The sequence below is a fragment of the Equus caballus genome, chromosome 12 (assembly GCF_041296265.1).
Source record: "Equus caballus isolate H_3958 breed thoroughbred chromosome 12, TB-T2T, whole genome shotgun sequence".
In the NCBI taxonomy this organism is placed as follows: domain Eukaryota; kingdom Metazoa; phylum Chordata; class Mammalia; order Perissodactyla; family Equidae; genus Equus; species Equus caballus.
Genome location: NC_091695.1, coordinates 45201811 through 45340761, shown reverse-complemented (window position 1 = coordinate 45340761; position 138951 = coordinate 45201811). Strand labels below are relative to the sequence as shown.

Below are 138951 nucleotides of genomic sequence, written 5' to 3'. Positions count from 1 at the left end.
GGAGACCTCAGGGATCCCCAAACCAGCTGCCATCTCCCCCAGCTTTTGTGAGGGAAGGATGAGGCCTCAGGGGAGCTGCCCAAGCTCCCAAGGAGAGACACGGAGCTGGGAGGGAACCAGGTATCATTGGTCAACCAACACTCACCCCTGTGCAACAACCTTGAGAACAAAAAAGGCCCCAAGATGGAGCAGGAAGGAGGGCTGGGGGCGGCACCGACGCATGGACCGCCCCACCCTCGGGGAGCTCACGCTGCATCGACCCAAGGTCACCTCCTAGACCAGGGCACGTGGCTGCCTAGACATGCTCCCACGGTCCCCCCGAGAGCCACCCATCAGTGCCCAGTGCTCCTGTGGAGGCCGGTGCTCCCTACCCCCTGGGGGGCTGGGATTTAGAGAGGGGGGGCACTGGGGTCTCAGGCCTGTCCAGGAGGGACCCCAGCCCCGTAGAGAGGGCAGACAGGAGGGGTGCTGTGTTTCCAAGGTGGAGAACCCGCAGTGTGGGGGAGGGGTCTGCAGGAAGGGAGCCGGGGAACCTTGCACCGACTCCAGTTCTGACAGCCGTTCTGGGAGTCAGGAAGTCAAGCACTGGCACTTGGGTCCGTGAAGGTCCCGCTCAGCGTTCAAAGCTTCAGGGGCAGCACGTGCAGAAGGCCCCACCTAGAGGCAGGCACGCGCCTTGAGCCCAGCCAGCTCCCCAGCACGGCCGACACCTGGGGGGACGGCGCTGCTGCCCTGGGCTCCCAGAGGGGCCTCCTCCCGGACTTGCCATCCGGGCTCAGACACCCACAGGCAAGTCTGCCAACCACTCTGTGCCTCGGTTTCCTCCTCTGTGAGAGGAGGATTGAAATCCTGTCTACACCCCGATCTCTCGAAGCAGCTTCATGGCGATGACAGATGCAAAGTACGGTGAGGTAGGCCTGGCACGCGGCCCACGCACCTGCGTCCAGTGCCCACGCTCTAGTGGCTGTGGGACGTCTCCTATTGGACTCCGGGCAGCGGTGCCGAGACGCCAAGATATCCCAGTCCGGGGAACCTCTCCGAGCCACCAGTCGGCTGGGGACAGTGCTGGAGGCCTTGTCCAGTTCATGCTGTGGGCCCGGCTGGCCTGGACAACCTCTGCCTCCACAGCTTGCACGTCTGGGGCCTCAGACAAGGCCTGACCCAGACACGCGGCCACCCCTAGGGGAAGGGGCGTCTGGGTGGGAGAGGCAGGGGGATGGCCTCCTGGGCCTCCATTTGAGACCAGTGTGGGCTGAGCTGACAGTGAGGACGAGAACGTACAGGGACGGGGACCCCAAGCTGGACAGAAGGCTGGGGAAGGCCATCCATTCAGACTCACGTGGACGGAAGGAGGGCCGGCTCTTTTCAAATTCAGATGGAAAGCTCCTGCAGGCAGGAACGTCCTAGTTTACCATGACCCCCGCTCCCCTCAAGCAGCCTTGGAGCGCCGAGCCCGGGGTGCGGGGGTAGGCGGCAGGCACAGCGACAAGGTCCTCGCCACCCCCAAGCTTGAAAGCCGTGCTCCCAGAACGAACACTGCAAGCCGCGTGGATGGGTCGGACGGTGCCTCTCTCGTGGACTCCTTGGGAGCCCTCTCCAAAGTCGGGAGCCCACAGGGAAGGAAACTGAGGCTCAGGCTCAGGGAGGTCACGTCCCCTGTCAAGGTCACACAGCCAGGAAACGGCCGAGCCAGAACCAGAACCCAAGATTCTCGCTGCAGGGCCCCATGTCTTCCCCCCAGCCTCATCCCTGCTCAGACGTCAAGGTCCCCTCGCTCAGGAAGCCCCCGTTGCCGCCCAGCGTGGCCCTCAGACCAGGAGGCGAGTTCCTGGATGAAGGGCAAGTCTTGTCACCTTGCATTAAGACTTTCGTGGGCCTCAGGGACATTGGCTTTCAAGGGGTCCTCCTCCCACAAAATAATAATAATTTCTATTTATAACTGCATTGGAATGAGAACGAACTAATGTTATATATTCTGTTAATTTCCTAGAGCTGCCGTAATGAATTCCCACAGACCGGAAACTCATTCTTTCCCGATTCTGGAGGCCCAAAGTCTGAACTCAATGTGTCACAGGGCCCGCAGGCTCTGGGGGAGGGTCCTTCCTGCCTCTCCCAGCTTCTGGGGCTCCAGGCGTCCCTGGCTTGTGGTCGTATCCCTCCAGCCTCTGCCTCTGGGGTCCTACGGCCTTCTGAGCAGGACACCATCACTGGGTGAGGGCCCACCCCACCCCAGCATAACCTCATCTTGACTAATTACCCCTGCGAAAGACCCTGTTCCCAAATAAAGTCACATTCGGAGGTTGCAGGTGGGCATGAATTTTGCAAGAATTTTCGTGGGCCCAGCCCCCCAAAAGAGGTCACCCTCCTCTCTGCTCACCCCCAAGCCCCTGGCACAGTCACCCTGCGCACAGTAGGTCCCAGGAAAGCCCTCCACACGGCCGCCTGGTCTCAGCAGCTGGTGAGGGTCGGGCCCAGCCCCGGGCCCTCTGTCCCCGCTGGTTCGGGGCGTCTCCCTTCTCCCAGGCGCTGGACGGCCTTTGCTGTGATCAGCTCCGTCCCTGGGGCGCCTTCCCACTGGCTGCCCTGTGCAAACAGCCTTGCTCGGGCTGCCACCCGCCCGGCTCCAGGCTCCTGATATGAATGCGGAGGTTAAATTCCCTTGACACCACTTTAATTTTTCAAATAGCAATCCAGTTACCAAGCGCGTTGGCACCTGGGCCCCGTTCCACCACCACTTGGCAGGACCTGCAAGAGCTGCTGGCAGTGATGGATTCGAGGCCCCTTGGCACACCCCGCCCCCCCCGGCCCGCCCGCCCCAATCCGCCCGGCCACCCGCGCCAGCCCGGTGACCGCACACGGCCAGCCCCCGGCAGCTGCGAGGCCTGAGTGCCAAGACGCAGAGCTGGCTGCCCTCGGCGTCGGGACCCGGCTGGGCAGACTTCCTGGCCCGTCCTTCGGGAGGCCATGGGCAGGGTCTCTCCTCCGACGGGGGCTGGGCTGTGGGATGTGGTTTTCCACCCCGCCGGGTCTCCCCTTCCCTCAGCCTCATGGCCAGGACCAAATCCCTTAGAAAATGAAAAGTCAGAAGTAATGCAGACGCTCTCAGAGCTGGAAGGAATTTAGCCATCAGAAGCTCCCACCTGCTCATGGCACCGTTGGGGAAACTGAGGCGAGAACCAGGAGGCTGCAGAGCCAGGACTGGAACTGGGATCTGGGCTCTCGAGGGAGATATGCACTCAGTGGGTCTCAGGAGGGTGGGGAGCCAGCCAGGCTGGGGTCAGATCCCACCTCTGCCACCAGCTAACTCTGCAACTCCGGGCATCTCTGCGCCTCGGTCTTCCCAACCCCAGGATGAGCTCAGGCACCACCTGTTCCCGGACACCGTCAGGACGACAGGAGTGGATCTGTGCACAGGGAGGAGCCAACCTGGTGACTGGCAGGGTCACCCCGTGTGGGATACAGAACCCAGGATTGCAGGGGCCTCTGGGGAAGGTCAGCCAGACCCGGCGGCAGGGAGAAAGAAAAGGCAGTGCCGGGCATCTCTGCCTGAGGAGACCGGCGCCTGCATTGTTCACACCCCAAGCCACTATTAAATGCCATCTGTATGCGAGCCACTGTCTTGGTGCCCCCCAGTTGTCGGCTTCTAGGCATTGGTGCCAGGACAAGATGGAAAGAGTAGAGCTTGGGGGGACTCAGAGCCCTCTGGACAGACCCAGAGAGGGGACGAGAGCACTTCAAGGACCCAGGACCCCCCGGGCATGTGCCCTTCTCAACACACTACAGTGGGTCCATCCGTCTCCCAAGAAGACCACTGTGTCCCCCACCTGCCTCCCCTGAAGCCTGGAGACCCCATCTCATCACCCGGCGAGCCAGAGGCCACCCAGGCCCCAGGGGAGGGGACCTGGACACAGACGCTGCCTAGACCAGCGCCGCGCGGTACCACAGACCCTGGCCACGTGTGGCCGTTGGCCACTTGGCATGTGGCTGGTGAGACCGACGAAAGGCATGTTTAAAACTTATTTCACTTTGATTAATTTAAATTTAAAAACCGAAGCCATGTGAAGTGGGTTTCCGTGAAAGCACGTTTATTGCTCCGGCAGGACCTGAATGTTTAGCATCTTGAACAGAGATGTGCTGTCAGCGTAAAAATAACACAGCGGGTTTTGGAGAATTAGGTACGTACGAAAGAATGTGACATATCTTGTTAATAATTTTGATATTGATTATAGGCTGAAATAATATTTGGGATAGATTGGGTTACATGAAATGTTATTAAAATGCCTCTTACCTGTTTCTCTTTCCTTTTTGAATGTGGCTACTAAAAATTTTTAAACCGCCCATGGGTTCGTAGTACATTTCTCTTGGGTGGGGCTGGTCCAGAGGAAAGGAGCCTCAGGCAGCCAGGGAGGAGGCACACACCACCCTGCAGGGCACAGCACTGTCCTTCCAGCCTTTGCTGGTCATTCCTCTTGAGGATATGTATGAAGGTAATAATATAAAACAATAGCAGAGTCTCACCCAGCACCAGGCTCTGTGCCAAGTGCTGGCTGGCTCTCCTGAACGCCCCCAGCCCCAAACAAGATAGGTCCCTTTGCTCCCCTCTCAGGGCCCAGAGAGATTAATTAACTTGCCCTGGGTCACACAGCAAGCAGTCGGGACTGCTCTTCAACAGCCTCTGTGTCAGGAGAAGGCAGGGAGGCTGACAGGAGCCACTCAGCTGCCCTCTGCCCTGGATTTTCCAGCCACTGTCTGTGCTTTTCTCAGTTCCCAAAAACAGCAGCAAATCCCAGCCCAGGAGAGTCTCTGGGGGCCACTCTCTACCGAGCAAGGGAGCAAAGGAGCAGGACAAGGGGGCCCCTGGTGTCCTTTGAGATGGGACAAAGCAAAGGGGAAAGAGGGCGACAGGTAAGCTGACGGGTAGGAAGGGGAAGGGGCCGGCAGTGGGCTGCAGAGGGAGCCAGGGGCTTGCTCCCTGAGCAGGGAAGACATGGAGACAGCAGGAGGGCGCCCCCCACCCCGCCACCCCATCCTCCCTCACTCTGCAAAGGATTCTCTTGCACCCTGGGTGCACCGACCTCTGCGCTCCCATGGGGGTGTGGCTCCCCAGCCCCGACCCCACAGAGCTGGCGTCCAGCAGAGGGGACAGGGGCTCACGACCTCATGTTTCAGGTGGAATGCCCGCAGAGTCTGGGATCATGAAGGCCAAGGCTCAAATCCCCCCTGAGGCCTGACCTTGACCTTGGGCCACAGTGGGATGCAGAAGGTCGGCATGGGGAGCGACCTCGAAGACGGCAGGGAACTCCGGGGTGGTGGGGTCGGGGGGTTCCCATGGGAGGCTCGAAGGCCTGCTCTGCTCTCCACCCCCGACAAATTCAACCAGAGCATCCTTCCTCTGCCCGTCGAGACCCCCATTGTCGGCAGGCGGGGCTCTGCAGCCACCATGTCTGTAAACCACTGGCAACTCTCACAGGGAGGTGACTGATGTGCCCCAGGCCGCTGAGCCAGCAGGAGCAGATGGGGGACGGGATCCAGGTGCTCTGGCTCCTCTGCTCCGCCCCACATGGGTCTGGATAAGATAGAAGGAGAACTTCCACAAGACGCCCAGAGACACGCCCAGCAGCGTTGCTGAGGTCACAGCCACAGGATCGTGCCATCGCCGCACCGAGAGGCACCAGGAGAGCGACGGATGCTTCTCGGGGGACCCAAATGCCTCCTGCCCGGAGCACAGGGCACCGCCCTGTTGTCCGCCACCGTGGAGAGCCTGGTGCAGGGCGAGGGTGCGGGAATGCCTGCAGGACGCATAGCAGAGCGGTGAGTCAGCTCAAGCAGCAAGGAGGCGGGCTCAGCGGAGCTGGAGGGTGGGGTGCGGGCGTGAGGTCAAACCCTCCATGCAGAACGGGGCAAAGAGCCGCCTGGAACCGGCCCTGGGGCGTCATCGTTGTCGACCCAGTCAGATACGGTCTGAGCAGGGCACGGAGGGGGATGCGCACATGCCAGGAGGGAAGACACTCGCCCAAGGTCACTCGGGGACTCTGGGAGCGAGTCTGGGCTCCCTGCACAGTGCTCTCTGTCTCTGCTGCCAAGCAGCACTGGGGCACGGCCATCCTTGTGTGTAAACTGAACTTTGCACATTAAACAGCATTTTAACGGCCCGGGAGGGCTGGCTGCTCAGAGCCGGTGCCGTACCACGGGGCAATGCACGCCAGACGTGGGGGCAGATAAACCTGGTTCAACATCTGGCTCCACCTCCAACCGGCCGTGTGACCTGGGGCAGCCACTCATGTGTCTGAGCCTCAGTTTCCCCATTTGGAAAAAGGGACAAGAATTCCTACGTCCCGAGCACGTGTTTGGATCAAATGAGGTCAAGATAAAAGCACCCACTGTGCGCCAGGCAACCAGCAGGGGCTTTGTACAACTTCTCTGATTTCAGATCCCCCTTATGGGTGTGGAAATGGCACTCGGAGAGACCAGCTTGCCTGGGGCCACGCCCTGAGGAAGGGACACAGCCGGGCCTGCAGGCTGAGCCGGGCAGGCTCACAGACCCCTGCCAGCCCCTCGGGCCAGCGGGACTCGGAGACTAACTGCAGGAAGGGGCGGGTCTCGTCCCGCATCCTGGGGTCCTCGGAGTCAGGGAAGAGCAGCTGAACCCGGGACCCGCCTCCCAGATGGGATGCAGGAGCCGAGGATTCCAGAGTTAGAAAGACAGGGGTTCGAATCCCAGCGGCGGCCTCACTGGGCGGGTCCCTTCACCTCTCCAGGCCTCAGTTTCCCCATCAGTAAAGTGGGGGATGGTGTCCACGTCACAGGGATGTGGGGGGCTTCAGAGAGCTGATACTCACCTGGCACATTCGAGACACACGAGAGTAAGCGCTGTTATAATTATGGCGACAATAGGTGTGACACACACCAGTGGTTGTGGTTATAGGACTTTCCTCTGTGAGCAACACACACACACACCTTCCCGCATGCACGCCATGAGCAGACTGACACCCGTGCATGCACATGCACAACAAACCTGTACAAACCCGCATGGGAGCATGCATGTGCGTACACATGAACACGCCTGCACACGTGTGCACCACACCGCCTGTAATACACTCACGTGCACACACCCACACCTGGACACACACACCTGGGCGCCTTTGGGGTGATTCGGGAGTCGCACTTTGCACGTGTGTCACGGTGGGACCACCTGGGGGCCCTGGAGGAGCGGGCCGAGGCATTCGGGGAGACAGGCGAGCCCAAGATGCCAAAATCCACACAAGGCCAGGTGTCTGAACGCAGCTCAAGGACAGCCAAGGACTGCCTCTCCTGCCCCGGCCTGCCAGTGAGAGGATCAGCCCCACAGAGGGGAATTGGGGACGGGAAGAACCGCCACCCACCCCTGAGCAGCAGGAATGGCTGTCCTGGAATGAATGGGCCATGTCCAGGCCCCACCGTGTTGGAGATCCCTTTGCCCAGCAGGGCCCTAGAAGGGCCCCAGGATCATTCATTCCTCCATTTGCTCCCTAAACTCACCTCTAGTCTGCCTGGTGAACTCCTACTTACTCCTCAAAGCCTCAAAGCCGCCTCCTCCTAGGAGCCTGCCCTGATCTCCTGCCTCCACCTTAAGCCCAGGCAGAATCAGGGGCTGCATCCTCTGGTGTCCTGGGCACTTTGCACTTGACCCTGAGGTCTCCTGCCACTTGGAATCATCCGAGGAATGCTCCAGCTGCCCTCTGACCCTGCCAGCCATCCTCACCACCCCCTCGGGGGTCTCTGGGAATTCTATTGAGCCGCATGGATGCGGGTTCACCTGCTCCCAGCTACCCCACAGCTCCTGCCTCAGCCATGCCTCTCTGGCCACCTGGACAAGGGACAAGGGCAGGAACAGACACAGCCAGAGCCAGAAGCCAGGGCCACGGAGAGAAGCTGTGGGGGACAGGGGCTGGGAAAGACCAGGGTACTCGCACACCTCCCAACATATATATATACAGATGCTGGCTCATTTCTCCTATTATTACTAAAGGAACAGGAGCACACACATCGGTGGCCACCTGCGCCCTGGGAGCCCCAGTCACTGGGGCCCCGACGCCAGCCAGCAGGCCTGGAGTGGAGCCCAGGGAGCACCCTGTGGGATGTCAGGGACGGAACTCCATTCCTGAAGCTTCCGGCTGCTCCCCTAGAACATGGAGGGAGTCACAGCTATGCGGCCACTGGAGACGACCCGGCTTCCCCCACCACCGAGTGCCTGTCCCGGCTAAATGGTGGGAGTTATGAAAAGACGTCTGGGTTGCCATCTCCCGAATGTGATGACGCTCTTGCCTTCCCTCCGCGTGCCACCTTCCCCCGCCCCCTCGGCCGGAAATGGCAGGTGTGCGGGCGCTGAGGTCGGGCCTAAAGAGTCAGGAGACGAAGTCGCCCCTCGGCTGCACCAGCCTGCCCGAGAGGAGTGGCTGTCACATGGCCGAGGTGCCAAGCTGTGAGACGCCACCCCGGCCCCTGGCACCGCTGCCCTCTGCAAACGCCCGGCCTGAGTCGGTGCCAGCAGCTTTCGGGGCCGTCATGTGCCTGGGCCGGTCAGGCCCCGGCCTCCTCTCCCCTTGGCACACCTCTGATTCGGAGGAATGTGTGTGTGCGTGTGCTTTCTCTCCCTTCAAGGGGAAAAAGCGCTCTCTCGGCAGAATTCTGCCCGGGACCCCGGCTGCCGGCAGCTGGATGGGATCCTGGGAGGGTGGGGCCTCCGCAGGGACCCCCACCCCTCCCCGTCTGCCCAGGGCGCCCCCTGAAACACGGGTGCCCTCGGAGGCGTCCCCTCACTGGGGAAGGATCGGGGCCGAGGAGACGGGGCGGGTGGGGGAGTCAGCCCCAGCCGGCTTCAGATCCCGCTTCTGGGACTTTAAATTCTGGGGGTCCACCGATGACCTTGGGCGCATTCCTCGCCCTCCCCAGCCTCAGGCTGCTCATCCTCAAAACGGGGTAAGGGCCCAGCGCTCTGCACAGGATTGCAAGAAACCACATTCTTTATCTCCTAAATGGGGACGCTCCTGAGTTTTCACTTTTTGGGGGGATGACTAATGATGACGCCGGGTGACAGGCGTCAGCTGGGACTTTGCGACCCGCTGGCATCCAATTACACAAGATAAGGTACATTGATACCATAACGCCCTTCGCTCCAATTCCAGGCACTCCTGTTTCCTCCGACTGAGGCCATGTGCCCCGCTGCCCCGAATTCCAGTCTGTCCACAACGGGCTGGTCACAGTGTCCTCCAGCGTCCCCTGGAGGGGAGCCCTCCAGCCAGGCCCCGCATGGGGCAAATGTCCGGTGAGGGAGGGACGCTGCGTCCCTTCACCGAGGAGCAATCCTGTCCCCAGGCCCTGGGGAGGGACGCCTGTGTGCTTCTGGCTTTTTGTCTCCTAACGCGACTTTGGTGCCGACGAAAGCAAACTGCGTTTGGAGGCCATCTTGGCCCCGTCGATTCTTGATGGAACCGTGTTTGCGGGAAGAGGAGCCTCTGGAATTCGGGCCTGGGGTTCCGAGGTCCTGGGCAGCCTGAGGCCCTGGAAGACCCCACTGCATCACCAAGGGCAGCTCCTGGGGAGCCCCCCCAAGAGCATGGAGGCAGCCCCCACATGAAAAGCGGGGACAGAGGCCCAGAAGGGCTGGCTTCTGGCCCCAAGTCACCCAGCAAGAGGGTGGCAGAGCCAAACGGGAACCTGGCCCTGTCTCCTTTGAGGGCTGAGGAGGAGCAAAAAAGATCTTCCCATAATGCCTCATCCTGGGTGCCAGGTTTGTCTTTTTATCCCCTTTCTGGGCCACCACCCGCCAGGGCCCTGGCCGCCATGTTCAAAACCCCTTCTTGGAGGACAGAGTAGGTGCGGGGCAGCCCAGCGGCTTGCTGGCTCCGCCAGAGGTGGTATTGCATCGTCTGTTTCCACAATGAAAAAGCCAGGCACAGAGAAGTTAGGTAACTTGCTCTAGGTCACACAGCTGATGGCACAGAAGTGGAAGGACACTGGGAGGCCCCATATGAGATCCACAGGAAGGGAATAAAGCACAGAAAGTGCAGGGCTGCGGGGCTGGGGCGGGGGCACCAGCGGAGCAGGCCTCCCCAAGAGGGAACAGCAGATGCACAGACACAGAAAAGGGACGGCGATGCTGGGCCCAGGGACGTCCTCGGAGCCACCCTGGGGATAGGCGTTGGGATTTTTCTGTTAGACATTTATCCTGAGGAGCCATGGAAAGTTCTAAGCCCAAGGTGAGGGCTGAGATCTGCCATTTGGAATTGTCCCCTGGAAGCTGCGGAGCCCCAGAAGGAGAGAAGACCGGGGAGGCGGGGCCAAGGCAGAGGGGCAGGCAGAGCAGGGGCTGCTTGGGGCGGGGGGGATACTTGTCTTAAGGAAGCGGGGTCAGCAGAACGAGCAGGGGGCGTCCAGGGAGCATGTTTCTTTAATGCTTTGCAAATGCCTTTGAATTCTGCAAGGAAAGGACGTTTCCGGAAGGTTGTTAGAAAATTCAATGAATGCAAAAAATGAGCATCTAGCGAGCTGCCCGACTCTGTTATTCAGGAAGCCTATTTGAGTGACTTTCAGCCGACCGAAAGCCACGCAGGAATCTTGTGGGGGGAGAACATCAGACACGCTGGTCCATGAGGAAGGCAGAGCAGCGACCCAGGCCGGGCCTGGGGGCCAAGCCACCGAGAAGAGGAAACCCAGCCCCGAGGTTGTCCAGGACACGATGAGCAGAAGTCAGCACGACAAGGATCAGCTCGTCTGCGGCTTCTCAGGGGTGGACGCCCACAGCCTGGGGAAGACAACGGGGGCGGAGGGTCCACGGGCAGCCGGAATGCCGAGAAGGCAGATGAAGCATTTCTGCCAGCGCCCGAGGGGGCTGGGGGACCGCGGCTGAGCCCCTGGCATCGCGGGCATGTGCCCCGCCCGCAGCTGGAAGGCAGGCCCGCCCAGCCATGGCCCAACGGGTAGGCGGAATCAGCACGCGGACGGGCTCTCTGAGGCCAGAATTTGGAATGCCACACGTAGCAAACAGTTAATGATCAACTGGTCACCCCTTTCCAAAAGACCCAGAACTAATGGGGCCATAAAACGTGTAAAGTATCTGCCCCCGGTCAGACCAGACATGACAGCTAGGGAGCGGACACTTCTGGGGCTCCCTCTCCATCACCTCGTTCTAGAAGGCAGGCCCGTGGGGAGACATCCCTGCTGGAAAATTTTCCCTCCACGCGTCATAATCTGGAAAAGATTCCCACGCCTCCCGTCACTGGCCAGGCCCCTCGCTCCCCTTGTGGCCAGCATGGAGGGGATATGTATTCTTTCCCAAGTTGCAGATCTGGGGAGAAAGTCTGGAGTTTTTTAAACAGAGCATGTCTTTACCCCTTGAAGGAAGACGGAAGGAGCCAGAGCCTGGAGCACTGGGTCATCGTCCCCGCCGTCCAGCCTGACACCTGGGAACGCGCTTTCTGCCCGAGTTGCTGACTTGTGCCAATTTATATGCTAATTCCAGAAATGATTCTTCCCACATTAAATAAAAGCTGAGGAATGTTCCAAAGGTCTGAACAGATTGTACCATTAACAGACAGGGGAAGCTGAGCCGTGCTGCCCACAGGAGTCCCGGGCGTGTGAACCGGCCCCCGGCACACGCACACCCCCCATTACAGGCCCACGTGCTCCTTCAGCTGACTCGGCCAAACGAAACTGCTTCGGCATCTAAAGCCTCCGAGGGCCCATCTCGACCTTGAGGTCCCTTCCAGAGTCACCTTTTGGGAAAGTAAAGAGTGCCAAACAGAATTGGAGGGGTCCGTGGTGAGCCCATGCCCCCAAAGTGATCAACCGCCCCCAAGGACGTCAGTGTCATCGGGTCACTGCCCCGATCCGAGGCCTAGGCCCCTGGCCTCCTGGACAGCCTCCTCACACCCTCCTCCAACCCCCGACACACACACACACACACACACACACACACACACACACACTGAGTTTCTTTTCTCCCCAATTCACCAAGACCTTCCTGCCTCAGAGGCTTTGCACCTTCTGTTCCCCCTGCCAGGATCGCTCTTCTCCACTGTCTTGACCAGGTTACCCCAACTCCTCGCAGCTCAGAGAAGCCCCCCCGACCTCTACAGGAGGTGAGGCCCCGGTCACACACCCTGTAGGATGCTGCGTCTTCCTTCCTGGTGCTCCTCACAGCTCTCGTGGGATTATTACTTGTGTGATATTATTCTGCATCTGCAGCTATCATTCACTGGTGAGAGCAGGGACCAGGTTTACCCTGTATCCCCAGGGTCTAGAAGGATGCTTGACAGATGATGTAGAGAAAGAGAGGGAGGGAGGAAAAGAGGGAGGGATGGATGGATAGATGGAAGGATGGGTGGGTGGGTGAATAGGTGATGGAAGGAAGGAAGGAAGGATAGATGGATGGATAGATGGATGATTGGATGTTTGAATGGATGGATATTTGGGTGGATGGATGGATGATGGGTGGATGGATGCTGGGTGGATGACCAGATAGATGGAGAGGGAGAGGAAAGAAGGGAGTGAGAGAAGGGAGGATGGGAGTTTTGATGGATGGATGGATGGATGGATGGATGGATGGATGGATGATGGCTGGATGGATGATGGATGGATGGGTAGATGGATGGATGGATGGATGGATGGATGGATGGATGATGGATGGCAGGATGGGTAGATGGATGGTTGGATGGATGGATGATGGACGGATGATGGATGGAGGGATGGATGATGGCTGGATGGGTAGATGGATGGTTGGATGGATGGATGATGGATGGGTAGATGGATGGATGGATGGATGGATGATGGACGGATGGATGGATGATGGCTGGATGGATGGATGATGGACGGATGGATGGATGATGGCTGGATGGATGATGGCTGGATGGATGGGTGGATGGATGGATGATGGATGGAGGATGGATGATGGATGGATGGATGATGGCTGGATGGATGATGGCTGGATGGATGGATGGATGGATGGATGGATGGGTGATGGATGGATGGATGGGTGATGGATGGATGGATGATGACTGGATGGATGGGTAGATGGATGGATGGATGGATGGGTAGATGGCTGGATGGATGAATGATGGATGGATGGGTAGATGGATGGATGGATGGATGGATGATGGATGGATGGATGGGTGAATGATGGCTGGATGGGTAGATGGACGGATGGATGGATGATGGATAGAATGGATGGATGGTTGATGGATGGACGGATAGATGGAGAGGGAGAGGAAGGAAAGGAGTGAGAGAGGGGAGGAAGGGAGTTTTGATGGATAGATGGATGGATGGCTAACACTGGTCATCCCCCCAGAAGACAATTGTCTGGGTAGAATAATTTGCACATCCTGCCTGTCTCTTCCTAGAGCTCTGCAATGACCTCAGTCCAGGGGACCCCCAGTGGGCCACGTGTCCCACCCCTGGCCTTGGAGGCAGAGGCTACCCCAGGCCATCCCCTTGGCCTCACGTTTGCCATTGCTGGACATCGCTCGCATGGTTCCCTCCTGCCATGGCTTCACCTCCACGTCCCCCGTCCAAACCCCACCTCCAGCTCAAAGCCCTCTTGCCCAGGGACTCTAAGCCCTAAGAGTCAGGACTTTCCTCTCTGAGCCTCAGTTTCCTCATCTGTACACGGGCATGCCATGGGGAAGTGGTGAGGACTAAGTCTGATAATGGGTGTGGAATGCCTGGGACACAGGAAGCGCTCAACAAACAGTCAGCACGCACGCTAACGGATTGACTGATTTGAGACTCCGAAGGGAGTGACTGCTGTTCGGGGAGCCCAGGTCAGAGATTCCTGTAAACAGAGATGCTGTGGCCCCCGTCACCACATCTCGGCTCTGGGTTGGCACTGGCCTTATCCTGCCTCTAAGTGACCAAGAAAATGGCCACGCGCCCACTCACAGAGCTTTGGGTTAAAGAGTTCACGGAGCCTGATTAAAGGGGTTGCTCTGCGTCTCCCGGCAATTCCTGCAGACTCGGGAAACTTCTGGAGCCCGGGGTCAGGCACAGCTGCTGAAGATGCTCGCTTCCAGACTGTCCAGCTCACGGGCCACAGACGTCCCAGCCATCAGGGAAGCCTTAAAAACATGCATTGGCTCTCAGCCCTCCTCCACTCAAACCCCACCGGCCTTGCTCCTCCCATTTAAGCAGAAGGAATGTCCCTATGCTGGTCTCTGAAGCCCACAGGGCCCGGCCCATATCCCCTCCCTCCCCTGAGCACCTTGATCCCTGACGCGGCCTCCTGGGTGAGCCTGAACACACCGAACAAGCTCCCCTCAGGGCCTTTGCACATGCTGCGTGTTCTGTCCCCAGATGGCCACATGGCTCTCTCCCTCCCTCCTTCAGTCCTCTGCTGAAACGTCCCTTCATCAACGAGGCCTCCCCTGACCACTGAAAAGGGCAGCACCCCTGACCAGGCCTGAACTCCCACCGCGGCCCCTCCCACCATCTGCCACAGCAGACGCTCTCTCTGCTCCTCCCTGCCGCTCCCACTAAAACATCTGCACCGGCAGCTACTTCTGTCTGCCTTGTTTTCAGCGGTGTCCCCAGTCCCTGGCACCCAGTAGGCACTCAGTAAATGTAACTGAGTGACCGAATGAATGAATGAATGAATGAGGAGGCAGCTATTCATTCACTCATTCATTCAATAATTAACAATAAGAGTGATCAGTAAGTGACTACACACTGATCAGTAAATGCACGATGGCAGGTCGTTGGGGGGGGCTCCCCAAGAGACAGGAGGGCACACAGACGGGCATCAGGGAGCCCCTCTCTTGGGAAGTGGAGCTGAGCTGTGATCTGAAAGATGCAGACAGTGAGGAGGGCGGGTCAGGCAGAAAGAGTACGTGCAAGGGTCCTGGGGCCGCTGAAACAAATGGCCACAGCCTGGGTGGCTCGGAACAAGAGAAACTGATCTGCTCTGGTTCTGGAGGCCAGAAGCCCAAGATCAAGGCGTCGAGGGCCAGGATCCCTGCAAAGCCTCCAGGGGAGGGTCCCTCCTCACCTGGCGGCGGCTGCACCACTCCCGTCTCTGCCTCATCTTCACACGACCTGCTCCTCCTCATCTCCATGTCCTCTCCTCTTCTGTGTCTTGTAAGGACACCTGTCCCTGGATTTAGGGCCCACGCGGAGATTCCAAGAGGATCGCATCTTGCGATCCCTTGATTACATCTGCAAAGACCCTTTTCTCCAAATAAGGTCACAGTCACAGGTGCCAGGGGCCGGGACGTATCTTTTCGGGGCCAGAACGGACATCGCTCCTGGGTGAAGGCCCTGACGGGGAAGGTGGGCATGCCCGGGTGTGATCCTCCCACGACACTGAGCCGGGGGCTGCCGACCCAACTCGCAGACATGAGTTGAGGGGGACGAGGCCGAGTTGCCCAAAGCAGCATGCAGGCAGCTCCCGCCCTGCTCACGGCAGCATCCCCAGGCCGGCACAGTGCTTAGCAAACTCTGGTGCTCAGCAAACCCTGGCATCGTAAAGGCCTGGACAGCACGGCCCCTCCTCGGTGTTCCCAGCACAAACACTGTGCGTTGGGCCCCAGGGTACGCACCACAAGGGACCCAAGGACCCTCCTCAAGGGGTCTCTGGGTGTGGGAGCCGAGGGGTCCTCTCCCAGCAGTGTGGCTAGGGTTGCCACCTTCCTTCCAGGGTCTCAGCCTCCCCATCATGCGGGGTCTGGTGTGAAGGTCTTCAATTCCAAGGACATGAGGGACTTGCCGTCTGGAACATGCTCCCTTGACACCTCACCCATCTGACCATTGGCTCACCGAGCAGGCGGCACGTCCCTGGGCCTGCCCACCCCACCCTGGGCGTCAGCCCACCGTCGCCTCTCCATACCCCCAGCCCGGCCACACACACACATGCACACACACGCGCACACACGCACGCACGCACGCCAGGCCCCCTTCCTCTCCGCCTGGACACGCCCTTTGCCATCTCCCACCCAGAGGCTGCAGTCCCTGGAAGCCCCAACGCTACCATTTGCCGTCCCACCCACCTTACTGTGGCCGGGCCCCTACATAGCCAGACGCGGCCACTGTCCCCGCCCTGGCCACTCGGTGGGCGAGGGCTGGCCTGGGAGCTGCAGCCTCTGCGTGGCCCCGAGTGGGAAGACCGTGAGAGGGAGGCCCGGCCCCACTGGAGGCAGGAAGCTCGGTCGGGCTCAGAGACTCGTCCAGAGGCGCCTTCCCACGGAGGCCTCCCTGGGCGGCTGGGCCAGAGGCCCCGGGGGAACTGGACAGTTTGACTTTGCCTGGTGGATCTGGATGAACTGGAAATGTGAAAGTCCTCACGGGGCGTCCCGAGCCGGGCCACCTGGAAGGGCTTCAAAGAGCCGGGAGCAGAGCCTGGAGGCCGGTTCACACGGCCCCGGCCGAGCCCAGCACGGACACTCACGCCACCCGGCCCAGGCCCGGCCACGACCCCCTGTGCCCCGGGACCCTGCCGGCACAGCGGGCCTCTGGACACGGGCATCTCCTGCCGGCCACGCACAGCCTCTCGCTCCGTCAGATATGAATCAAACGCATCCAGATAATAATCAACGGAGGCGACTTGGCAGCGCGGGCCTGGCTGGCCTCCAGGCCCACCTCCAGCTACAGGAAAGACGAGGATGGCAAAAGTGATCCTTGGCAGAGGATGGTGCATTGTCCCACAGCTGTGGGAAAGTGCTCCGTGCGCAAACATTTCCTTAAACCGAGCTCACAAGGAAACGTCCGCGATGGCCTCGTGAAAGAGCGTCAGCGCGGCCGAACGGGACAAAAATAACTGTAGGCTCCGACCGCGTCCCGGACCCGGGGAGCCCAAGGGGTGGCCCGGCCGAGCACCGCTCTGCCAAGGCGGGTGGGGGGCAGCGGGAGTCTCTTCGCCACTTTCTCATCCCCTTGCACACATTTCCCAGTGGGCGGGGTGCAAGCCCGGGCCCTCCCACCCCAGTGCACGCAAAGCTCCACAGGACTCTGGCCTGGCAGAGATGGGGAGCAGGCTGCGGGCCGTGGGGGCCGCCGGGGCCACCACGCAGGAATGTCGGGGCCTGACTCACTTTCTGAACCTGCCATATGGCCCTCCGTCCTGGGACCCAGGCTGGGAGCCAAGCAGGAGCCCCGGGGCTGGGTCCCCAGCCCTCCAGGCCGCCGCGTAAAGCCATTTGTCAAAGGTATTTCCCTAAAGCTTCCCCACCAAAGGAGCTGCCTTTTGAGAAGCCGGCTTGGGCCCGAGCCAGGCGGAGACGTCTGGGGGCTCTTGGCAAAAGTGCCAGCCGTCCCCAGATCCGAAGTTCCTCTCTGGGTCGTCCCCACTTCTCTGTGCCAGGTGAGCGAGCTGCGGGGGCACCGGGGGCCACACGAGACGGGGGCCTGTCTCACCCAGCCTCTGGTCCATGAAAACCCCACGTCCCAAAAGACCCACGGGGGGGCCTCCCAACACAGCTCCCCCAGGACGCTGCTCTGTCTGTTCAGGGACCACCAGCTGCTTCACAGAGAGGCCAGAGCGCAGAGATGGAAAGCCAGAGGGACGGGCGGCCCCGCCAGCCAACACAGCATCAGCATCTAGAAGGAAGACGGCCACCTGGGGCAAGAGGGAGGCCTACAAAGCCGACACAAAGTTAATTCCCCCTCCACGGGACCCCATTTCTGGAACGAGGGGTCTGGGCGCACATAAAGGCATGCTCGTCATTGTGCGGCGCGGGCGCTGGCGGCCCCTGCTGTCACACGGCCCACGTCCGAATTCTTACTGCAGACGAATCTGCCAGGGACCCCGTGGTGTGGACACTGCACGGGCTAGTGTCCAGCGTCTGAGAGAAGGACTCTGGGATGTGGCTCGCGCCCGGAAGCCCTGCCTTCCCCACTCCCGATGTCCCCATGCTGCCACCCGTGACAGTTCCATGTCCAAAGGTGGCTGATAGCATAGCAGCGCCCCAGGTTCATCTCGTTGGCACTCGCCACTGGTGATGCCAAGGAAACCGGTGTTGGATCCAAAGTCTTGAGGCAGCAATAAGAGCTGCAAGACTCTCCTGGACCATCTGCAGGCAGCCGGGACCCAGCTCGCGAGGCTGACCTGTACGGAGAGCCCGCCCCGCATGGCCTGGCACCTGAGGGCCACACGCCATGTCTCACCCGTCCACACCGCAAGCCAGCCGGGCCGGGCCTGTTGCGATCCCGTTCTGCAGATGAGGCACCCGAGGGGCAAAGAGTTTGTGCGGCTGGCGGGCTCCAGGACCGGGCCCCTCGGCCATTTCCCAGGACGCTGCTCCTGGTCGCACGCTAACCGTCTCTTCCCCATCCCCTCCGGTCGCTTCAGAGAATCAGCCACGGACGCGGCGCAGCGGAGGGAAACACCCACTTTACAGACACACACACTGAGGCCTAAGTGGGTTCAATAACTAGCCTGAGGCCGAACAGCTACCTAACGGCAAGACCAGGATTGGAACCCAAATCAGATGCCCAAGGCCACCCCTGCGACCATCCTCTGATTCTGCGCCCCCTCCTCTCTGCATCCTTCCTCCTCCCAGGGTCTCGCATCCAGTAACTGCTGGGTTCAGGCCCTCACCGCGTAAAGCAAGGACAAGAGCCTCCCTCTTATGAATACTCTTCAGAGAGAAAATGCCTCTTCTGGGGTGAATCACGTCATCCCAAATTCATGTCCACCCAGAACCTCATGGTACCCTTATTTAGAAACAGGGTTTTTGCTGATGTATTTAAGACGAGGTCCCCCTGGGTTAGGGTGGCCCTCCATCCAATGACCAGCATCCTTCTGAGAAGAAGAGAGGACACACCCAGGCGAGGAGGCCGTGTGAGGACGAGGCGGAGGCTGGAGGGACGCGGCCACAAGCCCAGGAGCCCTGGACCATCCAGAAGCTGGAAGAGGCCCGAGGGGTCCCCTCTGGAGCCTCGGCAGGGGGCACGGCCCTGTGACACCTTGATCTCGGACCTCTGGCCTCCAGAACCGGGAGAGGTAACTTTCTGCTGTCTAAAGGCACCCAGTATGTGGGACTTTGTTTCGGCTGCCCCAGGAAGTTCGTCTGACGCCCCAGCACCCCGTGTTCCGGGGGGAGAGGCCGCGCCGGCCAGCTCCCACCCTGCCATGTGAACTTCCTGTTGCTGCCACACTATCAGTCAATTAGGGATGTGGATCAATTTTGTTCTGGAAAAAAAGAGAAAAGTAGGTGCCAGAACTCTCCACCAAGGAGCACAGGTCCCAGAGCCGTGGAGGATGGACGCTCAGGGACGCACCCCCTGCTCGCAGCCAGCCGAGCACAGCCCTCCTGCCGGCAGGGACCCTTCTGGACACCCTGCTGGATTCGCTGCACCGCCCCCACCGCCCCCTCTGCCCCCATCTCCCTCCACCTCGTGTCCAGCCTGGAGATCCCCCGCCTGGCCGCCGTCCACCGCGACAAGCCAGAGCAGGGCTCCGCGCGCAGGCCAAGTCACTGCCTTCCAGTTATGCAGCTCAACTATGCACCGGGGAAGGCCGGAGCGGCCGGGCCTGTGCCCCCGACACATTCTTTGCAGCTCAAAGAAATGCCAAAGGCATCGGATGGGAGCCAGATTGCTTCCTGGGGGCGGGAGGGGTGCTCTGCCGGCCGTGCAACCTTCTCACGCCCCAGAGAGCAGCACCGTCCACGGGGACCAGGAGAGCCGGCCTGCCTCCCGCCTGCGGCCAGCCCACCCCAGGCTCTGGACCCAGGACCAGCCCGTTGTCCTCAGGCCCATCCGCACACGCCATCTTCAGGCACGTCCAATGGTGACAATATTAATATCCACCTTGTCCAAAAGCACGGTCCCTTTTCTCCAGTAGAGTGGCCAACACTTTGGTTTCTGGAAGCAGCCAGCCAGGGTATGAAGGGGGGGTGGGGTGTCAATGTTTCCCCCGGGGGGAGGGGGGTGTTCCAGAATGTTCTGAGCCTCACTTCCCTCCTCTCTAAGAAGGAGTGAGAATGCATGAGCGTGCATGGGCACACTGACACGCAGAGAGCGCCCACGGCAGGCACCGGCAGCAGCCATGGGTCCCTCGGGGTCTCTGATGCCGGCCCACGCACAGAGGACGGTTTGACCCCAAGGACGTGGGGTTAGGCCCCTCCACGCCCCTCCTTGTTGACGTCCCCAGAGAGCAAACTGGTGAGCCAGGCTCTCGTCCGGCCTCAGAGAAGTTGGCCCTGGACAGAGAAGAGCAGGAACCTGTCCCTTGTTCCCTCACAGCCTGTCGTGCAAGCTAGGCCCACGGTACCATTGCACGCACCCCTCCAGGGGACAGGAACAAGTGTCGAGCCAGCCAGAGGACAGCAGGCCCCACGGGTCCCCTGGACCACCTGTGGCCTGGCACCTTCGGAGTCAGAATAGCTGGACTCACGTCCTGGACCCTGTCCCTCTGCCAACCAGGTGTGACAGAATTCGAGTCCCGGGCCTGGGTGACAACAAGCCTGTCCTCAAGAGGCTCAGCAGACCCCACAAGAGAGCGCAGGACACACAGCCCTGACGGATGGCTGGGACCCTTCCGCTCTGACCCCACCTGGGCCAGTCCCACAGTGGGGTCCCGGGAAGGAAAGGACAAGTGGGTCACAGAGGGAGAGTTTGCCCTCTTGCCTCCCCCTTGGCTGCTCAGAGGCGGCACAGGGAGGCCTTGGGGGCTGGGCACCCATTCTTTCATTCGTCTGCACATTTAGCCAACAGATACTTCAGAAGCACCCACTATGTGCAGGACTTTTCTGGCCACTGGGGACTCAGCAGGGAATAAAATAAAGTCCTTGCCCTCGTGGACTTTACATTCCAGTGAGGGAGACAACAAACAGACAGAAAAACCCTGAAACATATACCACCCCAGATGGTGAGAAACGCCAAGGAGAAAGTCCAGGCAGGCAGGGATGGGCAGGGCTGATGTAAGGTAAGGATGGGAGTGACGGCATGTGCAAAGGCCCTGGGGCACAGACTCAAGGTACCGTAGTGAGGATCACACTGCAGAGACCTGGGGTGGCCAGGGGGAGCCCACTTGAGATCCAGATTTCTGGGGAAATAAGGCCCCGTGAATCACATATCCACAGAAGTGTGGGGTCTTTTGGGCTATGACAGATCACCAGGAGGGACCCACGCTGCCCACCGCCAGCACCCAGATTCCCACTGTAGGCATCAGAGGCATCCCCCCAAGGGGACAGAAGTGCCTCCACCCAGGGAGAAGGACCTCGGAGCTGCATCCACAGCGGGTGGCAGGCGGGCCAGCACAGGGGCCACTCCAGACCCCCCCCCCCAGAGGCATCTGCCTGGCCAGAGAGGGCCCCCCACAGCCCTGCACTCCAGGCCACCCACAGCTAAGCACTGTTCCAGCCTCTCCCCGCTCCAGGTTCCCTCCAGGCAGGACACCGCCCGTGTCATCAGGCCCCAGCATCCCTTGCAGGTGACACAGGTGAGGAAGCACGAGCCCAGACAGCCCGGACAGCCAGTGGAGAGGTTCCAGAGCAGGCCCTGGGGCCAAGGAAGGCTGTCCGGAGGAGGAGACCCTCTGTAGAGAAGACAGGGAAGAAAGTTCCAGACCGGGCCTGCGGGTCCTGGGGCTGGGGTCGGGGAGGGAGGGAGGGTCCAGCCTGGGCATGCCAGGCACCTGCTGCTGGAGCTCTGCTGCCCTCCGCTGGCCGGCCCGGGGACTGCGGGCGTGCGGGCCACAGCCCGGCAGGTGCGTGCCTCCACCTGGCTCCACCTGGCCCTGCCTCTGGGCGCCCATCGGGCCCTCACCTGTATGCAAATCAGCTCTGGGGCCCCCTGCCCATTGCCAGCAGGGGCGGCATGAAGACAGTGCCCTTTCTGTCACCGAAGCTGGCTCCGTGGGCATCTGGAGGACGGAGAAGATGCCCGCTCCAGGCCCACAGGAAACCCTCCCCCAGCCGGGGCCAGCGCAGGATCAGAGCCCGCCCTCAGGTTCCGGGGCTGCACACAGGTGCAGCTCCCCTGGTGCATGCACACCTCCTCGAGGTGGCGGGGATGCTGCTCAGCACCAGCCTGGGGCCTCCCCCAACAGTACCCCCGCACCCCTGGAACGAGGAGAGTACTGGGGCCTCAGCACCTGCATGCAGACCCAGGGAGCGGGGTGCCCCGTGGGAAGGGAGGCCAGCCAGCCCTTTAGCACTGCCTATCGGCTGCCTAGGGAGGGGAGCAAGCCCCGGGGCTGTCACAGCATCACCTGGGGGCTGTCAGGAACGTCCAGTCCTCTCTCTGTACCTCGCCATCAGGAACAGGGTCCATCCAGACTCAGGGGACAGCAGCACCACCAGGGAATGCTGGGGGACTGCACCAGGTGCCGTGACTTGCCTCAACCCCCATGATGTAGCGACAACCCCCAAGGTCGCGTCCAGCCCATCGCACACGCTGGTTAACTAAGGCCGGAGGAGGGAAGGTGCTGATCACAGGGCATCCTGATTCCCGTGGGGCCTGTATGCTGGCCTTTAAGCCAGCAAGTCACCCATGCTCTGCTGTCGGTCAGTCCATGGGCCTCCTGTGAGGGCCCCCAGCCCCCCACAGCTTAGAGTGCCACATCAGGATGAATGGTGGCCCCATGGTGGCTGGAACGCCCCCCACCACACGGCCACATGCCTGCCTCGTGGACCCCATCTCTGGGCCGAGGGCAGGCTGTTAGGATTGTTGCCCAGGTGCCCCGGCCCCAGGAAAGGCCCCACAGCGCAGCCCTCTGCCCAGCGGCCTCCCCACCCGGGCTCGGCCTTCAAGGCCACCACTTGCAAATGAGCCCAAGAGAGACGCCCAGTCCTTGGGCTGCAGCCCTCAGAAGACCCCCCAACCCAGCCTGCTTGGGCCTAAGTGTGTTCCAGAAGTTGCTTTGGGTCGCCCCATTAAGAGACAGCAGGAAATAAAGCTTTTTCCCTTTAGCACTCATCCCCTCGGAGGGGCTGGGCTGCCCGGGGCTCAATCAGGCCTCATGGGGCCCAGCGAAAAGAAGCGATGCCGTTAAAGGACACAGCCTGTGCGGGGCTGCATGAGGGTCCCAGGGCTGCGGGGACAAAATGACACAAATGGATCCCCCGCCACCTCCAGCCAGGAGTCGGAAGTCAAGGTGTGGCAGGGCCGCGCTCCCTCCGGAGGCTCCAGGGGAGGGTCCCTCCTGCCCCATCCAGCTTCGGGGGCTCCAGGCATCCTGGGCATGTGGCCGCAGCCCTCCAGCCTCTGCTCCGTCTTCACGGGGCCCCTCCTCTGCGTGTCTCCGTGATCCCTCCTCTGCTTATAGGAACACCTGGCATTCTATTTAGGGCTCACCCTAAATCTAGGATGACGTCATCTCAAGATCCTTGACGTGATTCCATCTGCAGAGACCCACACGGCTCCCACTCACACGGACCACAGCTGAGGCCTTGGACCTGTTTTGGGGTCACCCTTGATCCCCATATGGTGGTGCAGGGGGAGGCAGCACCCCCATTCTCAGAGTGCCAGCCGCTCACCCCCAGCCCTGCGGATCAGAAACTCCGGGTTGGGGCCCAGCCACCTGCGTTCCCTCAGCCCTACAGGGGTTCTGAGGGACACCCAAGTTTGGGAACCACCGAAATGATAGCAGAAAATGCCCCTCCCACCCTCACAGACCCATACGGACTGGAAAGTCTTGCTTTGGGCCACACTGGGCCACATTTACTGGGATTTATTTCATTTTGGGGATTGAGAAGACCTTCCACACCCTTGGGCGCTCACAGGCTGCTTGTGACAAAGGAGGAGGGGTCGGTGGTGGAACAGACAGAAAAGGCAGTAAGAGCTGGGAAGCGGGAGGTCCATTCCCACGGGGCACCCAGGCGAGGCCTCCTGGCAGAGGGCGCAGGGCCAGCCCCCTGCAGCCGCAGCCGATGTCAGAACTCAGCGACCTGCGATCTTCTAACTCGGCGAAGATACGGAAGAATCCAGCCGTGACATCACTGGGATACCACCTCGCCCCGGGGCCTGTGACCTTGGGTGGGAAAGTCAAACCTCGTCGTCAGCATTTCCTTCTGTGAACGCAGACCACAGCCAGGCTGTGAGGGGGCGCTCCGGCCCGGCCCGAGCAGAAATCACAGGTCCCTTCCAGTATGTGGCCACCGTTGCCCACGTCCCCAAACGTGGTACCACAAGGGCCACGAATTTCAACCTTCTGTCCAACTCAGAACTTTCTGGTTTATTTTAAAGCAGCTTGCATCTACTTGGTCCACAATGAGGGCAGGGCGTGCGGGCAGGGTGGGCGTTCGGCCCCGCCCTGAACCATCTTCTCCTCCTCGGTGTAAGAGTTCAGGGAGGCATAGCTTAAACCATTGAAACGCTCAATTAAAGGGACCAGCCGACCTCGTTCCCGCCACCCGGAGGACAGCCTGGCGGGTTCGAGCATCCCCGGGTTTGCTCCCACGCCAACACACCGCAGTGGACTGCTACGATTGACGGTTCCACCCGAACCCAAGAGCTGTGACATCCCAAGGCTGGAGCCCTTTTGACATGAAAAGAATCGATGAAAGAGATGGAGGAAAACCAGCCCCCTTGCCCCCGCATGAGAGCAGAAAGCGCCTGGAGTGGGGAGAATACAGGATTCTGGCCACTGAGGTGCGGCTCCCTCACCTGCCCACACCGCGCCCTGTGCTGGGGCTCAGGGTCCCCCAGAGGGCTGTGTCCCACGACCGGGGACAGAGGACAAATACCACAGCAGCCCCAGCCTCCAGTCGACAGCACGGAGGCTCCCCGGGGCCCACGTGGGAGGACAAGGGGCCCCTGGGATGGAGCCACATGAAGACCCGTCCACAGGGACCCTGGGAGGACGAGGTCTCCAGCAGCCGGTGTCCTGTGCAGAGAGACCCAGCAGACGAGCACCCTGGAGTCAGCTCTACACAAAGGACCCCTTCAAGGTCCCCAGGTCAGGGGCCAGCTTCCTCCACCCCGGAAGCTGCATCCTTTCCCGGGAATTTCCCCTCCACTGGGCCCCGGCTGCAGGAAAGGAGAGCAAAGAGAAGGGAGAAGTCAGTGACCCGTCCCGAGTCCCCACTGTGGGACCGCCATCCCCAGCGGGCACCCGCCCTTTGCTGTGACCACCCACCCGCCCCCTCCCTCCCCTCCTTTGCGCCTCATCCCAAGATCCCGTGGGGTGGGGGAGGGGAGGGGCTGTGAGCCTCTGTCTGTCCATCACCTGGAGGAAGGTCCTTCGTTTTCTCTTCGCACGCGTCTGCCTCCTTCCCTCCCACGTGAGCCGCGGACACCGCGTGCCGACGTCCAGAACTGGCGAACGCAGCCGCTTCACTCTCATCTTCTTCCTCGGGGTCCCCGTGAGAGCTGGGGGGCCTGAAGGGACGCATGCCCCGGGCGGCCTCTGCACCAGGCCAGCTGCGTGTCACCGCTTCTTACTAAGAATCACTGGGGGCCGGACAGGCGGGCGCTCGGCCCCTCCAGCGCGGCTTGCCCATCCCTGCCCGGTGCCCCCCGCAGTGTGTGCGCAGGGGGGAGGCAGGGAGAGAGGGACCCTCCCCACCGCCTCCACCCCTCCCCCACGGCAGGCCTGCGTCCCGTCTGGGCCCCTCTGTAGCAGCAGCACCTCGGCAGCCCTTTCTCTCTGTGCCTCAGTTTCCCTGTCTGTGAAACAAGGGTGTTGGGCTTGACAGCCCCGAAGGCACCCCCAGACCTAAAATTCTACCATCTCTGGTGTTCCACTGCCCGGAGAGAGTTCTTGACCCAGAACCACCTTCTCGGGAGGTGCCGTGTCCCTCCCACCCCACGACCCCATCTGTGTCCAGGACTGGACCCCGTCTTTCTCCAAAGTGAGAAGGAGCTCATGAAGGCCCACAGGTGGGGCAGGTGAACCCTCCAGACGATGGGATCCCCAGGTGCCGAGGTGGGGCTCACGGGGCCTCTGAGGACGCTCCTGAGCACCTGGGTACAGGTGACCCACCAGGTAACCAAGTGCCCAGCACTGGGCGGGGGGCCTTGTGGGGAGGAGGGACCCCAACAGAAGGCCTCGCTCTGCCTGAGCACCACCAAGCTCAGGGTGATGGTGACAGGGAGCTCGCTGGGAGGTCACTGACAGCTGAAGACATGAGTGCAGAAAAGCCAGTGATCCACTAAGACCCACAGTCACTGTGGCTGAGCCAAGGGCAGGAAACCCAGAAGCCGGCACACAGGAAGTTCACAGCCACAGCCATGGGGACAGCACGCTGAGGGCTCCCACCCTCCATGACAGCCCTGGGCTCACACTCCCCACCTGTCAGCATGGACTCTTGAATTATCTTGTGCCTCAGTTTCCCCACCTGCAAGATGGGGGCGGTGACCCCACCTACAAGGAGCTCAGAGATTGAACCACGTGTCTGAAGCGTGAACGCCACACGAGGGTTGGTGCGTCTGCTCTCTCCGCGTCATTCTTCCAGCCGCCCCCCATCTCCTTTTCCAGACGAGGACCAGTGCTCAGGACGGCCAACTGCGCGTCACGGTCACCACGTCAGCAGGTGGGGCCAGACCCTGGCCAGGACTCCGGGTGCCCTGGGCTGCTATGGATCGTGGCTAAGACAGGAGACAGTCACTTGGAGGCCAGCCCGCCCCCGGAAGCATGCATCACCTTGTGCGTCGCCTCCCACCTTCTGCAGTGACATGCAGGGCCCACGGGGCTGCAATGACCCTCCATGTGCGGGGACACACTGTCCTGCAAGTTACATCTGACACAGCAGCATCCGCTCCACAAACACACGTCTCAGGCACGTGGAGCTGACGTTGTCACGCGGAGGTAAACAGAGAGAAGAGGCTGGGACAGGAGGAGGAGAAAACGCCGCTACCAGCTGTGTGGCCCTAAGCAAGTTATCCAACCTCTCTGTGCCTTGGTTTCCCCATCTGTCCGTGGTGCCACAGCTGGTGACTTCTGTCGGGTTAAACCAGCCGCTCGGAAAAGCCCCCAGAGAGCCAGCGCGGAAACAGCGGCTTTTCCTGTGACTAACGATCGCTGTTCCTGTCATTCTCCTGAGAGTCCCGTTAGGGTAAACAAAATACAGACAATTCAAGTGTTTACTGCTTCGCAGACTAGAGCTGCTCTCACAGCCTTTGCGCCTGGGGTCCCCACCATAGCCCTGAAATGCGCAGACGGTAAAACCGAGGCTGAGGAGGCTGCTGCGGGTCGCGGCTCACTTCTCGAGAGACACCTCCCAGCATGGAGCTGGGAGCTAGCGGACATGGGCAGCTCCCTCCGCCCAGGCAGAGCCCTGCCCCGCACATCTCCAGCAGGAAGCCCGCCTGGGCCTCCCAGGGCCTGGCGAGGGACGTGGCTCACCACCACTGCTGCCTCCTCTTGGCAGGAACCTTTTCCCTTTTCCCAGAGGCTGCCGGGAAGCTCAAGGGGGCCCGCAGCAGTAGTGGGTCCTGGGGCGTGCAGGCAGCCTCCCCTCCTCCTCCTGGCCCCGGGCTTTTCTGTTCTCACCCCGCTGCCAGTCCGTGCCTACGTATAGAGCGGATGCCAGCGTCCGATGTAAGACACCTGTTGCTCTTCCCCACCCTCAATGCATGAACAGCTACAGGTCCCCTCCCTGGCGGACAGTCACCGAGCGCCAGCCCCCCTGCAGGCCCCGGGGATGGGAGGGAACGGAACAGCCGGCTGCCGCGTCAGGGGAGCCAAGGAAAGCACAGGATCGCAGAGCTGGCGGAGGCGGCCGGACCGCCATGGAGGCCAGGACCCTATCTCTGTGCCCTTTGTGCCCAGGGGCCCTTGTTGGTGGCCCTGCCCACCCCACCCAAGACTGGTGAGGCCCTGGCCTTGCTCTTCTCCGGGCCCTCGGAGTCCAGCAGGGGTTCTCCATGTCCAGTTGTGCGGTTTGTGCACAGACCCCGAGCCAAGGCAACCAGGGCGGCGGGGAGGGCCAGGGGGCGGGACGTGCAGGAGGGAGGGCAACGTCCTGCCTGGACCCTGCTGGCCGAGGGGCACAGAGGGCAGCTGCATGGGGCTGAGAAGCCGGCACCAGTCCCTGATTCTTCTGCCCAGGGGGGACAGTTTGGGTAATTCTGACCGCCCGGAAAGGGGTCCTTCCTGGACCTGCCCCTCCCTGAGAGTGGCTTTTGTAAATTCACCGACAGCAGTATGGGTGCTCAGCACGGACTTGCTGAAAGAGACGAGGAGGGTGGGTGGCTCGCTGCCTGGCCAGCGTTCTCTGAGTGGGGTCTCTGCACCCTCGACAGCATCCCCTGGGGCCTTATTAGAGATGTGAACGCTCAGGCCCCGGACCCTCTGAACCGGAGCGCTGGGGCCGGCCCAGGGCTCTGCATTTGATAAGCGCCCACCAGGGATGCTGACGCCACTGAGAGCCACTGGCCCAGGGTGGGCGCCTACAGAATGGCCCCGTCTGCCCCACGCGGCTATGCGGCCTGAGCTGTGAGCAAACTGCAAAGGCCAGGGAGGTGGGACAGGCGGGTCTGGCTCACCTGGTGACAGGTGCCACGGGGCCCAGGCGAGGATTAGCCAACTGCTGGGGGACCCCGGGCAGCAGGCGGCCACTCATGCCCCACAGGTGCACCCCGATCGTGTTACCCAGAATAGCCTGACCCCCCACCGACGCGCTCCGAGGGCCGGGGTGGCCACAGGGGGCGGCCAGCATCTGCTGGCCACTTTGATGTGAGGAGTGTGCGGCTCCACACGCCCCCCCGTTAATGTTTAAGGGTGTGCCTGCCTGCCACGTTTATTTTTTTTTTTTTAACAAGGAATTGTTCTAACCTTTGAATGAGAACCACCAATTATCTCTGGGGCAGGAAACCAAACCCTGGCTGTTTTGGTGAAAGACAAGATTCCAGCCTGCTGTGCGGAGCGACGAGACCACATGAAAGGCCCAAAGCCACTTGCTGACACTCTGCTCCGAGGTGCCAGCGACAGAGGCGGCCGGGGCCCTAGACCCCGTCCAGCTGCCAGGGCCGGGGACAGCCGGGGGGAGGGAGCCGGGAGAGGACCTCGGTGGCAGGTGGCTCCCACAACGACACCAGGCCTGCAGGGTGGGCAGAGCCCCGGCCCCCGGGGGTGCAGGGAATGTCCTGGCCGCCCCAGCCCCTCGTCGCTGCCTCCTGCCACCGTCCAGCGTCCACCGCCCTCGTCCACAGGGCTGGCTCCGCTCCCCGGCTGGAAGCCAAGCCTCCAGCGGCCACTCTCCCCTCCCCGCTGCCCCGCCAGGTGCTCACCACCCCTGCGTCGTCCTGGCAGTCCAGCCAGTCTCTTCCATGGAAATCACCAGAATTCTGACCCCATCTTCCCCCGGCTGTGACTCCCATGTCACTGCTCCCCTTTGCAGCAACATTCCTTCGAGGCACTGTCCAGACTCACTGTCTTCAAGTTCTCTCTCGTGCGCTTCCTTTATTTTCATATTTGGCACGTACAGAAGAATACATGTACATTATAAAGTTCAATAACACAATGACCTTGAACCCCGCCCACAGAACTCGCATCAACCCCTGTTCCTTCCCATCCTGTCCCTTGCTCCCCAGGAGGTGACCATTCTGCTGGATTCCAGGCTCGCCACCCCCTTGTGTTTTATTTTTGAGTAATACCGTCGCCAATGTGTGCATGCCCATATGGTATACTGTTTTGAATTTTATAGAAATAATATTGTGCCTTATGGAGTCTTCTGGAACTTGCTATGTTCACTCAATACTGTGTTCCTAAGACTCCTTCATGTAGCTGTTTGTAGCTGGAGTCCATCCCTGTTCACTGCTGTATAATATTCCATCAAGTGAATAAACCTCAACATATGTGTGCCTTCTGTTGAGGACATTTGCATCCAGCTTTTTGCTGGGACTCATACTCTCTTTGGGACATTCTACCACCTAGCATACGTGGCCAGGGGTTTCTCTTGAGTGTGTACCTAGCGGAATGCAAGGTATGTCATATGCAACTACAATAAATAGTGCCAAGTTATTTTGCAAAGAGGTCATATCCTTTAAATTTCCTCCAAGAATATATAAAAGTCCCACTGTTCGAATGGCCGGCCTTCTTCAATTTCGAGAATCTAGCGACGCTGAAATGCATCACACCGCGGTCTTCCTGGCTGTGTCGCCAGCTCCTGGTGAGTCGGAACCCCTTTTCACACGACTACACGACTTGGGTGCTCACTTTTCCGGGAGAAGACAGTTCCAACCCGTTTTTCTATTAGTTTTTCTTTTTCTTGCTGATTTGTAGGAGCTGTTTGGGGTCAATATCTAAGTCCTTGATCCATTATATCTGTCCCAAATCTGTCCTCCCAGGTTGTGGCTTGCCTGTCGGCTTTACGACGTCTTTTAAAGACAGACGTTCTTAAGTGTGTCGAGTGTATTGGTATTCTCTCGTCTATGCTGTCTTCTAAGTGTCCTGAACTTTGCCCTCCACGCTTTAGCCTCGCGCAGCTGAGACATGGCAGGTGTGAGACGGGATCTGACATCCCCCCTCCTCCGCGTGGACCGGAACTCGGATGGCATTTCCCGGGTAACCCGTCCCTCCTACCGAGGCCCAGCTGTGCATCAAAGCCCCACAGGCAGGCGGCACCCTCTCTGGGCTCTCAGCCCCGCTGCTCCCTGCACCACTATCAGCCTCTCGGGGTCCCCTTTTCTTGCCAGTAAGTCAGGGACGCTGGTGGAACAAGGCCCTCGGGGTCCTCTGCCGTGTTCGATAGAAGTGACTTAGCTATTTCTGCGCACATGTCTCAGTCACATTTTTCAATTGGCTTGTCAAATTTTATAAGGGGAAACACAGCATTGTGTTTAGAATTATAACAAATGTTTGCACGAATTTGGGGAACACTGACATTTTTACAATATCAACTCTTCCTACCCATGAAGATAGCAAAACCCTGGTGGGCGGGATTCTGAGATGACCCCCAGTGACCCCCACTCTCTTCCCAGGGGATGTGGGTGGAACCAGTGACTGCGACTCAGAGAGCCATCCTGGGATTGGGGGATGATTTTATGGCACAGTTGACTTTAAGAAAGGGAGAGTGTCCTGGTGGGCCTGACCTAATCAGGGAACCTGTAAAAGGCCAGGGCTCTTGCTAAAGAAGACGTTCATGGGTGAGGGGTTCGGTTCGTGGCAGGTTCTCTGTCGCTGACTTTGAAGATGGGGGGCCGGGTGGCAAAGAACGCAGGCAGCCTCTGGTTCCTAAGAATAGCCCAGTCAGACAGTGAGGGAATGGGGACCTCATCCCGCAACCGCAAGGAACTGAACTCAGCCAAGGACGCAAACGAGCACAGACCTGGGCTCTTCCCCAGAGAAGCCAGAAGGAACACAGCCTGACCGACGGCTTGAGCAGAGGGCCTGCTATGTCGGGCCCGGACGTCTGACCCGCAGGGCTGTGAGCAAGCAAAGGGGGGAGTATCTTAGGCTATCTGATAACCTAACACTCAGCAAGAGAAAACCAGGGCTGCCTCTATCCAAGTTTACAATCACAGATTTTAGCGAAATTCCAGTTTTCTGTATATAGGCCTTGAATTATTATTATTTTGTGTGTGTGGTGAGGAAGATCAGCCCTGAGCTAACATCGGCTGCCAATCCTCCTCTTTTTGCTGAGGAAGACTGGCCCTGAGCTAACATCCGTGCCCATCTTCCTCTACCATATATGTGGGACGCCTACCACAGCATGGCTTGCCAAGCGGTGCCATGTCCACACCTGGGATCCGAACCGACGAACCCCGGGCCCCCTGACGTGGAACATGTGAACTTAACTGCCGCGCCACTGGGCCAGCCCCACCTTGAACATCTTTTGTTCAATTTATTTTTAAGGATCTTAAGGATGTTATTCTTACTTAAATCATATCACTTTTACAGTATCTTTTAAAATAAATATGACAGTTGTTAGTGTTTAGAAAAGCAACTGATTTCAGTGTATTAATGTCACAGTGAGCCATTTTGCTGGATTCTTACTATGCTTAATGATTTTGGCTTTTCTATATAGACAATCCTACTATGTGTGAATACAGAGTAGCATTTCTTCTAATGCTATTTATTTACTTATTTACTTAATTATTTGGTCTCAATGAGCTGGCCAAGTTCTCCGGTGGCACGTGGACTTGGCCGCTCCTAATCTGCAAAGGGCCCAGGTGGAAAGCGCCTTCCTGGAGGTGTGGTGGGAGGGCGTTCACGGAGCACCCAGGGGTGGGGAGGGCGTGTCTGGGGGAGGGGGGCAGGGCGGCGGGAGACCGACTGCTTACAGGGGAGCTCATCAAGTGAGTGCGCAGGCTAAGGAGAAGTGGGACTGCTCAGAGAACAGGAGAGAAAACCAGGACGCACCCCGTGGCCATGCATGGGGGTTGGGATGACACTGGAGGTGCTGGTGTCATCTCACAGGTGTCGACAGATTGGATGGATGGACGGACGGATGGATGGATGGACGGACAGACAGGCAGAGGCATATATTCCCTAGCTCTGTCCACCCCGAGAGCCCAGATGCAGCCACCCAGGAGCCGTGAGCACCCCTCACACTGCGTCTTGGTTCCCAGACCCCATCCTCCACCTAAGGGAACGGGGGTCCTTGGAGAAACGGCTCCTCCCGGGCCTGGGGCTGAGCCTGGAGCATCTTTTCACTCCAGAAAGCAAGGAAACACTCAAAGGGTGGCAGGGACGGAGCAAAGGGACACTGGATGAAGGGTCCCCACTGGCCACATGAGGACAACATGAGCATCAAACCAAATGCAGTGGCAGACCGGAACCCACCGCAGAAAGGACCCCAGGGCACAGAGACGGAAAAGGGGGGTGAGTAACTAAAGGAAGACCGATGAGGGACGGGATGGTCACGTGGTTTCAAAGCAGCTTCCCACTCAGTGACGACGACGGGGGAGTCACTGGGCGGCCCGGCGGCCACACCTCAACCAAGCGATGAGTGGACAAGGGCCACGGACGAGCTGAGGTGGCAGACGCCACCCACCAAGATGCGCCGCTGGGACATTCCTGCAAAAAACGTAGAACCCAAATCTCGCCATGAGGAAACCCCACATGAACCCAACCTGGGGGGCCAGCCTGGTGGCGCAGCAGTTAAGTTCACATGTTCCACTTCGGCGGCCTGGGGTTTGCTGGTTCGGATCCCGGGTGTGGACATGGCACTGCTTGGCAAGCCATGCTGTGGGAGGCATCCTACACATAAAGTAGAGGAAAATGGGCACGGATGTTAGCTCAGGGCCAGTCTTCCTCAGCAAAAAAAAAAGAGGAGGATTGGCAGTAGTTAACTCAGGGCTAATCTTCCTCAAAAAAAAAAGGAATGAAAAACCAACCTGGGAGCCACTCTACAGTCACTGGCTGACCTTCAAGTATCAAGGTCATAAAGTCAAGAAACTGTGCACCTGTCCGGGTAGACTGGACACGACCAGGGAGCCCCGCACGACGGGGACTGGAGATTCAAAACAGGGGCACCAGGTGAGCCGTGAAGGGGCGAGCGCCGGCCGGCAGGTGCCGGGCTCCCGGTGGCCTGGGCCTGTCGGAGGGGGTCCTTGCTTCCTGGAGACCCTCCCCAAAGCGTGAAGGGCGAAGGGGCTGAGAGCCACCACTGACTCTAGAGATTCAGGAAAAGTTATTTTTACTGTACTTGCAACTTTTCTCTAAGTCTGCAGCTCCTTCGTGGGGTTGTTATTATTATTAAACACGAGCAAACACAACCATGTGACGTCACCCCGCATCTGCTCCTCCCTGTCTCCCCAAACTCAGAAATGGCCACCTTTGTCCCCAGAGGGCTGGGGACCACGTGAGCCGCATGGAGGGAAGGCGCAGACCTGCAGGCCGCCCTGCCAGCAACGGCCCTTCCCGGTCACGGTGAGATGGGAGGACGGGCGCCAGGACCAGGGAGGGGCTCGCCCTGGCGGCCCCGGGCAGCGGTGGCCCCAAGCTGGGCAGGTAGGAGGTGCGACCCTCCCGTGTGGGGGCTGCAAGGGCAGCTGGGCAGGATATGGGCCTCCCAGGTAGGTGGGGGCTCTGGTGCCCGCCCACGTCCCCAGCTCGCCCACACGCCCGACCCCCCAGGGACTGGGACCCAAGGCCCTGCTTCTCTGCGGTGCATGCAGCCCCGAACCCAAGGGTCAGGCCAGGGGCACCCACACCTCCCTGCCCGACTCGTGGCCTGTCTGCTGCCCTGCCTGCTCCGACCACCGTCCCCACGTGGGCCTGTCCCCTCCACTGGGCCAGCCACCTCCACCCAGCTTCCTGCTGACAGCCAACCCGTGACCGGAGCCACTGCGGCCAGAGGCCACCACAGGAAGACCCCACAGGAGCGCCAGGGCTGGAGAGATGCGAGCACACTCCTTCCTCAAACGGACCCCGTCCCGTGCAGCCGGGGGGCCGCCAAGCCCCTAGGGCACCTGGAGCACCCAGCTGGGGGTGGGGGCTACCAGAGCACCGCAGACCACGAGCCCCATGCGGCGGCCCCTTAACCAGCACCTCTGAGCCCAACACACCCTCAGACTGAGCCCTGGTGAACAGGTGGACTAAGGCTCGGAGGGCAACACTGTCAGAAATGGATGGAGGGATGTGAGCTTCAGGGCCAGCGGGCGCCCCCCGAGCATTGGCAAGACTCCAGCTCTCGGTCAGAAGGCACCAACGCCACCAGCGCCAGCCTCAGTTGCTGTCCCCCAACCAGTGCCAACTCACTGGGCCCAGCACACATGGTCCAAGGTCATCTGCCAAGTGGCAGTGAAAATCAGAGGCAGCGTCTGTACACCAGCCACGAACCGGGAGATGGTCGAACTGCAGCACCAGGCTGGCCCAGCACCAGGGCGGGGCAGAGGACACCGACGTCCCACCTGGCGTGTGCCCACTGGAGCCAGGCTCACTCTGGGTGGACAAGGCCAGAGCCCAGAGAGGCTGGACTTGGGCCTCAGATCTGGAAGGCGACAGAGGACACAGAGCCCCGGGTGACCTGAGAAAGCAGGGAGCTGTCTCCGGGGTCACCACGTCCAGCTCGCATTACAAAGAGGCCATAGGAGCCCGACGCTGCCACGAGATGGCACCCAGACCCTGGGGGGTGGACAGAGGGCCGCGGGGAGGACCGCGAGGTGAGCTGGGCGCAGACTTCTGACCCGCGGCTCCGAGAGGTCGTCCCCACGAAGGCCAGCCCTCCAGAAAGGCCACCTGCAGAGGGGACGTTCCCAACTGCCCCCAGTAGCCCCCAACCGGAGGGATGGCAGGTGAACGCCCAAGTTTCAGATCGACCCCTGGATCCGAAACCACAGCGGGCACAGACACACAAGACATTGCCCGGGTTTACACAACCTCCACCACCGGGTCTTGGGGACATTTTAGAAGTCGCTTTTTTCAGTTAAATGTTCTCCTAACCCCGTTTCTAGACAGAGAAGATTGAGGAGATCGCCTTCTAGGGTGGAGTCAGCACCTGTGCCCTTATAACCCCTTCAGTGCCCACAGCAGACATTGCTAATCGATCCCAGCACTCTCTTCCACGAAGACTCCAATCCTCAACAGAGACTCCCAGGAGCTGTCACCTGTCACTCAAGCTGGCTCTTGAAACAAAAAAACCACTTGTCCAAGGTGGATCAAGTGGTGATGCAGCCTGCCACACACGGCTCACCTTCCCCGCCTCCCCACCCCAGCACCCTCCACCACACCCCCTGAGGACACACCAAGCAGGGCCACCACTGGCTTATGTATGCCCTTATGTAAATGAGAAAAAGATGCCCCTCACCTCGGGTACAGACAGCCCCAGGCCAAGACACTCCCTTACAGCCAGGTACCCTTGTGCACTGCACAACCTAAGCAACTTTACCTGGCAGCCCTGCTCCAGAGAAGCAGGACTGGCACTGTGTCAAAGTAAGGATGATGACCTCATTCTTTGCAAGACTATTGTTCAAAATTATTGGCATCCTGACCCATCAAGAAACACACTCGACCACATTCATACAACACATAAAATAATAAAACAGCCAAGATTCTCTTCAGGTAAAACCGCCAAGATCCCAAACTTCGTGCTCAGGAAAGCTGCCGGTCGGCCTGTGCAGGCCCCACGCGGGCCCCTGGTCCCTGAAGGCCGCCAGCAGCGAAGGCACCACAGAAATCGCAGGGCACGAGGGGACGCCGCTGCTTCTGGCTCTTCACGATGTCTTCAAGGTCCCCATGGAGTCACCCTCATCCCATGTTTCAAAAGTGAAAGTCCCAGAAAGCAGCTGACACAAGAAAGTGGCGAGGACGCCACCTGAGGCACCGGCAGCCCTTCTGAGACGCCGCGGAGAAGCTGGTGGCGGTTCCGCCCGCAGGGAACCGGACCTGTGTCCTGTCCCAGCCTCGGGGCGGACGGAGTGGCTCTGGCCCCGGGATTGCAGCCCGCCCCTTCCCACGACCCCCGGCGTCGGTCCTGAAGCCGCAGCCGGGAAGGGGCCCGGCGTCACCGGCGCAGCCGCAGGTGCGGGTGGTGGCTCAGCTCCGCCAGCAGCTCCTCCTCCGTCGGCTCCTCCAGGACGTCCCTGCAGAACCGGACGTTAGATGGACGGGGCTCCGGAGAGCGAGGCCTGGCGCGTCCAGGGGAGCGTGCACAGAGCTGACGGGAAGGGCTCGGGGCGCCAGATGCGCAGGACGCCCCAAACAGTCAGACACGCCCAGAGGTGAACATGGCCGGGCCTGGGGACACGGGGACTCAGATCCCCCTGCAGACGTCTACAGGGCGTATTTAAAAGCCCGAGAGGACATCCGCCACTCGTGCTGGCCGGTGGAGAGAGCGGCTGGAAGGAAGCTGGGCTGCCTTGAGACGACCATCACTGCTCTGAGCTACAGTCCCACGCAGAAGAGGGGGCGAGGGCTCCTCGGCCACCTGTCTGCACCCCCAGCTGTCACCTGGGGACTAAGGGTACTGAGGCTGTTCCCGGAGAGCAGAGGGCCTTGGCGGACCCCAGCTCCGGACTCGGCAGGAGGGAGGCAGGGGCACAAGTGTGTGGGGCGTGACACCATCACAGGCTGCCCGCCGGCCGCCTCCCTGCCTCTCCCTCCCTCCCTCCCCACCCCAGGGGCCGAGCAGAAGCCTCTCCCTGTCCACACACCTGAACAAGAGCTCCACAGTCATCTGATAGGGGGCCTCCAGGTCTCCGGCGAGGGACTGCAGGTGACTGCGGCGGTCCCACTTGTGGAGGAAGTTCTAGAAAGCAGGAGAGAATGGTGGCCGGTGGGTGTGGGCCTCGCATGAAACCAGCCTGTCCCCTCCCTGACCCCTCCAGTGTCGGCCTGGCGTCCACCGCAGGGAGCTGAGGGTCCTCCTGGATGCCGGGATCCAGGGCCCACGAGGGCCCCCAGCTCCTGCAGGAGCCACGTGCCTGTCGGCCCCTCTCCAGCCCCACCCAGGGGGTTGAGAACCCCCAGAGGGCAGGGTCAGGGCCACTCCAAGAGGCTCCCAGCAGCCAGGACAGGCAGCGCCGAGCCCCAAGGGACGGACAGAGTCTGTGCTCAAGGCTGCCTGAACCTGGCACAGCCCCTCTCACCCAGGTGCCAGGCGGGCCCTGCCTCGGCCTCACGCCCACCACCAAGTCACAAAGTCCCGCTGAGGGCACCCCGGCAGGGAGCTCCGGTACCTCCAGAATCAGGGCCAGAAACAGGTTGACCCAGATGACGGACGACACCAGCCACCACAGCACAAAATAGACCTTGGACCACCTGCAGGGAGGAGCAGGAGCCCGCCCAGCCCGCCGTGAGCAGAGCGCCACGCCCAGGTCCCGAGAACGACAACGTGCATGTGCACAGCCACCCTCCCCGAACCCCACCTGGCAGCTCCCTGCCGGGGTGACTCCCATTTCAGAGGCGACCAGATTGAGGCCTAGAAACGCTCAACGAGCTCCAAGGAGCACCCCCGGCCAGAGGCGGGGCTGGGGTCTGAACCCAGGACCATGGCTGGGCCGCGCTCAGCGCCCAGACTCCCGACCCCGGAGTGAGGGCCCCCCTGTAGTGGAAGTGCTCCCCTGACACGCCCCAGCAACCCCCAGGAGGGGCGGACCCAGGGTCATGGGCAGGGGCGCAGGACGTACGGCCTGCACGAGCCACAGTCGGCAGGGAACGGGCACCCGCAGGACGGGGTCACTCACGGGCCCGCGTAGCGCCGATAGGCGTCCAGGAACACCTGCCAGTTGTTCACCACCATCACGTCCCACAGAGTGATCAGGGCGGCCTGCGGGCGGCAGACCAGGGTCCAGGAGGGCGCCTCGGAGAGGCGGGGAGGGCGCGGGAGGCGGGGAGGGCCCAGGGAGCAGGCGCGGGACTCACGGCAAAGTCGTCGAAGTTGTTGGGCCAGTACTCCAGCTGCTCAAAGCTCCCGCAGGGCGCCGAGCCGTTGTCCAGGGCCAGGCTGCAGGGACGGAACAAGCCGGGTCAGGGGGCGCGGGACACGCACCAGGCCCAGCGCTGCCTCGGCCCTGCACAGCGCGGAAGCCATCTGGGCCCCGGAGAAATGGAGGGAAGGAAGGAAAGGCCCCGACCCCGAGGGTGCCGTGAAGGCATGGCGGACGCAGGAGCTGCACACACGCCAGAAACGCGCCTTCCTGGACGGCGGCCGGCGTGCAGGAGATCCCCCAGCCCCAGGGCCGCTGTCGCACACGCCCCTGCCAGCACACGGGGGCCTATCTCAGCGCAGGCTCTGGAGGGTGGGTGGGCAGGCAGGCGGGGGTGAAGGGAGAGCAGGGGGAGGAAGGCGGAGGAACCAGGGCCCCCCGGGGAGCTGCCCTGCACGGTGCCGGCACCCCAGAGGCCGCTCCCTCGGCACCTTCGGGCCCCATCTCACCTGCTGTTCCCAGGAGCCACGACGACGCCTCGGAACAGGCTGATGCCGACGATGGCAAAGACGTAGTACACCACCTGGGGCCGGGCCGGGCCTGGTCAGCACCTGCCGCACGCGCACGGGCCCCACAGAGCCGGGCGGAGCCCTGTGACTCCCAGCCCTGGCCGCCCCCAACCGTGGGCACCGCTGGCCTCCTGAGGACACTGGGGCTCTGCTCCCAGGGACCCCACCTCCTGGCAACCAACCTGCCCCAGAGGGAAGGAGGGAAGAGGTGCTGCCAGGGAGCCCCGAGGACAAACTGGGGCCCAGCGGGAAGGACCGAGGGCAGCCAAGGAAGCCGAGGCTGTCCACCCCTCCCCTAGGACAGGCAGGGCGGGAAGGGGCGGGAAGACAGGTGAGGCGGACCCTCCTCTGGGCTCCTCTGAGAACAGGCCAAGAGGACCACGGGGAGCTGGGCCCAGGGAACGGGCAGGCGGGAACCAGCCCTGCTCCTTCGGGAGAAGTCCCACATCCCGCCACACTCCCCTCGTCCGCCAGGAGGCGTGCAGGGAGCACCACCAGGTGGCCACCTGCCACTCAGACAAGGGGCTGCCAGGGGCCGCGACCTGTCCCTACCGGGCTGGGGGGGGAGGGGAGGGGAGGGGCGCACACCCCAGGCTGGTCCAGGCCCCTTCTGGGCCTCGGTTTCCCTCAGTGTGCAACAGGGGTCCCTGCGGGTGGCGCCCGAGGCAAGATTCTACTTCCAACCCCTGTGACAGGCCCGGGGCCACAGGCCTCCCCTCCGCCACGCTGCTCAAACTAAAGGACCAGGATATGCGGGCGGCACCGTGGAGACAGCAGCCCTTTCTGCTGCTCACTGTCCCTGTCACCTTCTCCCCTGTCCGCTGGGCCCCATGCCTGAAGCAGCACCAGGGCCCACCTGCTCAGGGGCCCCCGCCCGGGCTGGGCCACATGGCAGGCCCAACTACACCTCGACGGGAAGGGGGGGGCCGTCACAACCTGAGCTCCCCAAATCCTTCTGAGCAAGGAAGGGACCACAACCTGGGACCCCACAATCTGGGGGCCACGTGGGCTCTGGGGGTCCTGGTGCCTCTCCTTCTTTCTTTCATCAGTTTCTCAATGTAGCCCAGGACAGAAAACGTGAAGGATTCACAAGCGACCGAGAGGGGCATGGTCAGACCAGCTGAGACCCTGGACCTGGGAGGACAGGGCCCTCTCGCTTCTGGTCGGCCCTGTGCTTCCCGGCCTAGATGACCCGCTGCCACCCTCACAGGGACCCTCCTTCCTGCAGAGCAGCCAGCCCCACACCATCCGCAGCCTCCTGTGGAGCTCACCCACCCACCAGTCCGGCTGCCCTCGAGCACCTCCCCAACGGCCAGCGCGGCCAGCCCGACTCACCACCAGGATCCCGCCAAAGGCCCGCATGTTTTTGATCAGGTCCAGGATGGTACTGGCCACCACCGCCATCAGCTGAGGACAGAAAGAAAGCACTGAGGTGACCCTGCCCACCCCTGACCTGGACCTGGAAAGGCAGAAAGGGACTGGGGAACCACCAACCGTTACACCTGCACACACACCCACAGCCACCCACGCGCACCTACACACACCCACAGCTACCCGGGCACACCTGCACACACACCCACAGCCACCCACGCACACCCGCACTTGCAGACAGCCACCCACACGCGCCCACATGCCCCCACACAACCAGACACCTCCACCCACCCAGCCGTAGATGAGTCTTGGCTCCAAGCCCCTTTGGCAAAGCTCAGACCACACTGCCCGTCGACCCAAGGGTGGGCTAGCTCCCCTCTGGTCAGAAGGCTCCAAAGAAATACAGGCCTGGAGGTGGCCGGGGCAGCCCCTAGTGAGGGAGTCTGAGGAAGGGGGCTTCACAGACCCAGCCAGGAACTGACTCCAGGGCCACTCCCTACATACGCAGGCCTGAGCCCCCGAGAGGCTCCAACCAGCCCACCCACCCACCTGCCATCAGAAGAAGCCAGCAATGCTGGAGGCGGGCAAGCGGAACTGCTGGCTGTGTGTGCATACGATTATGTGCATATGTGTACATGCATGTGTGCACACACGCGTGCGTACACATCATATGCATATGTGTGTGTTGCATGCACATCATATGCATGTGTGTGCGTTTGTGTCACACTTGCGTGTGTGCATGTGCATTGTGCACGCATGGATGGTCGTGTGATTGTGCATGCCTGTACTGTATGTGCATATGTGGTTATGTGTATACATGTGTTGGAAGTGTACGTGTGTATGAGTATGTACGGGTGTGGTTTCATGTGTTGTGTAATTTCCTGTTATGATTACGTGGATATGTGATTGCATGTGCGACATACATACGTGTGATTGTGCGCATGTGTGTAGGTGCACGTGTAGGCATGTACAGTCACATGTGCGTGCGCGTGCCGTGCACAGAGGCCTCGGGGCAGCAGCCCCCTTGCACCCAGGACGCCTGAGCTATCTTCAGAAGGGAAATACTGCTGGGTGACAGGTGGCCCCAAGGGGACAGGTGCACGACTTGGTAGGAAGGACGGGCGTGCACAGGGAAGGACCTGGACACTCAGAAAGGGGTCTGACGTCCTTGGCTTTCTTTTCTCCTGAAAGTTCTGAGGAAAACAGACAGGAACAGCAAACTCGGCCTCCGTGCCTGAACACCCCGACCGCCTCACCTCCCCACTCCTCCAGGTCAGTGTGACTCTCCATGGAAACCGAGGCTGGCAGGTGGCACGAGCTACCTCACTGCTGCACTGGGGGTCCCGGCAGTGGGCACCCCGCCAGTCCCACCTTTGTCCCTCGTTACCAGTAGTCACTAGGAGCCCAAAGGCTCTTCAGAAACCTCAGGACCCCTGGGAACATGCTGGTCCAGGGCTCCAGCCCTGCCCCTCATAGAGGCCGGGGCCCCGAGGAGCACGAAGCCACCCCTGAGACCAGCCGAGGGGCCTCACGTCACCCCTCCCACACGGGCCCGCACTCTTCTCATCCATGCAGGCCAAGCTGCACAGCCCTCACGCTCCAAACCGCCCCCCAGCACCAGCCGGGGGCGCACCAGGAAGAGCCCAAAGTGGCCACAGGGACAGTCCCCAGTCTGGGTCCCACCCAGCCCAGGCTCACTCCCTCCCTCGAGCGACAGCATGAGCGGGATGACAGAGCGGGCAGGGGCCGGGTCGGTCGCCACGCACCTTCATGCTCGGGATGATGCGCAGGAATCGGAACACGATGAGCATGTTCACCAGCCGGGTCATGTCCCACAGCGACAGCAGGCCCAGCATCTCCGGCTTCCTGCAGACAGACACACGGGAGCCGGGTTGGGAGAAGGCCAGGACGAGAAGACAAGGAGACACGTGGTCCAGAGACGGAGAGGAAGAAAGAGACGCAGAGAGAGGAACTTGCCCCGCAGCCGACGCCAACCAGAAAAACTCTTGTCGTGGCAACAGGGTGGACCCTGAGCCGTCACGCGTGCCGCCCAGGACAGCGCCAGTCACAGCGACACCCTCCAGGGCATAGCCCACACAGCGGTGCAGGGCTCTCTGACCCCCCTGGATGCTGGCATGCCCCCAACAGAACTGGAGACCCCTGGACCCAGACCCCACTTCCTATCCTGCGACCCCATCCCTTGTCCCCAACCCCTGACCACGTGTCATATCTCTGACTCCTTCCTGTGACCCTGTCCCCTGACCTTGTCCCGACCCCCACTCCCTTAGTGTCCCTATGGCCTTACAGCGCTCTCATTTCTATTTAACTCTAAACCCCTTCTCACCCAGAAACATCACCGCCACAACTCAGACAGAAGCGTGACATGGGTTTTAGCGCACCTTAGAAACAAGCTGAGCCAGCCCCACAGCATCACTGCTCCTAGAGCGAAGCCCACACCAGGGCCCGGCCCCCCACCAAGGACTGCGTCAGCCCTGCCCGTCGTCCCTGATGTAATGCCTTCCAGGCCCGCTCCTGGGGAGCCGACTCTAACAGCAAGCATCTTTCGGCCCCAGCCCCACCTCAAGCAGTTCCAGGCCGCTCCGCTAAGATGAAAACAGCCCAGTAGAAGTACCGAGACCAGGGCTGCCGAGGCTGGCACCGCGCCTGCTGGGGCAGTGTGACCTGAAGGCTGCCAGACACCACACAGTGTGGCGCCCCGGGACCCCTGCCCGACGTCTGTCTCTCTGCTCAGCCAGAGGTGGCGGGGGGGGTGCTCCAACAGCAGTGAGAATTCAGCAGGCCCCGGCCCCTGTCACCCTACAGGATATAAACTGCCACCCAGAGGGGGAGGTGACAACCCAAGGTCATACGATGGCTCCAGCCAGAGGGCCCAGCCTGATTCCAGGGCTCACGGGGCACCCCAGCCCTGAGCAGGCGGCTCTGCTGCCAGCCCCCAGGACACCTGGAGCCCCGGGGCCCATCCTCGTGCTGGGGGCTGAGCCCGCTGCACTTAGGGGGCACCTGGCCAGCTTCCTGTCACAGCTCTGGGAATGCTCTCGTCCTGAAGGCAAGTGAGAACCATTAAGAAAGATGCCCAGAGCGACGAGAAGGGGTCTGCACCCACAGCCCTCAGCGGGGCAGGAGCCACCCAGCTCTGCTAACAAGTGGCCGTTCAGCCCGGGGCCAAGCGGCCTGGCGGGCGGGACCCTCCCCGGGCGCTGGCCGGGGCACTGGCTCCTGTGGCCTCCCCCGGTTGTCTGCAGTCACATACCAGCCCGGGTGTGGGAATCGGTACACAGCCAGAGTGGAGATCTCCAAAACCTTCAATTACAAAAGAGAAGAAGGCATCGCTACAGCAGCGCTAACCCGGGCGGCTGGTAAGCGAAACACAACGCTCACGCCTGACACGCTCTCCTCAAAAGGGGGCTTCGGGGAGAGGTCAGAGCTCAGTCCTCGTCCCCGTGGGTCGCTTCCAAATGTCAGGACTTTCTGCAGCTGAGAAAGACACTGGTCTCAGGAAGCGGGGGCCCGCATGAAGGGGCGACGGGAGCGGCCGGAGGAGTCCCGGGTGTGGGAGCAGCTACTTGGTCCAGGACGGACTCAGGGGCCCTCCTCGGGTGGTCTTCGCTCCCGTCCTGAGGGGCCCACGGCTCTAACCGGTCAAATGCGAACAAATATTACGCCAACCTCGCTGCTGTGACACACACACTGGGGTGACCCCTCATGCCCACAGGCTCTGGGGACAGATTTCCCCAGCCAAACCCAGGTGCCTGAGACCCCCACATCGAGGTCCCACTGTCCTTAGTGGGACTAGGTGAGTCGACGAGGGCTGCGGGCTCCTTCTGGGCCCCCAGTGGGGTCGGGAGAGGCAGCCTGTCCCCCACGACGCTCAGATGCAGAGGCCCAGCATGGAGCCCCTGCCAGCCGCCTGGCAAGCAGCTCGTTGAGCAAGGGAAGAGCAGCCCCTTTGTCACCAGAGGCGGGAGCCCAGATTCCCGTCACCTCAGGTCCTCGGGGGCAGCCTGAGATGGAACACAGCACAGAGCTGGATGCGGAGCACGCACCACCCGCCCGGAGAGGCCGGTACCCGAGCCCCCAACGTTACCAGCAGGACAATAGTGAGGAGCCCGTCGAACACGTTGCTGAGGAAGACGAGATAGCCGCGCAGGCCCAGGGCAAACAGCTTGAGCAGCATCTCCAGCAGGTAGTACAGGATGAAGATGCAGTTGAGAATCTGGAAGGGGACCCAGGGACCCAGCGTTCGGTCCCCATGCTGCTGGCCCCCCAAACTCATCCATGGGCCATAGGGCCCATGCAGCCACTCGGCTCAGCCCAAAGGGGGCCCAGGGCAGGGCCTCCTAAATCCGTGCTGCCCCCTCGGGTCATTCTCTACGTGACACCCCCTCCACTGTCCACCCCGCTGATTGCTGGGGCCTGTGTGTGTGGCTCCCTCTCCCCGCTCCAGCCCGTCCAGCCTCCCCTCCCACGGCCTGGCACCCCCTCCTCCGGTGCACCCCCAGGACAGGAAGATTCATCTGCACGAGGACGGCCCCGCCTCCCACCAGACGCGGAGCCCTGGTGGGGTGGCTGTTTTCTCGCTCCTCTTTCTGACTCCGTCGCCCCAGCAAAGGCCCAACAAGGGTGTCCTCAGCACTCACCCCCAGGACGAAGTCGTCACGGTCGCCGGGCAGCACATCTGCATCTCTCACCAGGAACACCTGCCAAGCCAGCAGGGAGACAGCTCAGCAGCCGGCCCGGCGCTGGGGCGACACGGCGGGCCGGTCGGGGAGGCGGGAGGGTGGGGGGGGGTGAGGGCAAGGGGCCCCCCCGCGTCAACACGAGCGCCACCCCGCGCTCACACAAATGGACACGAGGTTCCCAAGGGCGACAAGGTTCCCCAGGTAGTCAAAGTAGCGGTGGCTGAAGAGGAACTGGGCGCTCCGCAGAAACGGAGACCGGTACTCGGGCCGCGGCGGGTGCTGCAAAGGGAAACACACGCTCAGACGCTTGTGCCAGCAGCCGCCTGGCGCCCCTGGGAGCCCACAAAGGTCCGCGCCCCCATCCCCGCCTTATCTCCTCTCCCAGTCCATCCAGCCCAAGGAAGTCACGTCAAACAGAGAAACGGTTTTATGCACAAAGAGGGAGTGAGAGCCAGTTCCGGACGACCTGGACCCAGCAGCGCCCTGCAGGCCAGCAGGCAAGCGTCCAGGGAGAGCCCAGCAGACACCACCGAGCAGACCCTGAGCAGGGAGCCCACCCGCCCTTCCAGATTCTCCCGGCCCGGGTGCCGCACCCGGAGAAGGGCCGGCCCACAGCAAGTCAGGCCCACGACGGCGGCCAAGAGCTGCCTCCCGGGCCCAGCAAACCTCCTGCAAGAATCATCATCCAGAAAGGCGCTCCTCCCCGACTGCCACCTGAGGATCAGTGTCACGGTTTCGGCAAAGTCGGCACTGACGGCATGGACCTAACGTTCCCCTCAAGTCCCCTTGAAGGGGACGCTCCACTGCCCAGCCTCGTCCCAAGCAAAGGCCTGATGTGCGTTCACATAGAAAGTGTCCGCCTGTCTGTCCCTACGACCATCTCCCGTGCCCCAAGGGGTGTGGAGGGGGCCACACGGAGGAACGCTGCTGAGAAGTGACACCCCAAATGATGACAGGACCAGCACAGGCGCTCAGTGGCACAGGCCGAGCAGGGCCTGGCTCCAGGCGACCCGAAAGACTTCAGGAGAACACGCTCTAGGGAACCCACCCCCAACAGGGGCCAATGACGAATCTTGGAGAAGCTGACAGTCGTGAACTGAACTATGTCCCCCGAAGTTTATATGTTGACGTGCTAACCCCAGCACCTCTGAGTGGGACCATATTTGGAGACAGGGGCTCTGAAGAGGTGACTAAGGGAAAGTGAGGTCACTGGGGTGGCCCTAGTGAAAAAGATGAGCTTGTCACAGAAAAAACCGTTCAGAAGCTTCCTCCAGGCCCGGCTTGGCCCGGGTCGGTCTCTGTGGTCTACGAATTTCATAGGGTCAATAAAACCTCCCCAGTTTTCAAGAGCCACACCAGCTCTGTTCCTGTTCACCAGCCCAGGGCCAGGACCGCTGGAAGACAGGTCCATGCCCTGGTCATCAAGCTGCCCAGGCGGTCTGGGCCAGAGGGCAGTGAGAACTCCCCGCTAACCCTGGAGGCCCAGCCCCAGCAGGTGACAGCCTGGCTCCTCACCTGTTTAATCACCCTTTTGTCAAACTCATGGAAGAGTTTCTGAAACTCGTCAGCAGACATCATGTCGCCCCCATAGGAACGCAGCTTCTGTGAAGGAGGGAAGCACAGGTCAGCCGGGGTCAGCGGGGGTCAGCTGGGGTCAGCCTCGGCCAAGGGGAGAAGGGCCTAGAACAGAGGTGAGCCAACCCACACACCCAGACAGGCCAGCTGATCTGAAATGACGCCCCCATTCTAAAAGGGGCTGCTGGCCCAGGTGACCTCGGGGTGGGCGGGGCCCTACCTCCACGATGGCCTGCTTGTGGCTGCCGGCCAGCTGGACTTTGTGAAGCACCTGCAGGACGTCCTGGGCCTTGACCCCGACCCTGTGGGGAGAACACCCAGGCCCCAGTGAGCCCCACCAGCCCAGCACCCAGGGGAGCCCCGGCCTCAGGCCTCAGCGGCTCTGAGTCCACGACGCAGCCCTGGGCAATGCAGGGCCTCCACGAAGGAGGCGACACGGGCATCTCATGCCATCCTGTCATCCAGAATCTCAGGAGACGCATCGCCCCCACCTTGAACAAGAGCACATGGTGGTCGGAAGCGGTGCAGGACCCCCAGGGGCCCACAGACAGTGAGCAACCAGGCCCGGAGCTGGCCCATGACACCACCCAGAGGCAGGCAAGAGTGGAAACGTGCCCCGGGCCACTGGTTCCGACACCCGAGCGATGGCATGGGGCTGTAGGACAGGCGCCAGTGGGGTGAGCAGGCCCCTTGCCAGCCCAGAGTCTCGGGGGTCCTGGGGACAAGCAAGTTAACCCAGATGCAATGCCAGAGACAGCCTGGAGCGAGCGCGGACCCGGCATTTCCGACCCTGCCAGCAGGCAGCAGGGACTCGGCGCAGGGCTGGCCCCCAGGGCAGCAGTCCCCTGTCCCCAGGGAGGAGGGCGTCCAGGAACAGGGCACTCACCCCTGGGCAGCGGCGCCACCCTCTGCCGACAGGGAGCAGAGGACCTGGTACGCGGCCCACGTCCCCAGCCGCCTCCGGAGCAGCGAGGTCTGGAGAGACTTCTGCAGGGAGCGTGGCTCTGAGCGGCGCTGCTGCAGCGACCTCACCAGGGCAGTCCCTCCATCTGTCCCCGGCAGGGCCCCTCGGGCAGCAGGGCACAGCCCCAGGGTCCCACATGACAGGCCCTGGCTCCCCCACCGTGGGCTAGTGGGTGTGGGGTCAGCTGCCCTGGGGCTGCCGAGGAGGGGGCAGTGGAGGGGGCCCTGGGGCTCAGACCACCCGGGGGACAGGAGCAGGATGTGACGCGGCTCCCAGCGCCCAAAAGAGGAGCCAGAGGGCGGCGGGGGACCACGTTGGACCCCCGGGGTGTGGCTCACCATCAGGTAGCCCCGGAACTGGTTGTAGATGATGGCAGTCAGCAGGTTCATCAGAAACAAGCTTCCTTGGGAGCAAAGGCCACGTCAGTGGGGCCACCACGGCAGGGGCAGGGTCCCCGGAGGAGGGAGCAGCGGGTTCCCAAAACCAGCTGTCACGGACAGGGCTGGGGGCGGCACCAGAGGGGCAGCACAGGCCAACCGCCCAGGGCTGTCGGCGGGACGGGGGTGGGCGGGCACCACTCCACACCCAGGCCCCTGTCCTCGTCCAGCGAAGGGGAGTGCCACCTGGCTGCCTGGCCGGGGGCGTGAGGGCAGAGGTCATCAGTGGTCACAGACCAAAAACCACAAGATGGGCCACATGGAAGTCACAGAATCAGAGGTCACACTGACACGATATCACAAGGTCAGGGATCACAATGAGGTGAATTCACAGGGTCAGGGATCACACTGAAGTGATGTCACGGGATCACATTGAAGTGATGTCACAGAATCACGAGTCATGCGAAGTGAAGTCACAGCATTGGGGTAGCATCGAGGTGTAGTGACGGGGTTGGGGGTCACATTGAGGTCACAGGTCAGGGAGCACCCCCACCCCTGAGCACTTGGGCTCCGGACCGCCGGGGCTCACCGATCAGGGTGAAGACGACGAAGAAGATGGCATAGGCCCGGTGCTTGGAGTACGCAGGGATCATCACTGAGAGGAGAACGTGGGGAACTGAGCCTGCTTGCCGCTCAGCACCGGCCGGCAGCACTACCCCACACCGCCCACCCTGAGAAGGAGCTGCGGCCTCCTGTCCATGCTCAGAGCAGCCCCCACGCTGTCCCGCACACCCGGGGACAGGGAGCCGCCAGCTCTCAAGGACGCCCGCCCCTGACGCAGGGCTGCCACCCGCCTCCCCGCAGGCCGAGGTCCAGCTCTCCCTCAGTGACTCGCTGGCTCTCAGGACACAGGGGACAGGGCCCAGGGTCCCGCTGCACAGCTCCCCAGGAGCAGAGGCCCGAGCAGCCCTCCTGGCAAGGCCTCGAGGGTCGGTGATCACTCAAGTCCAAGGAAAGGCCCCGTCAGGGTGGCCAGGCCCAGCCCGGCCCACGGCCACAACTGCCTCCCATCAGAGCCACCTCCCGCCACAGCCGCCCGCACAGACAGAGGCTACTAGCTCCCCACAGCGTGTGCAGAGGCCACCGAGGACCCCAGGGCCCCCGAGCTGCAGCCACAGCCGCCCGTGCACAGGGGGGCCCCTGGGACCCATGGAGCCCAGGGCCATCATCACCACCTAGGAACGCGGCTCACTCTCAGCCCCTCAGAAGAGTCAGGAAAAGGAGGGGGAGCGAGAGAGTACAGGGAAGGAAAAGGGAGGAAAGAGGAAAAGGAGGGCAGGGGCAGCAGGGCACCGATGCCCCGCTCCCCGCCACCAGGGGCAGGAGGCCAGAGCGCCCTCGCCGCACGCACCGTCGGGGTTGTTGGCTGTGGTCAGCAGCACGAGGAGCGACGTCAGGGCCTCCGGCAGGTTGCGGAAGTACGTCAGCCTCTCCTGGGCCTGCCCGTCGTCCTTCTGAGAGCACAGGGCGCTCTGAGGGCCATGCGGGGACCCGACACACCGGGATTGCCCACCGTGGGGTCAGCAGCCCCGCCCGCGTCCCCCCATCATTTCCCAGCAGGCTCTGCGCTCACGGCTGGACAGGACCCAACTCAAGGTCCTCCGGGCCCCAGCGGGCGTCCAGGGAGGCTGCACGGACACAGCTGTCACTCGGAATGGCAGGGAAAGGCTCTCGGCTGGCCAGGCTGAGGGTCACAGCCTGGAAACCAATGGACCACCCATGGGGACAAGCCAGCCCGCCTGCAGGCCAACCCCGCCGCGCACCGTCCTGGGCGCGCTGAGGGCGGAGGAGCAGAAGGGCCGCCCTGCGGAGAGGAGCTGGAACGGGGGTGGCGACCCCCCGGAGAGTCCCCCCCCCCGCCCTACGGTCTGTGTGTAGAGACCCAGGACAGCCCGCTTGCTCGGCCGCTCACTGGAACTCGGCGCCCGGGCCTGTGGCTCATCAGAGCTCCATGCAGGGCCACCCGCGCCCGGCTCCTGACCGCCCTCCTGGGGGCAGATGCCCCCGGCCGCCCATTCCTGCCCTGTTCTCTGGGCCACACTGGACAGGGCCTGAGGGGGCCGAGGACAAGGAACCTCACAAATCGGTCACTGTCACACCCCCCTCTGAACTCCATCGGTGGCGGGAACTGGACCCTCAGGGAGACAGAGGCCAAAATGCACAGCCCTCTGGCCCCGCGGTTACCCGAGGCCGCTCTCCCCAGCCCAGCCCCCTTCGCGGGGCAGAAAACAAAGCCGGCAGGGGAGCCGACCCTTCCGGCACCTCAGGACCCTCGGTGTGCCCACCCCCAGCGCCCACCTGTCCTGCACTCCGGGAACCGCAGCAACGGCAGCGTCACTGGACGGTCCCATGGGGCCAGAGGTCCTGCAGCTGGACCCACCTCACAGTCCGGCTGCCCCCACCCGCCCAACACATACGCACAGGGACACACACACGAAGGGGGCCCCCGGCTCCCCAGGGTCACAGGGGACAGTCCACAATCTTCCCTCATGGACAGCACAGCCCCAACCCCAAATGCTGCCACAAACTCGGAGAAGACCAGCCTTGGCCAAGAACCAGCCAATTCCCAGGACAGAGACGCAGGACAGCCCCAGCCTGAGCAGAGTGACCGCGGCCAGGACATGAGGAAAGACACAGAGGACCACACATGCAGGGGATGGGGAGGCCAAGGCAGGCGCCGAGGGCAGGGGGGACAGGCACAGACACCTCCACAGAGCACCGAGCTCCTGGGGCCGGGAAGCGGGGGTCTGGGGGGACGGGTACCCGGGTAGGGAGGGAGAGGAGGAGGTGGCAAGAGGCGCCTGGATGCAGAGGTGGGCAGGTGCTGTGTGGGCAAGATGGGTCCCAATGGCCCTGAGTGCCAGTCTTGGGGGGACCTCCATCTAGGAGGGGTGCAGAGAAAACCAGGTCAGTGAACGGCCTGGAAGTGAGGGGACAGGGGGCAGGAAGGGAGGAAGGGGACAAGCAGAGGGAGGGAGAAAGAGAAGGAAGGAGGGAAGTGGGGGGAAGGGCAGGCAGGCAGAGCCCAGGAGGCCCTGGACAGACGGGTGCCCAGGTAGGAGGCACAGTGGAACACTGTGGCCATTTGAAGAAAGACATCTGGCGTCCAGGCAGGCCACCACGGACCCTGCTTACAAAGTGGGCAGGCGCCCTGACCTGGTCCTCATCTCAGCTGGCCCAAGAACCACTGGGCAGAGCTGCCACGCGGATTCCCCGAGGGCCCACCCTGTCAATCAAACCGCAGGGCCCAGGGCTGGGACATGGCAGAGTGGAGGCGGTACCTTCTCTCCTGTGAACAGCAGCATCCCAAACATGGTGAAGAGACACAGGTGGAGCGCCAGCAGCAGCAGGACACTGGGGGACGGACACTGCGCTCAGCACTGGACACACACCCCACACGCCCAGCAGGACAGGGTCCAGGGACAGCCGACCCCACCACCCAGGGAGCTTTCTGCAGCCGGCCCCTGGGATGGGTCCCTTCCTCCCCCTGGAACCTGCCACATGCTTGCCCATGGGGTCCTGTCCTAGTGGAGCCCTCTCTTGGCAGGGACAACTGGCAACCCCGGGGGCATGTCCTGGGGACCCAGAGAGGCTGCACCCAAGAAGCCCAGGGACTCTCGGAGGAGGAAGGCCACTTCCATCCATCTGGGCTGGGTGGTGAGTGGTCGGTCATGTGAGCCACTTGGGGAGGGGACCGGAGGCAGGCAAAGCGCCCAGTGGGTCTCACAGACCACGTGCGGGTCTCGGCCCACAGCTGCCAGGATGGGAGCCTGGCGGCGCCCCCATGGCACAGCAGAGAGCAGAGACCCCCGCCTGCCCCAGCGGCCCTGCGCCTGGGCCCACCTGGCCATCTCGGGCAGCGAGCGCCTGAGGCACTTGAGCGTCTTCTTCATCATGGAGGAGTTCTGCATCAGGAAGAAGGGGCGGAGGAGCCGGCGGACCCGCAGGGGCTGCAAGAGACCAGGCCGCGCTGGAGACGGCCCCTGGCGCCCCCGCACCCAAGGCCAGCCACACCTGTGGTCACCATGGTGATCACCACAGCCAGGGGGCCTCCCCCGGCCACACCCTCGGCTGGCTGCTGGCTCCCGGCTCCTGGTTCCGGGTCACTTCTCTGCCGCAGACCTGGGCCTCCCCTGGCCCAGATGCTCGGTCCTGCCAGGTTCCTGACACCCACCACCACGTCCCCCCAGGGCACAGCTCGGACTCCGACAGCACCTCAGGGAGGGGGCGGCCGGAGCCACTCGGGGCACCCTCCTCTCTGGCGCACACCCCGCAGAGTGCCCTCGGTGTGTCTCTACTCAGCGCTGTCCTGCCCACTAGGGGCTATTCCACGTGCCCTCCTCAGCCTTCGTCTTGGCACACCCCCACGTGGCTCTGGGCCTCACCTCCAGACACACACACACACACACACCCCTTCCCCTCTGCCCTCCTGTCAGAAGTAAAAGGTCCTCCCTCCCCACACTGTCCTCAGGACCCCCCGGTCCCCCAGGAGCCCTTTTTCCCTCTCCACTATCAACACGCCGCACACTTTAACACCCGCTACTCACCAGAAGGACACTTGCCCCTTCACTGGGCCCACGTGCCCCTGCTCCCGTCCTAGCCAATCAGTCCTCCTGTCCAGGGGCACTGGACCCACCTGTGAGGACCTCCAGGCCTCGGAGCCCAAGATTGCCTTCCATCCCCCAGCGCTCGGCACAGACAGCTGCCAGCCCCCCGACACACGGCCTCAGCCCCTCTCGTCCTGCCCAACCCCACACGCTGGACACCCTGAGCACCCTCCTCTCCTCTCTGGCCTCAGCCCCAGTGTACCTGTCCACCCATGCGATTTTAGGTATCATGCTTATGCTCTGGACTCCCACGTTCCATCTCCGATCCAAGCTCTCACCTCCACACTCCCGTCCTCAACCTGAACATCTGGTCCCCGAAACACAAGGCTGCCCGGCCGCCTCCCCGCCAGGGCCCTCCACGGTTGCCTGGGGTCCATGCCAGCCTGGGGTCCACGCCAGCCCATCCTGGGCCTGCCCCCGCCTTCCACCGCCGCAGCGCTCCACCCACAGTCTGCTCAGCTGGCTGGTATGCCCATCCCTTCCGTCTCAGCGTAAATGCCACCTCCTCCGGCGCTGCCCTGGGTTCCTGCCCTTCACAGCACCCACGGCATTTTGGAATCCTATTATATAGCTGGTGTTTCCCAGCCACAACAGAACAAGGTCCCACCGCACTAGCACACAGTAGGCCCTCCAGAACATGTGCAGAATCAATATCCCAAGGACTCGCTCAACCTCCCCGGCTGCACCTGTCCTCAGGAGGGACCCCGGCTCCCGGCACAGGACTGAGACGGCCAAAGGAACCAGCGGTGAACGGACACTGCTCAGGGCTCAGCCCCTGCCCCCAGCTCACCCAGAATCCACTCACTGGCCCCCGGCAGGAAGCCCCTGTCTTGGGGCCCAGTATCGGTCTCAGCCAGCCCTCGAGTCAAGCAGGAGCTGAGCATCCCGCCGGCGCCCCAACCTGGGTCTGGACCCTCGCCTGTAGACAGATAGGGCCCAGAGCGCAGCTTCTCCCAGTACCCCACCCCACCGAGGGCCTGCCCGACGCCGGGGCCACCCAGTGCCACAGACGCAAGGACATGCAGCCCTCACGAAGGAGGGGAAGGTGCTTCCACATGACTGGCCTGCAAGGAGGAGCCGGCCCAGTGCCAGTTAAGGATCACAGCCCTGGCCCCCAAGGCTTCAGGGACAAGCCCCCAGCCAGTCTGAAGACAACCCCGCTCCTGTGAGAAACAGAAACGGCCAAGCCAGAGCAGGGACCATGGCCCATCGGGTGACCAGAAGCCTGCGTGTGATCTGACCCTCCTGGCCACAAGGTTGGGGCCAGCAGGACCCCCATCAGGTAGAAATGGACATGGTCCTCCAAACGGGCCCCCGATGCCCAAGGGAGTTCTTAGGAACGGCCAGCTGGCCACAAAGGAAAACCTCAGGCCTGCTTTGCAGACAGCTCTGGGTGCTGGGCCCCAAGCAGAAGCGGACCCCACGTAGCATCAGAGCCTCAATCAGGAAAGCCCCTGAGAGACGGTGCAGAGGGAGAGCTTTGCCGTGGGCAGGGTCACCCTGTATGGACTGAGAAGGTAAATTCCCGGGTGGGTGGTCAGGGGCATGGAAAGAACGGGCTGGACGATGGGGACGAGGAGTCCAGGGAGGATGCTTGTGGACAGGCGGGTGAACACCCACCACGGGGCATCCCCCAAGAGGAGGCTGTCAGGACAGGATGACACGTCCTGTGATGCCCCTGAGCCTCTCCCCTCAGCCACTCGCTCCGATCTTCACAGAGCACACACAAAGTGGCCACAGAGGCAGGGACAGAGGCTATGCCCGGGGCCAACAATGCAGACCAAGGCCACCACTGAAGGCCCGCCTGCCACAAATGAGCCAGCACTGGCCCCCAATGTGGCTCCTGGTGGGCGGGTGACTGCGTGGGCCCCTTCCCCATGCAGGGCACCGATTTGTCCTCACTGGATGGTCAGGTGTGCAGGTTAGGGCTCTGCCGGCCCTGCCCTCCAGGCCTCTCCCAGGACCACCGTCCCAGCCCCAGGGCCAACGCCGCTTCCAAGGAGGGCACGCCCACAGTACTTGCACCATGACACGGTCCCTCGCCCCAAAGCAGCCAGCCTGCAGGAGGACCCAAGGGCGCTGGGAAAGCTCAGCGACACGAGCCACGGGGCACAGCCCTCTGTGGGGCTAGAGGAGGCCGTACAGGCTCCGAGCACTAGAACGAAACGGAAGCAGCAACAGTGTCGCTCCCCACCCCACAAGTCCGGGCCGCGCTGGTCCGGAAGCATCCGTTCCTAAGGGAGGACAACGCACCATAACCACTCACGAAAAGGGGGCGGGGTGCCGGGCCAGTACCCAATTACCGAGGACAGACCGGGGTGCTGCTGCCTGGGGGGTAGGGAGGTCTGCGTCAGGGATCCCCAGGCACATCCGACAGGAACCCTTAGCAGAACTCCAGTAATTAAAAAGGGCAGGACCACCGAGGACGGGCCTTTGGGAAGGAATGAGGCAAAGTGTGCGGGGGCGGGACAGGAGGAAGATCCGGCTCAGAGGGCCCTTGCTGGCGACACAAGCAGGCCGCAGCGCGGGGCGCTCCCTTGCTCGCTGGTTAGGTGGCCGCGTGCTCAGTATATACTAAGGGACCTCCTCCTCCCTCCCCACTCCGGATTTCACACGAGGATCGCTGGGCATGAGAGGCGCACAATTGAGCCCTGAAGCGACAGAACATCAGGTGGCCCAGCAGACGGGCACGATGGCCATCACTTGGAAACGGAGCCGGTGGCGGCTGGGCCGTCCTGCTCCCTTCGGGAGGGGAGGACAGCCTCCTCCTGCACAGGAAGGAGGGCAGCATCTCACTGGGGAGAGCCGGCCGCTGTCGGCACTCCTGCAGGGAAGCGGGAGGCGGCGTGTGGGTGCCAATGGGTGTGTGCCCCCGTCCCCCACAGTCCTGGGCAGTGACGCTGGGCTGGGCCTGCCACCCACAGCCCGCCTCCCTCAGCCGCTGCCTGCATGGCTCGGCCAGTGGGGCAGTGGAGGCCCGGGAGGCAGGACAGGGAGGTGGGCCTGCTCCCTTCTGCTCACCGGCTGCTCAGCCCGCAGCGCCCCAGGGCTTCCAGCCCATTCCTTCGGCACCCCCAGAACCAACCTCCTCGAGCACCCGCCGGGCAGCACCCCCTCCTCAGAGGTCAGAGGTCAGGGTCCCAGCTCCAGGGGCCCCTGCCCTGAGCTTCCAGGTACCAACAATCCGGATCTTCCCTTGGCGCCCCAGCCCAGGGTGAGGCTCTTCCTGCAGCTCTGCGTCGCTGGGTCCCCTTTTGCTTTTCTGGTTACTCCACACCTGTTTAAGCCCCCGTGTGAAATTCTCTCTAGTAAAGGTCCTGATGGGTGTCTGTGTCCACCCCTGATGGATACGGATGTCCCCAAACCAGCTTTGCCCAGCTCTATTCTATCAGACCACAGGGTGGTGCTTCTGGGCGTCTCAGGGGAAACAAAGATGCTGCGGTCAGAGGTCAGGGGACGGCGGCTGACGTGGGTTTTCCTAATGTCGGGCATCAGGCGGTTGGGGCGTGTGGCTGGAGTGAGGTCCTGGGGGTGTTTTCAGGGGCATCCAGCCAGTTGAGGGATTCAGCTAAAACTGGTGAGGCAGGACCAGGACCTGGAACTCGCTCCCAGGTCCTCGGGCCATCCCAGACCTCAGCGTCTTCACCCACAAGGCTCCCGGCCAACGGGTGACAGAAGTGTTACAGGGGGTGGGGAGAGCTGGGCAGGTGGGAAGAGAGCTGCAGGGCCTTGGGACCCCGCCCACCATTCACCTGGGCAGCCGCAGCCTGCAGCCCACCCAGAGCTCCCTGCTCTGGCCTCGGGGCTGCCTCCCCACCTACCTCCTGACAGACGAGACTCAGCGACACGGTCCAGTCCAGGAGAGAGACCACCAGCACCAGGAGGTAGGCCTGCAGCCAGAGGTTCTTCCAGAACTCGGCCCACCCGACCAGGTAGCTCTACAAGAGAGAGTGCACAGTGAGCAGGCAGGCAGCCGCGCACACAGGCCAGGCCGCGGTGGCCGGAGCAGAGCGCCTCGGCGGGCAGGGTCTCTGCGTGACTTGGGGAGCAGGAAGCCGAGCGGCAGTCAGGAGGCCCGAGCTCCCTGCCCGGGCTGCTGGTGAGCTCGGGCGGCTGGTGACCTCGGGCTCAGCACTGAAGCGCTCTGGCCTCAGTTTCCCCATTAGGAACAAGCTCCCTGCCCATTCTGTCTGCCCAGCCATGAATTCAGCCTGTGCACGAGAACGATGCTGGAAAAGACCAGGAAACACAGAAAGCACAGGCTCAGGGGCCGACGCAGACGCCTGGGGAGGGTGGGACCCGGTCCCTGGTTCTGCCCTCACCTAGCTGCCAGTTCCCACCATCATACAGCCTGCAGAGGCCACAACTTGCAGATAAAAATGCAGGCTCTCTCTCACCCTTTGAGCCTTCCCAAACATACCAACCATTCAAAAAGTGCCAACGAGAACTTCTCACTAGTTTCAGTTCCACTCAAAAACCCTCAGACCTCCCAACCACAAGATGGGCTGAAAAAGAAAAATCAGAAACCGCCCGGGGCCCTCAGTCACACACAGGCACCGACACGCCCCCAAGCCCCTCGGGCTCAGAATAGAGGCCTGACCCACCCTCGCCACAGCGGGACTGTGGGCGGGCACCACGGGACCCGGTGCTGCAAGCAGGGCGTGGTCAGGCCTGCGCCGGAGCCAGGGACGTGTGCTGGGGCCGGACCGCAGCACTGGAACGGCTGTCGTTTGACAAACGTAACAGAACGTGCGGCCCACAGCAAGATGCCAACCCTCCATGTCTCACTGGGAAGTCGCCACAGCTCTGAAGCTCTGACGCGGCTCAGAAGCCCCAATGCACGGGGCAGGGCCCACCTCCAGCTCCAGGAAGGACTCAGGTCACAGAGTCCAGAGTCAGACACGCAGCTGCGTGAGCTGCAGACCCCTCTCCACCCCACACCCAGCTCCTCTCCGCCTCTGTCTCTTCCCGCGGAGGTGGGAGGGGGGCCACGGGAGAGACCACTAGTCCCCTCTTGTTGGGCTGGGGTCTCTCCTCCCAGGGGCACTGCCAGACCCCCCCGACCACTCCCGGAGGTCCTGCAAGGCTGTGCACCCTCGATCGCTCGACCCAGACTCAGTTTACACTCTGGAGAGAGAGAAAAGCTGACACAGCCTCTGCCTCAAGGCCCAGGATTCTCCAAGAAACCCAGGCCTCCGCCCGGCGGGTCAAAGCGCACAGAGAGGAGCACGGATGCGAGGATCCAGCAGCATCACCAATCAGGAAGGGGCCGGGCTTCACCTTCACGGAGACGTCGGCCACGAAGACCAGCAGGCAGAGCAGCTCGATGCTCTCAGTCAGGCCGCAGGGCGGCTGCCAGGGGGCCGAGCGGTAGCGGACGTCTGCGGTGCGAGTGAGCGAGGAGGGGGTCTCGATGAAAGCCAAAAACAGGATCAAGAAAATGGTGAGGCTCAAGATCCTGGAAGAGGGACAAAACTGGTTAAAATGAAAGACCCAGACACAGTCCAGGGCCAAAAAGCAAATCAGCAGGCGGAACGGCCGGAGGGCAACAGGACAGGCTCCCCGGGACCAAAGGGTGGAGCCCACACTTCCCGGTCTGTGGCCACTTGTGTGGTTAGATAATATTAATAGGGGTGAAAGTCGATTGCCATGGCTGACCGGAACGTTCTGGAAAGGAACCTTCACCACCAAAGAGCCCTCTGTGTACTGGCTGGGCTCCGTTCCAACCAGGAGGGGAGACAGCACGTCCTTCTCCACCAGGGGGAGGGGAGCCTGCCTAGACCCTGAGACCTGCCTCCCCCCAGGAGGCCACAGGAACCCCGCCGTCCACGTGTGTGTTCTCACCACTGGCATGCATCCGAGTAGTACCATCGGTAAAGCCGCAGCGAACTGGAGTCCACGCGGTGGTGAATGGAGCGATACTGGAAGGGAGAGGCCACACGGGGGAGCATATGGGGGTCTCCACAACGCCCACCGCAGCCAGCCACACGCAGAGCACCCCTCCCCACGAGAGGCCCAAGGCGGGGAAATAGGCTGAGGATATGGCACTCCCGTGCCCCAGGGGGAGTTGCGCCCGGCAGACAGAGAGTGCACCCCGAGGGCTGGACCCCAGGGCCACCGGGTGCACGGAGGGAACCCTGGTTTGCTGAATGCACAGCTGTGCCCCGTCTGCCCAGAGGCTCTCTCCTCTGTGCAGCCAACTGTGTCACCCTGCAGGATGCCCCCGGCCTGATGCCGCACGTGGGGCACTGCTTGCTTCCAGTCTCTTTCGCTCGTGGAGCCCATGTGTGGTTTGTGAGGAGGGGGTGGTCTTGCCATCTCTGGACATCTGTCACAGGACTGGAACAGGGTGGTGCAAGGCAGCCCCTCGGTGGGTGGTCAATCAATGAGGCAAGTGATTCTGGGACTCCGAAAAAGAGCGCCCAGCACCCGTCTCCTTAGGGAGGACTCGAGGCGATGCGCCCAGAGGCCCGGTCATTACAGTTACGTTGACCACGCGGTCCAGCAACCGCGGCCTTGGCCCCAGGACAGCGAGGAGTGCAGGGACGAGCAGGGCACCCACCACCCAGTCCCCACAAGATCCAGAGACAGGCCCAGGCCCAGGCACTCGGAGCAGGCGCCACCCACCTGGATGGCATCTTCGATGAAGACCACAGCCTGGTCGAAGCACAGAGCTCGCCTGGCCTCAGCGCCTGCGGGCAGAGAGGACACATCGGTGACAAGGGGGACCATGTGGCAAGCGCCCATTACAGGACAACTGAGACCAAGGAAAGGACCCAGCTGCGCTTTCGTCCAAGGCTCTGGAACCAGATGCCCTTCACCTGCAGCAGGTCTGCACACACCCGGAAGACAGGGCCCCGCTCGGCGCAGTGTCCCCCGTGTGGGGCAGGGTCTGAACAGGTAAGGGGCCTTTTCATCGTGAGCACAGGGCTTGGGGCCCAGGGGAGAAGCAGCTCCACTCCCACCATTCCTGCCCCCCAGGACCGAGTGGCGGAGGACACGCGGCACTGAGCGAGGTCTGGAGCCAGGCCCCAGTTCCCCAACTGCTGGCCCGGGGTCTAGGGGCCATGAGCTTAAGCTTGCTGTGCGTCTCCCCCTCTGTCAAATGTTAACGGGCACCCAGCTGGGCCCCCAAGAAGGTACCATGAGGGGCACCGCAAACACAGGAGAGCCCCCAGGCCCAGCCTAGCACACACAGCACACTCAGTAAATGGCTGGCTGTGGCTACCCTTCCGCCACCTTCCCCACCCAGCGCCAGGTGCTCAGGGCACAGGAGGACGGGATGGGGCCCACGGGGGCCAGGCAGGCTCCCCACTACGAGGGGCCTTCAATGCAGTCGGGCGGCAGGAAAGCCCTGGCCCAGCACCCCGGGGCCCTGCCCATCAGGGAGCCGCAAGCCACACATCTGGCCAGTCATGGTGGCCCTGGGTTCTGCCCACCGCATCATGGGCAAGTGCGGCCTGTGTGGCTTCGCTGCAGAAGCCACTGCCTGACCCAAAAGAAGAAGAAAGGCATAAGGAGCTGCCACTCAGCAACAGAGGAACTCCACTGCCTGAAGCCCAGGAGAGAGGGACCGCCCCAGGCAGCATGGGCCCCTGGGGGAGCAGAGCCATCCGCAGTCCCCAGCAGCTCCCAGATCAGGGCTTGCAAATGAGGTGCACAGCCCCGTCTCCATCTCCCTTGAAGATTCTACTTCCACATGTGGTCCTTTGGGGCCAGTGGCTGCCAAACCCGCCCTCACCCGGCCCCGAGAGAATGCAGACGTGCACACCTCTAGGGCAGAGGGGCCAAAGTCGGAGGCGGGGGGGGGGGGGGGTGGGCGGCGGGCCGGGCACCAGGCAGAGCTCCAGGCCACTGCCCGCTCTGCCCACCATCCCCAGGGAGGCGGCTGCCCCCGTCCTCAGGGCTCATGCAGCAGGGCCCGGGGACCAATCCAGGTTGTGAGGGACCCTGGACAGAGGTAGGAGACCGGACTCTGTCCCAGCTCGGCCACGGCCTGGCTGCATCACCCACTTTTACACCATTGCAATCCCTGTCCTCCGCCTTTTCCCTAACCAGTAAGCCAGTGAGGGCCTGCCCGGGAACAAGAAGAGAAAATGACTCCCCTCAGCCTCTGGCCATGGCCCATGAGGTGGGACTGAGTCAGAAGGACCTGACCGAGGGTCCCCAGGGTGGGCGGGGCACCCTGCAGAGGCAGTTCCTCCACCCCTGCTGCTGGGAGAAACGGACTTCGGGACACACCAACCCCGAGTGCAAGGCCCCGGTTAGGAGCTCACGCGGAGCTGCAGGAGGAGTGAATAGGCCATTCTCAGCCCTGGGTCTGCAGAGCCTGGCCGGGGAGGCCCCGAACACTGAGTGAACTGTCCACGTTCTCAGAAGCCCGCCCCCAGAGGCCCCTCTTGCTGGCCACACTGCCTGACCCTGGCCACTGTCTCTACAGCATAGGCCTCATCTGCCCAGCCGTCCACTCTGCCAGGACTGGGACCCGCAACCATCACAGTGCACCGTCCAGGATGGCCATCGGCACAGAGCACAGCAGCTCTGCCACCTGGCCAGACCCATGCTGAGGGCCTCCCTTCCTGGATTCTCTCTGAAGCCTCCCACCGCCCCTCAGGGCAGCCCCTATGACTACCCTCCTTTTACTGAGACTCAGAAAGGCTAGGCAACCTGCCAAGGTCACACAGCTGGGAAGTGGCAGCACCAGAAAGGCACCCGGAAATCCAGACACGAAGTCTGCATCCCCTGACCGCCACCACGTCCTACGTGCCTTGTCCAGGGCCCTGCCAGGCCTGGCACGGGCCGGATGGAGAACTTTCCAGGGGACAGCCTCTGACATGGGCAGGCGGGTAGCCGCCCCAGTCTCTAGTTTTCTCATCTCCTCTGGGGGACCTGCCTCCATTATCCCACGGATGGGCAGGCACTACAGACCCCTCCCCAACAGAGAAGGAAAGGGGGCCCAGGGAGGGACCGTGGTCCAGTATGATGCTAGCAGTGACCGCACCAGATCCCAGAGCTGGGACCTTGGGCAGGCCCCGGAGACTCTCTGGTCCTCAGTTTCCTCCTCAGTAAAACGAGGCTGAGGCCATTCCATCCCTAACCCAGCACGCGATCCCCCAGCTGTCTGCCAGAGACATTGGACTCCACCCTCCCGCCCTACTCGGATTCAGCAATCTCTCCACCGTAAACAGGAAGGGCAGGACAGAGCTGCAGAGGGCAATCGGAGGAAGCTGCCCCGGCCTGGGGAGGCCTGCCCAAACCCAAGCTCAAGGGGGACCAACCTCTGGGGCGCCCCCTGGGGCCAGGAAGGAGAAGATAGAGCAAAAGGACTCTCAAGTCACTGCCAGCTGGGTTCGAATCCCACCTCGGCCACTGCCTGGCTGTGCGAGACTGGGTAAGGGAACGCCCTCCCTGTGCCTCAGTTTCCCCCGTAATTACAGGGGAAAATGGAAGTGCTACCTCCCGGGAGTCACCAAGGCGATCCACGGAAAGCACGACGCCCGGGTCCGCCCCGGGCACTCGGGGCTGCAGGGGGCTAGGTGCCCCCGGGTCGGGCGAGGCCTCTGGGTCCGGCTGGTCCGGGACAGGGCGCGACCCCGCAGCACCCGGCCGACGCCGGCGCCCCCAACTCCGCGCCCGGCCGGGGTCCGCAAGGCGCAGCGTCCCGTGCTCCGGAAGGCGGCTCCCCTGGAGCCCCGCGCCGCCCGGGGCAGCTCGGCCCCCGGCCGGAAGGGGCGCGACAGCAGCGACACGGCGCGGGCCGGCGGGACCCCCACGCGCCACCCCCGCGCGCGCGGCCCCCTCCCCCGGCCGCCGCTCACCAGGGCCGACCGGGACGCCGCGGCAGCCAGGTGAGCCCGCCGGGCAGTCGCGGCCGCCGCCGCCGCCGCCGCGGGCCCCGCTCAGCAGGGGCTCCGACTCGGCCCCGGGGTCCGCCATGGGGTCGCCGCGCCGCCGGGACCTCCCAGGAACTCGGGACGCGAGCGCCGGGCTCCACTGCGCAGGCGCGGCGTCCCCGCCCCTGGGGCTCAGGAGGAGGAGCTGCTGGCCGTGACGTAAGGGAGGCCCCTTCGCTACCAGCCAATGAGGACGGAGGCCTCGCGTGAGGAGGCGGGGACTCCGTGGGCCCCGCCCCTTAGGGCTGGGGCTCCGCTTCCTTCCACCAGGAAGGAGCTCTCGGGACCACCTGGGGCTGCAGGGAGGCAGCTGGGAGGGTGGTCCCCGGTCCTGCAGCGTCAGCGCCACCTGGGCCGTGGTTCGGGATGCAAGTCCTCGGGCCCGCCCAGACCTGCCAAATCAGAAACTGGAGGGGGCACGGCCCAGGAATCTGTGTTTTGCCATGTGAGGATGGAGTACGTGGGGTGACCGCAAAGGACATCCCCCCAAATGGAACTTGAGTTTGCCCTCTGCTCATAAAATTAGGAAGAATAAATATAACTGAGGGTAAAGTTAAAAAGACAGATGACACACTGAAAAAATATTTGCAACATATATAAAAAGTATTCTCAACATTAATGAAGAGCTAGTTTGTATGGCACCTTGCCACAAAGTTAGCTTAAAATAACTCCCCTTTATTATTTCTCAGTCCTGGAGGTCAGAAGTCCAGCGGCTCAGCGGGGTTCTCATCTCAAGCGCTCACAGGGCCAAAGTCAAGATGTTGACCGGCCTGGGCCAGGCTCAGCCAGGCGGGTGGCAGGATTTCCTGCCGTGGGGCTGGGACTGAGGTCCCCATATCTTCATGGATGTCAGCTGATGGTCATTCTCAGCTCCTAGAGGCCACTGTATCCCTTTGCTCCTGGCCCTCTCCATCATCAAAGCCAGCAGGAGTGCACTGAATCCTTCCCAGGCTTTGAATGAGATGCTTCAAGGTGCAGCAAGATGCTGCCGGTCTCTCTGACATCCCCCTCGGCCGCATCTCTTTGCTTTTACGGCTCATGTGATTACATTGGGCCCATCAGATAATCCGGGATAATCTCCTTATTTTAAGATCAGCTGATTAGTAACTTAATTACAGCCGCAAAATCCCTTTTGCCATCTAACCTCCCATAACCAGGAGCGTGATGCCAGGGCGTGAAGGTCATGGGGGCCAAAATCCTGCTTCCCACAGAGCTCTTAAAAATCAGTAAGAAAAAGATTAAATTCTCCATAGGTGGGAAAGGGGTGAAGGACATGAACCAGAAGTTCACAAAAGAAGAAATGCCAATGATGAGTGCATGAAACAAAGCTCCATCTCAGTAGAATACAGAAACACGGGGCTGGCCGGGTGGCACAGCGGTTAAGTTTGCACGTTCCGCTTTGGCAGCCCGGGATTGGCAAGTTTGGATTCTGGATGCGGACCTACGCATGCCTTGTCAGGCCATGCTGTGGTAGGCGTCCCACATATAAAGTAGAGGAAGATGGGCACGGATGTTAGCTCAGGGCCAGTCTTCCTCAGCAAAAAGAGGAGGAGTGGTGGCAGATGTTAGCTCAGGGCTAATCTTCCTCAAAAAAAAAAAAAAAAAAAAAAAGACAGAGGCGCTTTGGGACACCTGCGTGCTGGCTCTGCTGCTTCCACCCCTAGGCTGGCCCAGCTGTAAGACCCTGGGCACATCACGCCCCTCTCTGAGCCTCGGTTTCCCCATCTGTATAGTCGGGAGGGAATTGCACCAGCCTCACGTGGCTGTTGGGACGGTCCAAACAAGGAGACACATGTCAAGCACGGGGCAGATGGGAGGTGCCAGGTGGAGGGGGCGCCCTTCCATCAGGAGCAGTCTGAGTGCCAAGCCCACCCCCAACGCCTGCCCTCGGAGCTCCTTCCCATCTGGTCCAGGGGAGATGGAGAGAGGATGCTGTGGCAGCGTTTCCCAGGCCCAGGAGGAAGGCATGCAGACTTAGCCGGCGCTAGCCACACCCCTCCCAAGGCTGTGCAATCTTGCAGGGCCCTCTGCCCTGCTTCTAGTGATGGGGAAACTGAGGCCAAGCTGAGAAGGAGTCTGCCCGGGTCTCCCCTTGTCTGCAGCTGAGGTTGGACGAGGTCGCCAGTCCTGCCACTTGCTCGGTCCGTGCGTCTTTCTGGAGCCCCAGACTGGGAGGCAGTCCTGCAGGAGACCCGGGGCCTGACAGTGACATCCTCCCTACTCCTGTCTTCCTCTCTCTTTTCCCTTCCAGCCCTGGCCTCTTCTCTCCCTCCTCCTCAGCCCAGAGAGGGGAGTAACTCTGACACAGTGCCCTGTCCAGGTGGCAGCAGAACCTCCCTGGAAGCACAGTTCCCAGATCCCCTCAACCTGCTGGACACTGGGCTACAGCAAACATTCCACAAAGCCATTCCTCCCCTGCGGGGGACGCGCAGGCACTTAGGCTGTGGTGCAGGGAGGAGCCAGGGAGGAGCAGGGAGCTGGTAAAAAAAAGAAACAACAGGTCCAAGATGGAGTCGCTTGCCCCCAGGACAGCAAACCGAGACCTAATTGCCAGTTTCACCCCCTCCCAGGAATGTGACCTTAAACCCATCAGGCTGGAAATTGCTGATCAAAGCTAATGAAGCCATAACCTCTAAATCTCGGGCGGCCCTCCCCCAGAGAAAGAAAATTGTCTCATTGCCTGAAACAATCTTGTCCTTTGCTTTTCCTAACGACTTTGTCCTGCCCAGTTTCTGCCTATAAATACCTTCCATTTTGCACAACTCCCCTGAGCCTTTCTCTTTCCTAGGTGGCATGCGGCCCACTTCTTGAATCAGGGAATAAAGCCGGTTCGATCATTCAGTTTACCCAGTTGAATTTCTGTTCGTCAGCAGAGCGATGGGAGAAGGAGGCAGTAACCTGGACAATCTTCACGTGCAGTGCCCTCAGCAGAAGAGAATGCATCCCGCGGAAAGGAAGCCGTCTCTGCCCGCCGTGGACAGCTGCCCCCACACGGTGCTCTCAATTAACCCTAGGACCGGACAGCTGCCGTGGCTTCGAAGTTGCCGTGCCATCGAAATCTCAGTGCTTGCCCAGCTTCAGTCGTCGTCTGTCTCCTCGTAATTCTTCCCATCCCACACCCACCTGCACTCTTTGTCTTACAGTTCCATTCGAATTAAGTTGATTGATTTTCCCTACTTAATTTCATTGCAGGTAGTAAATGCTGCACACCAAGTCTGATGGGCTACCGTCTTTTTTCTGGCACGCATTAAAAGAAACATGCGTATTAGTTATCTAGTGCTGCGTAACAAATAGCCTGCAGTCTTCATGGGTTCTTACCACGTTTATTATCTGCCAGCTTTTCTTAGACTGGATGTGGCTCAGCCGGACGCCTCTGGCTGTGGGTCTCTCCCAGGCTGCAGTCAAGGTGTCGGCTGGGGCTGCAGCCGTCTCCAGGCTCGTCGTGGGTCCAGGCTTACTCAGCGGCCGTTGGCTGGATTCAGTTCCTCATGGGGTGTTGGAATGAGGGCTGCAGTTCACCCAAGTCTGTCGTCTGGGGATGGCCCTCAGCTCCCTGCCCCGTGGGCCTCTCTGTAGGGCAGCTCATGACACAGCAGCCGGCTTCATCAGAAGGAGCGAGCACAAAGAGCCAGAGAGAGAGAACGAACATACTGGAAGTCACAGTTCTTCAAAACCTCATCTCGGAAGGGACCTCCCGTCACTCTTGCTGTGTTCCGTCCATGAGAGGCTGGTCACCAGGTCCAGCCCCGGCGGGATGAGGGCGGTCAGCAGACCTGGGGAAGGCCACGCTGGGCCCGGCATGGCTAGCATCGCCATGCACCGCCACAAAGCAGCGGCTTCCTCCTGTGAGGGAGGCCAGCCCTGGGGAAGCATCGGGCAAAGTCAGAGCCCGCGGTTTGCAAAGGAGAGGAGAAAGGGGGTCTTTGGCGAGGAACTCCGTTCCTTGCCCTGCCCCCAGGCGAGAAGACAAACTGAGATTCAACAGGGGACAGTGTCCTCCTCTCTCCCGCCACCACCCCCCAACACAGAGTGTCTGTGTTGGAGGAATCCACCACCACCACACAGCTGCAATCGCCGTGTTGGTTCTGTTGCCTGTATCCCTCGGAACCTGCAGTGTAGACAGGCGTCCTCTTGGTGGGGACACTGACTATGGCTCAGCCTGAAGATCATTTCGTGTCCTACTAGGGCCACTGTTGGAGTACTGTCCCATCAACGGAGAGCTTTTTCTCCCAAGACACCCACCCTTGTCTGGAGGTTGTACCAGACTTGCTTTGCATGTCAGAAATGCCCCCTCGGTCCCAAACACGTTCCTTGAGCTGTGTTACTGTGGGCAACATGCCAACCACCTCTCTGTTTCGTTCCCACCTGGAACCCTCCTGGTGAGGCCGAGGGGTGTAAGGGAGACTCGGAGAGGAGCCTAAACATCCTCGCAGCCTGGGGGGCACCAGCCGTCATCACAGGTCGAGCATCCTGGGCATCTGGGCGCTTCTTGGTCACAGTCATTTCCTTCCTGGATGCACTGGGCCAACTGCCCCCCTCAGGCTGGGTTTCCTCTGTTTAGCTGCAAGAGCAGCGAGCATGTGCCCACGGAGGTCTTTCTAAACGCAGCTTCATGGTTTTTATTCATTCCTTCCCTCACTCATCCAGGCATCTATTGAGTGCCTACTGTATACCAGGAACAGTCACAGGCACTATGGACTCATACTAAAGGTGCTCATTGCAACAGTTTCAAATGATTTCTGAAAGCATGTGGAAAAAAGCAAAAATGCCCAGGCCTCAGGGTAGCGTGGGCGAAGCGTGGGCCCCAAGTCACCGAGATCTGAATTCGCATCGGTCCCCACCTCCGTGCTCGTGAGCTCCGGCAGCCTGGCACCTCGCTGGGCCTCGGTGGCTGCCTCCGTAAAGTGGGGATAATGACAGTGGCGACTCCTAGGTTTGCAGCGAGAAGAGACACAGGATGGGGCCTCAGTGCCTGTGCCCCCTTCCTTCCACCCACTTCCTTCTACAGCATCTCTGGGAGAAGCATGAGGCCGTGATTTAAGATCACCAGGAATTCTCAAATCTCTTGTCTCACGTCAGTCTCGAAACTACCACCCAGGGCAGCACGGCGATTATCCTCCTGTTGCGCTGGGGGAAACTGAGACACAGAGAGGGACGTGCTTTGTCTGCGGTCACACAGCGAGTGAAGGGGACAGCGGACACCACGCCTGGCCCGAGATGGGAAGAGGAGCTCATCGGCTGGGCACAGGGCCACGAGCAGGGGCGATGGTGCAGAGACCTTCTCATCCGTGCCCTGGGGACCAACCTCTGGGAAAACCAAATGCTTCCCAGGCCGGCTCAGGCTGCACTTGCTATTTTGAGTTCTCTAACACATGACACAGGCAACAGGAATCTGGGGGGACCCGGATCACTTGTCGTGTTGGCAATGGACCTGCTTGTGGTGGTGGCCAAGGGAGGGGCTGGGGGTGGTGAGGGTCGGCAGGGCAGGGGCGGGAGAGCAGAAGGCTGAAGGCGGAGCCGGGAGGCCCGTGGGGCAGGGGTGCGGCAATGGGGAGAAGGCCCATGGGGAGCCTGGAGGGAGGGCCTGCGGAAGGCAAGGGGTCGAGTGGGGCCTGACAGGAAGGCTGGCCGGCCGGTGTGGCATGTGGGGCCTTGCCCAGCACAAACGTGCCTTCCTAGGCCCGGAGCCCCAGACGCAGAGCCTGAGAGAGGGTGCGAGCAGTTTGCTTGGAGGTGATCTCGAGAAGTGGGTCATGGCGGCAGGGGGGAGCGGAAAGTGGTAGAAGGTGTGTTATCAGCTGGCGGCAACGGGGCTCCTTCCCCGTGAGGCCCCCTGGGAGACAACATAGAAGGAGCCTTAGGGTGTTCCTGCCTGGGGACGAGGAAGCTGGGTGTCCCCAACTCCCCTGTGACACTGGCCCTCAGCTGGGCCACTCCTAGGGCCCAGATCTCCCCACGGGGAGGCACAGGTGCTGGCAGGAGGGTGCCATGGGCCTGGCCGGGAGCGGTGAGCGCCGGGACGCCAACAACGGGCACCAATAGCATCCGAGGCAAGGAGGGAGCACGGAGGCCATCCCGCATGCACCTGTTCACCGAGCATCCCAGTGTGCCCATCTCATCAGGGAGACGGAGGATGAGAAGAGCACGCGGAGAGATGGTCAGCAGCGCGGGATTCGTGCCAGGAAGGGATGGAGGACGGATAAACAACATGTGGCGTATCCACACGACGGGGTTTGATGCAGCCATAAAGAGCAATCGAGCACTGAGTGTTGAAAATAGTGAGACTGAGCGCAAGACGCCAGATGCAAAAGGCCACATAGCGTGTGATTCCGTTCCCGTGAGGTGTCCCAGGCAGGCAAATCCGCAGAGACAGGAAGCAGGTGAGAGGGCGCCAGGGCCTCGGGGAGGGGGGGATGAGGAGAGACCGCTAATGGGTAAGAGGTTTCTTTCGGGGTGATGGAAGTGTGCTGAAACTAGCCGGTGGTGATGGTTGCACAACCTTTGTGAATGTATTAAAAACCGCTGCATTGCACACTTTGAAAGGGTCGATTTCATGGTGAGTGAATTATACCTCGATTCTTAAAAGCACACACATCATGGGGCCGTCTTTAGACGAGATGGTCAGGGAGGGCCTCCCGGAGGAGGTGACGTTTTTAGCTGAGGTCTGAAGGAGGAGGAGGAGTTGGCCATGGGGGTGGGTTGGGAGGGGGTGGGGCAGGAGGAGGCGTGGTGTGTAGGGGGAGTGACAGCGGGGGGGGGCGGGGGGAGGGCAGGGTCCCTGAGTGCAGTGACCTTGACGGGAGAGGGCCAAGGGGAAGAGAGGGGCAACGGTGGACCCCGTAGGACTGTGCATCCGTGCTATGGGGTGTAGATCTCTTTCTGAGAGCAATGAGTGGTCTCGAGCTGCTGGAGGGTCTCGAGCAGGGGAAAGAGACGCCGCGGGATTTGTGCTTTTAAAGGGTTGTGGTGGAGTGGGGAGGGGGTTGGCAGGGGTTGGAGGCAGACGCTCCAGGAGACCAGATGCTTCCTGGGAGTCATGTGGGACTGGTGCTGGGGTTACGCGATACAAACACGATGCCTTAGGAGGAGCTGAGGGTGGGGGACACCTTGCTCTGCTGTGGCCATTTGTGTCCCACGGTGTCTAAAGGCACCCCTGCCCTCAGGCGACGCATCCCAGGCGGGGGGAGGAAAGTTTGGGGTGCCACAGCACAGAGTGGGGCTTGACGGGAGCCCACCTCAGGGCTGCGGGGAAGGTGAGCGAGAGATGGCGGGACAGGGACGGGAGCGGACCCCACGACAGCCTGGAATGCAGCCGGCGCGTGGAGCTTGCTGCTGGCCAGCTGTCCGGGGCTCCTCAGCGGGACGTGAACCCCTGGGGCAGAGATGACCGGGACCAGGAAACCTGGAAGTGGAGGCCCCTGGACTCGAGGCCCGGGGAGGGACCGGTGGTCACCCAGGCTGGGGAGGGCTGGTCCTGCCTCGGCCTGCCTGGTGTCTAAGCCAGGCTAGGGGGCCTGGCAGTCGGTTCACGGTCAAGGTCTGTCCTGCAGGGCGGAGGAGAAGCCCCTACCTGACTCAGATGGCTAATGGACCAGGGGAGCCCCTCAGAGAGCCAGCGACATCCCCGCAGCTGGAACCGGGAAGCCACTCAGAGAACGATGCCAAGGGAACTTCCGCTCCCCTTCAGAGCTGACTGAGCGTGCCACCCTGGGGACATTCGTCCTGCTTCAAGCATCTCCTGTGTGCCAGCTCCTCGCCGGGTATCAGGGTCAGTGCAGGATCAGCCATGGTGCATCCCTGGGGGAGGGCAGACCACCACACGGCAGTGACACCTAGACTGCATGTTCCCAAAGGACAGGAGCCAGGACTGTCTCATTCACCCCCAGGGACTCACCTGAAGAGGCGGGAGGCTGAACTCGTAGTCAGTGCTCAACAAACGTTTGTTGAATGACTGACTGAGCCACGCATGTTGAATGGAAGCAGCACAGTGGTGGTGGCCCTTAGGAAGGAGCAACAAACCGAGCTTGGGTGGGGAGTGAGCTTCAGGGGGAGGCTTCCTGGAGGAGGTGACATTTGAGCTGGCCCTGAAGGGTGCGTAGGAGTTTTCTGAAGAACAGCAGGTCGAGAGAACCACATAAGCACAGACCCAGAGGTGAGAAAGGGCCTGTACCAACCACGAGATGGAGCAGTCCGTGCCTGGGGTGGGGTTGGAAAGTTGAGGACTCCTCCAGGAGGGGCGTGGCACTAGGGTCCCTCTGCCAGGAGCCCCCGCAGGCTGGGCCGAGGTGGGATAGGCCAGCAGCTCTTTAACGCTTAGATCCTTCTGACTGTGCCAGCTTCCGGCTTGGCTGCGGGTCCCCCTGCTCATTCCTGAAGCTTCTGTTGCGGTCAAGGCTGCAGATACCGTGGCCAAGGACAGGGGCCAGGGAGCTCTGCGTTTGTGCTGGAAGGGACTTTGGTGCAGTTCGGAACCCAGAGGACATCACTCACCCGGGTGACGGCTCTCCCCACCTCAGGGAGAGACCTCGGCCCAGCCCACACTTTGCAGACCGCCCTGCAGGGGATCCCACTGCAGAAAGAGGCCTCAGAGCGGGACTCGGGGCTCAGCAAACAGCATGAGCTGGCATGCAGCCCCTCCTCGCCCTCTCAGCCAGGGGCACTGGAGGAGTGCGCAACCCAGCGACAGTACAGGTCGCCCTGCTTGCATCGCAGGGCCTTTGCAATCTGGCAACAGGAAAGGCCCAAATCCCCACGCGTGGCATGCTCTGCTCTATGGCACTGCTGGTTTCTGCTGCAGGATGGCCCACCCCGAGCTGTCATCAACCCCTGGACTTTCAGGACAGATGTTTCCGCCACTATTTAGTCAGTGGGCTTGAAGGCAATTTGGGGAAGAAACAACAGGGATGCTATAGTTTTTGACCTCCCAAAACTCCGCTGTAAAAATGGACAGAGCACAAGGACAGCAAAACCCAAAACTCATGGGTGGCAGCCACGTGAAGCCAGGTGGCCAGGTGTCCCCAGCATTCGAGCAGGGGGACACAAATCGTCAGCGGCTGCAAGACCCACACGGCATCAGCAACAGCAGGAGAGGACGGGGAGGGGAGTCAGCGGGACCCTGACGGTCCTGAGCACTGGAGGACCCCCCCAGTCACCTACAGGTCCTCCAGGGCCAGCCTGGGGGTCCCGTCAGAGAGCAGGAGCCAAACCCGTGGTCGGGGGCTTCCCCTGGCAGCGCGAGGGGAGGCAGCAGTCAGCACAGCGGGGCTGGAGCCGCCTGGGCCCGGGAACTCCTGAATTAGCCAGAGGAACCTGCCTCCAGGACCATGGCCCAGACTGGGAGGACACTGGCGGGGAGGCGTCCAGAGGGCCCAGCATGGGAACAGCGGCAGGACGACCCAGGGGGCCAAGAAGAGGGACGGTTTATGGCCTACCTCCCCTCCCAAAACATTCAGAAAATCTCATCCCACTGGGCAGACAGGAGCAGCAGAAAGACACTGCACAGAGACACTGCACAGAGAGGGTGGGGAGCGGAACAGCAGCCCCACAGCCCGGAAGATGGGCCGGAGAGACACGCCCTCCAGACAGGGAAGAGCTGGAGGTTTCCTATTTCCAAATGAGCTGCTGGTTCACTTTGTTTTATTTACTTCTCTTTTGATGCTTACCTCCCCAGGACTTCTTTATCTTACGACTGGAAGTTTGTACGCATTGACCCCCTTCAGCCTCTGGCACCCGCCAATCTTTCTCTGCATCTATGAGTTTGGTTCTTTAAGATTCCACATATAACTGAGATCACGCCGCATTTGTCTTTCTCTGTCTGACTCGTCTCCATTGGCATCCTGCTCTCAAGGTCCATCCATGTTGCCGTGAATGGCAGGACTTCCTTCTTTTTTTTTGTTTTTTGTTTTTTGTCTTTGGGGGTTTTCTTGTTGTCGTTGTTGTTGAGGAAGATTGGCCCTGAGCTAACATCTGTCACCCATCTTCCTTGGTTTTTTATGTGGGTCACCGCCACAGCATGGCTGACGAGGGGTGGAGGTCCGTGCCCAGGAACCGAACCTGTGCAGCCAAAGTGGAGCATGCCAAACTTAACCACTAGGCCACAGGGCTGGCCCCAGGATTTCCTTTTTTATGGCTGAACAATACTCATTATTTTAGATATTAAGGACCTAATAGAAATTGTGAGCTATTCGAATAGAATAGAACAGAATAGAATAGAAATTGTGAGGGGGGCATACATTGGAGCTAGAAAAAACTCAGAAACCAAGCAATTGGAGAAAAGGGAAATTTGAAAAGAGGTAACAGAGCTCAGAACAGAATTAAAATAAGAGGGAAAACTATTTAAGAAAATGAAGACTAAAACTAAAAGGAACATGAGAGCAAATAGGTACAACAGATAATGCCTTAAAAAAACAGATGACAGGGGCCAGCCTTGTGGCTTAGGGGCTAAATTCGGTGGAATCCACTTTGGCAGTCCAGATTCGCGGGTTCAGATCCCAGGCACAGACCTACAGCACATGTCAGCCATGCTGTGGTGGTGACCTACATACAGAGTGGAGGAAGATTGGCACAGATGTTAGCTCAGGGCCAATCTTCCTCAGGGGGAAAAAACAATACAATGAGAACAGGAACACTTAAAAATCAAAAAGAAATGTTAGGACAAAAAAAAAATGTTGAGGGACAACTATAGATGAGGAAAATAGGCCAGTAAGATCCAAGAGACACATAAGGGGAATCTCAGAAGAAAACCAAAGCAAAGGGACAGAACGAGAACCAAAAATTATAATTCAAGAAAATTTCCTGAAATGAGAAAAGTTTAAACCATGTGATAAAGAGCACACTGCTCAGGAAACCAATCGCCAAAGACCAAAAATATGAGGCACGATGGGTGTTATATAAGGTGTAAGGTAACCAGGAGACAAAGGTTCTCAATGCCAAAATATGCACTAAAACCAACAGAGAGACAGCGAGTGTGGTGGTCTTACGGACCGGACGTGTGTGCCCCTCCAAAATTCCTATTTTGAAGCCCTAATTCCCCCCATCCCGCCCCCGCTCATGTGATGGTGTTCAGAGACAGGCCTTTGGGAGGTTGTTAGGGTTAGATGAGGTCATGAGGTCTTGAGGTCATGAGGTCATGAGGGTAGGGGCCACATGATGGAATCATTGCCCCCTTAAGAGGAGGCCAGAGAGATTGCTGTGCCGCGTGAGGACACAGCGAGAAGGCCACCGTCCACAAGCCAGGAAAAGAGCTCTCATAGGAACCAACTCTGCCGACCTTGATCTTGGACCTCCCAGCCTCCGGAACAGTGAGGAGAGAAATCTCTGTTGCTGACGCTGCCAGGCCCGTGGTGCCGTGTTTTGGCAGCCCAAGCTGACAGGTGGATCGTCTCTTGTCAACTAAGTGCCACCGCCACGCCCCTCCAAAGCTGAGAACTACATGTCCCAGAATCCCCTTCTCTGTGCGGCTCCTGGTAAGTTACCAATGAGAGGCATTTTCAAACAATGTGTAAGGAATACGTACAACAGAAACCATTATTCTCTAGACGTTGCGCCGACCAGATACAACAGCCTCACGAATGTCTCTGGGAGCTTCCACCCGGCCCTGTGTAGGAGTGGATCCCAACACTCCGGGCTCCTCCTCGCGCCCATGGCGGCCACAGCTTGACCTCTCCTGACCTCTGCTTCCCACCTGCTCCAGTGCCCCAGGCCGAAGAGACCAGGGACCACGTCCCGCATCCTCAGCCGCAGCCTCCCAGACCTTCACCACCGCCCCCCAGCCGCCCAGCTCCTCCTGCATCCATGCAAGCCCTGATTTCCATTTTCAGCCCTTTATTTCTGGAGTACACGTAGAGGTTCTGCGTTCCTGATCCAACTCAGGTGGACGCAGTTTCCTACAGCAGAAGTGGGGTCTGGAAAAACAGACCCTTAAAGATGTGAATGTGAAAACTGTCCTCTGGCTTGATTAGGTTTAAAGGCGTTTATTACCTCATTGCCAGCGGTGAACGGGACGCTGGTATTCATGTCCACACGCAGCCGAAACAGCAGCTCTGGTCTCTTCCTAAAGGGGCAGTGATTCCATCATGTGGCCCCTACCCTCATGACCTCATGACCTCATGACCTTGTCTAACCCTAACCACCTCCTAAAGGCCCGTCTCTGAACACCATCACATGGGCGGGGGCGGGATGGGGGGAATTAGGGCTTCAAAATAGGAATTTTGGAGGGGCACACACGTCCGGTCCGTAAGACCACCACACTCGCTGTCTCTCTGTTGGTTTTAGTGCATATTCACGTAGCCGAAACAGTTACCTACGTAAGCACCGTGAGTCACACGGGGTCAGGCGCCTACAGAGGGCGGGGCGTGGTGACATGTAGCTGTGGCAATAGGCTCTGAGAGGGAAATAGGGCACACCAGAGTGCAATTGCTGTGACGTTGGCTGGCCTCTTCCAACTACACGGGAGGATTTAGAGGAAAAAAACGGGAGCTCAAGCCTTTAAGTACCCAGCTCATGACCGAGCTATTAGGAACTCCCATTTCCGCCCTAAAAGAGCCCAGATCTCTTGAAGCCACAAAGCTGAGATTTCAGCAAAACCCAAACCCAAACTCTGACCCTGTGGGTGGCGAAGTTGCAACACAACCGTTGGAACTCGTGGCCACACAGCTTCTCCTCAGTTGAACTTGGGCCTCGATTGGGAAAAAGGGGGAACCCTCGACATGGGCACCGATTCCATTTGGAAGGATTCCCACGCGGCTAGGATGCTGACCCTCCGAACTCCACAGAACCCCTCTGGCTGGGAGAAGCAGCGCCTTGTCCCTCGCTTGGGGCGTCGGCTTGAGGAAACTCTAATGATTGGCCCTAAGGTGGACCCTTCCCCAAGTGGCTCTTGCCTCTAGATCTGCACCTAGAGTCCAATCACAGCACGCCCCGGGAGCACGGGGACAAAATCTGACTCAGGAAGATGTGGTATAGACAGGGCAAAAGAATTGACAGGCGTTTCCGGTTTCTCTTGGCGGAAACCTCAGGAATCTGTATGGGAACGGCCCCTACAGGTGTTAGCCCGGGATGGGAGGAACGTAATGTTGCTGGAAGAAATGGACTGCTTGGGTCAGGCTTTATTGTTTGCTATGCGGGCACTCGCCCAGGCTGGATCCAGCGTGTTAACTCGACAGCTGGGAGCGGCTCTAATCCTTCGCTCACCTCGTTGACTGAAATCTGGACTGAGTGGTGGCCCGTTCTGAACGAAGCTGAGGCCCCAGGACTTCCTCGGAAGATTGCAGTCTTTCAAGTTTGGCATTATTTTTTTTTTTTTAAGATTTTATTTTTTTCCTTTTTCTCCCCAAAGCCCGCAGGTACATAGTTGTATATTCTTCATTGTGGGTCCTTCTAGTTGTGGCATGTGGGACGCTGCCTCAGCGTGGTTTGATGAGCAGTGCCATGTCCGCGCCCAGGATTCGAACCAACGAAACACTGGGCCGCCTGCAACGGAGCGCGCGAACTTAACCACTCGGCCACGGGGCCAGCCCCCAAACTTTGGCATTATTGATATTTTGGGCCAGATAATTGTTTGTTGAGGGGGCTATTCCGGGGGACCGCTAGATGCTTGTAACACACCTCCTCTAGTTCTAACAACCAAAAATGTCCCCAGACGTTGCTAAATGTCCCCTGGGGACAAAATTCCACCTGGTTGAGAACCGCTGCTGTAGAGAAAGATATTCAAAGACTTGAGGGCACAGGAATGTTGGAGTGGATTGCTTACACACAGCCTACTTGCCCGTGGTCCCACTCTGCGCCCACGAGGGCCTGCAGCAAAGCGTGCAGAAATACACTGGGGGAAGGTCACAGCACGTGGAAAGGCTCTGGCTGTTCTGTCCGGGCCGGGAGTGACAGAGGGCCATGCTGCCCCTGAAATGGGTTCCTGAGTTCAGTGGGGATCATGGAACCCCAACGTGGGTTATGTTAGGTAGAAGGATATTGTTGTTTTCTATATTCAAAAGTTAAGTGTAGGTAACCACAATGAGATACCACCTCACACCCACTAGATGTTTACTGTGAAAAAAATGGAAAATAATAAGGGTTGGTGAGGATGTGGAGAAGTTGGAACCATTGTGCGCTGTTGGTGGGAATGTAAAATGGCGCAACTGCCATGGAAAACAGTATGAGAGTTCCTGAACAAATTAAACACAGAATTACCATATGACCCAGCGATCCTACTTCTGGGTGTACCCCCGAAAGAACTGAAAACAGAGGCTCAAAGAGGGATTTGTACTCCTATATTCACAGCAGCATTATTTGCAGTAGCTGAACTGTGGAAGCCAGCCACGTGTCCGTCAACAGACGGACGGAGGAAGAAAATGTGGTCCATCCACACAATGGAATATTACTCAGCCCTAAAAAGGAAGGAAGTTCTGACGCGTGCTACAACATGGATGATGCTGGAGGACACGCTGAGTGAAATAAGCCAGCCACCAAAGGACAAATACTCTAGGACTCCACTTATATGGGGTCCCTGGAGCCACCAAATTCATAGACAGAAAGTAGAACGGTAGGGGCCAGGGGCTGGGGGAGGGGAATGGGGACTCAGTGTTTAGTGGGGACAGAGTTTCAGTTTGAGAAGATGGAAAGTTCTGGAAATGGATGGTGGTGATGGTTGCACAACAATGTGAATGTGCTTAATGTACTGAACCATGCACTTAAAATGTTTAAATGGCAAATTTTATGTTAGGTGTATTTCACCACCGTTTTTTTTTTTAAAGATCCTGGAATTCCAAATTTTTTTAAAAGAGAAAAAATGACTTACACACACACACCAATGAGTGATCTGTTCAGCTGGCAGCTGGAACCAGACCTCAGGGGGAAATTCTAGATCAGACAGATGTACCAGGAGCTAAACAAGCTTGAGTTTTATCTGGGAAATAGCTACTTCTGCTAGAAAGTTCTGGAAACATGGATTCCCCCAAACAGAAAACGCCAGCCTGAGACCTCAGACTGAGAACAATTGCACTCTCTGTGATTTTGCACTTGTCCCGGGGAAAACTGTGACGCATGTATCAAGACATGTTCTCAATTTACTGGCACACGTGCACCGATGGCATGCAGAAATCCAGATGTCATCTTGGTATTTAGTGTGATGTCATCTCTGGCCTCCCTCCCTCCTGTTCCCCCAAATCAGGAGTAGGTTCACACCACCAGGAGGGGCTGACAGCCACCGTGCCTGCTGGCCATGGCTTGTCTCTTCCCTTCCCTCTCAAGCCACCCTCTCTGGGGCACCGGCCTGGTTTTGCAGGGTCGATGGTCACAATAACTCACTGATGCTGAGCTGAAGACTGGACCCTCAAAGCAAGGTGGCAGGGAATTCTCATAATTCCCCCTCCTCCTGTCTCATTTCCTCACTTCCATTTTGTGCTCCCTGGGATCATCACCCAAATAAACTGCTTGCACTCTCACAAAAAGTTAAGTATAGACGAAGGGCGGGTGTATGCACGGCAGAGGGACAAAGGGGTGGACTGTGTGGACCGCCTGCCGGCCCGGCGTGTTGCCTAAGGCTGGAGAGGATGTTTCTCTGAATCCTCTCCCGGAGTGAGGCTGGGTTAGAGCTGGCCAACGTGAAGAACTGGTGGCAAGATTTGGAAGGTGGAGTGAAGTGAGAGCCGGCCTTCTCGGGAGACCTGCCGACGTCTCCGTGAGCTGCTACTCCAGGCTCCTGGCGGCCAGATGCGGCGACTTCTCTGGCTTCTCCAGTTTCCGCACGCACACCAGGCTCCAGGCTGGTTAGTGACCGGTTCTCCAATCCTCTGGCTGGAGCCTCGCAGACTTCCACTCCCCAGCGCCACCCACATTCTGGTATTCAACCACTTGTCTCCCTTCTAGGATGACGTCTCTGTTTCCTGATCCAACTCTGAGAGAGAGACGGAGAGGGCAAGGAGGCAGGAGGGGGATGCTGCAGGGAAACCTATGGACTCAAATAGAAAAAAGCAGCATATCAACCAATGGACCCTGTTTGGATCCTGATTCACACCCAGAGAATTGTAAAAAGAAATAAATGAAAACAAGCAAATAAGTAACTTTGAATACAGACTGCATATTTATTAATTTTAAGGACATATTGTTCACTGTTTTTAGAAGTGATAATGGTGTTGTGGACTTTTCAAAGCTTCCTTATTTTCCATCCCTGCGCTGAAATGGTCACAGATCAAATGCTGTGACGTCTAGCATTTCCTCGGCGGGGGGCGGGTGTGGAGGGAAGGGAGCAGGGGTGCAGAGGAGCAGAGGTGAACTTGAAAGCTGGTATCACGGTAGGCCATGGGGTGTGCAGTAGGCAGGGCAGTGGAGTGACAGTGCTGGAGGGGTCCCCCCAGGCCGCGTAACCCACGCTAAGAAGTCTGATGTGTTAGCAGAACACACGACGGGACAGTGGGGAGGCAGGGGGTCCAGTGAGGAGTCCAGGCAGGAGGTGCCGGAGGCCTGCACCAGGGTGGTGGCCACGGAGAGGGAGAGAAGTGGACACAGTCGGGAAGCGTGTGGGCCTCAGGGAAGTGAGGAATTGGAAATTGGGCAGAGTCTCAAACTGGAGAGATTGGAAAACAGCCAAGGCCCTGTGCCTGGATCATCCTGACCTCAGGCTCCAGGAGGCAGCTCTGTACCTGGACTTGCAAGGGGCTCAAGGACCCACCCACCTCCCCAGCCTCATCACACACACCCTCCCACTCCTGCCTCGGCCACCCTTTCTGTTCTTCTGACACACAAATCCTTCCCCGCCTCAGGGCCTTTGCACCTGCTGTTCTTTGTCCTGGAATGCTTCCCTGTGAGCTCAGTGAGGAGCTAACTCCTTTTCCTTCCCCCTTCAGGTCTCAGCTCAAGCAGAAAGAGCTCCCAGCCTGCCCTCATGGAACAGGCCTATCCACCATCCTGTATGAGCTCCCCATTGCCGCTGTAACAAATGACCACAAACTTAGTGGCTTAGAACACGCACCATTATTCTCTTCTAGTTCCAGAGATCAGAAGCCTAAAACGAAGGTGTCGGCAGGGCTGGTTCCTGCTGGGGCCCCTAGAGGAGAATCCACTCCTCATCTTTTTCAGCTTTTGGTGGCGCCTGCATCCTTGGCTCAGGGCCCCTCCTTACATCACTCCAGCGTCCTTCTTCAGTCATTACATCTCCTCCTTGATCTCCGGAGCATCTTCCACCATCAAGTCTCACTCTGACCCTCCTGCCTCCACCTCATCAGGACCCTTGTGATTCCACGGGGTCTACGTCAATAATCCAGGTCATCTCCCATCTCAAGACGCTTAACCTCATCACATCTGCAAAGTCCCTTTGGCCAACTAAAGTCCCACATTCTCAGGATCCAGGGATTGGGACGTCAACATGTTTAGGGGCCATTGTTCAGCTTACATCACAACCCTCCTCTCCCCGTGCATCATTTTCCATCACCACCTGGGTGGTCTCCTCACGGCACTGATCCCTGTTGAATTCTTGTGTTCGTGTGTTTCTGCTTATCACCTGCTCTCCTCTCCCCCATGTCTGCTACTCCACACTTCTTTCCCCAGCGTCAACATGGTGGGTGCTCAGTAAATACGTGGTGAATGAAGATAAGAATGGACGGACGCGTGGATGGATGCAGGTATGATGGATGATGGATGGACGGATGTGTGGATGGATGCAGGGACGGATGGATGATGGATGGATTGATGTGTGGATGGATGCATGGATGATGGATGCATGGATGGATGCAGGGATGGATGGATGATGGATGGATGGATGGATGGACAGATGTGTGGATGCATGCAGGGATGGATGGATGATGAATGATGGATTAATGGATGCGTGCATGGATCCAGAGATGGATGGATGATGGATGGATGATGAAGGATGGAAAGTGGGAGATGGATGGATGGATGGATAATGGATAGTGGTAGATGATTGGTGGACGGATGCATGCATGCATGGATAAATGAACAAATGAATAGTTTCCCACACGCAGCACAAAGGAGAATGTAGGCTTCTGGGAGATTCCCAAGATGCACCTTCCATCATGGGTGGCCCAGCCTGGCTAGAAGAAGGGAAGGAAAGAGAAGAGGCTCCCACTCACCCTTCCCCATCAGGTAAGCCAGCTACACCTTAGAGTTGAAACCCAAGGGCCTCAGGAGTTAGCCCAGGAGACCCAGACCATGCACACATTTGCCTTGTCACTTGGAGGATCTTAACCGAGCAGAAGCGAGAGGGACCTGGGACCACACGGCCCTAAAGAGCCAGCTTAGCACCACAAAAAGGAATGAAGCAGTAACATATGCCACACCACGGATGAATCCTGAATTCATGATGCTGAGCGAAAAAGCCAGTCACCAGACTACAAAGTATGTGATTCCATTTCTACGAAAGCTCCAGAATAGGCAAATCCACAGAGACAGAAAATAGAGTAGTGGTCCCCAGGGGCTGGGGGTGGAGGGAATGGGGAGTGACTGCTAACGAGTACGGGGTTTCTTCTTGGTGTGACAAAAACGCTCTACAGTTAGATTGTGGTAATGGTTGCACCACTCCGTGAATGTATGGAAACCGTTTCACGGTACACTTTACGAAGGGGTGAATTGTTCGGCAGGTGAGCTATATCTCAGTAGACCTGCTGAGAAGAGAACCGCTCCACCAGAGCTGGCGTGGAAGGTGACGACGGGGCATGGAGCAGAGGTGACATCCAATGCCACCGCCTCCACCCCCACTCCGTGGTACAGCTGGGGGAACTGAGGCTCAATTTCCCTCTGTTTGTCAGAGGTAGAACCGGGGCAAGATCCTGGTTTCCGGAGCTCTCCTCGCATCTCGACACCTCCACGCCCAGTACCGGGATGTAGGCACAAAGGAGTCCCAGTCCCCAGCTCAGCTCCTGAGGTTGGGGTGGGGGGGGGGGGGTCCAGCAGATACACAGAGGTACTCCTTGGACCTCAGTTTCCTCATTTCCAGGATCTGGGCACCCTGCCGGCAGGGACCTTTATCTGCTTCGTTCACCAGCGGATTCCCAGGGCCCAGAACAGTGCCTGGCACACAGTGGGCGCTCAGCGACTGTGTTGGATGACTGTAAAATGGGGAGGTTGTGAGGATTAACTGACTCCGTCTGTGCAGGCCCTGCGTCACAAGACACACTGAGTGGTAGCCATAGTCGCTGTCGTTATCATCATCACACCTCTCCCCCGAGCAGATGGACAAATGGTCAGAGAGGTGAGAACAGGACAAGGACAGCGAGATCCTGGGCCTGGAGGGACCATTCAGAGCTGTCCGGCTTGGGGGCCTCATCCTCTGCCCCTTCTGCATCCCCTCAGCCTCCTCCAGCCCCTTATTCACAGTGCGGCCCACCTTTCTGCCTCAGGGCCTTTGCACAGGCTGTTTCCTCTGCTGGGAATGCCTTCTTTCCCCTTCTCTCCTGAGTCACTCCTGCCCGACTTTCCCCGTGGTTTCCATAGCCGCCTCCTCAGAGAAGGCGTCCTGATCTACCTGGCCCACCTGGCCCTGCACGGCTTGTGGTCAGGTGCAATTTTACACACGTTTTGGGTCTTCTGATTCTTGTCTGCCCTCAGGCTCGACATTGCTCCCTGAGGGCAGAGACCTTGTGTGTCCTGTTCCTCCGGCTGGAGCCAGGGCCCTGTGGCCAGCAGGGGCTCAGTGGACCCCTGCAGTGTGAGAGGGCCACGTCAGAGGCTCTGCTGTCCTGCCGGCTCAGAGGGGCTGCAGGAAGGCCAGTCCATGCCCCCCCATCATCCAGGGAGCAGAGGGGCAACTGTGGACCACCGAAGGGCCCGAGCAGGAGACAGCCCTGCCCAGAAGTGGCCTCCTGCCCCCAGGAACCTCCAGCAGAGGAGGGTCCCGGCCAGCATCTTCAGGAGGGGGTGTGGGGTTGGGTGCGGGACCAGAGAGTCCAGAGGTGTGGAGGGGGACACCTGATGGCGGGGTGGCGGCTGGTGGGAAGGCGAGGGCAGGCTGTGAGGGATCAGGGACCTTGTCTCCACGCCCGCCAGCACTGGGCGGGTCACCTCAGGCCTGAGCCCTAAGCCTTGCGGAGGGAGAGAGGGAGCGAATGAATGAACAGAGGTAGCGAATGAATGAACGGCTGGCGCCAGGCCCACTCTGAGCCCGGGGCAGCGTTTTGAGGCACACGAAGGATTTTTCTCCCCGGGATCCACTCCCTTCCTCACAGCTCCTCCGTGAATCATTATTTCTTCCCAGCTGACAGGTGAGGAAACCGAGGCACAGGGTCACCCAAGATTGGAAGCAGCCTCGGGAGGCCACGCGCCAGCCAGCCAGCAGGGGCCCCTCCACTGTCCCTGCGGGAGCAGGGCCTCCAGGCCTGCCCCCCACAGCCCCAACTCCCTGATCCCCGGGCAGGGGCGCTGGGTGGCCATGGGACGCTGCAAACCCCGGGCATGGGATGCCCTTTCCATGCACGAGCACCTCTCATTAGTTTCGAAAGAAACAAATTTCCAGACCAAATAAGGCAGCAGACTCCAGAGCCGTGGCCCACTTCGCACAATTCCTTTTAAGTGTCCAAATGCAATTACACTTGGAGCTCGCCCGGCCTCGGCCTTCCTCCCACCTCCCCGGGCCTCCTCGCGTAAACAAGCAGCCCAGCTGCGCCCCGGCTGGCCCAGCCCCCGGGGAGGAGGGGAGGTCACCGTGCCGCCCCGCTGTCTGCCCAGCCTCTCTCTCAGCCTCAGGGCGCGGCCCCTGAGCTTCAGCATCCAAGAGCCCTCCCCCTCCCCCCTCCCCCAAAACAAAGGCCCAGGAGACCAACTGGACCGTGCACGGCTGGCCTCTGCGCTCTGAGGTTCACACTTGGGCAGGACAGTGGGTTCCTCCACGGCAGGAGGCCCAAGCTCCCTGGCAGGTGTGGCGAGTTCTATGGGTTCTCTCCAAGATGCCCGCAGAGGCACCCACAATCTGGGCGCCATTTGCTCCCGCAGGGAAAGCACCAATGGGAATTCCCTTGGGCTCCCTGGGCCATGAGAAAGTTGGGCCAGGGCAGGGCCCTTCCCTGTAGCTCCCTGGGAAGCCACTACACACACACACACACAAACACACACACCCCATCCTCATGGCCACTCCCGGAGCTCCTGCACACCCCCAGGTTTTGGCTCGGTGCCCCAGAACCCTGCAGGGGCTCACGGGGCAGGGGGGCAGGGGGGCTGACTCATCCTCCCCTTGAGTGGCGCACACACCCGGTCCCACAGCCCACCAAATCCCCCCCGCGAGGCCCAGGCGAGGACTGTGATTTTCCACTTGCACCATCTGATTGCTATTAGGGCTGGGGAAAGGGAATTCCTGGTTCCATAAGCCCGCAGGGAGCCCTGGGCACATTCCAGGGTGGGAGGGGACAGCGGGGTGCCCCCCAGGGGGAGTCATCGTCCCTGTGCCAATTGTCCCTCTCAAAAGCACCTGCACCCCCTTCCGTGGAGCCCTCACCCCTGGCTTCTCTGTATCAGGCCTGAGTTTGTCTCAACCACCAGGTGGGACCCGCTCCCCACCAGCCCCGGGCGTGCCCACCCCGAACTGGCCAGTGGGAGCCGCTGGAAAGCACCAGGCGAGTGGCCGGCAGGCGCTCCCTCCTCGGGCAGCCTGCTGGAGCTGCAGGATGCAAGGGAGATTAACAGCTGGACTCGGGCCGCAGTGCTCGGGCCAACGTGACGTCACCAGGCGGAGAGATGAGCTCCCAGCGGGGCTCTGGGGGGGCTCCTGAGCGGGGCATTCCTTCCCGAAGCCTCATCCCGGCTCAGCCCCTCCTCCTCCTCCCTCCCCTCCCCCTCCCGCCGGGCCTGGAATTGGGTTTGGGGCGGGTTCTGCTTCCAAAGGCATCTCCTCCCGCGGCAGGCGGCAGGCGAGGGCTCTCCTCCACTTGGAGCTCGCGTTGTCCGAGGCTCGGGGCAGAGCTCTCCGCTGGCGCGCTGCCCCTTGGGTCAAGGCCGGAGGTGGGCGGCCACAGGAGGAGCCCTCTACGGAGGGGAGGCCTCTGAGGATCCGGACAGCTGCAGGTAGCTCGGCGGGCCCCGAGCCCAGGGGAGGGCGCGCGGGGACGCGGGGTTGCAGGGCGAGGGCCAGGTAGGGAAGGAGAATGTGGCCGGTGCCTCTGGGGTTGGCAGCTGCCCCCAGAAATCAAACGCCCCCCCCCGCCCCAAGCAGGGAGTCCTGGGACCCCAGAGCAAGGCTGTCACTCGCCAGAGGACCTCCTGCAGCCCTCCCGAGGCTCCGGGAGTCCCAGGAACACGGGGGGACTTTGCAAGTCCCCCTCCTGGGTGGCAGGCCCTGGGATTCTGGCAGTGCCTGACCCCCAAGCAGTCCTCCCCTTCCAGCTCCTGCTCTGTCCTCCTGGGGGTGGGGGCTGCCCCTCTGTCCCTCCCCCACCCTCTCCAGCCGTCCAAGCGTGCTTTCTGGAAGGGCGGGAAGGGAACACCCAGCGGGCAGCATCCCAAGCATGGGGAGATGGTTCCCACTGCTCTCCTCTCCCGCCATCGGCGCTGAGCTCGGGCAGCCGTGGGGCCGGCCCCGGGGTAGGGGGACACGGAGGGACCAGCCTCGGCAGCCACAGGAGGTTGGGCTGCTGCGTCCCACCTTCTCCCAGGTGCTGTCATTGTTCCTGAGAGTTCTGGAAGGTCTCGCTCCCCGCCCCCCCCCCCCCGCCCCCGCCCCAGATAAACCTCTTAGACCCAAGCTGTGTGCAGGGTTCTCAGGGAGCCTAGAGAGAGAAACACAGGCTCGGCGCCCTGGGGGAGTGACAGCTGCAGGCTACCTCAAGGCCAGCACTCTCAGGCCAGGCCCCGGTGGCGGCCAGGCCAGAGCAAGGCAAGGGGCTGGGAAAGCGGCTTGAGAATCGGAGTCTGACGGTTCCCATTTCCCACGTGGGCCTCACAGAGGACAGCCTTGCCTAATGGCCTTGAGGTCCCCGAATTCGTTTGGGGCTGGGTCGAGGTGGAGTGGGGGTGACAGGAGAAGAGCAACGTCCTGAGGTCCAGGCAGCAGGAGGCAGACAGGCGGCCAGGGGCAAGGTGGGGGGGGTGGGGGGGCATTTGGGAGGCTTGTGTTTTGAAGGGAGGGTCAGGAGTGAGCTGAGCTGGCGGCATTTTTGTCTGCTTTACAGGAGTGCTGGCTCTGTCATAGGCCAGATCCTGACCTGAGGAGTGCACACACTCACACACCCCATACACGTGTCACACACATGTCTTTCCACGGCCCATGTGGGGTCCACTTGGCTTCCAGATCTCTCTGCACGAATGCAGCAGCTTTTCAGATTGCCTGTCGACAAGGCCAGGCCAAGGGCTCAGAGACACACAGGGACACCCGCACATCGAATCAATCAGCAGAGGTGAGGTCGCGCCCAGCCACGGGCCCAGCCCCAGCCCCAGACCAGCATCATGGGCAGGCCCCAGCCGGCTGCCCTTGGGGGGCACCTGGGTGGTGGGCATCTAGCCTGGCAGAGGTGAAAGGGCAGGTCCTCCAGAGGCAGGACATCCCAGGAGGCCAAGCCTGGGGCCCAGCCCCAGCGGTCGTGTGCCTCTGGACGGGCCTCTGGGAAGAGCAGGAACAGTGTGGGTGGGGTGGACCCAGGGCCAGGAAGGATGGGGTGAGGTGGGTAGTTCTGGGGCTGCAGCCACAGAGAAAGCTTGGGCCAGCCCCAAGAGGTGGAGAAGCATGAGGCCTGTCGGTGGCAAGGGGGACACAGACCCAACCAGAGTCAACATTGAGCGGGGCCGGGTGCGGGGGAAGGCTACACGTGCAGACCGCAGCCTCCCCGGCTCTCTGCAAGCACGCAGCACCCGAATCATGAACTCTCTCGCTTATTCTCGGGCACAAGAGCTCCCGCCGCGCAGGAAGCTGCCCTGGGGCACTGGTGCGAGGCCCCCACGCCGTCACCCGCCTGCGGGGCGCGCACGCGTGCTCGCCATCGCCGGGAAGGTGCAGGGCCGAGGGGCGCAGGCATGGGCCGGGGACGCGCAGGGAGCCACGCCGCCGGTCGGCCCCGAGTCTTCTGCGCGCCCTCCCCCGCCCGCGGCCGAAGGGTTAAAGCAGGGGGGCGGGCCACCGCGCGGACGGCCACCCATTCCAGCCAATGACGGGCGCGCCTGCCTGGGCCCGCCCTGCTGGAGGGGATCGAGGGGGCGCGCGTGGCGAGGGCGGGCGGGGCAGGAAGGAATTCCGAGGGAGGTGAGCCCGGCGGTGCTGAGCTCTCCTCCAGGCGCAGGAGGGGCCAGGAGCCTGGCTGTGCCCCGCAAGACCTCTTCTCCACTCACAGCCTCAGTTTCCCCACCTTCACAGTGAGAGGCATGGGTGCTTGCCTGCGGCGGGCAGAGCCCAGGTTGGGGGACAGGAGTCAGTTCAAGGGGACCAGGGGCAGGCAGACCAGGAAGCTCTGCCCCACCAGGGTGGACCCGTCTCCTGCAGGGGCAACCCCTTCTGGCCTGTCCCCCTCCCTGGCCTCCCGACCTGCAGTCCTGGCTGAGTTGCCCGAGCTCCAGCCTGGAGCCCGGGGAACCCCAGCGGCCTCCTGGCTCACCCCCTCCAGCAGTTCCTTCTTCCCCAGCTCTCTAGTCCTGAAGATACACCAACCTCCCAAATTGCAGCGTGTGCCGTGGTTATGGCCGTGCCGCTGGGGGGGTGGGGGGGGGGGCCTCACCTCCCTGAGCCTGGTGCCCCCATCCTAGGGGCTTGATGAAACCTGACTCACAGCTGGTACTGAGGTCCAAACCGGGATGCTGGGTGTAGGCCGCTGGCACAGGGCCCAGATCCCAGCTGGTGAGGACAGTGATGCTGGTGACGACTGTCCTGCCTTCCTGTAGGGGAAAGACCAGACACCTTAGCATGTTACAAACACAAGGCCCAGCCAAAGCCCTCCTCTTCCAGGAAGGCTTCCTGCCTTGTGGGACTGACCGCCCAGAACCCCTGTCTCACCCTGGGGCCGAGCACAAAGGAAGAGCCCAGGAAATGTGTGTGGCTCATTAAATGCCTCTCTCTGGAAGCCCTGTGGCTCCAGAAATCTCCCAGACCCAGCGAATCAGGGAAGGGGAGGGGCTTCTTCCCCAGTGAGCTGCAGTCGGCATCCAGCATCAGCAGGGGTGCGCATGAGGAGCCCCGGCCCAAGGGGGCAGTGCTCTCTGCCCTGGACTCTGCAGGACAGTCCCTGTGCCTCCCACACCACCCGCCTGTGAGGGAGCCAGGTGATTGCTTGTCAGCCTTTCCTCTAAGGTGACACCCCCAGGGACCTGGGGACAGGGGTCTGGGAGGGGACGGAGAACACTGCTGCCCTGATGCGACCTTTCCGCCTTTGCCAGGTCCGGTGAGCTGCACACAGAGCCGTGAGGAGTCTGGACTCACCAGCCCTGGAGATGGCGGGAAACTGCTCCTGGGAGCCCCATCCCAGCAACAGGAACAAGGCAGGTGCTGCTGGGCAGCTCCCGGCACTGGGTGCCCCGTGGGTGTGGTGGGTGGGGGCAGACCCAGCCCAGCGTCTCACACACGCAGACACCCTCTCTGTCACCCAGGCTCCGTGCTATCACTCGGGACTGACGGGCGGGCAGCAGAGCCCCTCTGGGCTGTGTGGCCAGGCACCGCTTACCAGGTCCCTCAGGTCCCCAATGTCCTCGTCACTGAAGCAAGCACGGGGGACTGGCCACCCTCAAGTCTCCGGTGCAGACCTTGGGGGTGTCTGTTACCAGCCTTGGGAGGCCTCGCTCCATCTCTTCCCTCCCAGATGGAGCGGTCAGCTACTTCCCACGGCCAGGCCCTGCCAGGAGGTCCCCCAGAGGGAGGCTGCAAGGTGGCCCCAATGTCACTTGCTCCCCAGAGTGTTGCCCGCCCTGGGCCATCCCGCTAGTGTTGCCCAAGGCCAGAGTCCACCAGTCACAGGTCACCTCCGGTCTCCAGGCACCAGCCGCTGTGGCTGACTCTGACGGCCCAGCAGGCTGACCCACCCTCCCTACCTGCCCCCACTGGCCACCTACTTCTCTGAGGCCTTTGGAAACTGGAATTCCCTTCTGAATCCTACGCAAAACACTCTCAAGTTGGAAGGACCCATCGAGTTTACCTAGTGCGACCTCTTCCACATTTGGGGAAACTGAGGCTGACACCAGCATATTAACTGCACTGGGGTGAGCCCAAACGTGGGGGCAGAGCAGGCACTCCTGCTCAGGGCCCTGAAATCCCGTCCACGGCACTTCCCCATGGTGCCTGTGGGCCTTTCCTGCTCCCCATGGTGACCACTGCAGAGTGGCAGCCACAGGAGGCAGAGATGGGACTGGCTGGGGGGTGGGGGTCTCCAGGAATCCCCAGAGAAAAGACAGCACCCAGGGCGGGGGTGCAGGCTCCAGAGCAGGCATTTTACAAGGCGGTATGTGGCTGGTGATGGCGGCTACACGCCCAGTGACTCACCCAGCCGTCCCGCTCTGACTCTGAGGAGGCGATTGCAGACTTTTTTCCAGGCTGCAGAGGCAGCGAACGATCTGATCTGTCGGATCCAGGCCCTGCGGCCCAGTTCCCTCCCGTCTTAGGAGTGTCTGGGTCTGGCTCCCCAGCTGACAGGAGCCTACTCTGTGGCCTGGAGTGGTCAAGCCACCAACAGGAAAGGCTGGGGGTCAACAGACAGACAGAGATGCCAAGCCAATAAATGTAGTTGGAAGTTGATGGCTGTGTGTCTCACCCGCTTAAAGTGCTTGCTCTGACGTCACAGAGTCTCCCCAAAGTTGTGCCAACATCCTTCGGTCTCTGCTTGCAGAGTCCCCTTGACCCGAGCCAGGCCAGTAGGTCCCTCCCCTGATTAGGGGAAGAGCGTGGGGGTCAGGCCTAGCTTTTCAGGCCCCAGCTTTCTGCCCGAGCTTGGGGCCATCTGGAAGGTGGCAGAATTGTCCTGTCTCAAGAACCTTCTGGGAGAGTCGTGACCCGTGGGAACTGATACTCGCATTGGCGGGGGAGGGCCAGGACCCGGTTCAGGCTCTGAGGGATGGAGTGCTGGGATGGATTATTGATGTCTGCCAGGGTGTGGGAAGGGACGTGAGTGCTCTGGGCGGCCTTGACTGCTTGGAACTCAAGGTCAAAAGGGACAGCCTGAGAACCGAATCCAGCTTGTGTGGTGTTGTGTTTGGCCCACGCAGTGTTTTTTTAAATGTGAACATTTAAAGATCAGGGTAGTTCACATTACCATCTGCAGTTCTGGCTTCTCTGGGAAAGGGGGTCAGGATGCTCAACGGCTCGGCCCGACTGGCCCCCCAGTGCCTGCTTTGCTCAGGGCCGGTGCCTCTGGTTTGCGCCCCGCCCCCCCCACGCCCCCGCCAGTCTTGTCCCTGGCCCACCTTCATGCATACAGGTGCCAAACCAGACGTGGCAGGCAAGAGTGACATTCAGCAGGACACACCATAACAGCCAGGCCAGTCGTTCAAATACTGAAGTGCTTCCTATGGCGTGAAAAATAGCCACTAACTTAACTGTGTTCCCCTCCCCAGGGACCCCCCAGGCCAGATCCAGTTCCCTCACCATTCAGAAACCCACGGGTCACCCTGGCCCAGCAGGAGGCTGCCTCCGGTTCCCAGGGTCTCTCTTTGATCCCACTCTGGGACAGGGTCCTGCTCCGGCTGGGGCCAGGGTCCACTTTTTGGGTTTTGTTTGGGTTTGGGTTTTTTTTTTTTTGTAACTTACAAGTGATTTTATTGTTTTTAATAAATATTTTCATGTTTTAGTGTGAAAAATCACAAGTATACAGAAAATCTGCGAGAATAGCACAGCATGCCCCATACTTGCTTCCCCGATTCATTCATATTATCCTTTTGCCACATGTGCTTTCTCTCTATGGATCTCTTGGTAGCTAGACTTTCTTTCCCAGAACTATTTAAAAGTAAATTGCAGACACCAAGTCCCTTTGTCCCAAAGAGACTGTATTCTCTAAGAACGAGGACATTCCTGCACATGGCCACAGTGCGTTTTCCTGTTCGTAGAATGTGACATTGACGCAATGCCACCATCCCCACCTAGTTGATATTCACATTTCCCCAGTTGTGCCAATAATAGCCTCTAGAGCAATGGTTAGGTCCACCATCAAAGCTAGGATGGCAGCCCTGCGTCTCCTGGGCGTGCGTCTCTTTCCATCTGGAAAGGTTCTTCAGTTCTTCTTTATCTTGCATGACACAGACATTTTTGGACCACTTCCCTTCTGGCAGGTGGGCAGGCCGGCGCCCGAATTAGGGCCTGATTATTTTCACTCCTGCAGGCCGCTAGCTCCACTCTCTGGGACACAGAGTGACATCACGGTGTGCAATCAGGGCTGTCCTGCTCCAGAGCCAGGGGCTCCACGGGTCTGTAACCAGGCCCAGCACACACCTGGAAGCAGGTGTGGGTTTGGGGGTGGGGCCCAGCTGGCCTCACCGGGGTCTTCCCTGTGCACCTACGCAGATGTGTCCCGGTGTGAGCGAGGCCCCAGAACTCTACAGCCGCGGCTTCCTGACCATCGAGCAGATCACCATGCTGCCCCCACCGGCTGTCATGAACTACATCTTCCTGCTCCTGTGTCTGTGCGGCCTGGTGGGCAACGGGCTGGTCCTCTGGTTCTTCGGCTTCTCCATCAAGAGGAGCCCCTTCTCCACCTACTTCCTGCACTTGGCCAGCGCCGACGTGGGCTATCTCTTTAGCAAGGCCGTGTTCTCCATCCTGAACACAGGCGGCTTCCTGGGTGCGTTTGCCGACTACATCCGCGCCGTGTCCAGGATCCTGGGGCTCTGCATGTTTCTCGCCGGCGTGAGCCTCCTGCCGGCCATCAGCTCGGAGCGCTGCCTGTCGGTCATCTTCCCCGCCTGGTACTGGCGCCGGCGGCCCAAGCGCCTGTCGGCTGTAGTGTGCACCCTGCTCTGGATCCTCTCGCTCCTGGTCACCAGCATCCACAACTACTTCTGTGTGTTCCTGGGCCGCCAGGCCTCTGGGGCGGCCTGCAGGCACATGGACGCCTTCCTGGGCATCCTGCTTTTCCTGGTGTTCTGCCCGCTGATGGTGCTGCCCTGCCTGGCGCTCATCCTGCACGTGGAATGCCGGGCCCGGCGGCGCCAGCGCTCCGCCAAGCTCAACCACGTCATCCTGGCCATGGTCTCCATTTTCCTCGTGTCCTCCATCTACTTGGGGATCGACTGGTTCCTCTTCTGGGTCTTCCAGATCCCGGCCCCCTTCCCCGAGTACGTCACCGACCTGTGCATCTGCATCAACAGCGGCTCCAAGCCCGTCGTCTACTTCCTGGCCGGGAGAGACAAGTCACAGAGGCTGTGGGAGCCTCTAAGGGTGGTCTTCCAGCGGGCCCTGCGAGACGGCGCCGAGCTGGCGGAGGCCGGGGGTGGCACGCCCAACACGGTCACCATGGAGATGCAGTGTCCCTCCGGGAACGCCTCCTGAGAGCCCAGCACCTGGAGAGGAGGCAGAATCCAGGAGCAGCCTGTGGCCTCCAGAGACCCTTTCCCGCAGGACAGGAGCTGGGCAGCCGCCTTGGTGCCCAAGGGCAAGGAGAAAAGTCTGCTTCCCACACTCCTGCCTCCTTCTCCCTGGGCGAGGCTCTGGGGTGGCCAAGGGACCGAGCAACCACCTGCAAACAGAGCCCATGGCCCCGCTGGGCTCTCCCAGCCATACTCCTCCTTCAGTGACCCATTATACAGAAATTGTCCCAGGCAGTGGGCCAGGTGGTGGCCTGCAGGCTGGTGAGGCAGAGAGCAGGGGTCACGCAGCCCCGTCCGACTCCTGCCCCTGTGGTCAGCCCTCCTTGGAAATGACACAGCTGGCACCATCGCCATCCAGCCAGCAGCTTTGTCCCCGCCACTGGGGCACTTGCTCTTCCCATTGCATCCTCTCAAGGCAACATGAGCGAGCAGACCCGAGGGAATGGTGCTTTCTGGGAGAGGGTACTGGCGACCCGCCCTGGGGCTCCGCCTTTCTGCCAATGATGTCCCGCCCCGGCCCCCAGATGAATCCTCTGCTGACTTTCCTGGGACAGTCTTGGTCATGGCGAGTGGCTGGAGACGGAAGGGACCTTCGGCCAGCTGGGGTGGGTCACTCTCTTTTCGGACTCCATGCCCGCCAGCTCCAGCAGCCTCCGGAGTGCACGGTGTGTCCGAGCTGCTGTCCACCCGGTCCTCAGGGCTCCAGGCTCCAACCCCCACCCGAAAGTGGGCACTGGCTCTCCCTGGCCCCCCAGCCCACCTGCAAGCCCCGCGGCCCCGCGTAGCCGGAGCAAGTTTGATGAGAGACCATAAATGTGTATCAATAAACGTTTTATATCTTGCACTGAAGAAGCCTCTGCCCTGTGTCCTGTCCGGGGTCTGTTCCCACCATGAGGACGCCCTGGGGCAATGGGAGACTCCGAGGGAGCCTTTCCTGCCGCACCCCGTCACCCTGCTCAGCACCCAGCTCCTGCGCCTCTCTCCTGCTGTCTGTCTACACCTCGGGGTGCTTCCTCTCCTGGTAGAGTGTCCACTCCTCGGGCAGAGGGAGCTTTGGTCAGCCACATTGTTCTGTGCCGGCTCACGCCAGTGCCACCCTTGCTCACCCACCGCAGCCCCTGCTCCCCTGGGAACCTGGGTTCCCGCCCCCACCCCCCACCTCACTGCATGCCAGGCCTGTGCCGCTAACATGGTCCCTGCACGTAGGTGCGCAGTGTGTCCACACAGAGCCCCCCGGGGCGGGCAGCTGCATCATCTCTTACTGCTCCCCTCTCCCCCGACCTCTCAGGAGGCAGGGCTGGCCTCCCTGCGCCCGGCACCTCCCTGCTTCCCACAGTTGGCTGGAGCCCGCCTCCAAGGAGCCTGCCTGGAGAGAGACGGCCTCCAGCAGGGCTGGGCTGGAGGCTACCTGACTGCACCCCCGCTCCCATCAGTCAGCCCCTGGAAAGGCCCACCTTGGGCTCCTGCTGTCCAGCCTGGGACCTGCTCACTGCCTGGGGCCGAGAAGAGAGCAGGGCAGAGGCTGGGGGCCCAGGTCAGGAGCAGGGCCCTCCCCTGCACAGAGCCAGGAGAGGGGCGGAGGGCGGCTCTCCGAGCTCCGGCCAGGAGGCATGGCTGATGGCGGGAACTGTCCATCGAGGGCACAGCACCGCCAGGGCCGGCATTCTGCTGCAGACCCTGGGCCCACACTGTCTCACCCTGGGGGCCCCAGAGCAGGGGCTGCAGCGCCAGCCTCTGGTGGATGGACCCCCAAGGGCATTTCCTTGGTGACTGGCCCCCAGACAGCCCAACTCATCCCTCCTGGCCACCCCTGCGGCCACTGCACCAGAGGTCTCCTTTCTAACAGTCCCAGCCACTCCTCCCAGCAAGGCCACGGCTCTGCAGAGAGGGGACCCCATGTGGTCCGGAGGCGGAGTTTCCAGGAGCTTCAGGTGATGGAGGTCGGGGTCCCACCCACTCCCCTCCCAGCACGGGGGCTGCCCCCTCCCCATCCTTGCCTGCCCTCCCCACACCAGTCAGAGAACCTCAGAGGAGCAGAGTTGGAGGCCACCCATCTGACACTTCTGGGGACTCTGAGAAGCCAGGTGGGGTGCTGAGGACACATGTGAGGGAGCGGGGTCAGGACCCATCCACCTCGAAGTTTCTACCAGGAAGAACACAGCCTCCACACAGGCAGAAATGCCTCCCAGGCCTGAAGGTGGCCAAGGCGGCCGTCTGGGGGCCTGGCTCCTCACGGCCCGGTGAATCGCAGTCCTGGGAGTTCATCCCTTCCTCAGGAGCCCCCACCCCAGGCCTCCAGCCCTGAGCCCTTTGTGGGGAGCTGCCTCCCAGGAGCTTGAAGGGCCCCCCCCTGCCTGGGTCCAGCTGCCGCGGCTCAGACCCAGGCCCGGCGGGCAGACGGGCAGCCCTCCCCCACCGCCAGGGCCTGGAGGTCAGGGAAGATGCTGGGCCCATAGATGAACATGCATCTGCCTTTAGCGGGCGCGGGGCCTGGGAGGGTGGGGGGTGAGCGCTAGGTTCGGGTTTCTCCCCGCCTCTCAACCCTTCTCCTGCACTATCACTACGGTTTTGCTAGGGAGCAGCCTTCCTTTCCCGGCCCCATCCCACAGCCCCGGGAGGATTCCCGCACCTCCTGTCCGCGCGCTGGACCACCTCACTCTGAGCTAACGGAGGGAGATGGCACAGAGGATGGCAGGAGCAGAAGCAGCTGGCCCTCCAGCATCTTCTCTTCCCTCCCTGGTATTTAATTATTAAAGAGGGCCAGGGCGGGGTTATCCCCTGCCCCGACCCACCAGGAGGCACAGCTGGGCCCCCAGCGCCCCACCCAAGCCTCCTTCTTTCTGGGGGTCTGTCTGGTAAAGGCAGGAAGCGCAGGACATCCGAGCAGCCCAGATTGTCACCCTGACACTGTCTGGAGCCAGGGGTCTGGCCGTGTCCCCGACAGCTGCTGGTCAAGAGAAGAGCAGAATTAAGATTCAGGGAGCGGGTATGGCCGTTCCGCCTAAGGAGGTTCTAGGGAGCTAGAAGGAGTGCTGTCTCCCTGCCCAGGACTTGCTGCCACCACAGGATGTACAGGGTGGGGTGAGGGGTGACAGGACGGGGGTGGGGGCCACCACCTACTAGCCATGGGTCCTTGGTCCCGCTGTGCCTCAGTTTTCTCTTGTACTACAGTTAGGCATCAGGGACTAGGTGGCAGGAAGGGAGAGGGTGGCCAGCGAAGGAGGGACATTCACGGGAACAGCCTATCCCAAGCGCCAGTGGTTGGGGCAGTGACTGCCATTATTGAGCACCGACTGTGTACAGTGGGCCCTGGGCAAAGAGCTCCATGTCCAGATCTCGTTGAGTCTTCACAGCAGGGCTCCGCGGCACAGCCTGAGAGCGCCTGCTGCCGGAGCACCGATGGAGCTCCTCGTCCAAGCTCAGTCCCGCTGGGTGGACAGCGCTGGTGAGAGCCCCTAGTCACCACCCACAGGCTCCAGCACAGTGGCGGTCCTGTTCCCCTGGAAGCTCGGGCCTCCCACCTTTGTGTTTCCCACCAGCAAAGCATTGGGTGTTGGGGTTCAGGGAGATGCATGGAGTAGAGAAGACACGCCCATCACGGCCACAGGACACCCCAGCCGGGCCTCGCTGGATTTCACAGTGGATGGAGACCAAAGGACAGGACGGCCCGGTTTCAGGCGTCGGCATCTGACGTGGGGAGGGGGTGGGAAAGGGACTTGAGCTCTACAGAGAGCATAGCACATGGCCAGAGCTGGCGCCTCTCCCCATCTTCATCCTCCATCTTAGTGAGAGGAGACGGAATGTCTCTCTGGCACGGGCCCAGCTTTCCCGAATCTCCTGCCAGCTGTGGTTTTAAGATAACTGGGGTTTGCTATTTTATGCCAGAATTTTGCCAAGATCTTTTTTGCATCTGCACAGCTTGGTTCAGAACCCTCCCAGGATCCAAGGGGTTCATCTAGAAGGCGGGACGGAGAGATGGTTTCATTTACGGTCCAGCCTCTCGGTACACGGGGAGAAGCCCGGGACGAAGGAAATGTGCCCTTCGTCATGTTGGTGACGGGCCGGGAAGCCAGGCAGCATGTTACAGAGATCTTCCCGAATCAGGACGACCGAGAATGCAAGTGCAAAATTATTATATTTTAAGCCGGGGGGGCTGGAAAGAAGCCCGTAGAGGCTTGGAGAAAACAACACGGCACAGTTCGCAGAATTAAAACTCGTGGAAAACTCTGCTTCGGTGACTCAGAATGCCAGCGCGAAGTTTCCTGGCAGCTCAGGAAGAGGCTTACCAACCAGGCTGACTTTTTTAAAAATCTTGGTAATTGATCTAATTGCGGTCTAATTTACATACGATAAAATACACCCATTGAATGTGTAGTTCAGTGACCTTTGACCCACGTATGTATGCCCGTGTCATCACCAAATCAATATATAGAGCGTTTCCCTCCCCCGAAAAAGAACATTTTCATCACTCCCAGCTGAAGTTTCCTAGTGCCCCAGGGCATCCAGCCCCTAACCCCGCCCCACACCGTTCATCTCTGCTTTAGGAAGCTCGGCCTGTAGATTACAGATTCATTTCATAGGCACATTTGTATACGGTGTCAGCCAGGACCTTGGTGACAAGTAACAGAAACCCGAGATCAGTCCAGCTTGGGGGGTGAGCGTGGGGGTATCTGTGTGTCCAAGGGAATTTCCTTGCATACCAGGGACGTTCCAGAAGTGATTTTCATTTCAGACATAGTTGGATCCAGGGCCTCGAATCATGTTCTCCAAGTTCTCTTTTCTTCCTGCTTCTCATTTCTGCTTTGTCTGCGTTGCATTTGTTCTCAGTAAATAAACTCAGTGGCAGGTACCCAACGGCTCCCAGTTTACATTTGACGGATTCAGCAATCCCAGCAGAGAGACACTCTCTTCCAGATAATTCTAACCGAAGGACCGAGGATTCTGCTCTCTGGCCAGGCGCCAGTGACACGCCCTCCCCTGGGTGGGGAGGTGGGGACCGGGGATGGAGGAGGCCCCCGCCCTGTCTCACCAAACGCAACAGGCTGAGAGCTGGGAAGAGGGGAGTTCAAGGTAAAACCAGGTGCGCTGGCAGGAAAAGGAGATGCTGGCAGGCAGAGTGGCGAATGTAGGCGTGGTCCCTCCCCGGACATTCCACCACCCACACACGCGCTGGGTCCCACGTGTGATGTTCAAGTGCTCCCACCTAACACCGGTGGCTGTATCGTTCACAGCGGCACACGTGCTCCCCTTCACCCCAGGAGAGAGCCATCCAAAGTCAAGGCCAGGGACTGCGTCCCGTCCTGCACCAGCCCAGGAGCTGCGGGCTATTTGCATCTCTCTCCACCACATCCAGGGGTACTTCCTCTGGGACTGGTACCCTTTGGCCAAATTGATGAGGATCCAGGCTGCCCCAGGGAGAAAAGCCCAAGGCGTCCTGCCCTACATACCAATCTATATCATCCTCCAGGAAGCACAGGACGTCCTGACCCGATCCGATCTGATTCTTATCCAAAGTCATAGGACCACCTGATAACCAGACCCCACCTACACTGACACCATTTTAATGACATTTTTTACATGATCTTCCTTTGTCTTGTAAAGAAATAACTCACATACCTACCTGTGCCTTATAAATCTACCCCGGCCCTCAACCCATTGCAGCTTTTCAGCGCCCATGGGTCCTGTCCCCATGCTACTCCATGCTATTCTCTGAATAAAAGAGCACTACTGCCAGACCTTCAGAGCCCAAGAAATCTTTCTTTCGACTCCTCGGCTCGCCGAGCCCGCATCAAAATGATGACAGCTCTGAAGACACGCAGAACAGAACACAGAAACAACACACAATGGTGTTGGTCCCCTAGCCATTCTGTACTGGACAGGAAGCAGGAAGGACCGGCACTGGGAAGTTCTTGGTCAGCCAATCAGCCTGGTAGCCAGAATCCAAGAGGGCCCCCAACAATCCGCCTCCAGGTATTCAGAATCTCCCCGTGAGTGTGGGCTGGACCAGGCAACTTGCTTGCAACCCTCCGAATGGAGCAAAGATTATGATTAAGGCTACATGAGATTGTGACTTCTGTCTTCTAGCAGACTCTCCCTCTTGCTGGCTTTAAGGAAGCAAGCTGCCATGTCATGAGCTGCCATCCTGGAGAGCCCATATGGCAAGAGCAAGGGCAGCTTCTGGCCAACAGCCAGCAGCGAGCTGAGGCCCTCAGTCCGATAATCTGCACTGGGCTAGTCCATTAGCAAGAGCATCTCTCCATGCGGGAAGTTACAGGCAGACGTAATGGCCTCTCCCAGGCCCCAAGAGCCCGCTTCCCTCCAGCGTCCTTCCCTAACTGCCTGCGATGGGGTCTGCTGGTGCTCTGAGGTCTCCTCGGCTGTCCCAGAAGGCCTTCAGGAAGGCAGGTATCGCCAGGATAGCATAGGAGACGGAGGGCCCTCCACCCTCCTTGCACCCCAGCCCCAATCTCCATTGACCTGCAGCCCAGCCCTCTCCTGGGCGGGGAGCCGGGGAGGCCCCGCCTGGCCAGGCCCATTAGCCCCAGCCAGCTCTTCTGCAGGCCTCCCCGTGGGTGGGGCGGTGCCATCCAGCATTTATACCTCAAGCTCCCCTTCCCGCTTCTCAGAAGGAGCCGGGTGAAGGTTCTCCAGGGGTCCCGGGAACAGGGCTCCTCTGAGGCCAGTGTAGGGGGCAGCGGAAGACAGCTCAGAACGGCCCTGTAAGCAGGGACTGGGGCGGGAGCCGCTCAGCGGCCTGGGCCAAGAGGAGCTGCAAGGCCTCCAAGGACCAGAGCCAGGAGGGGACCGGCCACCCTTCTCCAAAGGACGGAGCGCCGTGTCGCAGAGCAGGTGAGAGGCCTCACGTTTTTCCTGTCTGGGTGGAGGCAGGAGAGCACCATGCGACAAGCGGTGCTGTGCAGCCCCACCAGGTGCGGCTGGAGGACGGGGAGCCTGAACTTCTCCCAGGCTGCGTCCTCTAAATAAAATGGGGCTAACGAAGCCGACCTCACCACCATGTAAAGCGACGAGTTCATATCACCACGTGGAGAGTCCCCATCAGTGGTGATGGCAGAGCCGGAACAAAGGTGAGTCACGCAGGTGGCGAGGGAGCACAATTAAGGAGAAGACATACAATTAGTTTTTGAAAAGGCGGCTTATGAAACAACCGGGTGATATATTTTCATTGATGGAAAAACAGATTTACAGGTAAGTGCACGGAAAACAACCTGCAAGGATATAAGCACAGCGTTAAGGGTGATGCTAATGGTGATCCCCAAGGTGCGGGCAGGCGAGGCTTTCTTGCTCCTTCACCACTCACGTCTTTCAAAGTAAGACTGGTTTCCTGACAGTAGTGGGAAATAATGCATTTCCAGAAGTCTTTAGTGGAAGAGACAAAAATTCAAACAAGGCTTGGGAGACAGGAACACCAGCCCTAACTCAACAGAGTCAGTATTTTAAACCGTCAGCCATCAACAAGTCAGGACTGAGCATCCCCTAGAGGCAGGCACTGTGCGCGGGACCAGGAGGGCGTGACTCCAGCACGGGGCGGAGGCAGACGCAGGCTGGCCTGTGGGGCTCGTGGTCCAGCTGACAGCCAACTGAACTAGCGTGGGAAGACCGAGCAGACGGAAGGAGGACTGTGGCATCTGGGGAGTACCCAGCTTAGCACTTCTTCTAGGGGCCCCTCCACACCTATTGAGCACCCACTGTGTGCCAGCATCTGATTCAGGGCGGTTTAAACAGCAGACACTTATTTTCTCCTATTTCTGGAGGCTGGAAGTCTTGAGACCAAGGTGCTGGCTGATTGGGTTCCCGGTGAAGCCTTCTTCTTGGCTTGCAGACTTGCAGACGGCGCCTTCTCACTGTGTCCTCACATGGCGGGGGAGAGCAAGCGCCCTCTGGGGTCTGTTCCTGAAAGGACACTAATCCTATTGGAGCGGGGCCCCACCCTTATGACCTCATTTACCTTAATTACCTCCTTGTAGGCCCCATCTCCAAATACAGTCGCATGGGGGTTAGGGCTTCAAAAGAGGAGCCTGAGGACGACACAGTTCAGCTCAGGGCCGCCGGGATGAGGACCCGTCTCTCTTCCAACTCCCCAAATCCCTCTTTTCTTTCCTCAATCCCCATATTTGACCTCCCTTCTATTTTCGCTGAAAAAGAGGATGCCTAAAACAGAGCAGAGTCATGCTCCCACCTTGGATCCCGCGCCCACGGCCGGAGTCTCCCCTTCTCTGCTGGGTGGTGCCCCAACTCCCAGCGGGGCCAACCCCTCGGCCGTGCCCATCCCCTCGCCTCTCACCTCCTGCAGCTGGGGCCTCCCTCCTGCATCATCTGTTCTTCCCTCTCTGCTGAATCGCTCCCACCCGCGCACGCGAGCACGCAGGAATCTCCTTCCTAAGACACAGATGAAACCACTGCCTCCACATCTCATGTCCCTGCCTTCCCCAGCCACCCCTTACAGCCAACTCCTTCCAAAGGTCACCCGCAATCCTGACTCCCCAGCTGCCTCCTTGGCACATGTGGGGGTCTCTGCTGCTGAGTGCCGCCCCCTTGGAGGGCTCTTCTGGGACCACCCCACCTATCATACCAGCCCCTCCCACCGCTTGGTACTGTATCCCTTTGTCCTGCTCTGTTATATAGAACTCTGTGAGAGTTTTCTCGAAAAGCTTCTATGGAACAGCTGTCACCGTCTCTGTAAGTTATCACATCCGAAGCTGCATCCTTCTTGCTTATGGAGCATCCTCCCTCAGAACGTCATTTCCAGGAAGGCAGCAAGTGTCCGTCTTCTTGTCCCCATCCGCCCCCTGGGACCTGGAGCGGAACCGACCCGGTCTGCCCTCAGTCAGTGTTTCCGGGGTGGATACCTGATGGCTGTTAGGTAGACGTCCAGGTCCCTGGACCCCCGACCCAGAGCAGGCAGGGAGAGGCTGGGCCGGATGTGTGCGGGGAGGTGGGGGGGCGTTGGCCTGGGGGGCCCAGCATCACCAGGACTGTGGGACAGCAGTGTGCGTCCCCCCGCCCCCGCTCAGCAGGTGCAGGCCCACATCCTCCCCTCCTGGGGTGGTGCCCAAACCCTCCTCACTCAGTGTGGTGGCCGAGGGGACTCCAGTTCTCAGGGCCCTGCAGTGGACAGAGACGGAGGGGGAGTGATGGGGGACAGCAGTGGGGGAGGGGGCCCGGTGGCTGGGAAGGAGCTGGGGGAGCGCAGTCCGAGCCCACGGGGGGAGCCCCAATCGGTCCTGGAGGCCCCTTCACCTGGCATCTCCCAGTTGCCCTCTGACCTCAGTACCTCCAGCCCCCCCCCCCGAATCCCCCCTCTTAGTAATTACTAACCCCCAAAGCAGTAGGGGGCAATCGTGTCTAACTGTGTGTTTCCTGCCCTGGACTGTGAGTTCTGTGAGGATGGGCTCTGTCTGTCATGATCATTGGTGTACATGTGCTCTGTGTGTGCACGTGTTCACATATACACATCTTATGTGCGTGTTGTGTGTGTATGCACACGTGCTATGTGTGCACACGTATGTGTGCATGGTTTATATATAATGTGTGCTCTGTGTATGTATATATGTCTTCGAGCCTGTATATGCATACATGCTATTATATAAGTATACGTACTATGTGTACACGTATGTGTCTGTGCTGTGTGTGCTCTGTGTACGCATATGTGTGTCTGCATATATACGTATACACGCTATTTTATATGTGTGTGTGTTCTCTATATGTACCACTACATATCTGGCACATAGTGTAAGTTTGATAAATATTATTTAAACTTGTGTTCCACCTAAAGGAGGGACTTCTGACTATAGCGGACAGGGAGCCTGACCATAGTGACATGGCGCCACGCTCCCTCTGTGGATGGAGGGAAATGTGGGAGAAAAAAAATTCACTTCTGCTCCCGCCCCACCCAATTAGAGCACAGGGCTGAAGGATGAAAGATGGGAAGAGAAATCTCCAGGCACCACAAACGAATTTTCACCTAGAGCGGATGCTGACGGCCCAGGGTCCATCAGATGGGGTACAGGCTCCAGGCCCGAGGTGAGGCGGGGCGGCGGCGGGCGAGGAGGTGCTGAGGGGCTAGGAGGTGGTCCTGGAGGAGGGGCTGGAACAGAGGAGGCTGCAGGAGGCCAGAACGGGAGGCCCCCGCTGCTTAAAGAAAGCAATGTCCTGCCCAGAATGCCTGAGACTCGGGGCGGGAGGGGTGCGTGAGTGGGGTCGGGCACCACGTTGAGTAACAGCCCCAGATTTGCACCATTCGGGTGTAGAATCTGAATTCACAGAGACTCACGTGATGCCAAATCTCCAAACCACAAAATCCATCAAAAATCTGGTCCCGCACCTGTGAAATCCTTTGAAAGCCCAACAGAGGTCAATGCAAAAGTCTGGGTAGCACAACTTCCATGACCTTGTGACCTTGGGGGGGCCCCCACTACATTATCCCTGCAGGAGACAACCCATCGCTGGGAATTAATGGCGGAACTAGGAAATGTTAATAAAAACTTGACTGACATCAGATCAAACAGCCTTAAAGGCTAAAAAAGGGATTATGAAGAAAGAGGGCCGCTACATAAAAGCAACAATTGACCAGGATAATGGAATAATCTGGGGTTTGTATACACTTCACAAAGTTTCCAAATAGGGGAAGAAAAGAGAAAATGACAAAACTACAATCGTAATGGGTTAATATTTGTAGCAGATAAAGAATTAACCAGGATACAGATCATATAAGTGATGCGATTTTAAAAGCTTAATCAAATGAGTATGTAAAGAAAACAAAAATTGGCCATCGACTACCCTACAGGGTGAGTTTCAACAAAAATGGAAAAATTGACCACGTTACCTGACCACAAGACAATAATACCAGAAATCAATAACAAAAAAGATTGCCGATGCTTGTGTTGTAAAATGCGCTTCTAAATAATTTAGAGAAACAAACTTTAAATTTAAAATATTTTAAATGGTTGTGAATTTTTAAATATTTAAACATGAATAACAATGAAGACACTGAGGACCAAAGCTCATGAAGCCTCTAAGAAATAGCCCTAAACACCTGTTAGAAAAAGAAGAAGCTTTGACAATTAATTACCTAAGCATTCACCGCAAGAAGCTGAAAAAAGAATGAGAGGAAAATCCAAAGAAAGTGGAAGAAATTAAAGCACGAATTAAGGAAATAGGAAGAAAAGAAACAACAGAGATGATTTTTTAAACCCCCCCCCCCAAAAAAAAACAGTTCTCAAAGAACAAACCTTTGGCAAACTGATTTAAAAAAAAAAGGAGCAAAGGCACAAATTAAAAATGGCAGATAGAACTGAGGTTTTAAAAATTATGAGAACACCGTGTGGAGTGCTATAATGATAAAGGTGAAACCAGAAAGCATGAACAATTTTCTAGAAAAATAATATTGCCTATTCTAACTCAAGAAGAGATTTAAAATCTAAATAGACTTAAAACGTTAAATAAATCGGAGTTGTAGGTTTTTTTTCACAGCCATGCATATCCGCTAACACTCACATAAAAACTACCAGACCAGATGGTTTTACCTTCTGCCAAACCCTCAAAGAAAGATAATCTTCACATGATACAAATTGTCCCAGAGGGTGGAGAAAAAAAAGCAATCTCTCCAAGTCATTTTGTGAAGCCAGTAGGAACTTACAGCTTTGAAATAAAAAAATGAATCGAACAAGAGTGGAAAATTATGGGCCAATCTCACTTATGAATATGGGTGAAAATTTTCTAAAGAAAATCAGAGCACCCAGAAAAAAAAAACAAAAACAGAGCAAACTAGAAATGGTTTATCCTAGAAATATGAGGATAAACCTAGCCTATGCATTCACCACATAAATAAAGAGGAAAAAAAAGAAAATGATTAAGTAGCTGCAGAAAAAAAAATGTGATAAATTTCATCATTCATTTATGATAAAAACTCTCATAAAACTAGAAAGGGAACTTTCTTGCCTTGATGAAAAAAATACCAAAAATGTATAAACGTCATACCTAAGGGAGAAGCTTTAGACGCATTCTCTTTAAGATTAGGAAGAAGATGAGTGTGTCTGATTCCGAGCATGGTTCAGAGAGTACTAGAAGTTCTGGGCTATGAAATAAGGCATGAAAAAGAAATTAGAGGAATGAGGACAATTGCAGAGAAAATAAAAATATTCGACAAACGGATAGATATGATAAAATAAATCAGGATATTTGCCTGATTAATAAAAACTACAAAAACCAACAGTGTCCTCTACACCGTTGACAATCAACAGGAAGAGGCATTTCCGTCTGTCGCCATGATGGAGCTACTGGTCCTGGGCCAGCCCTCCCGTTGTAAACCACCAGAAAATGGGAGAAAACATAAGAAAGAACTATTTTTGGATATAGGACAAGAGGTACCCCAGGACGGTGCATGCTGAGAGAAGGGAAATGCAGAGGGGACCCCTATGTTCACCCCGCCTCACCACCTGGGGGTACTTTGTGGAGAATGGCACAGGAAGTGGGGAAAGCCAGGCAGAGAGTGGCGGTCTCCCTGAGTGGAAGACACAGAAGTCAGACTTTAGGGAGACTAAGTGGCTGGAATTTGCGAGATGGAGTGCCAGAAAGAAAGGACTGAGCCAGTCGGAGGAAGGACTCCGGTCTGCAGAGGGCTCCCCTTGAGTCTTTGCCTGAGAACTCAGTTCTGCGTGGGATGAAACCAAGCAGAGAAGCACCACTGAGTAGCCGTGAGCTGAAGAGTTCCCAGAGCTCACACAAAGCCGGGTATATTTAAAAAGCGACAGTGTGTAGGAACAGACGAACCGGGGGTACGGCACGGAGAGTTCAAAAACAGTCCCGAGTGTGAACGGGAACTTGGTAAGCGGACAGAGAAAGGGCAGACTGTCTAGCGGATAGGGCTGAGAAAACTGGCTCATAACATGGAGGAAAAATCAAGTCGTAGCCTTTCTTTAATCCCACATAAAAATAGATGCCAGCTGGATTCAAGAGCAAACTGTGAAAGGGAAAAACTGTAAAAGTCACAGAGGAAATATAAGGGGTATCTTTTTCACCAGGGGACACAGACTGACTTAAGATCCAACAGGCAACACATTTCAGGGTGAAAAATTATACCAACATTGAGCGTGTCTGTCCAGCCAAGTTCACAACAGATGAAGTCACCACCTTGAAGAGATTTCTCAGAGAACGATGCCTGGAGCGTCTAAACCCAGCAAGGATGCAAACAGCTCCTGCAAATCAAGAAGGAAAAGAAAGAAACCCCCAAGTGACAAGTGGGCAACAGCCAGGAGCAGGCAGCACGAAGATGGGGAACCCCCGACGGCTGACAGATACGGGAACAGACGCCCAAGCTCACTGGAGTCAGAGAAAGGCAAGCTCAAACATCAACAAAATAGCCCTTTATGGTTATCAGGCAAAAGTTAGGAAAGTGCATGGTATCAAGTGTTGGGGAAGGAATGAGGAAAACAGGACACATCCCGTCCTGCTGGTGGACATGAAGCCCCGGCAGCCGTTTAGGAAAGTAACCAGACAGTATTTAGTGAAGCCGAGAGCGCACGTGTCCTACAACCCAGCGATCCCACTTCTGGAACGCATCCCAGAAAAATCCTGAGCCAAACCCAACGGGGACAGGCGTGAGGACATGGGACACAATGTTTTTGTGGGAATAAAGGAATGGAGAAGTAAAACGGGGCTGGTGCACATGATAACATTTGAAACCACGACCGGCTCCTTTTCCACACAGCCGCCTGTCAATGTCCTGAAAACATACGGTTGAGTGAAAAAAAAAAAAAAAAAAAAAACAGCAAGAACTCTAAATGACAACATTTGTGTAAATTAAAAACACTTATGGGCAACCACCTGTTTTGAAAGATAGATGTCCAAGGACGTAGGTTGAACTAGTTAGAACAGAGGCAAGGGTGGGGAGGGAAAAAGAAGCTGGGACGGAGATGCAGAGGGAAATTTAAATAAACGATTTTGTTTGATTTTAAACGGCCTGACGATTGTGGTGTGCCATAAAGTGAGGGGTATCGTTAAATTTACTCTTTGCACCTGAGGTCCAGCTTAAAAAATTAAATCACAGGGTTTGGAGATTATAGGAGAAAAAAAAGGATACTATCAATAGACGTAGAAAAAGCCTTTAGTAAAAGTCAATACCTCTTTGCGATTGAAAAAATAAACTCATGGGGCTGGCCCTGTGGCCTAGTGGTTAAGTTCGGTGCTCTCTGCTTCGATAGTCTGAGTTTGGCTCCTGGGCGTGGACTAACACCACCCAGTGGCAGCCACGCTGTGGGGGCCACCCACGTACAAAATAGAGGAAGACTGGCACAGATGTTAGCTCAGGGTGAATCTTCCTCAGCAAAAAAAAAAAGAAAAAAAAAACCTACCTCGAAATAGAAGAGAACCTCTTAACACGACAAAGGGCATTTGTGACAACTTCGTGTACATAATGGACCTGGTGGCAGATTCAGACGGGGTGGGAGCCACAGGGCGTGCAGAAAGGGTCAGGCCTCCTGGTCACGGTCTGTTGCAAAAAAGATGCTGGCTCTGAAGCAGGAAATTCGGGCTCAGGGACACCTGGAAGTCCCCAGGGTCCAAGCAACACAGACTCTTACGTTGACCCATCTTCCTTCCATAGGATGGACCAGACTCTGAACAGCAGCCAGACTCCAGCCTCGACCCCAAACCCCCCGGGGGCAGATGCGCTGGGCAGGGCCCACTTGGCGCTGGGCGCCCTGATCCTGGTCGTCTGCGCCTGCGGCATAGTGGGCAACAGCATGGTGGTCTGGCTGCTGAGCTTCTGCGTGCAGAGGGCGCCCTTCTGCGTCTACGTCCTCCACCTGGCCGTGGCCGACCTCCTCTTCCTCCTCTGCGCGACCTTCACAGTCAGCCTAGAAGTCGCCTCGCTGGCCGCCAGGTGGTGGAAGGCCTACGAGGTGATGCAAAGAGTGGAGTACTTTGCCTACACCTGCAGCCTGAGCCTGCTCACGGCCATCAGCACGCAGCGCTGCCTCTCCGTCCTCTTCCCCATCTGGTACAGGTGTCACCGGCCCCGGCACCTGTCGACCACGGTGTGCACCCTGCTCTGGGGGCTGTCCCTCCTGATGAACACGGTGTCGTCTTTCTTCTGCATCAAGTCCGGGCACCCCGACGAAAAGCAATGCTTGATGGTGGACTCCACCTCCCGCTGCCTCATTTTGGGGATCTTCATACCCATGATGACACTGTCCAGCGTGACCCTCTTCGTGCGGGTGCAGAGGAGCCCCCCGCAGCGCCGGCGCCGGCCCAGGCGGCTCTATGTGGTCATCCTGGTCTCCGTCCTGGTGTTCCTCCTCTGCGCCGTGCCCTTCGCCTTCAACCCGATCCTCCTCTCCTGGGGGCACCTGAAGGGTCAGGTGGTGCTCCTGTATCGGCACATCTCCCTCCTCTCCACGTCAGTGAGCAGCAGCGCCAATCCCATCATCTACTTCGTGGTGGGCCGCAGAAGGAGCCGCCGGGGTCTGCGGGAGCCCCTGGGGGCGGTGCTCCGCACGGCGCTGCAGGAGGAGCCCGAGCTGGAGGAGAGGGAGACGCCCTCCACCGGCACCAATGAGCTGGGGGTCTGACCTTTCGAGGCCGAGGCCCCGCCCCCAAGCTGGCATCTCGCGGAGTCATCCTATTCCGTGTGTCGGCAGCTGAAGGATACCTTGTTCTTTCTCTTGGCACCTTCTGAGGCGACTCCTACTGTCCCCCAGAACGAGAGAGACTTCCAGCCAGCTGGGGCAAGGCCAGATCCCCAGAAAGGAAGGGAAACCTTATTAATAATCTATCAAATGTCACCCCGTGGCAGTGAATCTCCCAGTCTGTGGATTTGTGCTGCAGCCGGAGGTAGAGAGTCCTGGGAACCAAGATGCTCGTATGGGTCTGGGCCGGGGACCCGCCAAGTCGGCTTGCCCCTCGGGGGCCTTACAGCCCTAGAAAGAGAAGATGCCCCCTGAGCGCCCTCCGTTTTGTGGGTCACCTGCTTTCCTGTCTCAGCTCAGACCCCCATCGTTCTCCCAGGGAGGCCCATGGGGCAGGAGGCTCTATCAGTCACTCCAGGCGTCTGATGGAGAACTCAGTACCAGGACTGGCCTTGCAACCCATGAACACTTCCTAAGTGCTCTTTTGGCTCATAAGCATCACTGATACCCACATAGTGCTTGATAGCAGTGGGGCTCAGAGAGGCCAGTGTTTTTGTCCAGCATCACTCAGCTAATGAATTGATGGGCCGTGATTCAACCCTTATCTTTTGACCACAAACTTCACACTCCATGGCCTTTCTCTAACCTGGGCGGTGACCGAGGGGCCCATCTGAAGCAGATGGTTGGCAATGAGGGCAGCCTCCCTTCTCAGGGGTAAGTGGCCAGCACAGGGCCCCTCACTTGCATTGGGCAGAGGAGGGAAAGTTGAGTTGGTGGTACCAGAAGTTGGGGCTTCCTAGGGTGCACTTATGAGGTTCACGTAATTCTGTGTATAGTTAGGTTATTTCTAGCCACCTCGGAGTAGGAATGGCTTCTGGGAATGTTGCCACTGTTCACTGTGCGGGCTCACCCGGCGTCATGGAGAAAAATGCAGGGCCAGGAGTCAGGTGGAGATATGAACCTCACGGGAGGTGTGTGGGTAGTGGATAGCAGCGAAGAAATAAGATTTGAAATGTACAGAACCGGAAGCTAGTCTATGAAAAATTCCTTCAATCGTTGGCCACGTAAGATTGTAAGTGGAAGCTTCAGTTCTCGTTGACGCCTGGTCAGGACAGAAGATCTCGTCTGCTAGGAATATGCTTGATAATGCAGCATGTGTCGTCATTAATCATGCCACACCTTTTTTTTTTTTTTGATGAGAAATGTGCAAAATACCATGTCTCAGATATCCTGTCTTTGTGACATAATCCCAGAGCCAGAGTCCAAACGGCAAAAAATGTCAGTATGAAGTTGCACGTTTTATGCATCTCACCTCTCAGTATTTTAAAACAAATCTGATCAACAAGGAAAGACCAAGTTCTCTTTCTATTTTCTCTGTAGAAACTATTGCAAAATGTACAAGAACAAGAACTCCGGGATCACACGGTCGGGGTGGGGGGAGGTGAACCTTGCCTCCATCACACACTAGCTTTTCGGTCTAGTCGAGTCACTAAGTCTCACTCTCCACGTTTGTAGCTTTGAAGTGGAGACGGTATCAGTGCCCCTCTCACGGGTTTCCTGAGGGTTTGATGAGATGCCCGTGCCGTGTTTAGCTGTATCTGGCACACAGCAAGGACTCAGGAAATGGTCATTATTTTTATGCACTGGATCTTTTGGAAGGATGGAGGGGTGTTACCCAGCCTCTAGTCCCCTTTTCTGGGGGCCCACGATTTGCTACCCTCCCTCATTGCAGGACAACTTGGTTAATCAAGGAGTCCATGCGTCCAGAGACCACAGGGGTCCCCTGGGTCTCCTTCTGCCAGGTCCTCACCATCCCAGAATATCTAAGGGGCTGGCCCAGGACCTAAGCTGTCCAGGCTGACTCTCTCCCAGGACTCTGAATCTTGGCGAGAGTGAACCAAGATGGCGGAAGCGTTTGGAAGTCATCCACTCCCACAGTGGCATCCTGACATTGAATTTAGACCTGTCCAACACCTGTTCTGTTTTGACGCCAGGTTCTCCAGTCTGTGTGTTGATCGTGTGAGCTCTCCGGTCTCTTTCCAGTTAATCCTCTTTATCACTTAACTTGGCCACAGTGGGTTTTTGTTGTCTGCAGCCAAGGACCACTAATGTGCACAGAAGCCCCATCAGAAAGGGCTTTGCAGGCAGCGGATGCCCCGTTAGTAAACGCCGGGCATTGAGACCCGAGACTAGGCTGAGAGGGGTGAAGCCGATAATGCAGAAGCCCCCTTGCTCCCAGCAGCACGGGCCGCCTCAAAGGCCCTGGGGGGCCCCACAGCGCGTTCACACGGTCGTATGTTTGGGGAGCTCACATAGTGACGTGTTTTAACCACCACTGGTAACGACTGCTGTCTCTCTCCCCACCAACTTCTGTCTCTCACCCTCCCCTTCACGTCAGTGGCATTGACGTGGCCACAGAGGGACATTTTGGGGTAACCCGAGTCGGGGATAACTTCAGTTTGGGTTAGTGGTGTATATTTACACAGCTCCCGGTCATTTCGAGGTAACTATTGCTCCCCAGTCTGGTTCACGCATTTGCCGGTATCAGGACACGAAGGTGAAGTGCCAGAGGTTGTGCGGAGCTGTGACGGAGCCCTGTGGCGCCCAGAACACGAAGGAGATGGGTGATGGAGGAGAAGATACAGAGACGGAAGCCACTCTACGGGAAAGTCTTCCCACCTTCAGATAGGCAGCGTTTTAAGTGGAGGAGTCACTTCCAAGGGATGCTAAAATGTAGCAAACCTCTGCAGTCATGGACCACACATTTCAGTCAACAATGGACCGCATCCATGACAGTGGTCAGTATTCAGTAAGAACAAGATTACCTTTCAACCTCGTTCCCAACACGGACACAGATGAAAAGAAGTGAATCTTGTCAATTTGCTATTTTTCTTGTCTAGTCTGAGGGGTGGCTCAAGGGTGACAAGGATTTATGAGCCTGTTTTGCAGAAGAGAAAGAATGCCTTCAAGGAAATTACCGTCACCAGATAACCAGCCCCGGGCTGCCACTGATGCCCAGAAGTCTGGTTGCCCAAGGGCTTATCTGGAGTGAAAGGAACACAGATTTCCCCTTTGTTTCTCTGAAACTCCTCCTCCCGAGCCCCTTAGCTCATAAAGACCCCCTGCTCTCTTCTTCGTTAAGGCAGATTTGAGAGAAGCTGTCCTCCTGCCTCCTCATTTTGGCTAATTCGAATAAACCTTTGTCTACTGCCAAGCGCTGCTGTCTCAGTGGTTGGCTCACTGAGCATCAGGCACACAAACCTGAGATTAAGAGGCTCAGCATTGACATTACAAACAAAAACAGAGATTATTCAAATTTGCAAAGATATTTTGGAACACTTCAAAAGAAATAATGAGAAATTACAAACTCTTGACTTAAGTTGCTAGGAAGGGGACCTTCTTTTGTTATTTTTAATTTTGTTGATGAAAGAAGTAAGAGAAAGTTCAGATTAAAATCAATGGACTATGAAACAAAAGGGATAAAGACAAATACTAAGGGGCCGGCCTGGTGGCACAGTGGTTAAGTGCGCACGTTCAGCTTCTTGGTGGGCCAGGGTTCGCTGGTTCGGATCCCGGGTGCGAACATGGCACCACTTGTCAGGCCATGGTGTGGCAGGCATCCCACATATAAAGTAGAGGAAGATGGGCACAGATGTTAGCTCAGGGCCCGTCTTCCTTAGCAAAAAGAGGAGGATTGGCAGCAGATGTTAGCTCAGGGCTAATCTTCCTCAACAAACAAACTAACAAATAAACAAAAAAGATAGATATTGAAGTGAATAGGAATTAGTTTGAATTTGAGAACTGAATTATAAACAAAAGTAATTCATTAAGAGGACGAGATAATTTTAGAAAAGAATAAATCCATAGGCTCTTGGATTTTTGAGGATCCAATTAATGAAGTGGAATGTATCTTATGAAAACACTGGGAAACATTTAAATTTCCTGCTGATTGACATCAATGAAGGCAGCTTAAAATCTTGAGTCACTACCACAGCAAGGACATTGACAACAAAATAGTTAATGAATGTTATCAATTCAAAGAATATTTCAGATTACTCTCTGTACAAGAAAACTTCAAATGCCCTGAAATCTTATCATTCATGAATGAAAAAACTTGGTGGAGATCTTCCCAGATTTGATAGCAATCCTAAAAATGTATAGGATATTATCAATAATGAGTTGTGAAGCTAAGAAACATTTTTACACTATTAATAATATAGAACAAATTCTGATCAACTGTGCTAAAAAAAAATTGAAGTTTCTTTCATTTCTCTCTGTGGAAAATATTCAAAACTGTTGACACATGAAAAAAGTGTGTCAAAGAGTGTGCAGCCAAAAAAGTTAGAAAAACATATTACAGATGTTTTTTCTCTATTTTGTATTATTTGTCAGCTTTTAAAAATCTGTGACTTGCTGTGATTTCTTCTCCTGTTCTAAATAAATATTCATTGTTGTATCTGACTTTGTATTTATAATTTTGCATTCTTTTTCTTGAAGGGCACCCCCTCTTGTTGTTAAGCTTTGGGGGGCTGGCCCCGTGGCCGAGTGGTTAAGTTCGCGCGCTCCGCTGCAGGCGGCCCAGTGTTTCGTTGGTTTGAATCCTGGGCGCGGATATGGCACTGCTCATCAAACCACGCTGAGGCAGCATCCCACATGCCACAACTAGAAGGACCCACAACGAAGAATATACAACTATGTACTTGGGGGCTTTGGGGAGAAAAAATAAAAAATAAATTAAAAAAAGATAAGCTTTGGACCCCACAAAGTTTGTCCCTGGGGGGGTGGGAGTGGTTGCTCAATAATAAAATTCACTAATTCTTATTAATGAATTGGTATTGATATCAAACCTGAAGTGAGTTCACTTGTCTGTCATGCAGCAAGCCAATCTCTGACACTGGGTGTAGTGGAAGAAAGTAGGAATTTTATTATTGCACAGCACTGAGAAAGGAGAGAGGGCCGCTAATGCTGAAATCCCAAACTCCCCAAAAAGCTAAAAGGAAGGATTTTATCTGGAGTTTAGGTAGGGGAGGGGGAGCACATGGCCTTGCTGGTCGGAGCTTTCCCACCAGCCTGTGTTTGGCCTTGAGACACTTGCAGAGAGGAGGGAGCCGGTGACCTTGCTGGTCAGCAGCTTTCCCACCAATCTGTATCTGTTTGCAGGGAGGAGATAACAAATCCAGGTGCTTGTCCTTGGCGGTGTCTGTCTCCATGGAGAATGGTGGATTCTGGAACCAGGAAGCCAGGGAGTAAGCAGGGAATGAGTGCTTTGGTTGTAACCCCACATATGCTGGGTTTAATGTAGGGAAACCAATATCAGGGCCGGCATCAGTATCTTCCTTTGGGTCTCGATTCCCTTTTCTCCCACATGGCCCACCTGGTCTGCCCCGTCCTGCGGTCACAGCCGAGGGAGGAGATGGCAGCTGGGATAACACCCAGCTTCTCAAGTGGTCAGTGTGCACTGGGGGGACATTCCCAGGTCGGTTGGCAGGATCCCTGCCTTGAAGTAAGGGACTCATGGCTCCCTAGGGCTCAGGTCCTTGACTCTCACCCCCCTTGGATTGTTAACCCCTGGCAGAAAGGACCTCTCTCCACACAGCTTTATTGCTCCTATTTTCGCGTAACTCAGCTTCCAGGATGCTGGTTTCGCTCTTGTGGGACCTTCTTGAAGACCCCAGCAGCCTCTGAAATCCTGACCTTTTCCTACCCGTTCTTCTCCGGGCTGAATTGTGTCCCCCAAAATTCCTATATTGAAGCCCCATCCCCCGGGACCTCAGAATGTGACGATATTTTGAGAGAGGGCCTTTGAGGAGATGATTAAGTTAAAATGAGGGCACTGGGGTGGGCCCTCATCCGATGTGACAGGGGTCCTTATAAGAAGAGGAGATGAGGACACACTCACGCACAGAGGGACGACCATGTGAGGACACGGGGAGGAGACAGCTGTCTACACGCCAAGGAGAGAGGCCTCAGGGGAAACCAGCCCTGCCCACACCTGGGTCTCAGCCGTCCAGCCTGCAGGACCGGGAGACAGTAACTCTCTGTTGTTTAAGCTGTCCTGGTCTATGCTGTTTGTTGCAGCAGCTGAAAAAACTCGTATAGCCTCCTTCCCCAGTAAACACAGTAGGATCAAAACACTCAAACAGAGTTTACGCAAGTAGAATTTGCACAACGACTTTCCGCCTTGTGGCAAAGATCTCTGATGTCCAGCTGGGCCCTGGGGAAAGCTTACTGGCCACCAGCCCCACGCAGACCCCACCAGCCCCACACGTTAGGTTGTTATTTGCAGCAGCCACTCCCAGGGAGCAGTTCCCACATCAGCTAGGAATGTGCAGGTTGCGAGTGACAGAAACCACACAAACTAGATCCGGCACACTTCTTCCCGAGGTTTGTTGGTGCCCAATCAAAATACGCAGAGCAAGGTCTTGCTTCAGGCATAGCTGGATCTTGGGGCGATCAGGAATCTGTTTCTCCTCGTCCCTCATCTTTGACTTCCTTTGTCAACTAAGTTTCAGGCTAACTCTAGGTCTGAGGGTAAGCATGCTACCAGCATGTCGAATGGTGGCCCCCAAAAGATACGTCCATGTCCTCACCCCTGGTACATGTGGATGTGACCTTATTTGGAGAAAGGATCTCTGCAGATGTAATCAAGTGAAGGATCTCGAGAGGAGATCATCCTGGATTCTCCAGGTGGGCCCTAAACCCAGGGATGAGTGTCTTCATAAGAGACACACAGGAGAGAGACACGGGGAAGAGAAGAAGAGCCCATGTGTCGACAGAGGCAGAGATTGAAGTGATGTGACCACAAGCCAAGGGAGCCTGGAGCCCCCAGAGCTGGAAGAGGCAGGAAGTATCCTCCCCTAGAGCCCTGGGAGGGAGCACGGCCCTGCCACCTGTTGATTTGGGGCTTGTAGCTTCCAGAACTGTAAGAGAATCAATTTCTGTTGTGTCATCACCCCGTCTGTGAGCATTTGTTATGGCAGCCAAAGGAAACTCACCCACTTACATCTCTTTTTTATTCTACTTGTTGTTTGGCAGTGGTTTTCAAAGGAGGCAGCAGTGGAAAGGAGATGGAGATGGGAGATGGAGACAGGAGATGGAGATGGGAGATGGAGACGGGGAGCATGGAGATGGGGAGCATGGCAGTGGGAGATGGAGATGGGAGATGGAGATGGGAAGCATGGAGATGGGAGATGGAGACAGGGAACATGGAGATGGGAGATGGAGACGGGGAGCATGGAGATGGGGAGCATGGCAGTGGGAGATGGAGATGGGAGATGGAGACGGGGAACATGGAGATGGGAGATGGAGACGGGGAGCATGGAGATGGGAGATGGAGACAGGGAACATGGAGATGGGAGATGGAGACGGGGAGCATGGAGATGGGAGATGGAGACAGGGAACATGGAGATGGGAGATGGAGACAGGGAGCATGGAGATGGGAGATCGAGACAGGGAACATGGAGATGGAAGATGGAGATGGGAGATGGAGATGGGAGATGGAGGTGGGAGATGGAGATGGGAGATGGAGACAGGGAACATGGAGATGGGAGATGGAGATGGGAGATGGAAGTGGGAGATGGAGATGGGAGATGGAGACAGGGAGCATGGTGATGGGAGATGGAGACAGGGAGCATGGTGATGGAGGTGGGAGATGGAGATAGGGAGCGTGGAGACAGGAGATGGAGATGGGAGATGGAGACGGGAGATGGAGATGGGAGATGGGAGATGGAGATGGGAGATAGAGATGGGAGATGGAGACGGGAAGCATGGAGAAAGCTTTCAAGGAGTTTGCTGGGAGAGCTGGAAGGAAAATGAGGCAGTGGCGGCAGGTGAGTGAAGGGCAGGGCTCCAGCGAGGACTTGTTCCCTCACCATCACTGCAGGCTGCGTTCTGCTGGGGATGATGCATTACAGGAGAATGGGGTCCTGGGGTGGGGGTGCTGATGGCAGGATCACCTCCTTGAGTGGGGTGGGGGATGGGCCACTGCTCGAGGGCGGGCGGGGTCGGTAGAGGTCGGTCCAGCCCTGGCTCAGGGCTCCAGGTGCAGGACATAAGCAGACTTCAGGTGGGAAGAGGTTCTGGCGCACTTCTGTCATTTCATCTCTTCGGTGACATTTCTCGGAGGTAACTGTGTCGTCAGGAGATGGGTGGGGTGGTGGGGGTTTGAAACAGGAGATGGTGTTAACAGCCCTTTGGGCAGCACGTGGGAGAGAGCTGACCGGGGACTGTAGGCTTGCTGGGTGGGACAGGGGGCCGAATCCAGATCGTGGTCAGGGCCGGCTCTGTGGGTCCACGGCCGCCTTCACCTTGAGGACCCACCCAGCTGTGGACCACCTCTGCCTTCTGCTGATCGTCGGGAGGGGGCCCCGGTGGAGCGACGTGGAAGGAAGGGTCTGGCCACTTCTCGGATGCCCCGGAGCACAAGGACGCTTCATTGCCTCCTGCCCTCAGCTCTGCAGCTTCAGCCAAAATTGCTCCGTTCCACAGCCTCTCGGGGTGGCCTGGTTCCCCTGCAAAGACCCTAGAAAGAGGACAGGAGGGAGGAGCGCTCCCCAGGCCAGTGAGAGGCCTGGCTCCCGGAGGAGGAGCAGCCAGGACATGGGGATCCCACCCCATCCTGGGGGTGGTGGCCTGGGCAGGGGGCGGTTGGGCAGGGCAGGGGGGACCCCGACCACAGGCTGAGCTGTGGCACGGCCGCCTGTCGTTCTGGGTCTGGGCCAGCTACTTGAGCCCGAATTAATCTTCCGTTTACTCCCCTGTCAAATGAGAGCAAGGCCAGCATCTAGCTGGCAGGGCGGCTCCGAGGGTTACGGGGAATAAGCCATGCGAGCGATAATAACTGACACCCAGGGGCTGTTGCCGGGCACCGTCCCTGAGCTTGGTCCACAAATCGAATCCCCCTCCTTAGCCCCCTGAGTAGCAACTCTTACTGTCCCGTGTTACCAAGGAGGAAACTGAGGCAGGAGAGGATTCGTGAGTTCCCACGGGGACACCCAGTTAAGGGGCAGAGCTGGGTACAAACCCAGGCGGCCTGGCTGCGGGGTCCCGGGCTTTCCCCATCGCTCTCTGCACTCTCCTGTCAACTGGAGCAATGCTGTATTTAGTGCCAGGTGACACGGTGGCTCGTGGGGGCTCTGGGAAACCCAGCCAGCCAGGCTCTTCCAGCCTTCAAGGCCCACTGGCTCATTCCTTTCATTCGCAGCTCTGCACGGGCCGACCCCGACCCCCACCGCCCCCCACTCCACACCGTGATGACCGGCATCCGGGACCAGCATGGGGGCTCCAGCTCCAGGAGGGTCCACCACCAGGAATGACCCCTGGAGCCCACTGAGGCTCGTCACCCATCACAGGGACCACTAGGCCCAGGAGGATGACAATTGGACCACCGTGCCATCTGATGGTTTGAAATGTCTCCGCCCTTGCACTTTCTGAGGCCCCCTGGGGACCCCGGCCTGGCACTCTGTGCTCAAGGGAGGGACCCGAAGAGCAAAGAGAGCAATTCTTTGTTCATTTTAAAGTCGGCTCTTGTAGCAAAGACAATAGCTTTGAAAACCAAAGCTTTTGATTCATAAGATGGGGACCTTTTAGATTAAAAAAGAAAACATTTTTCAAGTCCCCCAAATTCAGTACCTAAAATTCATGCCATACACGAGAGACTGTTAGGAATGTCTGGGGAGGTTCCCACTGGCCCATCAAAGCATCAAACGAAACTCATCAAAGATGGGCAAATTCCTGAGTCGGTAATGAAACCCCTCCTGTGGGCCTCCGCGGACACATCTGGAGGTTGGTGTGACAACTCATTCATCTGAAAAGCGATGAGGAGAGGGAAAGAACGAGCATGTACACCTGCTTTCCTGGAAGGACCATATTTCAGGCGATGGGGAAGTTCTTGCTTCCCGGGAAGCAGAGCTAATGGCTGCAGAGGGAGTGGCTGAACGAGGACGCCGTCCCTCTGCAGCCCCTAATGAAATAATGGGTGGAGGCGAGGATGGGCAGAGGCTGCTGAAACCACTCGGTCCAGAGCAGGGTGAGAGCAGCTGGCAGGAGAAGGGGGGGGCGGGCCTCGCTGGGGTCCCGGTTCCATCCTCGGGGCAAGGGGACCAGCGAGAAGCAGGATGCTGGATCTCAGAAGGCGTTAGCGCTCGTGCTGCTGGGTGCAATAACGGCATTGGGCGGTGCAGAAAAAAAGATCAGTCTTCATGTTTAGGAGTGAAATGATAGAGTATCTGAGATTTGCATTAGAACATTCCAGAAGGAAAGAAAAAGGGGGAGAGATTAAAGAAGAACAGCAGAGTGCTGACAACCGTTGAAGCCGGGAGCCGGGAACAGAAGGTTTGTCGCAGTCTTCTCTCTACTGCTATGTATGGTTTTAGGTCTTCATCATGAAAATGAAACACGAGAAAGGAAAGAGAGTAGATGGTAGTCCAGGGGGTGGCCTGGATGCATGAGAGCGAGCCATTCGAGGGGCTTGGCTGGTGGGAGGACATGCAGAGATGAGAGCCTGTGCCCAAGGGGCACCACTGTCCCCTGGCCCAGGAGCCACCTACTAGCCGTCAGCACCCAGAGCGCATCCTGGTGGCTCCTGAGTGGGGCCCTGGGCCATCCGTATGCAGACGCCCTGCACCATCTCCAGCGGATGCCCCCTGGGAGGATGGCTCCTGCGTGTGGAGAAGTTGGCTCTCCGTGGACAGCTTCTGGGGAAAGCCAGGCATTGGGAAGTTGTCCCCAGCTCACTCCTCTCGGCCTCTGAGCCCACTCCCCCATCACGCTGCCCTGGCAGGTGTCCCAGGAGGGACGTGGCGGGCAGATCCGTCAGCCCCTAGTGGGGGAGCCCATGCACCAGGGAGGCGTCCCGGGCGCCATCCCCCATTTATAGCTCAAGCTCCCTTCCCACTTCTCAGAGGGAGACGAGAGAAGGTTCTCTGGTGGGCTTCGGGGTCAGGCAGAGGGGACATAAAAACACGAGAGGGACGACAAGAGGGGTTTCACCTTCGCCAGGGTCAGCTCCGCATTCACCTCCCACCCCAGAGAACTGAGAACACGTGTCCACACAAAAACATGTCCATGATGCTCACAGCTGCATGATTCATGTTCCTAAATGCCGCAACTCACATTCGCCACTCATAAATGCACAATGCACATTCATCACAGCCAAACAGTAGAAACGACTCAAACGTCCATCCATAGATGAAGGGATAAATTGGGGTTCGTCCATGCAATGGAATATTACTCAGCCATAAAAAAGAATGAAGCTCTGATAAAGCTCCAGTGTAGATGACCCTTGAAGACATGATGCTCAGGGAACGAGGAGAGACACAGAAGGCAACATGGGTTATGATTGTATGACTATGAAATGCCCAGAACAGGCAACTCCACTGAGACAGAAAGCGGAGCTGGGGGGGCGATTGTGTTCTTGGGTGGGGGTGTCTTTCTGGGGTGGGGAAAATGCTCTGAAATTAGATGGCAACGATTGCACAGCTGTGCGAATTGACTAAAAACTGCTGAGTTGTATGCCTCGAAGGGTGAATTTTATGGTATGCGAATTATAGCTCAGTTTTTTACGAAAACACACCTGGTTCCTTTCTGAGCATGGCGCCCTGCGTGAATGGACTGGCTGCATGCTCAGGAAGCCCGCCCTGATTCTAGAGGGTAGGGGACACCAGAGAGGGAGGCCCTGTCCCCTCACCTGGAATACAGCCCGGCTCCTGCCTCCCGAGGGCCCACACGACTCCTCCCAGCGCCTTTATTGTCTTATCCTCCTCTGTCTCCCCCACTACGGTCCATCCTCCTGCTGCTCACACAGCCCAGCGCATTTCTGACTGAGCGCTCACTGTTATCTCCGCCTGAACCCCCTTCTCCCCAATAATTGGCGCCATCGCACCACTAAGACCCCAGCTTGGAATTTGCGCCTCCGAGGGCACCCCGCCCCTCCCTCTCCGGTATCCCCCGGCCACACTCTGTGTCTTCCTGCTTCTTCGTCTGCTCGTTTATCACCCGGAGCTTGTCCCCGGCTGCGTTCCAGCCCCAGAACTGGCTTACAGGTGGTGCCTCATAAATGTCCGCTGAATGCATGCATGAGTGAACCTCCGTCCCGGAGAAGACTCGGTGACATCCCGGACTCCCCATTTCTTGCTGAAGCAGCAAGGAAGACTCAGTCCCTTTAGGAAGGTTTTTCAACCACCCTGTTACAAGTCAAAGGAGGTCAAAATCCCTTCACTCATATCTGTGTGACAGTCGCCGTTCTCAGGTTAAAGAGGCCCACGGGGGCTTCTGGCCTCATTAGTGACAAGCAGGATGCACTGGGTGTGGTCACAGGCACCATCTTCTTCTCCTATGGCTCTTTAAAGTTGACTTGGAGGGGTCAGTTCCTCCCCCCGGGGGTGAACACTTGGGCAGGCCCCGTGATTCCCCTGGTCAGAATGACCAAGTCCTGATTCAGAAACAACACCCCAAATCCTGCATCGTAGACCTGGGGGCACTCGTGGACTCGGGTGTGGAACCCTCTTGGGCTGTGGGCCTCCCCTCCTCCTTTATGGTGATTCTCGTTTCAGAGCAGTGGGAGGAGGGGCGTTCCGGAAAGTTCTTGCTGGATTGGCCCTGTCGCCATGGACCCACTCTCGCTGGGCCTGATGCGCGTTCGCGCTGACTTCCTCCCTCGGACATTCCCCTGAGCTCCCGTGAGAGGCAGCTCTAGGAGCTGTGATGGTTGGCCCATCAGCTCGGCAGTGACAGCATGTTGGAGTTTGAGGCCAAGCGTGCATGCCAATGCCTTCAGTCACAACAGCCCTGTGAGGCAGGCGCATGCCAACAACGGGGAAACTGAGGCAGAGAGCGTTAGGGATTTGCCAAGGGCACCCTGGGGTGAGTGTTGAGCTGGGGGGCTGGCTCCGTCAGCTACGACGACTGCCAGGGCGTTGCTGTGCCCGCGGGGCCCACGTCTGGTCCTCGGGGAAACGGTCCCGAGTGCCGTCCTGAGAGGCACCCCACTCCCCACGCGGCGGGCCCCCTCGGGAGCAGCGCCAGCCTCGGTGCCTCCCAGGGGAGAGGTCACCGCCTCTGAGCAGTTCTCCAGAGAAACCCTCCTCCCCACCCTCCCCAGGCTCCCAGCCAGGACCCTCGGCTCATCTGCCTCTTCCTGTCCCGCATCCCACTCTCTGGGGCATCATCTCATCTCTCGAAGTCTCCGTGGAAACTTGCTGTGACACATAAAGGGACAAACCAAGGTGGCAAGAGGGACCTGACGGCATTAGCTGACTTAGGGCTCAATATGTCTTGGGATTCCCGGTCCAGAGTTCTGTCTTTCCGGTCCCTACTGGGAGTAGCTTCAGAGAACCAGAAGTTTCCACATACCAGACATTCTGCTCCTGCTGGCGCTGCAGTGTGAGCCTCGTGGCCTCCCGGCTCCTGGAGGCACCAGCCCCTCTGTGGGCTCTCGGAGGTCCCAGCTGGGGACCTCCCACAGCCCTGGTGGCCCCTGTGCCCTGGACCAGCTCTCTCTGGGGTGAAGTGTAGACACAGGTACTACTCTGGCTGCCCTCCCCCCCTCCACCGCAGGCCCCCAGCCGTCCCTCAGGGCCCGGGAGCTGGGAGGGCTTCCAAGGCAGGCCCATTAGCCCACAGCAGGCTCGGCTCCTGCGGGAGAGGCTAATGCAGCTGCCTCACTGGGGCCTCCTGGGTCCCCGAGGGCTGTGCTTCCTGGAGCTGGGTTGGGTGCCTCTCCCACTTCTCAGAGGAGTCAGCGTCCTGCCCAGATCCCAGGACAGGCCTCCCCTGAGGTCAGAGAGCTGCAGAAGACAGCGCAAGCACACCGCGCCTGCAGCAGGAGCCGCTCAGGGGCCGTGGACCCCGGTGCTGCTGAGGACCCCAAGGACACCAAGGACCTTCTCCAGGAGGGGACGGCATGTGGGCAGGCCAGGTGAGAAGACCGCAGCTTCAGGCCCGAGTGAGAGAGGGGGCCCTGGGGCTGAGCGGTACCCCTCCTCCGTCCTCTCTGGTCCCAGGTTTCATCCGTAGTTGCAGATGATGCCGCCCGCCGTGTGGGGCCTGCAAGGTCAGACGACGCCCGCCATCAGTAAGGCGGCTTCTCCTGCGCATCCTTACCTTCCGTGGCCAAGGGTCTGGACCCAAGGCCTGGAATGTTCTAAGTCTCCACTTTTGTGGGAAAGACAGGGGAGAAACCAGCCAGCAGGTTGGGGGGGAGTCCTCCCTCCCGCGGGGTCCAAGGGGCCTTGAACCTCGGAGGTGACCCGCCCCTTCCTGGGGCACTTCGCTGTGCTATTGTCTGTGTTCATAAACGCAGGGGCAAGCACAGGGCACAGGGCGGGGCCGGGAAGCACTCTCGGGGAGCTGGGGCCCGCTGGCCCCCCATCCCCTGATGTCCCTGCCCCTCCTGACGACCAGGGCATGGAGGACCCACACGGCCCTCTCAGCAAACATCGGGGGGCCTCCCAGGGGCAAAGGAAGTCACGACTCCAGGGTCTTCACACGAGAAGTGGGCGCTGGGACGGGTGGGGCACACGTGCTGGCCTCTGAGGCCTCTGAGGTGAATGGTGGGCTCGGAGCGGGGGACGGGCCTTGAGACAGCAAAGGGGGCAACACTGCTCCAAAGGGACTCCTCCAGCAGCAAGCTGCACGCCCGGGGCCATCCCTGTTTTCAGAGCTATTCTAAGGGCTCCTTAATGCCTGCCTGGCCTTCAGAGGTCAGATCCCTCCAGTGTCCTCCATGCTCATCTACACGAGAAATGCAATGGCGGGGGGGGGGGGGGGGGGGGGCGGGGGCGGGCGGGCCACAGGGCCTCCTGGCATAAGGAGCAGTTGAGGCGCATGGCCTTGGGGTCCTCCCGCAGCCTCCCAGCCCAGAGCAGATTCTCCAACCTGCCCCGGAGATGTGTGAAGCCCCGGGGCCGGGGAGTGGTCCTCTGCCCCGTAGCCCCTCAGGCCTCGCACAGAGGAGGCCCTCGGCGACGGGGTCAATAACAAACATAATCGGTAGCATGAATATCAGTAATAAGCGATACAGTCAAATTACATCGTTAGTCCAGAAAGAAGTGATATTTATGAAATAAAGTAGGAGCTGCCATTAGCCGGGGCCTCCCGCGAGCGGGGGTTGCACCCAAGGCCTGGGACGCATGACTCAATCCTCAGGAGACCCCGAGGATGCAGTAAGGCCTGGGAAATGGGCGAGATGACTCTGAGCTTGGGGGCACACAGGCCTGTGGGGCAACTGTGCATGGAGCCCCTAGCCTCGGGAGGGCAAGTCCACCCCAGGTCCCAGCCCAGCACGAGGCACCCTGGACTTTCCCACCCCGGGTCTCCGTCCTGAGCCGTGCAGGGTGCCCGGGGGCATGTGAGGGGGTCAGACCAGGAAGGTAGTTCACAAAAGGAGCAAAGGAGGTCATGGGTGGAAAAGGCTCTGGCCCAACAGGGTGCTGGGCAAATGTCAGGGATGGGGACGTCGCCGGCCACCATCCAGGCAGCAGATGTTGGTGGAGACCCCTCCTCATGTGCAGAACTGTGCCCATAGTGAGCTCTGCAGCAGGGGGAGATCACTGGGAAGAGTGTCCTCCAGGCTGGCTGGGGATCGGGCTGGGAGCAAGCCCAGCAGTAACCGCAGAGAGGCCATGCCGCCCCCAGGGTGTGTTCAGGTGCCTGGGAGCGGTCAGGGAGCTCTCTGGGTCATGACTGTGGGTTTCTGCAATCCGGCACTGTGCCAAGCATGTCACACTGTACCCTCGCCACAATGGGGTGTAAGATGCTAGGCCCAGGGACCACGTCCCCCAGGGGCACATTGTAGTGACCAGTCAGGTACAGCCACCCTGCCCATCCACACTGAGCACTGTGGGGCCCAGAGCCGGACACTCGGGGGCTCGGAGGGACCAGCGCTCTGCAGGGCAGAGGCCAGGCCTGCGTGGGCACTGACGGCCAAGTCTCGGGGGCCGGGCAGGGGGCAGCTGCTCAGGGAGACCTGCACTGCTCTTGGCCACCTTCACGGCCAGCAACGGACAGGGGCCGTGGCCTGCCCCGAAGCTGGGAGCACACAACCTGAATGAGGCAGGAGGGGAGGTGACCTGGCACGCCAGTGACAGCCCCAAGGAGTGGCAGGTGGTATACCCAGGGGACATGAGAGTGGAAGCCAGGGAGAAGGGTCTAGACAAGGAGCAAGGAGGACCCTACACCTCCCAGCCCAGAGCCAGGAACTCTGGAAGGATCCTGAGGGGAGGGGCTGCTGGGACCCAAGGGTGCTGTTTTTCGTCGCCTTGTGATTGGAAGAGCTGGGTGCAGACTCCAAGAGGGCATCAGCCAGCTTTCAGCCCAGCCCAAGACAAACCACACGCATCAGTTCCTTGCACTTCCCCCTTTGTCCACTCCAGGGTCGTGCCTGAGGGCCCCCACCTCTGCCTCTGGCCTGCGCTTGAGCCCTGAGGGGCTGCCTTGGGGACACAGGTGATGGAAGAGGGGCGGAACGCTGAGGCCTGGGCTGCCCCAGCTCTGCGGGCAGAGGGCTCTGGCGTGGCCCTCACTTCTCTCTGCTTCCATCGGCAGGGATGGCAGACGTCCTGCTCAACGGCATCAGCTGCAGGAGCAGCGGCCCGGGTGCAGCCGGCCCGGCGGAGGAGCCCACCCACACGGCCCAGCAGGTGCTCACCGCCCTGGTCACGTGCACCTGCGTGGCGGGCATGGCAGGCAACGGCGTGGTGGTCTGGCTGCTGGGCTTCCGAGTGCAGAGGGGCCGCCCCGGGCGACTACATCCTCCACCTGGCGCTGGCTGACCTCCTGTTCCTTCTTTGCTCAGCCACACTGACTGTTCTGGATGCCAGGTCCCAAGTGAACCACCTGGGCCACCAGGCGGTGAAAAGCGTCAAGTACCTGGCCTACACCTCGGGCCTGAGCCTGCTGACGGCCGCCAGTGCCCAGCTCTGCCTCTCTATCCTCTTCCCCACCTGGTACCACAGCCACCGGCGCACACGCCTGTCGGGCCTGGAGTGCGCCAGGCTCTGGCTGCTGTCCCTCATGGTGACCATGCTGGCCTCGTTCTTTCACAAGGAGCCAGGGAACCCCCACCTGCGCCAGGGCTCCATGGTGCACACCATCTTCCACATCCTCACACTGGTCGGCTTCACGCCCATCATGGTCCTGTCCGGCGTGGTCCTCTTCATCCAGCTTCAGAAAAGCTCCCGGGCGTGGCAGTGGCAGCCCACACGGCTGTACGTGGCCCTCCTGGCCTCGGTCTTCGTGTTCCTCATCTGCGCACTGACTGTCGGCGTCTCCAGGTTCATCCTCCACCCGCTGCACCCGCCCCAGCAGACCAAGACTCTCTTCAGCAGCTTCGAATGCCTCCTCTCGTCCCTGAGGAGTGACGCCAAACCCATCATCTACTTCCTGGCAGGCAGTCGGGGCAGCCAGAGCCTGCGGGAGCTGCTGAGCGCCGTGCTCAGCAGGGCGCTGCAAGAGGAGCCCGAGCCGGAGGGAAAGGAGATGCCCTCCAGCGGCGCCAACCAGGTGGGGGTCTGAAGGCAGGGCCTCCTGCATCCCTGCCCGGAGCAGCCCTGCCCACTGCTCCCCGCCTGGCTTCCACCCTTTCCTGATCCTGAGCATCCAGTTGTCACTTAATTGGCAAACAGCTGGTGTGGGCCAGGTCCCAGAAGTGAGAGCAGGCACGGGTAGTGAACAATCAGACAGCCCATGACGTTGGGCAGGTGCGGGGCCCCCACTGTCAGGTGCCAGCCCTTCAGTTGCTGATCATTGAGAGGAATTCCAGGGGTCCTGGGGGAGAGGCTGAAGAAGTAGGGCAACTGGGGGGTGGGGGTGAGGCGACCAGGGGGTCAGGGTAAGGGCCAGTCATCAACCAATACAGAGATGGCTCCGTATTTAAGGGCCTCCGGGCCTTACTGTACACGCAGCAGCTGAAGGTCAGCGGGGGTGACAAGTCGGGACCGGGCAGCCTGTGCACAGCCATGTGAGCAGCACAGATGGGCCTGCGCCGGGTCTGTGGTGGGCCGTGGGCAGGGGGCAAGAGAAGGCGTGGATGAAGAGCGAGAGCGGGCACGGGGTGCAGGGCGGGCACCGGAGTGCAGCTGGGAGACAGGCTCTGATCTGAGCAGTGTTCCTAGGAGACCCGGGCAGGGTGTAGGGTGGCTGGGGGTTGGGGGGGGGGGCATTCAGGGCCATGTGATCCACCAGGGCCATGGGTCTCAGTGCCAGCGCATTTATCCAGAGGCCTGCAGACCAGGAACAGGGCACTGGGGTGGCACAGCCTCCCAAATGACTGCCACCCTACTGGGTCAGTGCCTCCCAGTCTCTGCCCAGCCACAGCCTAACCCCAGTGGGCACCCAGCACCCTGCACAGCCCATGCATACAGCAGGCATTTAACACGTGCTTGAGTAAGAGTAACACTGCTTTGTGCTGGGCTTGATGCTCACAGTGCACTTGCACACGCGTCCTGACTTCATCACCTTTCCCTTTGGGACCCTTCCCCTCCTTCTACATAGACTCCTGGATGGCAATGGTCACGTCCACAGGCAGCGAGGTCCCCCCCACCACCACCCCTCTCTGCCTTCATCTCTCCGCTCCCCTCCTCCCTGCACACTCACTCCTTCCACTGAGCGTTCACCTCAGGGCCTTTGCACTTGCTGTTTCCTCTGCCTGAAATGCTCCTCCCCCCACTGTGTGCAGAGTGCTCTCCCTCGCTTCCTTCAGGTCACTGCTCAAACGTCACCTCTCTGGGGAGGCCTTTCCTGACCACTTTAGATAAAATAACACAACACACACACACACACCCCTAATCTTCCCTCCCTGCTCCATTTCCCCAGTGTGTTCACCACTGTCAGCCACGCCCCGTGTTTACACGTTCACCCCGAGGGCAGGGGTCATGTTTGGTCACTGCTGCGCTCCAGGCTAGGGCGATGCCTGGGGCAGAGAGGGGCTGAGGACCTGTGTGTGGAATGCCCCACTGGGCAGGCAGACCTGGCGGCCAGGCAAGGGAGGGGACAGCAGCCACAGCAGAGGGGCAGTGCGGTAACCCAGGTGGCTCAAGTCCACACGCCTCTCCAGGAGGGTCACCCTCCAATGACACACCCCGCGAGGGCCCTCCCCCGCACGTGGGTGGGAGCCTTAGTGCTCACGTGGGCACACGTGTGACTGTGTGAATGAGAGACAGTGATGAGGGTGTCTGCTGTTGGCGTGTCTCTGTGGGTGTGAGTGTGTCTACAGCACATGGCCCACGCCCTCCTCCCCTGGGGTGGCCCCTGGGCTGCAGCTGGTTCACGCATCTGTGATTTTTCTCTCCCCTCTGAAGGGCAAAGTTCCCGCGAGGAAAGCCTGACTCTTTCCGACCTTGTCCATCCAAGGCTGATGGCAGAGCCTGCAGCCCATCGACAGACTCTGACTTCCAGGATGAACAAGAGAGCTCGTGCCTGAGCTGCTCGTTTGCTTTATCTGTTTTGAGGCCTTGTTATCAGGAGCATACAGATTCAGGAGTGTTATAAAGCTGGGGAACTGCAGCTTTGGGGATAAATTATGAGGTTACCTTCATCAATCCTAGTCACTGTCTATCTTGTCTGACATTAACACAGCACCACCGGCTTCCTTTTGGTTGGTACTTGCCTGGTGCCTCTTCTCGCCTCTTTGACTTTCGACCTTTCTGTATCCTTACTGGTTAGATGTATCACTTGGAAACAATTCAGAATTGGGTCGAGCTGCAACTTTGAAAATTAAGCCCATCACTGCAGCGAGGGAGTCTGTGTGTCTTGACTCCCCGTGTCACCCAGGAGGCAGTCCTGAGGAGTGTGCAGATGAGCCCGTGGGAAGGCCCAGCCCTCTGAGGGGCCACAGTGATTGGTGAAAGCAGTGGCTCTGGCTTTGGGCCCTGGCTCCGCCACTACCTCCCTGGGCGCCCTTGGCCCATCTTGCGCCCTCTCTGAGCTGTCTTCTCATCTGTAAAATGGGGGACATCACTTCCTTCCTCTGTCAGGCTGTCACACAGAAGGGACGTGCAGGTCCTGCATCCAGCCCTCACTGGGCACTGAAAAGTGTTATCTTGAAGGTAGAACCCTGGGACTAGAGCGGTGTGGGCCCAGCCAGCCCTGCCTGAGCCATCCCAGGCCCCCGCCATCCTGCCCCTGGGTCCACCTAGGGTCAGATAAAGGATGTCAACCCCTGAGAGGACTTGCAGACTCTCTGAGGACAAGCTCTCACCTCCAATAAGGCCAGGACTTACAGGCTCTTGCACACGCTATGCTTCATTTTCGGTGGCAAGGCTGCACCCCTCCTCGACTCGGGAGCTCCACTTCAGACTTGGAGAGCCCAGGGCCGGCTCATGCCAGAGACAACAAGGGGCGGCAAACAGAGGGCAGTCAGGATGAGCAGGGGGGGCCGGATGACAAAGGACAAAGGCTGGGAGACCAAGGGAAACCAGGAAGACCAGGGGAGGCCAGGGGGACAAGGGGCAGCCAGGATGACGCTGTCCTGGTCAGGCAGCCTCCGCTCCAGCCCGCTCTGCTGCCGAGGCCCCCTGCACCCAGAGGCTCCTCGGCTCCCTTCTGCCAAGCGGAACATGTGCCTTTCCCAGACCTGGCTGCCTGCAGCCTTGGTGGGCGAGAGCCAGGAGCACGCGAAAGAGGAAACGCAGAGAGAGAAAGAGAAACGGCTGTCACCTCACCAAGCCTTCCTTCCTCCCCAAACTTCTCTCCCTTTCCGGCAGTGATAGAGGGGATGAGGGGAGGGAGGCCCAGTTAAGAGAACCGAGATTCTAGCAAATGGGGATGTACAAGCCAGATGCAGCATCTCTCGCTCCACGAAAGAGGCGGATGGCCGCCCCACCACGGTGACCCCTGGCGGGGAGGCCGGCCCTGCCACAGCCACCCGAGGCTGCCTCTCCACCGCGCCAGGCCTTTCCTCCTGCGCCAAACGCGAGAACCAGGAGAGGGAGACCAACGGGACAGCGCCCCAGCCCCGCCCCGCCCCGCCCCGCCCCGCCCCGCCCCGCCCCGATCCCAAGCCCCACCCCGAGACCCCGCCCACCTAGGCCCCGCCCCCAAAAGACCCCGCCCAGGCAAGCCCTGCCCACCCAAGACCCGCCCCCCACATAGACCTGCCCAGCCAGACCCAGCCCCAAGCCCCGCCCTCCACCCCCTAAAAGGGAATTTCTCTGCAAGGGCTTGTGTGTCCCGTGCTGGTGAAGAAGCGCTGGGCCTGACTGGGGCAGAAGGGAGCAAGTAGCGGGGGGCCTCCCCCTAGAGCCCTTGCCCAAACTGAGGAGGGAGGCCCCTCATGCAAACTGCTTCCAGCAGCCACATCCCCACCGTGGCTCCGGTGGACCCTGGGCCTCAGAGACCAGGGGCGCCTGCGACCACCCTCGCCCTGCGCCAGCATGATCGGGGGAGGCCGTGTGCTGGACGAAGGCCCCACCGCATTGGGACCCGCGTGCATGTTAACCCGTCATGATTTGCACGCAGGTCGCCCTCACTGGGGGCCAGGGGCCGTTCCAGGCACAGTACAGACATGAACCCACCCAGCCCCCCAACAGCACTGACAGGGGGTCCTCTTAGCATCCTCTGTCTACAGACGAGGCAGCAGAGGTGAGGAAGGGCTGAGTGGCTTGTCACAACGCCAGAAGGCAGCAGGAGTGGACTTTGGGACCTGGCATTCAGCTCCAGAGTCTGAGAGCTCAACCCACATGCTCTTCTGCTTCTCGAGGGTCAGCACGGAGCGGGGAAGGCAAGTCTCCTTCATCCTGGAACTCTTCAGCAAATCTGGAGCCCAGCGCAAAGTCGCACTGGTAAACACCAGACGGACGCACAGATCCATCTTAAAACCAGCAAACCTCAGGTCTGCATCCAGCACACCAGACACGACTGAGAGCAGGATGAGGCTCCTTCTGAGAACTGGAGAAGAAGTAGAGGTCCACACTGGTCGGGGAGACCCCCCCCCCCGTTCCCCGGGCAGAAGGTTGGAGGATTCTCTACTGGGTGTGTCAGTTTCCTGTAGCTGCTGTAACAAATGACTACAAATTCAGTGGCTTAAAACAACACACATTCATCACCTGACAGCTCAGGAGGTCCGAAGTCTAAAACAGGCCAGCAGCGCTGCATTCCTTCTGGAGGGGCTAGGACAGAATCCGTTTCCTCACTTTTTCCAGCTTCCAGAGGCATCTGCATTCCTTGGCTGGTGGCCCCTTCCTCCATCTTCCAAGCTAGCAGCATAACTTCTTCAAATCACTCTCTTGCTGCTTCCATCACCATATCACCTTTTCTGTCTCCCACATGCCTGCCTCCCTCTTTTAAAGGACTTATCGGGCCCTCCCAGATAATCCAGAATAATCTCCCCATCTCAAGATCCTTAACATAATTGCATCAGCAAAGTCCTTTTTGCCATGCAAGGTCACCTAGTCACAGGTCCTGGAGATCAGCACACAAACATCTTTCTGGGACCGTTATTCTGTCTACTGCACTGTGGAACATGGGCTGCCCAAGAATCAAGACTTACAGACAGTTGTGTAAGTTCTTCCCAATGAAACCAAGGGTCCCCTCCCCGCCACACAGAGCTTTCCGTCAGCTCTTGGTGCTGCCCCCTTAAATAAAAATAGAGTTAAGGATCTCTAGATACATAAGGAAAGTTTAAACACGAAAGGCAAGGTGCCAAAACAAAAAGGAGAAAAGGAATTCCGAGAAAACAGGCCACAGGGTAGAAGGAGCGAGCAGAGCGATAGAACATGATGCCTTCCAACGTCGGGGTCAAAGTTATCTTCAGCCATGGAGCCCACACCATCAATCCAAGAAACAGCAAAAACCAAGGAAGAGAAGTTTTTCAGTTTAGTGAGAGTGTTTGGGGATGAATTTGTGAAAGTACATAGAAAATTGAGCAAATGGAAAAAACAAGGCAATTGATAACTCCAGGAAAAACAAAGAGTTGAACAAGAAAGGAACTGTGATCAGAGTACATCCTGATTTGCCCTCCTAGGTGCTGGATGAGCCCTTCCATCCCATGGCCTTAAATACGTTATCGGCCAGTAGAATCTCCCTCCCGCACTCTGTCCCGTCACCCCCCACCCTCTTGAGCTTCAAACTCGCATATCAACCTGTCTTCTTAACATCTCCCCTTGGGTGTCTAACAGGCTCCACAAACAGCACGTCAATGGCAGAGTCCACACGGTCTTGTGCAGACTCTGGCTCCAAAACCCCATCCTTCTCCCAGTCTGCTCTGTCTTAGGAATGGTACAGCCACGCATCACTGAATGACGTTTCAGTCAACAACAGACCGCATGTCCCATGGTGGTCCCATCAGATCAGTGCCACACGGCCCAGGTGAGTGGTAGGCTATACCGTCTAGGTTTGTGTGAGTTCACTCTGTGACGTTGACATGACAGCAAAATCGTCTAACGACACATTTCTCAGAACGTAGCCCCATCATGAAGTGATGCGTGACTGTAAACCCAGCCACCCAGCTGCCCAAGCCAAAGAAGTGTCTTAACCTCTCCCTTCAAGCCCGCATCCCCCACATCCTTTCAGCAATCCGGTAAGTTCCAGCCCAAAATATATCCTGCACCCATCCAATCTCTCCCTCGACCCCTCGCCTTCTCCTCGCTTCTGCCTCTGCTCCTGCAATCCGTTCTCTGCAAGCCCTGGGGGCCCGTCCAGGACCCCCCACAGCAGGGCTCAGTAAAGTGCAAGCTCCCTCCCGTGGCCGCTGAGGTCCTGCCCCACCTGCCCCCCTCCAGTCACTGCCACTCACACTCGCCTTCCACTGGGACAGCCTCCATCTTGTTCCTGGCTCCAGGCAGTTGCCCAGAGCGTCCTCGCTCATGCCCTTTGCACAGCTGCTCCCGCTCCACGTTCTGATCTCAGTTCTAATGTTGCCCCCTGGCCGTCACCTCCTTGGTGACCCCAGGACCTTCCCGTGGCTACTCTCTGAGACTATCTTATTTCACTGTCCCTCTCCCACCCCCCCCCCCGACACCCCTTCCAGAATATGCCAGCCCCTAGAGCTCAGGAACCCCACAGGCTCTGCCCGCTCCACGCCCCGCTGGACCCCAGAGCCCAGTGTAACACCTGCGACTTAACAAAATATTTCGAAGCAATAAAGAATAACCAAAAAAACTGTAAATAATCTTAATCCGGGGTAGGCAAACTTTTGACTGTCAAGGGACTGAAGAGAAATGTTTTAGTCCCTGTGGGCCACATGGTCCTCGCACAGCCACTCAACTCTGCCGTTTCAGGGCAAAGTCAGCCATGGACAACAGGAAGCGGTAAAGTTCCAATAAAACTTTACTAACGGATGCTGGAATTTGCATTTTATGCCACTGTCACATGTCACAAAATATTATTCTCCTTTTGATTTTTTTCTTCAACTATTTATAAATGTAAACCGCTCTATTAGCTTGTAGGCCACACAAAAAAGGGCAATGGGCCCAATGTGGCCTGTGGGATGCAGTTTGCCAAGCCCTGGTCTAAATAACAAACATCAGGGACCGACCTGGTGGTGCAGTGGTTAAGTGCGCACGTTCCGCTTCTCGGTGGCCCGGGGTTTGCCGGTTCGGATCCCGGGTGTGGACATGGCACTGCTTGGCATGCCATGCTGTGGTAGGCATCCCACATAGAAAGTAGAGGAAGATGGGCACGGATGTTAGCTCAGGGCCAGTCTTCCTCAGCAAAAAGAGGAGGACTGGCAGTAGTTAGCTCTGGGCTAATTTTCAAAAAAAAATCAGGAAAATGGTGTACTAAATTACGGAGAGCCCCAGGAGGCAATGCTATGAGGTCATTTAAAGTGACAGTTGTGACAAATGTAAGAAAAAAAGGGAAAATATTTATGACACATGAAGTGAAAAACAGCAACACGCAACTTAATGGCAACTGTATTGAATTATGCAAGCATACGGAGGGTAGTCTGCAAAAATTAAACTAGCTGTTTAAGCTGGTTTAACATTACCGAGCCCCCCTCGGTGCTGCAGCCGGAGCGCGTGGTGTGGTGTCCTCCTCAGCCCCAGGCCCTTGAGGGCACCTCCCTCACGGCTCCTTCCTGTGTCTTAGCGGTCAGCAAGTTCTCTGCTGTATCTCTCAGCCGGCCGGCCAGCTCTTGCAGCCCCGAGTGGGGCCCGGCCCGGCCCGCACGAGCACCAGTGGAGCTCCTCCACCCGAGGGAGGCAGCCACGGAGCCACCGAGCGAGGCGCCCAGGCCAGACCGGCCAGTGGTGGCCGGTAAGTCTTCTTGCTGCCCTGTGCCTCTGTTTCCCCACCTGAAAAATGGAGATGACAACCACACCTCCCTCACAGAGGGGAGTGAGGGCCCAAGGAGATGGGAGGCACCAAGAGCCTGGCTCCGGGGGCGGCTGGAAGGCGTATGCCACTTTTTCCAAGAAGTCCCGGGGTCACAGAATGACCGCATGACCCAGCACATCCGCTCCCAGGTAAATACCCAAGAGAACTGAAAACACGTCCAGGTAAAAAGTCCCACAACAGCCAAAAAGGGGAAAAATCCAAACATCCACCAACGCGATGGGTGATTACAAATGGATAAACAAAACGTGGGACAGCCATACAATCAAATAGTATTCAGCCAGAGAAAGGAAAGAAATCCTGGCACGTGAAAACATTCTGCTCAGTGAAAGAAGCCAGACACTACAGGCCACATGTTGTAAGATTCCATTTCTATGAAATGTCCAGAACAGGCAAATCCATCGAGACAGACAGCAGATTCGTGGCTGCCAGGGGCTGGGGCGGGTGGAAGGGGACTGACAGCTCATGGGCACGGGGTTTCCTTCTAGGGTAAGGAAAATGTTTTGGAACTGGATAGAGATGACAGTTTTACAACGTTACGAAGGCCACCAAATTGCCCACTTTAAAATGGCTAATTTTACATTACATATATTTTATCTCAATTAACAAAGCAAAATCCAGAGGGAGCTGGCCTGGGGGGGGATACGGCAGCTGAACGGTGCCATCGAGAACAGGCGAGATGTTCTAACAGCACATCACACAGATATAGACACCAATACGTCCAGCGGACAAGCTCCCAGGGACACCCACACGGGACAGCCCCCGGGGCGGGGAGAGGAAGAGCTGGGACCCCGTCCAGCGATCTGTTAGAGGCCAGACCCACGGCAGCCACCGCCTCTCTCCACTCCTCCCCCCTACCCTGGGGAGCTGCAGCCTTTCCTGCTTCTGCCCCCTGCCCCCCGCTGCCCCGGCGATGGCCCCAAGGGACTTCAGTAGAACATATCGCCGGCAGATGCCCCTGAGCCCAGCGCACACAGCCGGCGAATCCAGAATGCCTCGTTCTCATCCATTTCTGGGAGTGCAGAACTTCTGGGCAGCATGTGTGAACCCGAAATGAGAGAAATACAGCTGTGATTAAGAACACGTGGGCAGCACTTCCTGAGCCGTGAAGTCACTCCTCACCCAAGCCAGACACATGGAAATCTTGCAGGTCCCTCACCCGCACCGTAGGTCGGCATCCAGTTCTGATGAATGCGCGACAGCTGTGCCCCCGCACCCCGCTCGCCTGCTCACCTCTCCAGCCTCCTGCTCCACCTTCCCGCGGCCCTTGCTGCACGATTCCTGTCCACCTCCGGCACCTTCTCGTGGCCGTCACCAGAGGAATCCTTCTAGAACAAAGCTGGCCCATCACCCGCTCCTGGCTGCCCACCTCCACCTCCTCCCACGCCTGTGAGACCCAGACTCGCCCCACAGTCCACCAGGACCACACAAGGCCCCAGGTGGAGAAAGCGCGTGGAGGACCCCAGACCCAACCCGGCCCGGGCCTCTCCCTGGCAGTGACCCGTTCTACTGCCTATCTGGAAGACCAGCCAGCGGGAATCGTCCTGTGCTGACTACAAAACCAACACTCGCCGTTGTGGAAAACCTTGAAAATGCAAAAGGAAGTGCAAATGAAATAACAAGAAAACACACCAAATACCAAAAGTCAGAGATGCTTACACCTTGGCCTTCTGCCTGGCCACCTTTTTTATGCATATAAAGTTAGAGTATATTGAATATATGGTTTTGTATCCTACTTTTATCTTTAAACATTAACATTAAATGATGACATAATGCAATTATAAAATGGTTCTACTAGGGGGCCGGCTCTGTGGCCGAGTGGTTAAGTTCGCGTGCTCCGCTGCTGCGGCCGAGGGTTCGGATCCTGGGCGTGGACATGGCACCGCTCGTCAGGCCACCTTGAGGTGGCATCCCACATCCCACAACTAGAAGGACCTGCAACTAAGATATACAACTATGTACGGGGGGGTTGGGGAGATAAAGCAGGAAAAAAAAAAAAAAGATTGGCAACAGTTGTTAGCCCAGGTGCCAATCTTTAAAAAAAAAAATGGTTCTACTGGATGGTTTTACAAAGTATCTGCAAAAAGAAGAATTCTTAAATATTAGAAAGGTGCTTCTGGGTAAAGATGGCTGATTAAACCATTCAGTCCGTTGACTGACCACTAAACAGACTCAGACCACAGAATCACCAAAGGCTCAGGAACTGGGGGCCCCGGGTGCTCAGGAAGTGGGGTGTGGGGGTGCTAAAGGAGGAGGATGGGTGAAAGTCTTAGAAAAGCCATCAGTCATGGAGACAGACAGCAGGACGGCACGGGGGCCGGGGCCGGGGGAGGGGAACGCGCAGGTACTGTTCAATGGGGACAGAGGGTCCGTTCGGGAAGATGGAAAAGCTCTGGAGATGGATGGTGGTGATGGCTGCGCAATATTGTGATTGTACTTAATGCCCCTGAGTTGTACACCTAAAAATGGTGAAAATGGGGCCGGCCAAGTGGCACAGCATTTAAGTTCACGTGTTCCGCTTTGGAGCTCAGGGTTTGCCACTTACGATCCCGGGTGTGGACCTACGCCCTGCTTGTTAGGCCACACTGTGGCAGGCGTCCCACATATAAAGTAGAGGAAGATGGGCACAGATGTAGCTCAGGGCCAGTCTTCTCCAGCAAAAAACAGGAGGATTGGCAGCAGAGGTTAACTCAGAGCTAATCTTCCTCAAAAAAAAAATAAATAATAAATAATAAATTAAATAAATAAAAAAGCAACAGAATAAGAGAGAGAAAAGGGGAGAGGGGCCGTCCTGTGGCTGAGTGGTTAAGTTCGTGCGCTCTGCTTCGGCAGCCCAGGGTTTCGCTGGTTCGGATCCTGGGCGCAGACCTGGCACCGCTCATCAGGCCATGCTGAGGCGGCATCCCACACAGCACAACCAGAGGGACTCTCAAGTAGAATACACAACTATGTACTTGGGGGCGCTTTGGGGAGAAGAAGGAAAAAAAAAAAGAAGATTGGCAACAGATGTTATCTCAGGGCCAATCATTAAGAAAAAAAAGAAAATAGGAGAGAGAAGAAGATTGGCGGATCTGCCCACAATGAGAGACGCTCCAGGTAAGGGCGCAAAGAAGTCAGAGAGGAGAATCATGAGCAAAACCGTTCCAGAAAATTCCCCTGGACAGAATCCCAAAAGGGCATTGCACTGGCAACGGAGGCACTGACAAAATGTTTCCTGGAAAGCTCCCTGAGGCCCACCCAGGGGAAAAGACAGGGGCAGACCCCCCAGAGGAGCTTACAAACACGTTTAACCAGGACTGAGACAGAAATGCACGTCCGTCTTGACTCCACAACGCGGGATGGCCTGAAGAGAAGTTTCACGGAACGGTGCTGACTCTGACCGTGTTGGCTGCCCTCTGATAATTCCTATTCTAGCTTCATTTATTCTGTTTCATTCCACTTTTGTTAAAACACTAGTCGCAACTCACCATACTGACGTCACAGCCCACCATCGGGATATGACCCCGCGGTTAAAAGAAAAACAAAACGGTAAGCCAGAGGGGCAGGCAGGTGTCGTCGCGGCGGTTGTAGTCGTTTCCTGTGCTCCACTTTGCTGAGCTTTGCACTTCACCCCGAGCCCAGAGCTCCCTCCATACAGGTCTCTCCCGGCGCCCTGTCTTCCTGTGGCAGGGGACCCAGGAGGGAGCACTGCGTTTCCAAGGACCCCCCCGACCGCTTTCTGGAGAAGAGCTCCTGGACGCAAGGCTGGCAGCTGGCAGACTAGAGCAGCAGCTGGGGTCCGGCGAGGAAAAGGGGAAGCCAAGGTGGGCGCTTCAAAGCGAGCGTGATCCAGAACCTGGCTGCACAGAGGAGACAGCCAGGGGAGGCAGCCGCCTCCTTAGCACTGGAGGGACAGCAAGGGACAGAGGGGGCGTCCAGAACTCAGGAGCTTAGGGACGTGCCCCACAGATCTCCAAGGAGGGGGTACTGTGTGGCCTCTGAGGGCGGGCACGAGGCTGGTTCTAGAAGCACCTAAAGAGACCAAGGACAGGCGGCAGCTCTTGCTGCTGGAGTGACCCTGAGAAGGACACAGGCCCTCATCTCCCCGTCTCCCTCTGGGGCCTGCCACTGGCAGAACGTGTTTCGCTGAGTGTCAGCCCAGCACAACAGAGCAGAGCAAAGTGGACTGGGGCAGAAAGATGCGCTGTCACCAGCCAGCAACCCCGAGGTGAAGAGCGGGATGGACAGCGAGGGGGCTGTGCTGGGATCCAGGGGAGAGGCAAGCTGCCTCGGCCCAGGACTGTAGCAGAGGAGTAAGGGGACACGGTCGGATTCCGGGTGTGTTTTGTGGGCAAAGCGAAGTGGGTGTAAGAGAAAAGAAGCGTACAGGATGACTCCAAGAATTCAGGGATGAGCAACCTGAAAGATGGAGCTGCAGATCTGGAAGACGTGCGAGTGTCCTGAGGCTGCCGTCACAAATGACCAAAAACGTGTGGCTTAAAACAGAAACTCGTTTGCTCCTGGCTTCCAAAAATCTGAAATCAACGTGTCGCAGGGCCACACTCCCTCCAAAGGCTCAAGGGGAGGGTCCTTCCTGCCTCTTCCAGTTTCTGGGGACGCAGGTGTTCCTGAGCTTGTGGTCACATCAGTCCAATCTCCGCCTGCATCTTCACATGGCTTTTTCCTCTTCTCGTGTGTCTGTCTTCTGTGTGTCTCATAAGGACACCTGTCATTGGATTTAGGGCCTACCGGCCACCAGGGTGATCTCAGCTCAAGATCCTTAATTATATCCTTTATACAAATACGGCCATACTCATAGGTTCTGGGTATTAGGACGCAGACATATCTTTTGGGGGCCACCATTCAGCCCCTCAGTGAGGGGAGGCCAGGCGCTCAGATTTGGACATGCTGAGTTTGAGATGCCTCTTAAACATCCCAGTGGAAACGTGAGTAGCGTTCATTCGGAGTTGGGGACAGACAATCCCCAGCATTAATAATAACTGGCATTGAAAGGCCCGAGGCTGCGGGGAGTGGCCGAGGCCCGGAGCTGAGGCAGAGCCGAGCAGAGCTGGGACTGAATCTCAGGTGTGCGTGGTTTAGGGGGAGCGGCCCCTCGGGGGAAGAGTGAGGGACGCAGGGTGGGCTGGGGAAGCTAAGCGAGGACGTGGAGACTGGCTGTGGTTGGAGCCCAAGACCAGCCCGACCCCATGGCAGCGCTGGGGGACACAGTTCACCAGGGTGGTCCCGCCTGAGGCAAAGGGCCGGCCTTTGGGATCTGTGCAAACTCCTGAGCCCCAGCAGCCCTGAACATGATAAACGGGTGTTTTATACCACAGAGTTGTGGGTAAATTTGTTATGCCGCCATGGAAACGGGAGCAGCCCTTCTTTCCTCTGACAAATCGGAAAGCCCTACGCGGCACCTGGCTCCCAACCCACCTCAGAACTCGCCCTTTTCATCCCCGAACCTGCAGGAAAAACACCCCCCACTTCTCTCCAGACCGGGAGCCCAGCAGGCCCACAGCCCCCACCTCTGACTGCCCTATTTCTGTGTTTTCTGGAATACAGGGATGTCTGCCTTCTTTTGAGGGTGGCTCCATGTTTTTAAAACTTCTTCCATTTCTCTATCACTGCCGAGTGCTGGGCCAGAGATGGGGGCGCTGTGCTCTGAAGAGCAAACTTACAAAGTCGTCTTGACCAGGAGTCTCAGTTATGCCTCCTGCAAAATGGGCTGTCCTCCACGATGGGGGGCTGGGGAACCCCCCATCGGGGCCTCGGCCTGGAAGATGGCTGCGTCCGCGCACCGTGGGAGCAGGAGACAGGTGCACTCCCGGCTCCGAGTGCCCTGTGCGATGACCTTCTGGCTGCCCGCAGCAAGGCGTCTTCCCCGTACGTTTCCAGAGAGGGCTGGCAGTCTGTATGGTTTGCTAGGGCACAGCCCAATGGCTCTGAGTGCTGGAGGACAGGGAGGCGAGTTCACCAGCAAGCCGCAAGCTCCCTCCTCCCCACTTAAGGACAGGGTATAAAAGGCACAAGGACGCTCCTTCACTCTCCAGGGTGATGGACCAGAAATCCCCTGCACAGGCTTGGCTGTGTGATAGAGTCCCAGGCACCCTCACCCCCACCCACAACCTCCGTCCATCCAGGGCCACTAGCAGCCTCCGCAGCATCTCTGTGCACATTAGAAACCAGCAGCCCTCCCTCTGAGTAGCCACAGCCTGTGTGCACGACTTGACGGGCAGGGCACAAGGCGGATGGCAGCCTCAACTCGCCCCCAAAAGCCCAACCTGCACAGCCTTTCGCAGGGGCCTGTTCCCTGGGGGCAGGACACTCTGACTGCTGAAGTTTTCAGCTCTGGGGCGGAG

The 138951-nt window shown here is 58.9% G+C and overlaps 4 protein-coding genes and 4 long non-coding RNA genes across 29 annotated transcripts; 5 read left to right on the top strand and 3 right to left on the bottom strand.

Moving 5' to 3' along the window:
- Nucleotides 1-9937: 9937 nt before the first annotated feature.
- Nucleotides 9938-16529, bottom strand: LOC138916446 (uncharacterized). The gene is made up of 4 exons (XR_011423736.1): nucleotides 15017-16529; nucleotides 13915-14090; nucleotides 11371-11753; nucleotides 9938-10783 (listed from the first exon to the last, which is right to left on the bottom strand). It is a non-coding gene; the product is annotated as an uncharacterized lncRNA (long non-coding RNA).
- A 7071-nt stretch (nucleotides 16530-23600) lies between these two features.
- LOC138916445 (uncharacterized) lies at nucleotides 23601-25697 on the bottom strand. The gene is made up of 2 exons (XR_011423735.1): nucleotides 25136-25697; nucleotides 23601-24936 (listed from the first exon to the last, which is right to left on the bottom strand). It is a non-coding gene; the product is annotated as an uncharacterized lncRNA (long non-coding RNA).
- A 10052-nt stretch (nucleotides 25698-35749) lies between these two features.
- TPCN2 (two pore segment channel 2) lies at nucleotides 35750-62407 on the bottom strand. Of its 15 annotated transcripts, none has more exons than XR_011423733.1 (25): nucleotides 62205-62398; nucleotides 59014-59078; nucleotides 58231-58307; nucleotides 57667-57844; nucleotides 56208-56324; nucleotides 51623-51729; nucleotides 51061-51133; nucleotides 49131-49233; nucleotides 48309-48374; nucleotides 47681-47745; nucleotides 47265-47365; nucleotides 46599-46680; nucleotides 46319-46405; nucleotides 44963-45082; nucleotides 44762-44821; nucleotides 44209-44337; nucleotides 43375-43424; nucleotides 41870-41969; nucleotides 40068-40139; nucleotides 38673-39866; nucleotides 38159-38240; nucleotides 37924-38063; nucleotides 37474-37555; nucleotides 36949-37043; nucleotides 35750-36378 (listed from the first exon to the last, which is right to left on the bottom strand). XR_011423733.1 is itself a non-coding variant. In XM_023654614.2 (25 exons), exons 1-25 carry the CDS (start codon nucleotides 62320-62322, stop codon nucleotides 36300-36302), a joined length of 2265 nt encoding a protein of 754 aa, XP_023510382.2. In that variant the 5' UTR covers nucleotides 62323-62401; the 3' UTR covers nucleotides 35750-36299. The 15 variants fall into 15 exon arrangements, 2 of the variants coding, with proteins under 2 accessions (XP_023510382.2, XP_070085057.1); XR_011423732.1 differs by having other exon boundaries at nucleotides 37981-38063; XR_011423725.1 differs by having other exon boundaries at nucleotides 38673-38914.
- On the top strand, nucleotides 61546-65493 carry LOC138916444 (uncharacterized). The gene is made up of 2 exons (XR_011423734.1): nucleotides 61546-61777; nucleotides 65068-65493. It is a non-coding gene; the product is annotated as an uncharacterized lncRNA (long non-coding RNA).
- Nucleotides 65494-67833: 2340 nt separating this feature from the next.
- On the top strand, nucleotides 67834-72068 carry LOC111775988 (uncharacterized). The gene is made up of 2 exons (XR_002812003.2): nucleotides 67834-68659; nucleotides 69830-72068. It is a non-coding gene; the product is annotated as an uncharacterized lncRNA (long non-coding RNA).
- An 11750-nt stretch (nucleotides 72069-83818) lies between these two features.
- Nucleotides 83819-92543, top strand: MRGPRF (MAS related GPR family member F). 8 transcript variants are annotated; one of them, XM_070228441.1, is made up of 5 exons: nucleotides 84129-84278; nucleotides 85382-85606; nucleotides 87142-87455; nucleotides 87570-87671; nucleotides 90676-92541. In XM_070228441.1, the coding sequence occupies exons 4-5, from the start codon at nucleotides 87624-87626 to the stop codon at nucleotides 91657-91659; spliced, it is 1032 nt and encodes a 343-aa protein (XP_070084542.1). In that variant the 5' UTR covers nucleotides 84129-84278; nucleotides 85382-85606; nucleotides 87142-87455; nucleotides 87570-87623; the 3' UTR covers nucleotides 91660-92541.
- A 5184-nt stretch (nucleotides 92544-97727) lies between these two features.
- On the top strand, nucleotides 97728-111802 carry LOC100060175 (mas-related G-protein coupled receptor member D-like). The gene is made up of 2 exons (XM_070228955.1): nucleotides 97728-98546; nucleotides 106318-111802. Exon 2 carries the CDS (start codon nucleotides 106319-106321, stop codon nucleotides 107282-107284), a length of 966 nt encoding a protein of 321 aa, XP_070085056.1. The 5' UTR covers nucleotides 97728-98546; nucleotide 106318; the 3' UTR covers nucleotides 107285-111802.
- A 9224-nt stretch (nucleotides 111803-121026) lies between these two features.
- Nucleotides 121027-127545, top strand: LOC100060147 (mas-related G-protein coupled receptor member D). The gene is made up of 3 exons (XM_070228954.1): nucleotides 121027-121256; nucleotides 123884-124840; nucleotides 126637-127545. The coding sequence occupies exons 1-3, from the start codon at nucleotides 121242-121244 to the stop codon at nucleotides 126661-126663; spliced, it is 999 nt and encodes a 332-aa protein (XP_070085055.1). The 5' UTR covers nucleotides 121027-121241; the 3' UTR covers nucleotides 126664-127545.
- The last annotated feature ends 11406 nt before the right edge of the window (nucleotides 127546-138951 follow it).

Coding starts and splice junctions, on each gene's coding strand:
- LOC100060175 (XM_070228955.1), top strand. CDS start 106,319: ATGGACCAGACTCTGAACAGCAGCCAGACTCCAGCCTCGACCCCAAAC.
- TPCN2 (XM_023654614.2), bottom strand. CDS start 62,322: ATGGCGGACCCCGGGGCCGAGTCGGAGCCCCTGCTGAGCGGGGCCCGC. Junction 57,845..58,230: donor TACTCGGATGCATGCCAGTG/GTGAGAACACAC, acceptor TCCCTCTTCCAG/GATCTTGAGCCTCACCATTT. Junction 40,140..41,869: donor GCATCATCCCGAGCATGAAG/GTGCGTGGCGAC, acceptor TTCTGTCCTCAG/CTGATGGCGGTGGTGGCCAG.
- MRGPRF (XM_005598186.4), top strand. CDS start 87,624: ATGGCGGGAAACTGCTCCTGGGAGCCCCATCCCAGCAACAGGAACAAG. Junction 87,672..90,675: donor ATCCCAGCAACAGGAACAAG/GCAGGTGCTGCT, acceptor GCACCTACGCAG/ATGTGTCCCGGTGTGAGCGA.
- LOC100060147 (XM_070228954.1), top strand. Junction 124,841..126,636: donor CCTCCAGCGGCGCCAACCAG/GTGGGGGTCTGA, acceptor TCCCCTCTGAAG/GGCAAAGTTCCCGCGAGGAA.